Source organism: Diadema setosum, chromosome 1, assembly GCF_964275005.1.
Source record: "Diadema setosum chromosome 1, eeDiaSeto1, whole genome shotgun sequence".
Taxonomy (NCBI): Eukaryota; Metazoa; Echinodermata; class Echinoidea; order Diadematoida; family Diadematidae; genus Diadema; species Diadema setosum.
The window spans coordinates 21,556,847-21,664,978 of NC_092685.1; the positions used below are offsets into that span (position 1 = coordinate 21,556,847).

At 37.9% G+C, this 108,132-nt stretch overlaps 1 protein-coding gene across 1 annotated transcript; it reads right to left on the bottom strand.

The window, feature by feature from the left end:
• Window positions 1-25,903: 25,903 nt before the first annotated feature.
• Window positions 25,904-103,949, bottom strand: LOC140239464 (uncharacterized). The gene is made up of 14 exons (XM_072319628.1): window positions 103,823-103,949; window positions 102,654-102,696; window positions 101,445-101,559; window positions 99,160-99,949; window positions 98,697-98,818; window positions 95,186-95,353; window positions 93,429-93,808; window positions 92,515-92,788; window positions 90,373-90,836; window positions 89,383-89,494; window positions 56,714-56,886; window positions 52,083-52,156; window positions 27,967-28,070; window positions 25,904-26,113 (listed from the first exon to the last, which is right to left on the bottom strand). The coding sequence occupies exons 1-14, from the start codon at window positions 103,856-103,858 to the stop codon at window positions 26,059-26,061; spliced, it is 2,910 nt and encodes a 969-aa protein (XP_072175729.1). The 5' UTR covers window positions 103,859-103,949; the 3' UTR covers window positions 25,904-26,058.
• Between the last annotated feature and the right edge of the window lie 4,183 nt (window positions 103,950-108,132).

The window sequence follows — 108,132 nt, forward strand, 5'->3', positions numbered from 1 at the left end:
GAGACCTCCGGATGATTTTCAGATTTTTACATTTGAACAGCTATAAATTAGTTCTACTGAGGAAGAGTTTCAGAATTTGTGATAATTGGGATGAAAAATAAGAATATTTTCAAAATTTAGAACCAATTGCAATGAACAAGGATGATGACATGGCAGATTCACCATAAGAATGCACGAGTTGGGGCTCAAGGAAGCAGAACAAAAGAAGAAGGCATGCGTAGATTATACACAGGTGAACTTGCAAGCAAGCGGTATTGTAATGAAATTACACTGCTACATTTCTGAAATATGTGAACCTCCTATGTCATCATCCTTGTTCAGTGTTATTTGTTTAAGGTTTTTCAAAGTATTGTTTCTCTGCTCAAGAACCACTATAAATTCCATAAATCTATACATGGAGTTGTCGATTTATGTACTACATGATGTGAAATCATGAAAATCGTCTGGAATGTCCCTTTAATTGTTATTTGTCAACGAAATTAATGCTTATGTATTTTGCTGCAATCATCGTGGTTATAAAACAGATGACGTCACCATGGCGTCAAAAGAAACCCATATTCCCAGCTAATGAGTTCTAACGACATCACGTGAGGGTGTATTCAAAGTTATGAAATATTTTTCTCCTAAAGAAAGCATCTGATATCTCACACACGAGATTCACAATCATGACTCCTTTTACAGAGTACACGAGTCAAAATAGCAGAGGTATATTATATTGAGTAAAACATGTATAATGAAACAAATAAAAATACGCTTCACAGGTACAGTTTAATGACTTCATATGGCGTGTATGCTGTATGGGGCAGTCAAACGTCCAAGGTGTTAGCATGATACATACAATGTAATAAAATAGATGAGCCAATCTTCATAGGAAGTTTACCATATGAGAAGGATTTGTAACCATCTTGACTTTTCGTTTTAATTCTATGAAACTCAATCATTTTCACTTGAAAAGATACCTGCACAAACTAAATCTGTAACTCAGATGATTTACAGCTAAAATATTGTGTAAGGATATCGCATTGTGCGCTAGACTGAAGGCAGAAGAAGAAAAAGAAGAAGAAGGAGAAGAAGAAGAAGAAGAAGAAGAAGAAGAAGAAGAAGAAGAAGAAGAGATATTTGAAGTCGTGAAAAGCCACGAAGAGGATTGGTGAGAAGTTTTACCATTGACGACAACAGTCACTTAAAACCTCTGGTATATTTCCTGACTTGTGTCTTCGATACAATCAATCACAAAATTACTGTTACATGAAGTGTATTACTATGGGACACTAGGGAAATTAGTCTTGGAGTGGTTCTGGGATAACATGACATACAGACATAAGTATGTCATTTTGGATGAAAGTGAATCCTCCTTCAGGCTCATCATATTTGGTGTTCCATCACAAAGTTCCCTATAAGGACCCCAGCTTTTTCTTTGCTATATCAATGACATTACATCGCAAGCTTTGCAATTCATTTTTTATATTCCCTGATGACTGCGGCGTCTGTCACTTTATACATAAAGACCCTTATGTTCTCCTCAATTCAATGTTCCATCAATAATGAACCCATCCTCCTCAAACGAATAGATTCAATATAAGAAACTTTATCTAAATTCACATGCCACCCCTAAACAAATACAACATGGATATTTAGTAACTTGACTGGAAATCTTCCTGGTGAAATAACACTTCGACATTTTACTGTAAAATCATGCAAGATTAACTCGCTTTGAGGTCTTCATGTAGATGAACATCTAAATTGGAAAACTAACTGAAGTTGATAATCATGTAATTAAATTTTTATTAAGGAATACAGGAGTTACTGATCGACTGAAATAATTAAAAAAATATTTTGATTATGATAAATTCGACCATAATGATATCCCATTTGAATCGTGGAATACTGGTATGAGGAAGCTCTGTGTATTTGAAAAAAATCTTCGTACAAAGAAAAGAATTTTGAGAAATATTCATGGCGACAATAAGCCAGTTCGGGGTTCCACTTTGAGCATGAGCAGAAAAAGGTCATCTGTACCAGCAGAGCATGGTGGTTTTTAAATTCACTGAGATAAGCATCTGTAATGTAATGATTATTCAAGTGATCCCTATAAGTGGTGCTTGCCAGCACATCCACCTGACAGCAAAAGCGGTGTCTGACAATATCAATAGAAAGAGATTGTTAATACATTCAATGCAAAATAATGAAATGGATGCTTTCCAAAATGCCAATGGTAGGATCATTCTGGTCACCTGGTCTATGCAAGTTCATCCTTTATTTGAACATGACTGATGAATTCCATAAATTGTTACGTTGGGCAAGCTCATGCCTTCTGTCGCTTGAAACTAGTGGAGTGCCTAATCAACTGAGAAAGAAGAAAGGTCATTTGTACCCATGTGCCCATGAGCTAACCCCGAACTGGCTTATTTTGGAGCTCACACGGCTCCTCTCTATTCGTTGGGGAAAATACTTAAAACTGAAGATATTATTCCGATGATGCTGAGCTGTTAATGTTTGAATTAAAGAAAAATGATTAACTGTTAGTGATAGAAAAATAAAAATAATGAAGTACATGCATATTCCACCAAACAAAGTTCCCTAAGATTATGTATACTTACCAAACAAAGACCACAAACAAAAATTCTATTATAATGCTCAACATTTTAGAATTCTTAGAGTCCTTCTGCTGAAACAAGACAGTTATTAGAACTAAAGATGTAACATGTAAATCATTACTAATAAAGTTTCAAACTCTGTTGTGTTAATTTTGCGTCATGTTCATGAGTGAAAGTGGAAATGAAATAATGCCAATGTCAATGTCATAGGTACATGAGAAGTAACGTAGGCTGAAGGTAGGAAAAAATCACCCAAAAAGTAAATCATCTTAATAAAGAAATTGACAGAAGCCAAAGTTGGCTTTTTGACGGTAACCTCGTAAACAAGATATCGTTGCTATTGCTTGTAATATGTTATACTTATACTAAATCTGCGTTTGATTATCTAGGTTATCATACCTTAAATGCCATTTTTACAATGAGTCTATCATATAACATGTTTTGTATTTGTGTTTGTGTTTATGTGTGTGTGTGGGCAGACAGGGAAAAGAAGTCCCAGCACCCACACACATAATATTCTATAAACAAGTTGTTGTTCATCTACCTGGTAATACTGTATCATTGTGATAAGTACTTTCAGGGGTTCTTAAAATCAAGATTTGCCAGGTTTGACATTGTTTAATACATGCAGAAGTTCATGCTTTTGAGTTCAAAATACACTAACGAAACGAAAGAAAGAAGAAAGAGCAGGCCGTATGTAAAACCTTTTCATATCATCTGTATATGAAATAACAGAGCTGTGTCATCGGCTGGTATAGTATTTGGAGTGTGGGTTGGATTGGGATGTTATTTCAAGACCACACACACACAGACATACACGCATACACACATTATGAAAGAAAACGTAAGTTCACGCGTGAAGAGTATGGCCCGGTTGCAAGAGTCCTTGACTGAAATTGATTGATCAGAAATACTTATTTTGCCAGATCAAATTCTATTTCATATCATTTGATAAAATAATGAAATTGTAACTTTGCCAAATTATCTTATTCCACTGGTCACAGTAAAGCTGCATGATTATGAACGAATTCCAAATCTCCCGGGTGTTGAAGTCGTTAGTGCGTTCATTTAATCGCAAAAGTAACTTATATTACGCTTTAAGGCTAAACAAACAGAACGATAGAATGATATAAGAACGCACAAATACCTTCACTTCAATAATGCTGCGTGTAGAAAAAAGCTTGACTTTGTTGAAAGATGTCTTGCACAATACTCTGCGACTGAATATGTACAAGGAAAGAAAAACTACCTCTGAAATAATATATAATGGGTACAAGATAAAAGACATTTACATTTTCTGCCAGTGGCCATAATCTTTCTAAACCGATGACTGTATTCAATTGTTAATCTTTTCTTCCCTGTATCGACACACACACACGCACGCACAAAAATCCTTTGTATTGTTCATTCTTTACCTTCTACAAAAAGTTACGGTTATGATAACATTGTTAATGTATTTTCAAAGACGTATAATTCTCTACATCATCGAACCCCTATCTTATTCATTTCTAAGCTGTTGATGACGGTTGGGCAGGTACCAGATACTATAAAATTAATTCCAATTCTTAAAAAGGTAATATGAAATATTTTAATAGCTTTATTCCCATGCCACTTTGGCCTACCATATCTAAAATATTAAAAAAATGATATACTCTGGAATTACAGATTTATAAAAAATAATGTTACGCCAAAGAATATATAACATGCAACTTTGTATTCATTGGCAAAGTGTCTCGGATCAGTGATAAGTCTCAGCATATTGCAGGTGTCTTCCTTGAACTCTTCAAATTCCTCGACAGGATAACCATGACTTTGTTCTGTATAAATTCAACCACAAGGGACCTAGGCATTGGACTGATTCAGAAATTTTGTGGATAGAAAACAATCTGATTTTTAAATCATACACGCACACACGTACACACACACGTGAAAAAAAAAAAAAAAACGTCTTTGAACCCAATTGATTGTGGATGCCATCGAAAAATATTCTTGGATTGTTTCTGTTTATCACCCATTACAATGATTTTCCAAAATTCTCATAACTATGTTCTCTTTTATGTCATTTTCTGACGATGTTTTATTCAATACCACGAATGTAGAACTGAAAAAGATATGCAATGATTAAGAGCAAATAGAATATCCCTTTATTCAAAGAAACAGAAGCGTTGTTATGAAGTAATACTCTTAATGAATTGCAGCATGATATAACTTTTGAAAATGAAACATTTAAACAGGTTCATTCAGTTCCATTTCTCGGTCAAACAGTAGATAATCAGCTCACTTGGAATCAAAACATGAATTACGTATATCGTACAATTTCTAGAAATATAGAAGGAATCGATCAAGTAAAGTTTTGTTTCCCTGTTAAAACGTAATCAATGTGACATTCAAATTTGATGTTACCTTATAACTTACGGAATTATAGCGTGGGGTAACACACATTTCTTTTACATAGATAGAATACAACTGTACCTCTTTTGCAGAAATAAGGCACTTCGCAGGCCAATAATATTGTTTCCAAGCAGTCTCATACTGACGAGTTCGTTAAGAGGTAGTATTTTTAAAGTCGGTAATTGTTGTTAATATTGCTAGAGTCAATTAAATTCACCTAAAGCTTTGATGATAATTCCTTACCGTTTTTTTAAACATATTTAGTTACAATAAAAGTATTCATGAATGCTCCACTCGTAAAACAGATGATACCATTGCCCCTGTAATAATCGAACCCTCTTCATCAAGGAGAAAAAAAAAAAGTTCATGCTCAGTGGAGTTAAATTAGGGAATTTCCTTTAAAAAAAAAAACGGAATACATTTTCAAAGTGTTAAACAATTCTGTACAAGCTTGAAGAAATGTCTATAATGTAACTCTTTATTAGTCTATCTGACTCAGAATTGTTTGTGTTTCTCCCTGCACAGCGGATGTGCCGACCTGCTTTTCACTCATTCTATCTCCTCCCCCACCCCCCCCCCCTCTCTCTCTCTTTATGGTCCGTTTCCCTCGCATCCTCAGATTCAAGTTTAATTTTTAGCAGCCCCTCCATTTTCACTTCCGGTCTTCCATGAAACAAGACGTATTTATATGTTACATGAAATGTATTGTTATTTCGCTGTGTGTAATATACATGCATATTATTAGGAAATGAAAACAAGGATAAAAGGAAGAAAAATAAAATAAGTATAATAATATAGGAGGACCAATGATGACATGATCATCTCTTAAAAACGGATGGATTTTTTTATAAGGTTATGTTTTAGCATTTTGGTGTTGGTTATTTGTGAGATTGAATTTTGGTGTAAAATGTGCAATAATATAACACAGAGTGTTGGTTATAGAAACAATAGTATATATTTGTTTGTGAGATAAATATATTGTACGTGAGAGTGTGTGTAATAGTGGAATGAGAGTTAGAAGAGAGAGAGAGAGAGAGAAAGAAAGAGAGAGAAAGAGAGAGAGGGGGAGAAAGAGGGGGAGAGATGTGCAATTATCAGATGCTATTTTCGTATATACAATGCACATTATGTAATGCGAATCATTGATTGATTGATTTGATGTAATGCGCTGTGTATAGATTGAATGTATTCTGATATGGGAGTTTATGTATATTACGAAGAAAAGATTGTGAGGATTTTTATTTTCTTTTTAAATCAAACTGATTATCTTTGTTGTGTAAAATGTGTTGATTTGAGCCTTAAGATTATTTGATTATTTTTGTTTATTTGACTATCTTTGATCATTTTTGATAAACTGATTATTTTTGTTGTGTAAAATGTGTTGATTTGAGCCGTATGACAACACAACATCTGTATTAATTAATAAGTATAAATGACCGGTATATATGATTAATATAAACTCATTTTTTTTTATAATTATTGAGAATAGTAATATATTGTATCTGTAATATCTGATTTTGTTTTGTATTATAGGTTAATCTAATTGTGCAATGGTTCTGATGAATAAGATTGACCCTTTGTTATTTTAATGTATTTTTTTCATCGCTACATTGTATTTTGTGAGTATTTTTAATGTATACATGGCCATTGTTAACAATGTCTGTAATTCAGCCTCCGGGCTGCGAAAGATATTGATTAATAAAACACCATTTCAATTCAATTTCAATTCAATTTAATCTCCGGCTGCCCCACAGTGAATGGTTTTAACCAAGGAGTATACTCGGTTCACATACGCTAGCTACAAGGAAGGGCATACCGAGTGCCATGGCGACATAAGGAACACAGCGTTTGGTCTCGAGTTTAGTGTACGGTGGGGCTAAGTTGTGTAACAGATTGTACACCAAAACTCCATAATGGTATTGGATTCTTTGTTCGATTCACTGCCATTTAAGAGCGTAAGTAAGAGCTTGTGCTGACGTGTAATAACCTCCATTTAATACTAAGCGAGCATACTCGTTTTGGTATTGCTGCAATCTGATTAAATCAGAGACCCCCATACAGCACAACTTTACAATAATCGATGATTATGTGGAAGTATGACATAAAAATACAACTGATTGATGATTTTAGAGGTGTCAAACACGATTTGATTCTTCGTATACACAACAATAGTATCATGATGAGACAAGAGGTGCAAAGGAATATCCCACACGCCATGAAGGGGTGACCACTCGAGAAGAAACTGGATAGGCCAAAACTTGGAATGCTCTCATTACACCTGTCATCATGGATTGAAAATATTCCTTATTCCTTATCATTGTTGAGTTTATTCGTTTGTTGTTGTTTTTCTCCTAGCTTTGCTCTCTTAGTACCGAAATTGCTACAAGAGATCAATACGATGTCATCGCACTCTTCATGTTTTTGTTTTACATTTAAATCATGTGACTTACAAGACCTTGAGCTTTTATTCGCAGAGTTTACGATGTATTATAGGTGGTTTTTAACCATACGGGTATTACAAGTGCTCTGTCAAATTTTCCCGTGGTATTGCACAAGAAGAGCAAGGGTTAAGGAAACTACAAACGTTCCCATCCCCTTCCAAGATAAAACAAAATATGACGCTGCCGGAAGGCGATAGAATGATGGATGGGTTGCCAGCAGATGTCTCAAACGTGTTCGTCATTCAGAGCGACTTTCATTCTAAATTAGGGCTTTGCAAGGGTCCAAGACGGGTTATCCACGTAATGAGGAATTATTCATCACTTTCATCAATAACCATCAGTTATTTTAGGAGTCCGTTGCATTTCACTCAGATGTACTCGCCGGCATAAGTTTTGATTACACACAATATTTCTATATAAATTCTCTCTCTCTCTCTCTCCACTTATATATATATATATATATATATATATATATATATATATGTGTGTGTGTGTGTGTGTGTGTGTGTGTGTGTGTGTGTGTAAGCTAGCCTTACTTTAGAATAATCACGGTAATACTCCGAAACAAAGGCCCCAGAAACATCAAATTTCATATTTTGTTGGCCTGAAAAAATTACGAAAAGCATCGAATATGATGAACTGCTTAAATACCACATACTGTGATTGAAAATTAAGAAAGAAAAATACTAAAGTTATAAATGATTCCATGAAACATGAAAATAATTTACGAACCTTGGTAATTATGTTGAAATTGGCAGGTAGAATGATAAAGGACTAAATACCACACAAAACTTATGAAACATTGAATTGAGGAATATATACGATTTTCAATGGCACCACCGCATTCAAGAAATTAATGTAATTGATACAGGGGCAACCTAATTCTATATCATTGGGTAGATTGAATTTGGCCGTAAGGGGAAAAATACTACAACATATTGGTGTGCAATGATTTAACAGTGAACTGCGAGTGATTCTCCCTATTCTGGGTGAGAAAAGCACCCAAAAAATAATGTAAGTAATCATACATTTTAACGGGCCCATTTCCTAAAAGATGGTACAGCCCGGCTTCTATATTATTTCTGGTGGCCTCGGACGCTACTGCTAATGTCGAATCTTGTTTATACCCATGGCTACAAAAGTAAAGTGTTCGAGAGAATCTTTCGAGACGTGCATCGCAATCCCACCGTTTTTTCAGAAGCCATTAATGGAAACATGAAACCAAACTGTCTCAACACAATCTTGGAGAATTAGAGAAGCAGAGACCCGTATGAAAGTCGCCGAGACATCACGAAATCAATTCAGCACGTCCAGACCAAAATAATATCGACTGTGCAACGTGATCGGGATGATGATTTTTATCACGACTGCTGCGACACGCCGCGCGGGAGAACATGCATTGCTTTGCTCCACGTGCCGCCACCGCCGCCGCAGCGAACCACGCATATCTGATTTTGCAGCAGACGGCTGGGAAAAGCCGGCAAGATACGGAGAGGTTGTGACAGTCGCCTGCCGATGACCGACCCGAGTGAAACCGATAGGGGCGCCACTTCACTCCATATCTCTCTCTCTCCCCATTTCTTATTCTTTCTCTTATTCTTTCACCCTACTCATCTTTTCTGCTATCTCTCTCTCTCCCTCTGAAGATGCTACCAAGTAGTGATAGCCTCTTTAATCACCATTCTTCCATAGAGGGTTTGCCTTTGTCTTTTTATCCCATCATTGCTGTAGGTATCAATGTTCACACTTCAGCTAGCTGGAACGACTTGAGCAGAAGTGCACATGGTTTTAATACCAATCTTAGCGATCAAGGAGCCGAATTTAATCTCACAGTACCATGACGTACAAGTTCACAGGAGGAGATTTCTAAATACGAATTTCTTTTTGTACGTCTCAACGTCAGTGGTGTTAAATTGTCCTTTGTGAATTACCGTTTTGTTCCATGATGGTTCTAGAGTCATTGGACGTGGTAGTACTTCCAATCATCCGTTTTCCAGCAGGAAAAAAAAATACTGATCCTCCGCAAAGAAACGAATAAATGAAGATTGTTTTATCCACTCATAATAATACAAAAAGTGTGTTTTCGGAATGGAATCTACGCCAGCATTAAGCTGCAGGTCTTCGAATGTATTATTATGAATAGAAAGAGTAATCAGATAGAATGACCATGAAAGTTTGCGTTGTTTTAAATATTTGAAAATAATTATTGGTGCTTCATTATGATCTATACCTACTCAATTCACACACACACACGCACGCACAAAATTATATATGTATATGAATGTATATATTTGTATGCATGTAACTATATGCATACATGTGTGTGTGTGTGTGTGTGTGTGTGTGTGTGTGTTTGTGTGTGAATGAGTAAGATAAAACACAGATTTCAGGTAAAGTCCTTGTACAATGCCATGACAGACGATAAAATGCATGTCCAATTTCACACATTACTTTGTACATTCTGTGAAAAATAATGAAAATAAAGTTTGAATGAATTGAATTGAATTGAAAAGTAAAAAAATGTATATTCAAGACTTCGCAAAGGCTTCCTCAACGGTGTTGATTTTCTCCAAAGACACCGTTTTTATTCATTTACACGGCTAGCATGATTATCCTATGCGATAAAACCGATGATTGAATTTGATATGAATTAATCAAGTCTGCCCGTGGCGATTCGGATTGCATTGAGAATATTCTCAGCCTATGCGTTTAAGTTACTTGTTCGGAAACTGCTTAAAAAAAAGGGGGGGGGGTAATTTGATAAATATAGCTATAAATAGTACACCTTGACAAGTTGAATGACGGATTACCACTATAGTTCGAGAAAAAAAAACTTATATAATGGATGAAGGTTACATATTAATCAGCTGAAAAGTGGTTGCATACGATACGTGGATTGTCTGTCACCTTTCTCCCCTAGGTGCATACTGCATAAAACATAGAAACGGCACAAGGTTTTCGATATACCTCATTCACATTCAAGCAATCTTTCATAAATACTCGAGACACAAGCATGTCTTTGAATATACTTTCCAATACGTCATCAAACAATCTTTCATACTCTAGACACAAACATCCCTTTGAATAAAATCTCTCTCTCTCTCTCTCTCTCTTGTTTCGTATGTTGTCACTGTATACAGGAAATGAAAAACCGCTCTACGCTCAAAGCAACTTATGAGGAGAATTATCATCGTGATCCGAGGTAAACGATACAAGTAATGGAGTATGCGGAATTTTGACATATCTTAAGATTTTTTAATTTGTTTCTATATGGAGCAGGATGATACGGAGAATTATTAGAATGATGTTTTTGGTCAATAGTTCAGCAACTTCAACTCCCTTCCCATGGAATTTTAAGTTATCACAAGTCTGCAATCGTTTGACATGTTATATAGCATGTTAAACTTTGTTTGCTTGTTAGTTTGATCGGTTGGTTGGTTGGTTGTTGTTGTTTTTTATTGGGGGGGGGGGTCATACCCGGTAATCTAAAAAATATTTTGTATGGGTAAATAGAGTCTTGTGAGGAGAAAATATCATCACCTTACCTAATTGAATTTTGACTCGATCACTGTTTTTTCGAAAACATTTCACAGTCCCCCCCCCCCCTTTTTAATAAATCTAATATTTTACTTTTAATGACACTGCCAATATTCTGCATGTGTATTTTACTTCAACTATCACAAAAATGACGTGCAAATTTTCTTTACGTATCCCTCCAACGCGTTCCGCAGAGTGAGATTTTTCAGAACATCCAAGCATCCCTGTCTAAATATGACAACTTTTTCGATGGGGAATGTCGAAGTTATAATGCCATAACTACACGATGATATGGCAACGGATGCCAAGGGCATACATAGCACGGCTTCCTATATGAGAAACAGTTACATCCATTGACTGTTCATATCTACATAACACCAAATGATTACCACACGAAGCATTGTCTCAAACCAAATGAATTGATCTCTCTTTAGAGGGGACATTTTGGCTTTATATGTTTTACATGCAAACACTAGTAATAATATAAAGTTCGATTCTCTCAATGTGAAATGGTACATGTCGGACGATAACGGACAGAGTCTAACAATTTGGGTCAAAAAATCTTATTTGATAAAATTAGTAATTACAAAAGTATTTTGGCTTTATTTGTTTTACATGCAAACACTAGTAATAATATAAAGTTCGATTCTCTCAATGTGAAATGGTACATGTCGGACGATAACGGACAGAATCAAACAATTTGGGGTCAAAATCTTATTTGATAAAATTAGTAATACAAAAGTATTTCATTACATATGCCTCGAATAGCGCAAACGTGCAAATTTACGCTAATTTCATTTACTCGTGCTATTGTAAACAATTCCCATAATATAGTCCATAGAGTTCAGTCTAACAAAAGAAAACAAAAGAAAATCATGTAAGCGGCCTTGTGCAACGAATCAACGTATAGACAGCAACTTGTAAAGGCAGTCCACAGTGATCGAGCTAGTTTTCGAGTCGATTAATGTAACAGTGATAGAAAGGCATCAGAAAAATACGAAAGTGATTTTCCCGCTCAAAGAATTTTTCTCGACAAAATGTCATTCTTTCATACGAAATGCAAACGGAGTGGGGGGGGGGGGGGGTAGCCTGAAGACGAAGAGTTACTTACCTGAATGTGTGTGGGAGAGAGAAAGACCTTAGATTTCGGAATCTCTTGGTCCACAGTCCCCCAGCAATCGGCTGCACGTCCGGGGAACCCAAAGGAACGATTACAGAGCAACTCAGTTGAAAACGCACAGGGAAAGCAGGCACTTCAGTATCTTAAGAGTACAAGTACCGCGTGGATCACTAAACGGTGACAGAGAGTATTACAGAGAAGACGGCTAGAATGACAAATGATGTTTTCCGTCGAAAACTGCGAATTTAAGTGCAAGTGCTCAACTAGAATAGGAAAAGGGGTAGAGGAGAGAGAAAGAGGGACATAACGACGCCCATAAAAGCAAACTGCAAACACACAAGTACAGAAATATATCCACTCACATGCACACACACAAACACACGCACACAACAAACGCACACACACACACACATACACACACACACACACACACACACACACACACACACACACACACACACACACACACACACACACACACACACACACACACACACACAAACACACACATTAGAAACACACTTAGACAACACGCACGTGAAGACCGCAACAGTGTCATCACATCCGACGCACTTTCATCGATTTCAAGTGCGCACGTCAATTTCTTTAACAGCCTGGCCGTGTTTGCCGCCACTCCCCAAGAAGCACTTACTTCTTGACAGTGCGGCAGTCAAACGTCGTAACTCAAGTTGGCGTTTTCTATCTCCCGGAGCAATGACTCTGCCCAGCGACCTGTACTCCCGAGGTAGCGAATCACACATTCGTACTATTCACTTGTTGATTTCCCGGACACAATTGAGTTTGCATTAACACGGGAGAGCAACGATTAGGCACGGACACCCTTTCCCCCTTTCTCTCTCTCTCTCTCTCTCTCTCTCTCTCTCTCCATCTGCTTTTTCCTTTATTTTTGTCAAAGATGCGTTTGGGTCACTGGGTATTTCGAATTTCGATTCTCAGTAGAAGTGTATTGTAAAGATCTTAATAATGATAATGAAACAATTGACCTGAAAAAAAAAATGCGGAGCGCCCCGTTACTTCTTTGTGTATGTGTGTGTGTGTGTGTGTATGTGTGTGTGTGTGTGTGTGTGTGTGTGTGTGTGTGTGTGTGTGTGTGTTTGTTTGTTCGTGTGCGTAGTAGATTATAAAATTTAGATATATCAAAGCATTCATCAAGATCAGGCTGGGTATAATATAAAGAGGAAGTTATTGGTGAGGTGGTAAGAGTAATTGAGGATATGTTTTTGTCTTTGTTCAAATTGATCAAAATAATTGATTTTTTTTTATTATATTAAAAAATTCATATCATATCATTTCAAATTCAGGAAGTTCAGCTATTTTATGACCTTTTAACACAATTCAGAAAAGAATTGAAAGGAAACCGGTGACCATGAGGGGGAAATTAGGTTCGCATTTAATGAAATGGCAATATGTTGATTAATTGAAATATTTGAATAGACGGGGAATGACGGTACCAAAACACAAGTTGAACACGAAGAGCGCGCACTCATATACAGACTTGGTTGCTACGAGAGTGCGCATCCTTTACAATGATGTTGGCAACATCATTGTAAATTTGAGTACAATAAACTCATTCTTTATTCGCGAAATAATGCATTACTAGTTTATATCTTGATTCTTCGTTATATTGAAGCCAATACGTGAATTCGCAACATATATATATATATATATATATATATATATATATATATATATATATACGTACATATTAATCGATTCATCTCCATGAATTCCTCTTTGTGGGGTCGTTATTTAAGCACATTTCATATAACCTCAGTAATTTCCTTGGAAATCCTGGTTTGTCACAGTTCATTGTCTTCCTTTAAGTCATCTAATTTTGTTGACTTGAAAATTTCATATAAAATGATGCTGCTCAGTACTTTTTTTTTGGTAATTGGAGATGGGTAATGATTATTTAAGCCTTGAAAAAAATAGTTGTGGTTCATGTAGATACTGCTGAGTATATAGAAATTATGCGAAAATAAGAGATCTCAGATTTGCTCAGCAAACGGTGGTGATTTGAAAGCTGAATTTTATGAGGAAGTGCATTGACCTCGGTATGCGTCGTCATCTATAAAAGCGGTTTCACGAAACAGCCAACAACATATCTTCCTCGGTAAATACGATGAAAGGGAAACCGAGTTGTTATTAAAGTTAATCTTATAATATAAAGAAAATCTCTCTCGGGAAATAAACGACCAGCTTTACGATCAAAATCAAACCTTATGTCGAGTGATTCACATTTTTTTTTTAACGAATGGGACCCTGATTACTCTTTTCCCCATTCGGTTACACAGTTGTCTTACTTCATTCATTGATATCTTCATCAGCATATTTGTCATAGTACACTAGTACAAGCTCCGAGCTAGGATGTTTAGTACTTCGTTGATACCAAGACAGATATATTAATGCGATCCGAATGTCCCTTTTGCTTGAATATTTCTTTCTTATACGTGAAATGGCCCTTGAGATATTAATATGAATAACAAATGTAATAAAAATAATCACTTTGAAAATTAATGAGACACTGAACTTGTAATGCTCGAAACGTGAGGGGTGAATATCTTCGATTGTTTTTAATTGGGTTTTAGAGAGTAAGTTACGGATATTAGAATGTGAAAAAACTCCCAACAAAGTGGTATAAAATCTCAAAATGTTGACAAGTGCAAGATTTTTTGGTACCATGTTCATGATATTCTATAAAATCTGGTCGAAAGAGAAGTCAGACTTCTTCATGTCCTAATTCTTCTTATCTTTTTTTTCATGATTGTGGAACATATCAGATAAAGCGTTCTGTCAAAAATAGATAAAGCTTCATGAAGCTTGATGGTAGTTTGGGTTTGGAAAAGAAGATAATATCGAGGGTCGAGTTAATGCAGTCCAAGCTTTAATAGATCTCCTTTGCCGTGCTTTCTCAAAAATACACCTTTTTGTGACAAGTTTAACATCAATCCCAGAGCGCCAAAGCGATGCTTTGGAGATGAGATACTTTTTCCCTCACCACGATATCAGGCGCGAGAAAATCCAGCAGAAATCCTCGTGAGCTGAGAAATGAAACGTAATTTCTCGTGCCCTCTGGTTGCCGTTAGCTTCGATGTGTAGCTTCATCTGTCCTCCCACGCACACGCGCTCACGCAGATAAGAGGCCTTACTACTAGAAGCGACCGAAATGATTAACGAATGAGTCGCTGCCGTAACGATTTCACAAAAGGGGGTAATCGATGTTTAAACGATCGCAATGACAGTTTGTTAAGATCAAAGCTAACGTGGGTTTTATCGAAGAGGCATCCCTGCTGCAAGGGGGGGGGGGAGCGATATAGGATATTTATTGTAAGTTACCGACTTAAACGAGCTGGAGAAAGAGTAGAGTGAACTGTATGGATTTTTTGAGTGTGTCTCGTCACGCAGATAGACGCATGACAAGGAGAGTGGGCAAAGGTGCAGGAATAGCTCATCGTTTTACCTGGAATGCTTAGGGATCAAAGAAAACGAGTGAAGCTCATTTGGCCTTCCGATAAAAAGTGGGTGGGATAGCTTTAATAAATAATCATTTATAAGAGCTTTATTCTGTCATATGCATATACGGACATCGTGTACGTGCATGATCGTAATATTCATATGAAAATGCCCGCTTACTCTTAATCTGTTTACTGTATAACACACTTGCGAAATTAGAACAACTCGGGACCTGCGGCTCTACACAAGCTTGCTTTTACGCATATCAGGCCCCATCATATTTTTCGCATTATGATCTCAGTTTAACTCGCATGTATACAGACCTTGTGTTTATACCAAGACAAACTTTTGAACATTCCGGTGAAGTTCTATTTTGAATCATGTTCTGTATAATTTTCGTATCAATTTACTTTATTTATTGTGATATATGTGAGAAATATGAAAATAAATTGAAATAAAATGAAATGAACTAATCAAGTACATTACTCATTTTCTTTAAAATGTGATTTCTCTTGTGGGTGTGTGTGCGTGCGGTAGAAATGTGCTGCCTGTGAAGATGTCAAATTCAAATGGCGAAATACATTTTGTGGACGTGCCCTCTGAGCTGCAGAAAATCGCTCATAGACATTGTGTACAAAGTCGTAGTCAATCAAAGAAGCATATCACAGAAATACACTATGTTATTATCAACATACTCTCATACCAACACCTGTGAGTGGGTGAAGGCCCCAATTTAATAATTATTGTTTGAATATATGATTGTTGAAAAAGCTGACAATAAAAAAGGTAAATAGCAACAACTGTACTGAAAATGTGAAAGTAAAGGTTAATGATGCAATAATATAACGAGTGACAGCACATTTCTTGGAGAAATATTTGATGAAAACTTGCATCGGAAAGAAAGATTGTATTGAAGTTGAAAAGTGTCAAAATGTATTGGAAATCAAATAATGTTAAGTATTTGTTGTCAAGAAGAATTGGAGTGAATTTGTGTAATTATTTGATTTTATCTATTGTTATTTGGAACGGGTTAATTTTTTTTTTATTTACTACAAAAAAGTTTTGTCTATGAAAAAAGTGCAATTCGTACCTTAGCTAAGTCCCACTAGTTAGCACACAAAATCTTAACGCATCTTCCATGTACTCATAATATTCAAAAGGTCTTCAACTCAGTATTCTTACGGGTGATTTTAAAACTGATAGGGTACTAGTATCAATAGCAACGAAACCCAGTGTTTTAATAACGTGTAGGTGCAGTACCATTTAAAATACACACACACACACACACACACACAAACACAAACACACTATATATATATATATATATATATATATATATATATATATATATAATATAATTCTCTCAGAATTCAATATTGCTTACGTAGCAAAAACTTTGACATACATGATCTGTGATCACGTTGAAAGAAAGTAATACTATCAATATCTATTCAAAGAAATTTTAAATCATAATTGTTGAAAAGTAGAAGTATAAATCAATATATAGGTATAGCCTGTTTTATGTTGTAAGTCTGTAATGCGAAATTTTGTTTCTGTGTAATTATACGCTGTATAGTCGGTAACGTGTCTTGTATTAATGTAATTTTGATATTTAAAAAAAAAAAATCAGATTTCATGTGTTTATGTATATAATATATATGTATGTATATATATGTATATTAATTGTATATATATATATATATTAATTGTATATACATATATATATATATATATATATATATATATGTATATATATATGTATATATTGTGTATATATATATATATATATATATATATATATATATATATATACATTAATGTAGTTCAAGCGAAGACTGGCCTAACAGGTCGAGGGCCTTAGCTAGTCTCTACATCCGCTGCATTTATTGACTTATAATGCTTGTTTGTCTTTGCTCCCTATTGTATGCCATTGCACTCTGCTGTGATGATGTCATCTTTTAATGATGTAAAGCTAATTTGAAGTGAATATAATTGAATTCCAAAGTTCGTTTTATGTACCTAAATTAATGGTTGCAAACTTCAAATCGGATATAAGCATTGATTCCGTCCTTTTGTATGATTAAGTGCAGTGAGCAAGGTATCCCCGGTTGTTTGGTGAATTTCGCCAAGACCCTTGGGGAAAGCGACGCGTCGGAGTGAGCATGCAGTGGTTCACAGTAACTTGTGTGTCTGATCTGCGTGACCGTAAACGCAAGGTTGTCGAGGTGATGTGAGCTGGTGTAAAATGGAGTGCTCGCACGAAGGTTCAGCAGGTTCAGCGTGGCCCATTGCTTCCTGGGGAGATCAAAGCCTTCTGGCTCGTGGTGTTCTGTAGGTTACATCACTCCTATCGAAGATTGTTTGCGCCATACTGTCTTAATATCAAACCCAGAGACATCCTCTGAGATGGACCAAAAGTGAATACTTACCGAAATCATGAAATTGACAGAGAGAATGAAATTAGTGGGAAAAAACTCATAATAATAATACTAGAAATAATGAATTCAATAATTATAATGACATGTATTGCCAAGTCATAGGTAAACGAAAATAACAAGGTTTCCAGGATGGAAAGCACTTCAATATGGTCGAGTTAGCAAACAGCCTCTAATTGGTAGCCTCTCTTCTTTTTGGGTGTGTGTGTCGTTTGTTTGTTTTTTTCTCGTATTTTTGACTTTTTTTTTGCCTTTTTTCGCTTTATTCTCCATCTTCTCTTCCTTGTTCTTCCCAGTTTCCTCCCCCAATTACCACTATTCTTCAGGTTTCTCATCCTGCTTTCTCTTCCTTCTTCTCGTCCTGCTTAATGCGTGGTCACTCCTCTTCTGAACCTACAATAATAAAACCCTCGATTCATTTGTATAATCGCAGTCTATAAGTGCAAGATACTTAAGAAAACACCACCGATTGGGCTTCAGACGATCAGACGTTTGATGGATGTTAGTGTTGATTTGCAGAGTCGAGAAGAAAAAGAGTCATGAAATATAACGTCAACTGGGAGGTGTCTAGAGAAAATAATGCAAGCTTAGCCTAGCTCTACATTACATTTGTGCAATGCTTGACATCGATCTGTAAGGCCCACTTAAAGGGATTATTATGCAATGCAAGTGCGTGTTCTATTGATGCACAATATCCTGATCACCACTTAAGTTAGTGGCCAAAGGAATATCTATGTGTCATATAATTATTATTCTTTATTTCTGCCTTTTCTGTTGAGATTACTTGGATACGCCCACAAAAGCGTACAATAACATGATGGGAAAAAAAAAAAGACATTGGAATGCATATTACCCTAGACAGAGCTTAATTTCCATGTTTCCCTGCAACGTCTTTTGTTAATCATAGTTTACTATGGTAGATGATGTTACTGGCAGAATTAGCATTATTCGTTTGAAAGTTGTCTTTGTGTGTGTGTGGGGGGGGGGGGAGGGGGTAGTAATAATCTGAAGAAAAATAGAATAAGTAATAAAATACATAACATATTTTTAGACATTCATTTGGCCGCAAAAAGTGATGATCAGGGTATCATGAATCAACAAGTAAATATGCCATGTAGGCTACATCGCAAATTCCCTTGAATCCTCGTAGAATAGTTAATGTACAGGCTACATGAATATTTCTTGAGAGCGTGTATACCTGTTATATACATGTAGTGCTCGGACGAAGGCAGGTAGGCTTACACCAAATTGTGGGCGGGGGAAATAGCAAAGATGTCAACAAAGTCTACATACAATATGCATGTATACCAGTAACGCCTAAAGCACAAAGACTGATATTCCATAATCATCTTTGCTATGTCCTGCCAGAGTCCCTATAAGCACGACGATTTGAAACGTTTCGATCGGACGATGAAAGCAGCACGTACGGTACTTTAATGTAGTCAGCCCCGAAAGCAATCAGAAAGGCATTTCATCATTGTTACACTATATCGGCATGCCTCACATGGCGAATTCAAAACTTTTATTACATTTTTTTTTCCGCAATGCAAAACGAATGCTCACCAAATCCTTCACCCCTGGGGCTTACAAGTACGTGCATAATATTATTTGAGTGATTTCAGTGAAAGGATAAGGACAGAGGGTGTCTGTTTTAATGAAAGATGGTGATAAATTCATCATCTTCACTTAGCGGCCGACCACGCAAACTGAACGCCATTAGACGTGGAGAATGTGGAACGCGTTACAATCTTCAATCCTGTCCAGTCGTTTTTGGTGTTTTACTTAAAACAAACTGATCATGTAATTCACACCAATTCAAACGTAAATCAAGCTGAACACACACACACACACACACAAACCATTCCTAATGGGACTGTATATAAAAATATATAAAGATATGGTTGTACATATATATATATATATATATATATATATATATATATATATATATATATATGTATATATCATAATGAAACAAGAATTGAAATACTAGGTAAAGATTAAAATCTATATAACAGTCTGTCTTGTACTTTTTTTGTCATTTTGACACAACTTTGAATGTACTGTAAGTTACACAACATTTACCAATCCATATCATGAAAACATAATGAGTCCTACTAAAGCCCAAACCAGCAAAACAAGACAGATACAAGACAACAAAAGCAAAAGAAGGACATAGAAACACAAGAGAGACAGAGACAGACAGACTTACAGACAGACAGACAGACAGAGTCCAAGCAAATGGGGAAATGAATTCTGAAATTACAGGCCATAAATCTTGCCTCCCATGCACTCAGCATCTTCAGCCATAAACTGGAACAGAAAGTGATGTCCTCTTGCTTTTCTCCATTCAGTGCATTCTAGGAGTTACTCCTCCTCTTCTTCTTCTTCTTCTTCTTCTTCTTCTTCTTCTTCCTCCTTCCCTCTCACTCTTAAGCTGCGTTTACACAAAATCCGGCGCGGATCACGGAATAGGGTTTTTGCTATGATGCACCAAAAGGAACCATGTCTGGTTCTGTTACAATATCACTTTCCCGCTAATAATTTTGTTACAAAATTAATCTTCTACTGTTGATTTTGTTGCTTTTGATTTTGACATAAAAAATAACATTCTGGGTGATTTTGTAGCGAATAAGTGATTCTTTTTAACAGAACCAGACATGGTTCCTTTTGCCGTACCATAAGCAAAAACCCGGCCCGTCGCCCGTACCGTGCTCGGTGTAAACGCGCAATTACTCCCCAAACAAAATAATAATGCTTCTTTTCAAACATGGGCAAATTTCTGTCACTATTTTGTCCCCCTCATCTCCCTCTCCCTAGTGCATGCCAATGTCACAGTGAACCGCTGTCAATTTACCTTTGTGCAAAGCATTGGTTGAAAGTATTCACGCACAGTCTGCGTTTCACTTTAAGCTATTCTGACACGAAAAGAATGTAGGGCAAGTTACAACACTTCAGCAGTCCTTATCATGAAAACAAGCTAAATCCCTACACTGCCAAATTATATGGACGCTCTTGAATTTATAAACCATTTATCAAGAAAAAGAGTTGCTTAAAGCTATATTCATCTGACGGGTTTTATCGGCTACTGACAAGCAGCTTTACTGGATATGTAGTCCCAATCTCCTCGTGTTTAACAATAATGTTATACCTCTTTACGACGCTCTTTTTTTTTTAACAAGACATTGGACTCAATAACACCAAGGTAACTTCTCAAGTGCTAAGCCAGGACCCCAGCTTCATTTCATGTGGGAAATATTCAATCAGATGAGAGACCATCTAGCTGGGGGGGGGGGGGGGGGGGCAAAGTTAGGTGACAAACAGGTGTATTGGATGCACATTTGCAAATGCAGTTACACTGAGAGATGACTGAGAGCTGCACAGATGACAGCAGGAGATGAAAGCAGTTGATATATTACCAAGTTACAGGTATCAAACCACTTACTTTCCCCCACGAGGGGAAGAAATGGGGGTTGAGAGGTTGAGACGGTGCACTGATCTGCACTTTGTTACTTAGTAACACATTGGGTCAGGTAAGCAGACAGCTTCCAATGTAACTACAGCAGGGGCGGATCCAGGAATTCTGCAAAAGGGGGGCACCTATACAAAATTAAAGAGAGGGGGGGGGGGCGCACGCTCCCCCTTTTGTTTCTTCGTATTTCTTTTGTTTGAAAAAAAAATAATGGCGGGTGTGCCCGGTGCGCCCCTTCCTGGACCGGCCACTGTACAGTACTATTTGTTTTATATTGTGATGTGTAGCCTTGTGATTAATGTAGCAAAGTGATCAATGTCTTAAATGACATTATCCAAGTGATCAGTGTAATGAAATGATCAGTGTACTGATACAATAAATGACTGCCATAACAGACTCAAATTACATGCACTCTTTAAATGACACTCCAAGGCAATCACTCTGTAGGCTTATGGTGGTCTTAAAGGCTTCAGACCCACAATTTATGTGCAATAAAATTTGACAAAATTCACCATAGCTGTACAAATGCCACATCTTAAACTTTCAAAAAAGGGAAAAAATATACAATGTTTTATATGCATAATAATTTTTGATGGATCCTGATTTTTGTGCAAGCTCAATAAAATCAATTATCCATCATTCAATACAGTCTGCTGTAAGAGTGGAAATTTTCATGGTGTACAAATTTTCACGCATTTCACGCGACCAGAAACTACTGCGAAAATAAAAGCATACAAATATTTTTGCCTTTTATACGTATGTACCACTGTGTAATGTCTTAATTCCGTGGAACTAAAATCATGTGAAAATCATCTTACTCGGCAGAGTGCGAAAAATTACGCACACCAAAAAATATCCACTTTTACAGTGTTACATACCTGATAACTGGGACTTTGCAGCTCATGCCTCACATGTGCAACATGGCATGCCTTGCAAATGTCTTGTGTACTTAACGCAAAACTGTCATAGCCCTATTATGTACTTGTTTTTTCAAGCATCTCAACAATCTTGTTTTCAGAAAGCTTTCAGGAAGCATCCCAGCCCCAGCCTCAACAGCAACATCAACAGCAACAAAGAGGTTTGACGTAAATCTAAAAGGCTTCTTGGTTTCTTACAGATCAAATGCCACAATTGAAGTTGAAAGATGAAATTCCATCAATTGGAAAAAAAAAAGGCTAGCACATTATGAAAAGAAGAGTGGGAAGATGAAACAAACAAACTGTGATTACCTTGTAAGGTCTCAGAAAACTTTGAAATCAAGGTAAAGTTCATATTGGCAAATGAATGGATTATACGGAAGAGAGGTAACATTGTGAACAAAAAACTCATTAAACATTTTTGACAAAAATAAACATTTCACTTGTCATCTATGCTTTGTTGACTCTACCTACAGTCATGTCAACCAATATCACAAACCATTTCCTTTCAATAACTTCATCCCTGAGATGCACCATGACATTTGAGATTAAAGGTGTTGTCCATCATGTGACGATATCTCTATCTTGAACATACAGCCTCACCACTAAAGGGAAAGTGCCTTGAGAACAGCCAATGTCTGCATGGTATTAAAATACGGCAACAATAACAAACACCAACCAAAATTTATTCTACATTTGAAACACATATTGAAGATATTGAAGAACACATCTTGGTGCAATATCTTAGTGGAAAATTACACATATTATGCAGGCCAAATCAAATTGCATTTCACAACCTTTACCTTTTATTCCAGAAACATATTTTCTCATCATTTCAATGAAAAACTAGAAATGCCACTATGGTGACTGGTATGCCTCCATAACATTGCATTATTTACCCAATGGCCCGAATTCTCAAAGCTGGAATAACTATTCCGCGGAATAGTTATTCCGGGGAATAAGTTATTCCACCTTTGAGAATAGATTCCGGGGAATAAATCGCATCATTTTACGTCATGAGGGTCTGATTTGCATAAGAGGCGTAATAAATCGGCGGAATAAGCGGTGTAATAAAGTTATTCCACCTTTGAGAATTTGGGCCAATGGGTCTTCAGTATTACTTTCTCTTGCCAATGTAAGATGACACTTTCACATGCTTGGCAAACATTCACTATCTAGCAATATATATGCACCAATTTTCATAACTCTGAGCCATTTTCAAAATATGCAGAAAAATCATGAAATTTTAGCAATTTCACTTGACTTTTGACTTCATAGCCAAAATATGCAGTAATGAAGTTGAATTCAGTGTATACATTGAGTAATTTCTAAGTTTTGGACAAAATAGTGTAATTTCGGCATTAAATATTTTTCTTTTTAACCTGATCTTTGATCTTGATCCTATAACCAAAAATTTCCTCAGAAACCAAAAACTTCTTCAGAGAATCACATGTATATCTACTTAGTCTCATGAAGATACCTTGATCAATTTCTGAGATATGGAAAAAAATTCAAATTTTGCATTTTCACTTGACTTCAAACCTTTGACCTGATGGCCCCCCAATTTTTCTACAGAATCTTTCCTGTCGGTGATACATACATTAAAGTTTCATGAAAATACCTTCAGGCATTGCAGAAATATGGGGAAAATGGTGAAATTTCAAAATTTGACCTTGGGCACACGCACCCCCAAGATGAAAGGCAAAGCTTTGTCCCCTCGCACATTCATGTACATATGCCAAGTTTCATTTGGATACCTTAAATGGTTCTTTAGTGACGTCATTCAAAAAATTCATTACGGACGGACAGACAGACAACCTGAAAACATCATGCCTCTGCTGACGCACTTTGTGGCGGACACATAAGAAACCTAAATACATGTATCATGAAAACATGAGATTGGCAGCTCTTCTTATGTAGACAAAGATGATGGCATGAGATTAAAAAAAAAAAAGAAAGAAGGCATTTCCCACACCCATACATACAATACATCAGAAGATCTCAAACCTTGAATGCCTTTTTCCCTTGTGACTCAAAGATACCTCACACATGCAAAGAAAACCTGTGGCTCTTTCCAGCAACAACAATTTTTTCCAACCGTCAAAGGCTATTAAAAAGGCTGGCTGCCTTTAGTAATTACGGTGCACGCTCTACTGCAAGCAATATCGATCTGCTGTGAGGAGGTTTGTGCAAATGTGGTGAGCCCGCTCAAAATGTTTCAACCGACGCACGAGTGTCATTACGAAGAATACATCCACCTCTCAGATCATCAAGTCACACATGGAGCGTTTACTTTACTCAAGAGAGTGTGAACAATAAAATCCAATTACCATTCCCTCTGCAACTGTTTCTTGGCTTTTTGTGTCAATCCCAAGCCACTGATATTCTTGACAACTGAGTGACAATTTGTTATTCAGCCCATTTGAGAAATGCTCTGGAGTGCTCCTGGCTATTAAAGGGGAAATCCAGTCCAAACATAAGTTGGTCTGATAAGAAGGAGTAAAAATACCACGAGTTCAGCGATATAATTTTGATTGAAATCGGATGAAAAATAAGGAAGTTATGACATAATGAAGTTTCGCTATTTTTTTTTTTTTTTTTGGGGGGGGGGGGGAAACAGTTCTTGAACAGTCAATTTGAATATGCAAAGGGCAAAGTGAGCATGTCATTCCCTCACAACTTGCCATATAAGTTTTTACAAGAAATTTAGAAATTTTTCCAGTTTTTCATTTAACTGCCATTATGCCGGAGGCTCAAATCCTCGTACATCTAACTGATCACTTTTCTGAAGTTATTCAACCAGGAATAATATATTTCAGACTTCAATGATGGAAACATTTAATTTTCTTCATTTTTTTTTAAACAATCAATGGAAAATTGTGAGGTTATGACATGGTTAGCTCACCATTTGCATATTCATATCCACTGTACAAGAACCGTTTTACAGAAATTAGCAAAACTTCAAAATGTCATTTAACTTCCTTACTATTTTTCATTCGATTTCAGTCAAATTTTTACCCTTGAACTCGTAAGACTTTATCTTTTTTTATCAGACTAACTTATATTTGGGCTGGATTTCCCCTTTAATACCTTTCTATCAAAGTAAGTTTATCAAGGAGCTTCCTTTAGGGGGTGAACAACACTACCAAATATCAATTCATATGGTGTATTTACATGGATCACCACATGGAGTGGAAATTTTTAGAAAGAAATGACACTGTCAGATCAGTCATGTGAGTTTTCCACGCTTACGTCTTAAATAAGGTTCCACAAAATTGATGAGTGGTCACGCTTTTCTCTTTTTCCTACACATTACAGGCTTTCCCAGCACAAGAATCTTTACGTTTCTCATACATGTGTTTATTGACTGTATTCCATTAACTGTGTGCTGCAATCAAGCACACACAGTTTGGTTGTGTGTATATGTGCGTGTGTGTGTGTGTGTGTGAGTGAGTGTCCAGGGGCAATTGTTGTCCCGATGATGAAACTGATTGGCTTAAGGCTTTGGGGATGCGAGTGTCCTTCGTTTCGGGCAAGGCAGCACTGATTCCTCCGATAAGCATTGCATTCTGAGCAGGTGAGGGGTGCTTGTGGATGTGCGGCAGCCATGGTATTGACAGTTTGTGAGGAGTGGATTGCCTGGGGAGGAGGTTGGCGGCCCCAGTGTCAACAGTTCAGGAGGGATGATGGCCTGGCAGGGAGGTTGCCTTGCTTGCAAACTGTCTTTCGCTGTAGAGGGTGAGGCAAGAAAGGGGAGTGGGGAAAAGACACAGAAAGGTCTGCATGACACACAGTGACTTTAGTATCGGTGATTCACAATCAATTAGCAGTATTTTATCATGACCTGGTAATGTATTCTCATGGTCACATACACATCACTTCAAATAGCTTACCTTTACAGTAAATATGCAAAGCTGGAGTGTGAATTGGTATGAATGCTGTGCAGGCACAAGCATACAGTGTACTATAAACCGTACAAATCTATGCGCTCATACAGGCAACATGGCGTCAGCGTTCAAAATCCTCCATCTACCATTCTTTTACATGATTCGTCAATATCATTTCTTGTCAAGTTGTGCCTATCAGAAATGTTAGAATGGATCATATCTGACAGTTTCATGGAATTTCAAAGCCAATTATGGAATAAAAGGAGATGATTTCATCTCAAATACATGTAATCAATCATTGATCAGGTTTGTTTTCACTCCAGCTGCCGCTAAATACCCAGATGTCTGACAATAAGGATATTGTTCCTATATTCTCATGACATCTAGAGGACTGTATTAACATACAAAAAGCATACCCTACACTAATCGTCACCCAATTCTATGACATGCCTGGAGAATGATACCATGGACATTTACAATATGAACACACATCTATCCGTTGGATAAAACAACTCTTCTTTCATTAGCTCTGCATATCTACACAGTTTTCTTAAAGGAAACCAAAACCCAAAGAGAAATGTGGATTGAGTGAAAGCAGCAACATCAGTAGAATACATCAATGAAAGTTTGAGGAAAATTGGAAAACTTATACAAATGTTATGAATTTTAACAGTTTTGGTGTTGGAACAGCTGGATGAGGAGACTACTAGAGGTAATGATGTCATGTGTGGACAATAATATAAAAAAAAATATAAAGGGAATTCCACAAAAATTTATTTTTCATGAAAATTATACATTCCATCAATTCGATACTGACATATATGTTAAGGCAGTAATTATTCCCTCCTGCTTTCTGAAACTGGTTAGTCAAGTGCTCTTTAATTATGCTAGAAAAGCAACTTTTTGTGGAATTCCCTTTATAATTTCACTGATGTGTTCTACCGATGTTGCTGCTATCACTCAATCCACATTTCTCTTTGTGTTTGGGTTTCCTTTAAAGATGTCGACAGTCTTATACCCCTTTTCTGCTGGGCATTAGCTCGCTTCAGGTGCGAACCTGAAGCGAGCTAACTCTCAGTATAATAGGTCGAAAAATAGTTAGCCTGAGCTAAAGTTAGCCCACTCTAGGGGTATGGATCAGGTCAGCTTCGGGTCCGAGCTAACTTCAGTATAAAAGGTACGCGAGTTTAGCTCAGCTAAATTCACTGACCCGTGACCGGAAAGCGTGTACGGTGCTTCCGGGTTGCCAATATGTACATTTACTGCTGTACTGTTGCCTACACTGTTGCTGTTCTGTAAAACTCTCAGTGAATTCTTTGAACTAGCAAACAACATGATTAAATTGTGAGAGAAAAAAAAAATAGACTGGCGCAGTGTGTACACTACATAAATGCATAAATGCCTATGACTGGTTGAATTTCGCAAGTACAACTGAATTCATACTAGTACGTAAGCATGAAAACTCACTGAATTTTCGCGCTTGTGCATTGGGAAGGACAGCAGGCTAATGGGGAGGGGGGGGGGGGGGCAATAGGTGTGGACTCTCATGTAACCTTGGGTGGTCAAGAATGGCAGTATAAAACGACTTAGCCCGAGCTAAAGTTAGCTCGCTTCAGAAGCGAGGTAAAAGTCGTGCGCAGTATAAAAGGGGTATAAGACCTCTGAGACTGACAATTTAGTGAGAGAATTTCATACCTGATGTGCTTGTCCTTGGTCCATTTCATTGCCGACCTGGATGCAATGCTGCTGTGTGTGAACTTACAGTCCGGCCTCTTACACTCCCTCCCAAAGTGACACATCTGTAAGTGGAACATGCATGCACAGACACAGACACACACACAGACACACACATGCACACAAAGGGGACAAAATTTGCAGAGACATGTCATTGCACTCCAAACAGTATAAAGAATTATAGGCATGACAGGCAGTGTGTTACCAAGGAAACTCAATACGGCTGACCCTCCCTTATAACAAAGTCCTTGGGACCACCAGTTTTCCTCTGTTATATCGACATTTTTGTTATAGCAAAGCAAATAAAGTATATAAGGATATCTTAATAATTATTTTGGGACTTGAATACATGCATACACTAAGTTTCAAGAAAATACCTTTTGCAAAGGGAGCTTGCAAGAATTTGTAGACTCGCACACAGCGATCAGTGGACTCGCACACAGAGATTGGAGCTCTGCTCGCTGTGACTGTGCATATCCACAAATTATTGTGAGCTACCTTTGCAAAAGGCAACCATTATTTGAACTTGACTGGTACCTTTAACTCGTTAAGGATGGGCTGATTTTGCTACAACATGCATTTCTCATAGACACTTGCCCAGGTATACTTGAGACTCGTCCTCAACGAGTTAAGTTATGCATCTGTGATTTGAATTTGGTGGTCACAGCTTAAAGCTGTGGAAAGTTGTTTAGAGTACACCACAATACTTTGTGTACAGTGCTTATCAGATAAAGTTCGACTATTTGACCTTTGAACTTGCTGGACTTCACCTATATTTGCGCTTGACCAACATTTTTAGGTTATGTACCTGTGGTGTGAGTTTGGTGGTCATAGATCAAAGCTTTATACAGAGATAGAGAGAGTACACCAAATTGTTGATGCTGCCGCCATGACAGGCAAGACAAAAATTACACAACTCAAGTTGTGCCATGACTTCAAGAGAGGTGCACTATTATTGGTTGATATGTGAATGAGTTGGGCTTTCCTATTGGCTACCACCATGCCCTCGAGGGGGAACAGAAATACCGACTAAGACAAGAATCCAGTGGCTTCTCATGTCAAGACCTTCATAAAAAAAAAAAAAGATGATTAAAAATGACATGACTACAGAGGGGATGGAATGCATGCAGGCCGATGCTTAATAAAGTGGAAATAATGCTGTAACCTTTGAATTGGGTCTCTTTTCTTGACAACCAATGATAGGCACATCAAACAGCGTAATTGAATAACAGCTACCAAGGACAGAGCACGCAATGATCCATGGACACACAATGCCGGTAATCAGGGGCTGTCACATTCAAGGCACGTATTGTTGGTTTGGGGTTCCTAATTAACTGCAGCTGCCAGTTAAACATCTGAATTCCTGTATTTCTGTGCTCTAGAAAATCTTCTCTGAATACTGTCGACGCTGAAGTCATTAGCTTTCATGGACTTGATCTTTATCTCCCATTAAGATGCAACCACAGGCATGAGCTGTGTGCACATGGCATCAAATAGACCATCTCCATGCCTGCACACCACAAATCAAATGCAAGCATTGGGGTACACCAGGGTACATCAACTGTAAGCATGCCAGATTTTCTATAAATATTCACGACACTGCAGTTGTAGAAACACAATAGCTTTAATGTGTAACACTAATCTTTCTTCATAACCACCTGCAACTCACATCAACAACTTAACTTTAAAAAAAAAGTCTCCTGTTGAAAAACATCGGTCAACGATTTCATAGAATTGTACAAAATGTTGATTTATATCAAAGACAATGTGTATTCTGACGCAAGTATGTCAATGTGTGCCAGTGTTGATGGATTCCAGGAATTACTTTTTACTTTCTTTCTCTTTTTATTTTAAACCCAGGATGCCAACTCAGCTGTAGACACATAAAAGGAGAAATTGAGAAGCCCCCACTTCAAGCAATTTGAATATCATACCTGCTGGTTCTATGCATTAAATGCAACACACACACAATGAGAAGTTTTGGACAGTTCTAGATTCTCTATCTCTCCCTTTCTCCCGTTCTCTCTATCCTGTCCCTCTCTTACCTTTTTACCCTCTCCCTGTTTCCAGGGCAAATTCATATGAGAGATAGATAGAGAAACATACGGCTGATTAGGTTATTGACTCTGAAACCACAATGCATTCCACAACACCTGCAAGCAACCCAAATGGTATTCTCTGATAGCAATGAATATCTTCTTCACTCCCCTTCCCCCACCCCCCTCCCCTTTATGGTGGCTGAGATAACAATGAATTTTCAATAAGGTATCTCAAGTGAGGTCCCCCTTCTTTAGAGATCGAAAAATGCAGGGTAGCCTCCGGAGAACACCTGGGGGAACATTGTTACCTTGTATCTGTTTAGACAGCCTCTGTGTAGCCTTTGCAGAACCTCCAGGTAAATTTTACCCTAGACAGTCCAAGAGAGACTCAAGGTAACATCCGGGTGACACCCAAGTAAGCTGTCTGTTAAAGGGATGGTATAGTTTTGGTTGAGATAGGGATTCAGCTTTTTAACTTTTTTGCAAGATTATTTGAAGCCAATTATGGAATATTGAAAAGCGTACAATTCTAAGAGGAATTCAAAGTTTATTTGATGAAAATCGGTTTTGAAATGGCTGAATATCAAAAAACAAACTTAAGTAAAACAAAGCAATCCTAATAAAAGGTGGGTTCCATCTTTTATCAGGATTGCTTTGTATTATATATCTCAGCCATTTCAAAACCAATTTTCATCAAATAAACTTCGAATTCCTCTTAGAACTGTACGCTCTTTCACATCTCACGAGAAGCTTTTCATTAGGAAGAAAGATTTGCGGTGACACCATGTGTACATACACATGGTGTCACCGCAAATCTTTCTTCCTAATTAACTTCACCATGCAAACCTTCAAACAACACATAAGCTTTTCATTATCTCACCAAAGAGTTGTAAACCTGAAGTACCATCTCAACCGAACCCATATCATCCCTTTAACCCGTTGAGGATGAACTGATTTTGCAAGAACACGCCTTTCCCATAGACACCTGCCCGAGTATACTCGGGACTCGTCTTCAACGGGTTAAGACACTTTCCAGGGCCCCGTTTTATCAAAAGATAAAATCGATTTTAAATTTCCTTACCACACAGTCTGCCATAGACTTACAGTTGAAATCAACTTTATAATTGATTTTAACTCTTCATAAAACAGGGCCCAGGTATATCTTACTAGAAAAGTCAGATGACGTCAATCAAAGTTTGTCTGAAAGGAAGGAGTAAAATTTTCTTAGCACAACAATGAAAAATTGATCAAAATCGGATGAAAAAATAAAAAGTAATGAAATTTTGAAGATTTGCTAATTTTTTGTAAAACAATTCCTTAGTGGTTAATATGAAAATGCAAATAGGAATGTGATGATGCCATTCCCTCACAACTTGCCATGTAGTTTGTACACAAAATTTTGAAATTTCTTGTTTTTCTTTCAAATGCGATTTATCTTACTGTTCATTATTTTGAAGCTATTCAACATGTTTTACACTTTTATAACAGAAAAATTGAATATTTGCCATTTTTGTACACAATTAAAGGAAAATTGTGAAGTGATGACATCTTCAATTATCTCATTCACATATTCATAACTACTGCCCAAGCACTGTTATGTAAAAATCAGTGAATATTTGATGTTTCATAACATCCTGACTTTTAGTCTGATTTTGACCAAATTTTCACTGTTGTGCTTGTCATATTTTACTCTTTCTTTTCAGACTTACTTTAAACTGACCTGGAAGTCTCTTTTACGATGGAGCACACAATTGTTTGCCCCATCCTGTGGTTACTATCAGTGAAATGTTATTCTGAATTTTGCCTCTGGAGAACACTCAGAGAACGTCAGGATAAAGTCTTTCAAAACGGACTGTGAGAGCCACTGCTCTACATCAAGTAACAATCTAACAGGGTAATGCTCCATGTCCCTTTAGATCGCCCTTTACTGAGCAGATAACAAGATGTAGATTGAGTGAAAGAAATTAGCAGTGGAAATGTAAAAGCAAGAAAAGAACATAAAACAAAATGAATAAAAAGACAACAACTGAGAGACAACAGAAACAAAAGGAAGGAGAAAGATTGAAGAGAGAGATAGAGAGAGACAGAATCCAAGCAAATAGGGAAATGAATTATGAAATTTAAGGCCATAAATCTTGCCTCCCATGCACTCAGCGACTTCAGACATAAACTGGAACACAGAGTGATGCCCTCTCGTTTTTCTCCATTCAATGCACTCTGGTTTTTTCTACCCCTCTCTCACTCCCAAAACAGAATATGCTTCTTTTCAAACATGGGCAAATTTCTGTGACTAATTTGTCCCCCTTCATCTGCCTATCCTTGGGTGCATGTCAATGTCGCAATGCATCGCTGTCAAACTGTCTTTGCGCCCAGGAATGGTCGAAGGCATCCACTTAAGGATATCTTCCCTTTCTCTGTTTGTCCACGGAGAAAAATAGCTCCCTGAGGATATCTCGGATGGCCGGCGAGAAAAGAGAATCTGCACTAAATTGCCCAATAACTACAGGCAGGTAAGCATGACGGGCTCGTAGATTGCAAAACCCTAAACATAAGACGAAACAAAAATGAAATCTTGATATTCCTCAGAAAAGGGACTCTGATATCCCAGGATATGGGTGACAGCACAATTTCTTACATTCCTCATGGTCAAAATCCTCACACTATATCATCAATAAAAAGACAAAGTAAAACAAACGAACAGCATGCACCAAAAATTGTTATGCATTATCTTTCTTGATCATGTAAACTTTATCTCTAACTTTTATCTTTTTCAGTGGTGAGGTTGCTCAAAGGGCCCTTATTGGTGTATAGATTTATTGGTGTGTAGATAGTATTTCAAATAGGCTGATTAGCACCTCCTCTCAGGGAAGTCATGCACAAATCTTTGTGGCCCCCTGGGAGGGTCCCTTGAGGAAATAAGAAAATGTCACCCTGGGGATTTTACCTGTTTGGTGAAAATCCATCATGGGGTTTTCTTCAGAAGAAGATGATAATGTAAAAAGTCTATGCAAGATGTATGATGCATGATGCATGGTGCAGAGTGAAGTGGGACAACAAATGATCGTAACGGTTTATTTGAACCCTAAGCTCAGGTGAGAAAAAAAAAAAATCAACTTCTTGCTGTGTTTTGTCCATACAAACTGAAAGATTACTGAATGTGATTGAAATATATCCCTCCCTCCCCCCAAAAAAATAATAATGATAAAGTTCACACACACATATTTCAACTAAATCCACATCCACCTTAGATGAACAATAGTAAATGTTTTACATGTCTACATCATTAAGCAGTCACTAATTTTAAATCAAAACCTTCAAAACTTATTAAGAAGTTACTCAATCCACAGAATTTCTGTTTGCATTTTACTTTAAATAAAATCATCCCACATTCACAAAAAAAAAATGCACATGTCCATCTTAACGGAATCACATTTGCTGTTTAATCTGCAAGATTTATGTGAGGTATGGTTCTATAAAAAAAAAAACTAGAAATGTCGCTTTGGCGACTGGTATGCCTCCGCCATAATGCATGATTTTCCAAATAGGTCTAGATAGTACATGCGGACAATGTGTAATTACATTTTCACAAAATTGGCAAAATATTGAAATAACAAATTTGTCACAAATGTGTTGAATGTTCACCTTCCTTGACCTAGGTTTAATTGGATGAATAGGAGAGCATGTATCTAGGGATTTAAGGACTTTAACTTGACTTTGACCCATTCATACATTTAGGCATTGAGTAATTTTCAAGGTACAGGTGTGGAGAATTGGTGTGAATTTCTGAATTGAATAGTAAATTGTTACCATTTTAATCTGGCCCTTGACCCTAAAATTCATAAGATAATCACTTTCAGGTAGAACATGCATAATATGTACTAAGTTTCAAGATAACTTGAGCCACTCCCGAGATATGGAGGAAAAAGTTAGTTCAGCACTTTCACTTGATCTTTGACCCTTTGACCTTTGAGGCAAAAAAAGAAAAAAAAAAACTTTCCAGAGAATTTCTATTAGGTTACACATGCATACACCAAGTGTAAAAAAAAATAACCCTGCTGGCATTGCATAAATATGAGGGAAATAGTAAAATTTTGAAGTGTTGCACTTGACCTTTGACCCCTGACCTTTGACCCCATGAACTCTACATTCTCTAGATAATCAATTCCAGTCAGTACATTGTATGTATGTTCCATGAAGATACCTTGAACAATTTTCCAAGGTACGGAGAAAAAAAAGAAGTTTTAATATTTTTACTTGACCTTTGACCTTTGATATATCTTCAGGCATTCAATAGATATGATGGAAATAGTGAAATTTTATGTATTTGACCCTGACCTTTTGACCTTTGACCTTTGACCCCATGACCCAAACTTTCACCAGAGAATCTTAATTGGGTAATACATATATACACTAAGTTTCAAGAAAATATCTTCAGGCATTCAATAGATATGATGGAAATAGTGAAATTTTATGTATTTGACCCTGACCTTTTGACCTTTGACCTTTGACCACATGACCCAAACTTTCACCAGAGAATCTTAATTGGTTAATACATGTATACACTAAGTTTCAAGAAAATATCTTCAGGCATTCAATAGATATGGTGGAAATAGTGAAATTTTATGTATTTGACCCTGACCTTTTGACCTTTGACCTTTAACCTCATGACCCAAACTTTCACCAGATAATCTTAATTGGGTAATACATGTATACACTAAGTTTCAAGAAAATATCTTCAGGCATTCAATAGATATGGTGGAAATAGTGACATTTTATGTATTTGACCTTGACCTTTTGACCTTTGACCTAGAGCATGTGCACCCAAAAGTTGACAGGCACAACTTCACCCCCTAATACACATACATGCCAAGTTTCATTAGGATACCTCAACAGGTTTTGATAGTTACCTTGTCCACAAAATTCATTACGGACGGACGGAAGGACGGACGGACGGACGGACGGAAGGACGGACGGACGGACGGACGGACGGACGGACGGACGGACGGACGGACGGACGGACGGACAACCCGAAAACATAATGCCTCCGGCACCACTTCGTGGCGGAGGCATAAAAAAATGTAACTAAGTCAATGCACTGGTCTACATTGACAAAAGATATTTCTTGCACATCTGCATAGCATAGCTGTCCCATATTATTATGTGCTGAATTTCAAGACACATGCACAAAAAACAAGGGAGTTAGCTCAATCCACAACATTTTTTAATGATATTTGCAATAAAAGCTGTTACAAGTTGACAAACACATTCTGCAAGGAGGGTGAAAACTCCTGACTTTACTATTACTCTTCCACTTATGCACCTACCAATTCTGATGAACAATTTCAAAGGAAATGCTTGAACCTTGTGTACCAATGTGCATGCTGAGCAAAAACACTCAAGCAATTTGACTGCTGTGCAGCTGACTGGGATGCGCCAATTCTTACATCATCACTTTTTGTGCCATATAACTCTCCATTTACATTTTAATGAAGTTCATTGATCATGCCCAAAGCAAATATTTCACAATCCATCATTTTCTATTTCACCAAATGATATCATCATTGGACATACCTAATGGAATCTCTGGCCAAAATATGGCACTGGATTAAGCCTGGGGTCGTTTGACCTCTTACTCTTTTCATTTCAGAGAACTAGTGTTTCATTCGTTACTTTAATATCGTTTGCTGCAAAGTAGTCGTGAGGCAACGACAAGGTTTTCATTTCATATAAATCTAAGATTTCACTTATGAAAGGTTGATGAGAAAGTTAATTTTTTTTTTAATGAACTAAATTTACAATTTCTGTACTACATGTAGGTTTTGAATTTTTTTTTTGTTGGATGTAGAAATTCATCGAAGAACCATTCTCGACTTGCACTAGTGCTAACTTTGGTTCTGCTTTTCGCAATGATATATATATTTTTTAGACAATCAAGGTAGATATGTATATTGTATTAAGATGATGTATGAATGTATCTATACCTGTTACAGTGTATATAAATCTTTGTTTATTGTATTCATATTGTGATACTTGCATGCTCATGCAAAATACTTGTACGTGCCTTATGTATTCATATTCTCTTGTAAATATATCTTGTTGCTAATGAACTCAAACTCAGAAGACCTACCTTCTAACCAGATGATATCGGCACTGGCTATTCCTGGCTAAAGTTACAGCTGGAAAATAGCATTTTTAACCACAGTATAGTTACCCTTGACCAAGGCCCTTGAACTACGAGCACTATCACTTTCATGTTCTGGCAAATATGTAAATATCACCTTATTGTCACCCTGTCCAGCAAGTTGTTTAACCACTGGGCACTCCTAGCTGACATTATATACCTCATATATAGAATCCTCTCATCTGATTGATTAAAAGCAGAGTCATGAAATTAGCTGTGCCCCATTTTTGATTTACTGTGCCTGGCACCGGGGCACAGTAAATCAACTGTGCCCTGTAAATAGGTTTGGAGACAGTCGCGACCCCGTACACATAGATCGCTCATATGTACGCACCAATGATACGACCGCCGCGCATTCGATCAGTGTGCTGTAAAAGAGACTAGCGGTCACTGTGCCCTGTAAATACGTTTGGAGACAGTCGCAACCCCGTACACTGTACACATAGATGATCACTCATGTACGCACCATACGACCGCAGCGCTGTCGATCAGCATTGTTATACGAGTGCTGTAAAAGAGACTAGAATCTATATTTTCAGTATCTATATTCCGGAATCTATATTTTCAGTATATAAAACAAATAATGACTGCTTGATATTCGGGGCATTCTTTCTTGTTGTTGCAGAAGTGACCTTTGACTTTGACCTTTGACCATCTCTATCATGTTCTCACAAAATAATTGTCACTCCATTTAACCTTGTCCATCAAATGAAGTTACAGGAAGTTCCATTCTGAAGGTATAGGCTGGAAATGGAAGTCTTTGGAAGATTACAGTGACCTTTCAATTTCATGTGAATAATTTTCTATTATATTTCTACCCTTTATATCAAAATCACATTACAAAATGGACATTCCCAGATGAAGTTACAACTGTAAAATGCCACAGTCAGCCAAGGTTTGGTGAACTTTGACCCCAAGGCATCTTGCCCAAAATCTAATCAATATATCTAGCACTTTATGGAGCAAATCTGGATAAGTACAAGGAAAATCCACTCCATGGTCTTCCTAAATCTTGAAGGCATCCTTTGGGGCAAGGACATTGGAAGAAAACCCCAAAACGCACATGCATGATTCATTATTCTAATTCCTTGTGCTCTGCCACCATCGGAATTCTAGCATTAGAGCATTTTACTAATGTAAGACGTGGCCATCGCATGCTTTTTTTCTCTTTAAAAAAAAAAAATCTTTTCCAATCATATCGCTCACCATATTCAAGAATTCAGTCAACCCTCAACCAGTCAAATTGCAGTGCACACCAGGGTAGCTCACGCCCAGGGACCTCAAAACTACTGCCATGAATCATCCATTATCCTGTCTCTACACCAGCCTCATATTCTCTTTGGGCATCAATCTTTTACGACCTTCTATCTAGATTCATTTTTCTGCATCCATTTCTAAGACTGCATGCCTCTTACAGCTTCATTCCCTTACAGTTGTTGTTGTTTTTGACAACTTGCAAATACAATGGTTACAGCTGATATTTAGGGGGAAAAATTATCAAATCACATCAAATCAAAAAGGTAAATGCCCTGGCATAAATTTAATATCTGTTTTGCCCTCTTTTGCCAATTCTGGCTTTCATCATATGTGACCCTGCACCTCAAAACAAACAAAAAGTCGCCAGACATGAATTTTTAGTTAAGACCATATTCTGAAAGAGCAGACTTTAAGCTTTAAAATGATGCATAACTCAAATCAAATGGACTCTCCTAACCTATCTAAATATTGGAAAGAAAGCACAAACTCAGGAAAAGTGTGAACTGAGAAAAGAGGCTCTGAAGTACAGTGTCTATTCAAGCGCTTAATCTTTACCAAACCGTGCTGGCTGTGTGATGAATGGGACAAAAAACAGGAAGTAAACCACCAGAGTAACAGCATGAAGAGATTATCAGATTAAACTGAAATTAAGCATGTCTCATTAACACATTCTGTCCATAATTAATGCCAACTTTCAAAGCAGTAGCACTATCCTTTCAAAAGTTATTAGAGTTGAAAGTGAAGAGTGTGGACAAGGTTTTTCAGAAATGAAAAAGGGATTCTAAAGACACACATAATCACACTATTCTACCAAAAATGTTCGAGATAAACTGCTAAAAAACACACTTTCCTGCCCGTTTTATGATACCAAATTTTAGCATAATGTAAAAGAAGACCCGCTCTTTCAGAAAATATGAAAAAGTTGAGTTCGGCTAGGTTGACCCATTTCACTTATCTTCAGTCCTCATGCAAAATCAGTGTGTGCGACTCTATGTTCGTTTTGAGGTGCACGGTCACATATAATCTTATCTCCACAAGAGGAATAGATGCTGAACAATAGAAAAAGTGATTAACAATATTGGAGATTTACTAAAAAAAAATCCTTTGCATTTATCTAAATGTACGGTTATTTCTGTTGATGTTTAATGATACAGTGCATAAGCAAACATAGTGTAGGTACCTCTTTACTTGATGATTTATGATGCATGTCTCTACTCAAAGATACAGACAAAATGATGCATTAATCTATGATCACTTACATCAACTGATTATATGATTATACATTCAATTGATTGACTAATATTGAATCAATAACCTCATTTTGCCCTTAACAGTTAAACTTTGGTTCATGTGCATTTGTTACCTTGTTGAAAACACTGCTTGAATCTGCAAATCCTACTCATTTCGTCGGCTGAGAATAAGAAGGGCGTTAAGTTGTCTCGAACACTATGGGTTTAGTGACGACTAAACGCCCTTATCATTCTCAACAGACGATTTTTGAGACTTGCAAAACAAAACCAAAGGCAGCAACTTTGTTTTGAAAAAAAAAAAAACCAACACACAAACACATTACACTTTTTACACAATTCCTGTGTGTCTTGAACAGTGCTAATGAGAACAGCAAAACCAACATCATAAAACCTTGCTTCAAACCAGGTACTCTCAAGTTATCCCATGACCAATATAGGTAAGATAACTTGTATAAATATTGTTTATTTTTGTGTCGGAAAAATTCAAGGATTCTGTCATAAATATATCACTCCTATAAAGGCTCTCTTATCTAAACTTTACTTGAAAATGTGTGAACCTGATGTTTTATTTCATATCATTATGATAGAAAGGTGAGGTTTGTGACATCCAGTGGGACCATAAAACGTTACTTTGGCATTACTGATAATTTTACACTTTTTCATCTCCCCAAACCATACTGCAGATGTGATATGGAGTCATCTACACCATAATGTGTTAAACATGATCCCACCATGAAGCGTAGCTTCATGATCCCACCACCTCAACAAAAAAGAAAAAGAAAAGAAAGGAAAAAAACAACAAAAGTAAAAGGTGAGCTGCGAGCAGAAAGCTAAACAGTACATCTTTTTCACAGATTTTTCGAAAGATCCTGACTTTAGGAATGCAGATATGCCTATTAAAGTGGATGATGACTTCTTCCTATAGTATTTGGTTTTTCCCAAGTTGACGAGAAAAGGCACTACATGCTCTTGCTCTTCAACGCAAATAACAGGAACAACAATATCTGCGTATCAATGTCAAAACGGCATCACGTATACACCTGCGCAACAGCAGATGAGGTACTAGGTAAGACAAGAAGAAATTATATGCAGCATCACACCACAGCCACTCACCACAGGAGTAGAAATACTGGGGGGGGGGGGGGGGGCGATAGGGAGGCAATAACCTGCATGGCGGGAGAACTCAACAAAACACTTGCACATAATATACACACACTGAATTCTGCTAGCCTATGTGCTGGTCACAAGGAAAAGACAACAAATATGATGTTGGCTTTCCTCTCCATATATTTACAGTGTAATAAGATGGAATTTTGTTCTTGTTTTATTTTTACTTCCTTATTCTTTTTCCTTTTTCTTATTTTTTTATTTTTTTTTTTTAGTCAGAAATGAATATCTGGCTTCATGATGACTGACTCATCAATCTTGGTTCACTGTCTGCTCCTGTGACTGGCATCATTTTGGACAGGTTATAGATCTCCTTTCAAATAACTCTGGCAATCTATCATATTCGGATGGATTGGGAGATTTTGTTTCCACATAGCAAGTGCTAGCATCTTGCTCATTATTTTCAATTTATAATAAAAAGAGCTATTGACTTACCTCTTACAGAAAGCAGGGGAATAACATTACCCTGAACATATTTCAGTAAAAAGTAGATAGAATGTGCACTCCTCATGAAAAAAAAATAAATGAAATTTTGTGGAATTCTTTTTATATTTTCTCCATACTGTTGTCTATGATGATGTCATTAAGTGTAGCAGTCTCCTTATCCAGCGATGACAGCACCGACAGTTTAAAACTTCATAGCTTTTGATTACACTGTCTGAGAACTTTTCCTCAAACTTTCACTGATGTGTTCTGCTGGTATTGCTGCTTTTACTTGAACCACATTTACATCTGAGTTTTGGTTTCCTGTAAGATTTATATGTCTACCCATAGGAGACTTGTGAGGCAATGATTTGACAAGCTCATCCGATATATAGTATAAGAAGTGAATGCAACTAAAAATCACAGTGTAAAAATTTCCATAACTTTTTGGTGTTTTAGACCACCAGCAGCAAAAGTAAATAATATTGATAATAATAATATTAATAATGACAATAATAATAATAATAATAATAATAATAATAATAATAATAATAATAATAATAATAATAATGATAATAATAATAATAATAATAATAATAATAATAATAATAATAATAATGACAATAATAATAATAATAATAAAAATAATAATAATAATAATAAGAAGAAGAAGAAGAAGAAGAAGAAGGATGACAGTGATGATGATGATAATGATGATAATAATGATATGGTATTCTTTATCCTGGGGTCCGTTTCATGAAGCTATCACATAAAAGCTACCACATAAATCTTAGAATGGCCAAAGTCGCTCGTAGCTAAGGAGAGACTTTCACGGAGAAGTAAAAACCATTTCACGAAGTCTCTCCTAAGCTATGAGAGACTTTAATTATTTCAATCGTCATGTTCGAGGTTAATACTAATTAACATATCATGAGCATATCATTAACGTGTTCTCCCTATTGTGTTACATGCGGTGTGCAGTCTCTACATAGATATATCACGTACATATACACACAGGGTATACAGCGCAGAGGCAACTTACAGATCTACGATGGAGGCAAGATCCTAAAGGCCAAGTTGCATTCTACACCGCTACTAGTACACATTTCTATCAGTAAGTATATTTAAAGCTATCTGCAATTGAAAAGTAATGCATATGGATTCATAATGTGATATTATTTGGATATATTTTTGTTCGAACCTTCTACAATTCTCCAAGGGCTAGCTAGATGTAGATCTAATCTAACTGGTAGTAGCGTTATCACAATAGTCCCACGCAGCCACATCGCTGTTTGTTTGAATGACCAAATAGCCAGCTGAGTTAGGTAGTTTGTTAGCATGGACTATGGTTAGTGAAATGTTTGTGGGTCGATTTTTATGATATATTTAGCGTGCAGATATTTCATGAGAGCAATTGCCCAATTTGTTCATGAATGGGTGAATTGCAGGTAAGTTAAGGCCTGAATAGTGAAGGGATCGAAGAAGCAACCAGAAATTTCATATTAAGAATAGTCTGCATTTTATTATTATTTTTTTGAAAAGACGTGTCTAGATAATTACACTAGCTGTGTGGATAGTATTCAGAAGTGATACAAATTTTTCGTTTTGTGTCAAATCGACAGGAAAAATCTGTTTGTTTGTTGTTGTTTTTTCAGTCTAGAAAATCTAGGTTATTTTGTCCCACAGAATTATGGGCCTAGCCTAGGCCTAATGTTTATAGGCCCTAACGTGAACTTTACTAATTTAGCGTTAGCAAGTCACAGAGAACCGGCTGTAACTTTACCTGTGTCGTTGTTACGTTTACAAGTCCTAATGTTACTAACCTTTAGGTCTACAACCAAAACATGCAAAGTACTAGGGGTTAGAGGTTATAACTGCGACCAGCCCGAACGCGAAGCACTGTGTACAACTTGCAGGGAGTACCCCGGGGTTAGGGCCGGTAGTATTATCTAGAGAGTCCGACAGTGGTTTGACTAGATCTTGTACAGTACTAAAGTACTAGTAGTAGTAGTAGTAGTAGTAGTAGTAGTACGTAGATCCAGGTCTACACAGAATATAAATTGGAAACCATGGTTCAGATCTTGGTTCAGACTTGAAAGCTACAATTGTATCTTCAACAATTCTAAGTGCATACAGCACTATAATCGCAATGCATGTGTTGCAATTAGATAGAGAATGATGTTTACCTAAATGAATCATAGGCATGGTATGGAACCTAGAATTCTACTGCTATACTACCAGATGTCTATAGATCTAACGTTAGAATCCAGTGGTATAGTGATCCCGAGTAGCACCTACTGACCTAGATACTACTTATCCGGTGTATAAGTAAACCAGACTAGACCCTTAGCCTTGGTATTCCTAGATCTAATTAAACACATTATCACTAACATCAGTAGGCCTATCACTAATCAGTAAGGAAGTTAATAGGTCTTCTAAATAGTGCTATCTATCTAGGCAGTTAGTAGATTCTATAGGTCCATACTCCGATGCTAGTAGCGCTTACACAACTTCTTTTAGCAATTTAATTCATGATGACTTGACAACAGTTGATAAGAGTCCGACTGTGGCTGCATCTCAGGCTGTAACTGCGACCAACCTGAATGTGAAGCCACAGTACAGCTGGTACTACCAGATCTTAGGTAGATGTAGACCTTGCAACATGGATGCCTATTGACAAGATCTAGAACCTCAAGAAGTCTTAATACTCCAAACTATAGGCTTACACATGTTGAATTGAGACAACTCAAATACTAGTAGTGTGTCTTTTAATCATCCCCCCCCCCAAAAAAAAGGTCCTTTATATATTTAAGCTGCAAAAAAATGTGAACTGATTTCAAATTTCATACTGATTCTAGACATTGTGTGTAAAATCTTGTATAATCAAACAACAGTTTGAAAACACACTTTCTATTTTGTATTTACATCATTAATTATAGTGTTAGATATGAAACATCAGTCAGACTGCTACAATCAGACTTCTGCATCTCACAAAGCCCAGAGTCAGTTGCTGAACTTCACTGAACACAGAACCAAACTGCTGAACGTCCATCTTCTCCACAGCTAGACTGCTACTGAACTTTGTCGAGACTTAGCTACCGGCATGGTCACCTTCAACAGAATGCAAGTATTTCAGCTAATACTATTTTAGCAGACAACATATCTGTATATGTATATTTTTAGTGGAACACTGTTTTCCATCATTGTGATTATTTACTATTTTTGTTGCTATGGCAAAGTGCATTGTTTCCTTTTTATGACATCATTCGTGCATGTACTTTATATTGTATTTGAAACAAAATCCTTTATCAGACGAGTCTAAGAAAATGAAAAAATTGTATCACTTTGGATTATGTCAACGTTTTCTTTTCTTTTTGATGACGGAAATAAATAACTATTGAATTGAATTGAATATATTTCAAAATACTACAATTGCAACATTATTTACATTTGTTCATCAAATTGTTGAATAGTGTTAGACAGGAAATATTGAAAACAATGTTTGCTGTAATATCCATCTTGGTAATTGAAAACAAACATTCTTATCCAATCAATAGTGACCCTTTTAGAAACAACTGTTGTGTGCATTTTTTTATTTCAATATCTGTAGAATATGGCATACTGATCCAATTGAAAAGAGATAAATCATGGAACGGGAGGGGGGGGGGTACCTGCATGTCTACATGTATCAAGCTCCTGAAACCAACTGTAGCAATCACGTTATCTTAATCATGTACTGTGATTGTTTGTTATTACCCTCTCCCTTTTCTAGTATCAAAACAACCTCATGCTCTCACAATGTTTGAAACAAGAATATTTGACATAGCTAATCATTTTAAACTGTGAAATGTCCTATTTACAGCTTATCAGTAGGTATTAGTGAATTCAGTCTTTCAAAATCAATGGTAGGGCTTTTCAATTTGATTTCTATAGCTTGTTATAGCAAAGGCTAAGCACCCATCTCTAACATACATATACTTTCTAATGTCCCATGTCCTGCATTCTGTGTTTTGTTTGTAAGATATTAATTGTTCTTGTATATTGAATAAACTCCACACAGCCAAGGACCAGACAACAGGTGAACTTCATCCAGTTCAGAGTTACGGACTGGGGGCAAGATGCAAATGGAAAAGTCAAGTGACATTGTCATGGATATTCCACCATCTTCATTTGGTATGTTAAATAATTATTTTTAGCTACTGAAGCAAGTTGAGAAATCATGTTATCTTGATCATCTAAAGTGAATGCTTGTTATTAATTTCCCCTCTCATTCATTACTAAAACTAACCCATACTCTTACAATTTGCTAACAGGGGCTCATTACACAGTGATTCAAACTTTGAAAACTGGCAATTACAACTTGTCGTTCACATAATATATCTTACAAAATTGATAACCATTAATGAACATTTTGTTGCTATTGCTTGTTCTAATAAAGATGTACACCCATCTCAGATATTTTCCAACTATCCCATTTGTGCATCTGGTGTTTCTGTTTGTATGGTATTTAACTGTTCTTATATTTGCACACCCAAAGGCCTGAAGAGAGCTGAACCTTACCAAGCCTTGGGACAGACAACTGCAGCTGAACTTCACCCAGGTCAGAGTCAGACTGCAATTGGACTATGAACTGTATAGCAACATCTATCTATGACAGAACACAGGTATGCTTTTCTCAAATCAAACCTGAAAGTATAAAGATTTTACAAAATAAACAACTTGAATAACAGTTGAAAAAAGGCAACCTCTGTTGATGGCATATAAGTTACAGGTAATTCGGTCTTTCTTATTTTAGCAATTATTGTAGACTTGGTGGACAAACCATGTCACCTCTATATGTGAACTGTTCCACACGAGAAATGAAGAAATTAGTGCATTTATACACCCCAGTTGGGAGTTGATTTAATGTTTATGTCTATATCAGCCACAATTGGGAATTCAGTACGGCTTACATTAGTTGATTGACACACTGACATAGCAATGCAGCTGATTTGTTGCATAACCCATTGAATCATCTTTCTGTTTATTTTGGAACCCCCAGCTTGCCTGACATAAGTTACAATCCTTTTTAAAAAGTCATGAATGTATAACGTTCTGTCAGATGAGTGTTTAAAGTCACAATCACATTCTCATTTTGAGTCTGTGTCACACCTTTTTTGTTATCAGGAAGAATCCGTTACACTAATTCTTGTGTATGACATCCCAGACGATTTTCTTAGTTTTTTTCGTAGATGCTGTTAAACTGTTTCTAATATACTGTATAAGAAATTGCTGAAAAGTAGTTCTGTGTAATGATATGTGTGCCAGTCATGTGCGTATTCATTCAACTGTAAGCCCACATATTTTAACACTCTGTATAATGTCAGGCAGAGGGGATGAATGGCATGTCATAAAATTTCAGTATGTAACCAATATTTGTTTTTCCATATTTGTATTTCTTTTTTCCTTTCTTTCTTTTTTCTTTCATATAGATTCTCAAGGCATGGAGCTTGCCGAGGGTGATGCAGGCAGGTTGAATGCAACATATGATAGTTTTTACCGCTGTATATATATATAATTTAATCTTTCAAAATCAATGTATATACAGTGAAACCCGGTTATAACGAGGTCTGTGGGACCGCCAATATTGCCTCGTTATAACCGGTTCCTCGTTATAACCGTACGCACTAACAACAAAGAAAACATAAGCATGGAGTCACATATACCAAGCAATCAAACTTATGAGCAGTCTTTGTGTTGTTATCAAGTAAATGGATCATTATTATTGAGAAAGAATAAAAAGGAATCATTTGTGAATTGATACCAAAAGAATTAAAAAAAAGAAGGGGTTGAAAACGCGTTCTTTGTTTTTCTTCTGAAAAATCTCCTCGCGTGTGTTGTGCATGCCTTCTTGAAAAGTGCACGGCAGGGTTGAATTCGTAATCCTTTCTACACCTATCTCTTCCTCGTGTATTGAACCATTCTGAAAGAATGAAAATATCATTTGTGAAACACAGTATAAAATTTTAATAAACAAAATCACATTGCATTAAAAACACTTGTTACTTTTTTTCTGAACATGGGTGCAAGCAGAGTAACATGCATTATTCAACTTATTTTACGCTGTGTGCGCCCAGCGGGATCGCGATGATTACATTAATTATTTAGGCTGTATTCCATGATGTTTGCACCAGCAGGGGTTGAAAATGCATTTTGAATTTTTCTCCCCAAAATCTCTTCGCATTTTGTAAATGCGTCCTTGAAAGGTGCACGACATGGTTGAATTCGTGATCCTTTTTACGCCTATCTCTTCCTCATTATAACGGACGATTCTGAAAGAGTGAAATTATTCATTTGTAAAATACAGTGTGAAATAATATGAACATCACGATGATTTCATTAATTATTTCAGCTGTAATCTTTTACGTAGTGTACACATCAATGTTTCACAACCAGCAAAACAACTGGAAGTTGGAACTAACATGGAAAGGATTATGATTTTGATTTCTAATATATAAATAGGTTAGGAGAGTCCATCTGAATTGAGTTGTACATCATTTTAAATCTTAGAGTCTGCTCTTTCAGAAAGAGGATTGAGCTTTTAACTTTTTGCAAGATACTAAGAAACCACTAATGAAGTGCTACAGAGCATACCATTCTCAGAGGAATTCAAAGTTCATTTGATGAAAATCGGTTTTGAAATGGCTGAAACATCCAAAAACAAAGTAAAACAAAGTAAAAGCGATTCTAATGAAAGGTTGGTTCCACCTTTTATAAGGAATTGCTTTATTTTGGATATTTCAGCCATTTCAAAACCAATTTTCATCAAGTAAACATTGAATTCTTCTTGGAATTACGTGCCCTTTGATATTTCAAAAGAGGTTTCTCATATCACAAAAAAAAAAAAAAAAAAATCTGAAACCAGGTCTCAACCAAAACTACACCATCCCTTTAACCAGAAATCCATGTTTGGTGACTTTTTGTGACTTTTGGGGGGTTTTGTGATGCAGAGTCACAATTGCAGTGTTAGATATGAAGCTACAATCAGACTATTGCAGTTTGACTGCTGAACTTCACTCAGAGTTTTGTCATAGATGAGTCCATAGGTGATGGCATAAGTGCTTTGCCAGGCATTAACCAAACCAGAAATGAGACAAATCCCCCTTAGAAAAAAGAGAAGCAAATGCATTGCAAAACAAAACAGAACAGCTATGCATGCAAAAAAGTCAGTGAAAAGCAAACGGGTGAATCAAAGCACATTTAAAAAAAAAAAAAAAAAAAGAAAAGAAGATTTATAGTAAGTGGAAGAAACCATTTTAAATGGACAAATGCAAATCTCTGTCAGCACATAACAGTCATTTCTGATTTCTGATTACAAAATATTTGCAATGATAGAATTGCTTTAAAGAAGAAATTTATAGGAAATAATATCATATAAATTGACTGTTTTCCATCATTTAATGTTATTTTGATTAATTTCTGACATAAATCATGCAATAAAGTTGTCTCTGCTTTGAATATAAAAATCTTTATTTTTACCAAATTTGAGCACTGGAAAAAGTTTGATGCGGCTACGAAAAGTGCTAAATCTGTGACGTCACCACGTGTGTATGCAACCCAGTGGGATTTACATATCTATAGGCAAACTGTGTGCACTTTTCAGGAAATTGGTGTGTAATTTGTTGTCAATCTAGAATAAATCGTCCGCCAAAACTATATATTCACGTCGTGAAATTGTTTGTTTGTTTGTGTTCATTGGAATCATATTTTACACCCATAGATTTACGGAAAAACAAAGTTTTAAAAGCACAAAACCTATCGTCAGCTCAAGATTCACGATTGCCATGATCAGCTGTTCCTTCGTACAGCCACAATTTGCTGTTATTATTGACACAACAAATCGATCATTGTGGGGGAATTGCGTATAGCTGAGGTAATCTTACATACTCATGAAGGATGATAACTAAGTCAATGAGCTGTAATTGATTGGAAATCATTTTTACACCCATAAATTTACGGAAATACGACGTTTGAAAAGCACAAATCCTAACGTAATCAGTTCAGATTCGCGATTGCCGTGATCAGGTGTACGCACAACAGTACCAGCAGAATCGGCAGTGAAGAGGTATTCCTTGATGCCGTGATTTCAGCTTGATTCTTCTTCGAAATGGCATGATGAAGGTTTGTTAGATAAATGTGACCTTCTTTTTCTCTTGTGTGTTGGTTTAAATTCTAATTTCTACCTCAACTTGCTAAAAAAAAGTCTAACAAAGCGGGAAACTGCAACATTTCCGTGCTGAGCAGCGGTCACGATACACGTGTTGCATACAAGCATGCACCGCTGCTTTATGCTGCAGCGATCCCCATAGTATAACACGTAGGTTGATTGTAAATCAGGGGGTTCCTCGGCGCAGTTGACCAATCGTGAACACGTATTTCGATCACGTGTCTTGGTAAGCAACAAGGCTGTTTACGCGTCTAGGAGACGATTTGCATAAACTTACGCATGTTTCAGACGAATTTATGAATGAAAGTGAGTAGCATGACATCATGCCATGACCATATTTGGAATAAGCAGAGGTAGAGCTTTCTCTAGGTACCAAATGTGTTAGGGTTCAACGCAGAATATCTAAGACACGATCGCCAAAAGAACAGTCATTTTCGCCGTAAGCGATGGCGATTTGGTCTTTAGACATAAGATTTTGGCCAACATTTGAGATTGACATCCCACTTTTCTCTTCAAAATTCCACATTTTGTAGGTTGTATTTCGAAATGTTGTTGATATCAATCAGAAACTAGAAAATTTTCCCTACAACGTGATACCAAAATGTCAATTTGGTCCCTGAGGTAGGTCATTTTTTGACCTTTTTCGGGCTGTAGCGCACAATCACATTTGCCGAGAAGTTTCGGGTTTTGCCAGAGCGGGTGTCATATAGCCGTACGGCAAATCAGCTCATACACATTAGGTGACGTCGCTCAAATCCGATGTTTCTTGTAGCGAACGGAGCTACGTGGTCATGGAAATTGGGTGCTTTTTCAATCTCAAAAACAGTTTGGGGGTAAGGTTACATCGTCTAAAAGATATCCAGTTATATTAACTAGCTTCTTAGCTTTCCGTAGATATCAAACTTGTCATATTTCTAGATTCTCTATAAATTTCTGCTTTAAGTTCAGCTGCTTTCACAATTTGATTAATAAACCATGAAAATATTTCAAATGATTATGAAAGATGTGTTGAGGTATAAGTGATCCAAACATAAATACATCAGTGAACGTTGCAGTGCATTATTTTTGTTATTGTTTCCAGGCGTGTGACGGCAAACTTTATGTAACCAAGTTAGAAAATTATACCTATGCGGGCAATTATAATTTCATCAGAAAGATATAATTAAGAATATCTTATAATGTAGAAATGAAGTAGAGTGTAATACCAGAAAATACTGTGAGTGATAATAATTTCACAAAGACTCTTAACAGTATCATCATTGTGGTTATGATAATTGTGCTGTGATTATGACGATATTGAATAATGAAATACATGTTTTCAAGATCAGATTTTCCAATGAATCAGGCAACCAGAATATGAAAATTTGACAGCATCAACTGTTTCAATAGTTTCTGCAGTTACATAATCTGTCACATGACATGTAGTTAAATTGTGTAGAACTAATATTAATGAGTATGAAATTGATAGTAGTGAATGAATTGAATAATTGAATCATTATCGGCGCTTGTCATTCTGCGTCTTTAAATGAAATGTGTTTCAATTGTGGCAATTGATGAGTAAAATCAAATCCAAGTATGAAGCCATGAATACCTGCAGAAACTAGAACTATCACTCATTGTGATTTTTACCCCCACCTCCAACTGAGGGAGTTCGTTCAACCAGCACTAACTTTATACGGTTTTATTTTTTTTTTAAGTTGTTACCATGGGAACGCATTGTTCAACATTGAATAAAGTTGTGTTTTGTTTATTAAAAAATTCTGTTCGTCATATGTGTCATAATTACGTATCGCAAATCAAGTGCTCAAAAACTGAGGGAGTTAGATGAATAAACTGGTAAGTCCTATGATTTTCATAAAAAAATGATGTTACCATGGCAACACACTGTTCAATATTAATGAAAGAAAATTTGAAAGAAAAGTTTGCACAAATACATATTATGACTGTCACATGTGTCAAATATCAAGTCAAATGCTCAATAGCTGAGGAAGTTAGCTGAATCCACAGTATTTTTATATGATTTTCATTCAAAATATTCTGTTACCATGGCAACACATTGACAACGATCAAAGAAGAAATTCGCACATCAGTCAATGTACTTTAGCAGTCTCGTGTGCCAAATTTCAAGTAAAATGCTCAAATACTGAAGGAGTAAACTGAATCCACAGATTTTTTGTATCATATTCATTGAAAATGCTGTTACCATGGCAACACAATGTTCCATATCTATGAAAGATTGAAGTTTGCACAACTGCATATCATAGTGGTCACATGTGCCAAATTTCAAGCCAAATGTTGAAAAGCTGAGGGAGATGGCTGAATCCACAATAGTTTTGTATGCTTTTTATTCAAAGTCTGTTGTTACCATGGCAATGCATTGTTCATCAATGACGAAAAATAAAGTTTGCACATCTACGTACTATACCGGTCACATGTGCCAAATTTCAAGCCATATGCTCAAAGACTGACAAATTTATCTGAATTCACAATATTTTTAGATGCTTTTAAGTGAAAAAAAAATGCTGTTACCATGGCAATTCATTGTTCAACATCAACAAAAGATTAGTTTTGCATATCTACATACTGTAGCGGTCACATGTGCCAAAATTTAGGTCAAATGTTAAAAAACTAAGGAAGTTAGGTCAATCCACATATTTCTTTGTATGATTGGTATAGAAAAAACTGTTGTTGCCATGGCAACAGATTTCTTCACACCCACACACGGAAAAAAAAAAAGCATCTTGCACAACTACACATTACATTGATCTGATTCTATGCTGACTTTCAACTGCATTGCTTTAAAACTGAGGGTAGTAGTTTAATCCACAATAATTTGTATGATTTTTATGAAAATATGTCGTTGCCATGGCAAAGCATTACGCGATATTAACGAAAAAGATGTCTTGCACGTCTACCTTTGACAGTGGTCACACATGCCAAATTTGGGGTCAATTACTCCAAAGATTAGAAAAAAGTTTGATACAATGACTCTCAAAAAGCTATCACATAAACTTAGGAGTGCTCCTGACCACTCCTAGATTTATGTCATAGCTTTGCCAAGTTAGGAGAGACTTTATGTGCTAGCTTTGTTCATTAAATGGTTTCTAGAAAAAGTCTCTCCTAAGTCTGTCTTTATGTGATAGCTTTATGTAATAGCTCTTTCATGAAACGGTTTTTTTTAGCAAAGTCTCTTCTAAGTGTGACTTAGAAGAGAGAAAGTCTCTCTTAAGGCTTTCATGAAATGGACCCCAGGGTAGCCTCTTCAATGTTACCACTGTTCTACCAGAGGGCCCTGGCATCACCATTACCCTAGCATTGCCAGGTACCAATTTACGCACCTGGGTCGAGAGGGACATGGTTAGTCGCAATCTTACAATTTGATTTGTACATCTAGGGAGACAAGCAATGAAATCATTTCATAGCAGTATTAGTTGCTGTTGTTGTTGTTGTTGTTGGAAGAACAACAAAAAGGCAGCAAATTCCGGTCCAGATTAGAATAAGTGTGATATTTGGATAAGGAGATGCAAGCTTTCAAACACTGCAAAAGCACTCACCTTTGGATGGAGAAAAGGACATTTGACATTCCTGCAGTTTGGATGAAACTTGCACACTGTCTTACTTTGCAATGCTGAAGGAAAGAACAAACAAACAAAAAAACAAATAAATAAACAAACAAAGAGAAAAGCACATTTCAAACAACTCTTTGTATTTTTTTTCTTTAGTTGTTTGCATATAATAGGTTTAATTCCCAGTCAATATTGTACTAAAGGCCGTGTCACACCTTTCCAGGCTAGCCTTGCGAACAACTTACGAAGAACAATTTTTACTACCCGGAGGTTCCCGCAGATGACCCGCACATGACAGAACCTAGCACGTATCTCATCCGTAGTCGCCCGGAGGTGCGCACGTAAATCTTTTTTACCCGCAACTATGTTTAGGCCCTGTCACACCTTTCCGGGCAAGTTACGTGGGCTTGTTGAGTGTAGGGATTTTCCAGCATACCAGATTTTCCAGCATACCGGGCATTCCTGAGGGCGGACGAGGATTTGAGCGAGTCAGTGCATGTGTCTTACTTGCTGGACGCGTTTTACCTAAATTCTACTTGCCAGTATACTGTGTGACCTTTGTACCAGTCGCATGGGGGCTGACAACTCAGTGAAGGAATTCCTCTGAAGGAATGACTGAAATCCCACAGAATGTCATTATCTTGGCTGCATACGAGACTGTGTGGTACCTGCGTGGGAGTTGCCTGTGAGATGCTGCCGCTGAGGGTCTCCTACTGGCGTTCTGCGTGGACCGCTTCGGGCATTCCCACGACTCACCCAGAAAAAATTTTGGTCATGCTCAAAACTTGGCTGCGGTTAAATCGGACTTACGTGTGCACCTCTGGGCAACTACAGGCGAGATACACGCTAGGTACTGTCAGGTGCGGACCAACTACGGAGAGCTCCGGGTAGCAAAGTCATTTCCCCGCAAGTCAAGCCGCAAAACTTCCCCAGATGTGGTATGACAAGGCCTTGAGCATGCTCAAAACTTGTTCCGAGTGAGTCATGGGGGTTCGCTCGCAGCGGTACACGCAAAACACCAGTATGAGACCCTTACCAGCAGCACCTCGCAGGCAACTCCAAAGCAGGTACATCTCAGTACCTGTAAGTCGCTCGTAACAGAAAACAGATCGGTTTCAAAGGTCACACAGAATACACGCAAGTAGAAGGTAAGTAGTACGTGTCTAGTAGGTAAGAAACAGGTGCAAAACTCGCAAACATTCTTGTCCGCCCGCGGAAAATTTTCCTGCGTGCGGAAAATCCCTCCTCGCAAAAAGCCCGGTTAGCTTGCCCGGAAAGGTGTGACACAGCCTTTAATGAATCTTAGAGTTTGAGTAGGCAGTTCCAATTTGCCAAAGGGAAAACAGAAATGCAAAATGGGCATTCAAAACCACCATAGGGCAGCCAAAAATGCAAAATGGGCATTCAAAATTGCCATAAAACAGCCCAAAATGCATAATGGGCAGCCAAACTCTCCATAGAGCAATTGAAGGTGGAAAAACACATTCATATTTGCCATAATACATTTGAGTTGATAGCATGATACGACATATGCCTGAAGTTACAGCATTCAATTTCACCAAAAGAGTTTTCATGTTCATAAATAATGCATTCCATTTAGCATTGTATTTACACAGATACGGCAATACATGCATTAAAAAAATTATCATTTGTTGCACACTTATTGTTTGGTTTCCACTGAATGTCATCCTAATTTCTTTTAAGTCATATTTTGCTCCTCTGATTTCTTCACTATGTTTAAAAACCTCTGTCTACACAGCATTGATGACATTCTCCTTTGTATCTATACCAAATCTTATTCATGAATTCTTGGCACATTTATATTATCCTGCTACAGACAAATATAAAAACGTATTAGTGGAAAATTGAGCAAAGAAAATGGGATTCCATTGGGATTTTCTTTGCTCAATTTTCCACTAATAAATTATATTCATTTCTGTTCAGTTTTTCTGTTTGTGTTGGTTTAATAGAAAAACTAATACATACACATACCTATAATATGATGGAAGAAAATCATGATGTTATATTACATGATATGATCTATGTCTCCAGTGTATGTATTCAACAATAGTTAAAGAGATGGTGCAGATGAAAAAAAAAAATACATCATGAAAGAAAATTTATGCAGATAAAAAAAAAGCCGATCGATTCTAATCTTGACAAATCCTAATGTCATTCTAGCATCGAACATGGTGATGATGATGATGACATAGCATTTAGTACCATTTATCTGTAGAAATATTCAAAGTTGCACGGCTCCTACATGGAAGGGAATAGATTTTCCTGTCGCAATTTCTTGGCAAGCAGGAAAAACAGTGTTGGAGAAGGAGTCAAATCTCTATCCAAATTGTGTAGTGCAAATTTCGACATAGGTTCCATAGCATGAAAGTTGAATGTTTAGCATTCCACTGGCTTTGATGTTCCATATCCCAAGCCGCTCTTCTATAGATTTTTGATATGGAGACCAAATGAGAGGTTCTTGATTTTAATTTCAAGCTATATTTGGGAGGAAATGCTGAAATCCTGTGTGGAACTTTTGGTTATATGCTATGGAACAAGCCCTTTCAGTTTTCCTTCAAATCTTCTTGTTCTTAATACCCAAGGACTAAAAAAACAAATATTAGTATTGCATAAAAAGTTAGCATTTAACCATCTTGCGCATATCTGTGAATGATTTTGTTTCCCAGGTTCAGTACTTAAATGTGAAACCTTTTGGATTAAATAATTGGCTAATGCTTTGGTAAACAGAATGCATTTTTTTTTTTTTTTTACTGATTTTTGTTTAGCTTTCCTGTTCTCTACATACTAAATAATTGCTGCCAAAAACATTGAAAGGGACAGCAAACTGCTGCTCGCTCAGTTTGCTGTGAATGAGGAATGAGGCATACTTTAAATAGAAATGCTGTCTTTTGTTGAAGCAATTTATTAACACCTGCGACATAGCGCATTAACTTCTGGGCGGCATGGAGGATGGGTGCAAAGGAAAGATTCTTGTTTCTTCTCCTTCTCACTAGCTATATTCAGACAAGGGCAGGTTTGGTCGGAGTAACTTCGGAGAAAGGGTCGGAGGAAGCTTGGTCGGAGTAACTTCGGAGGAAAGGTCGGAGTATTGCCCGTCTGAACAAGGTCGTGGTAACTTCCTCCGGTCAGAGGAACTTACCATGACCTCTTCCTCCGACTTAGATACTCCTGAGTTTTCTCAGGAGTATCTCCCTACCACAACTAGCCGGTAGAAGTAAATTGCCCGTGCGGACAAGCCCTCGGAGTGTCTCTGAACTTACATACCTTACGATGTAGGTAAAACTTCCGGGGTCAAATCGCAATGTTGACATTTTGCAAGTACACGTGTGTGTGTGTAGTGCAATTCTAACCTAGTTGATCACGACAAAGAAGCTAGCGCTCAGAAATTTCCATCAACAAGAATGGAGAAGACAAATGCCGCTGGTAAAAAAACAATCGTATGGTCAATGTGGGTGGCACTACCACCTCCAGAAGTTACACCGACCCTCCATGGTGATCCCCGCGAAGGCCACGGTAAATTGGTCGGAGTTTCTTCCCACGACCGTCATGTGGACACAGGGTCGTGATAAGATAAGTACATATTTGAATTTTAAGTGCTGCGCAAATAATTTTTACTCCGAATAGCAATACGTCCAAACATGGCTACTCACCTCCCTGCTCTAACTTCAGCTCTAGGGCATTTCATGAATGTATGGCTTCATTATGTATGTATCTGCGTGCTAACTGGCAATCCTGGTTTGGTTGGCTCACAGTGAATTTAAATGATGATTGACAATTTAGGTTGCCCTACCCGCAAAATTGAATGATCCATTCATACTTTTATGCAATGTGTGCAAAAGTGAATGACCTATATATACTTTTGCATGCATTGACTGCAAAATTGGATGGGAAAACCTGCCTCACACATTGTCTTTAATACTTCATAGCTTACTGCACATGGCCTATTAAAATCATGCACCTAAACCTCCTTTTTTTTTGGGGGGGGGGGGGGACAACCTTTTATTTCTTCCGAAACAAACACCATTTGCACTTGTGTATGCCCATCATCGCCTACCCAGCAGAAGGGCCCTGGCATGAAATTCTGACACCCAAATCAAATTTTGGTGTGTGACATAATTTAACAGAGTTTCGAAAGCTCTTTCAAATGATTTAACATCGTTGATTTGTGATTTTTGGAGCATGCAGGCCTAATGGCCCTTCTGCGGGTCAGGCAATGACACACACAATTGTGCTGTCATATCATTTGAATTGTTAGCTGTCATTGTAATTTTCCTTTAACAATGCACTTTATGCCACTACTTTACAAGCTCTTTTCTCTTTCTCTTTCTATTTCTCTTTCTCCCTCTCTGTCTTGTTTTCTGTCTCCTTGTCTACTTGTCTGTCTATCTTTTTGTTTGTCTGTCTACCTATCTTTCTCACGTCTGTCAACATGTCTTCACTTGTCTATTCATTGATCTATTCTACCTTGATGTCTATCTGCCTATCTATTTGTCTGTCTGTCTGTCTGTCTATTTGTCTGTCTGTTTGTCTCCCACCCCCCCCCCCCCCAACCTCTTTCTCTTCTTTCTATCCTCTCCCTCTCTTTGTTGCTGACTTACTTGGCTTGAACCTTGGCACAGCTCTGACCGGGGGAGTCTGTATGATGACTTGTGCTGGCTTCGTCCTGGTGGCGTGAGTGTACGGACACGATGGATTCATGCAGGTGGCATCAAACTTACAGTTGGGATGGATGAACAGACACTTGTCACCAAACTTGCAGTTTGGGAATGTCCTGCAGGAGAGATAGACAGAGAAGGGGGTGGGGAGTTAATGTGTTTATACATTTCCATTTATTTAAGGAAAATGTAAGGACCTCGATCATCCGGCCATGTCGGGACCAGCGGGCCTCCGGATAATCGATTTGGCCGGAGAAGAGAGATATGCTCAGATACAACACTTTCTAGCATATCATGCTGGGGGTATACAAATGTTATTACCAATTTACTAATATTATGATTATCTGCATGGCATTGTCATGTTTCATACTTCACATGATATGGAAATAAAATGATATATATATCCCTGCATGTCCCTTTATGTATTGTTTGATTAATATTGACCGACAAAGAGATTGATATTGCGACTCGTCGAATACTGTTGTTGCATTGTACTGTAACCACTGCTGTGCACTCGGTGCCAGTGACAAGCTCGGCACCAGTCACTGAAGTCGTCTCACGAACTGACTTAAAAGTTAGTCCGCTGCAATGACTGGAATATATCCCGTCGTGTATTTGCATGGTAACGGTTGAATGTGTGTTTGTTTTGAGTGAGATTTGGCACTGAAAATGCATGAAAACATTAAGATAAAAAGTCAGCCAGTCAATGTCCGGATAACAGAGAATCCGGATAAGTGATGGCCAGATAATCAAGGTCCTATGGTATGCCTGCAAATAGAAATGGAAATGCAAGAGAGAGGGTTAGAAAGTGTGGGCATGGTGGGGGTGGGGTGTGGGGGAGGAGAGAGGAGGACACGGAGATGAAGTGGGAGGAGGAGGTTATTTTATGGCCAGGAATGACAAGCCTCGGTTCACACAGATTCCATGAAATGTGGACGAGAATATTTTCTGCGATTTCTGTGATTTTGTGATCGCTGCAGGCCCTTCGGGCAACACTCTCCTAATTTTGGATATATTTTTATAATGAAACCCCAAAATAAATATGGATTGAGTGAATGCAGCAAAATTAGTTGAACACATAAGTAAAGTTTGAAGGAAATTGACTAATCTGTTCAGAAGTTATTAATTTTCTGAGTTTTGATGTCACCATTACTAGATAAGAAGACTACGGTTACAGCTCCTTATTCCGAAGGTTCGTTATTCCGAAGGCTCTTTAGTCCGAAGATTCGTTATTCCGAAGGTTCGTTGTTCCGAATTTCATTTTCGGATTAACGAACCTTTGGAATAAAGAACCTTCGGAATAACACCACAAATGTTCGGATTAATGAACCCTTTTTCATTTCGGATTAACGAACCTCTAGGTATAGGGAATTTGCGTGTTTCGGATTAACGAACCTTCGGAATAACGAACCTTTGGAATAGCGAACCTTCGGAATAACGAACAGCACCTGAAGACTACAACATTATGTGATGTCAAGCATGGACAATGATATAAAAAACTATATAGAGAATTCAACATCACTTTATATTCTATCAAATGCAAACAGTCTCTGACTTGTAACTGAAATGTGTTTAGGGTAATATTATCCTCCCTGCTTTCTGTAAGAGGTACAGTCAAATGCTCTTTCATTATGCGAGAAAGAAGAACATTTCTTGAAGTTCCTGTATATTTTCTTCATTTTGTCAAAAATGTGACATCACAAAATGTTTTAGCCTTCCCAACGATGGTGGTACTGAATCTTTAAATATCAAAAACTTTTCAGCAGATTGTCTAATTTTCCTCAAACTTCACTGATGTGTTCTACTCATATTGCTGCATTCCCTCAATCTATGGATACATTTTGGTTTCATTCTCCTTTATCTATATAAGCATGATTATCCTGAGGTTAAAAAAGAAATGACCACAGCGTACCAATTTTATCGTCAAATCAAGCAACCAACACCACATCAGAGGGAAAAATGTATTCATTTTTTCTTGATGCTCCAGGAAGAAAAATTCTGAAAAAAAAACACACAAAACATCACTAGCTTTCTTTTACTTTCCTTATTGAAGAAAGCGATCGACCTTCCATACTCTAATCATCTTGTTGTGCCACAACTGATTGATATCCAATATCTTTCCAATCTTTTTGTGATTGTAGTTAGTTATACTGCAAGTGCTCATGCATTTTTCATGCAAATTCATCATCTTAATCAATTACATCTTCCAGTCAGAGGTCTGATATCTATCATCTCAATCTCAAAGGAATATTTGTCATTTGTTGAAGTAAGAAGCATTAATACTGAGAGCTTAGATTCTTCTGCTCTGAACTTTCCTTGAAGCGGGAGTGTTACATCTTGGAAGAAATATTCACTAACATATAATGCATAATTTGAAATAATAATTCGATCATCCTACTATCCCTAATGCTCCATCAAACCTGCCTTCTGGCTCATCCAGATTGCACTGCGAGTAGTGCCACATGCAGACACACACACAAAGATGCACAGACAGACAGACAGACACATACACCTCCAAGTCCCCTCCCCTTTTCTTTCTTCCTCCCATCTTTATTCATTCTAGAGTTCTTCTCCTGTAGTCATTGGTGCTACCATAATGCCTACTTGAGTTGTCATAAAGTAAAGGCTGCTTAAAGACATGAAGAGTTTGTTTGCAAAAACCGATAAGTCCATTTTTGAAGATTTTGAAGTATGGTCTCTGTCATAAAGTACAAAATAATACCTTTTAAATGATATATTGGTCACTACATATAAAGGTATGGTATCTTTGAAGTTATGGTCAAAAGAAGCAAAAATTTTCTTATTATTCCCTTTATTTTTCTTGACCTTTAATCGCAAATATCTCCATTTGACAAATATGGACTTATCGGTTTTTGCAAACAAACTCTTCACATATTTACCATTTGCAGATAAAACAAAAAACCCAACACTAGTGCTTTTGAATAGTTCTAAAATGTGAGTTAGGGATAGAAACAATTTGAATCCATATAATCGATGTTAAGTATTGTTAAATACACATAATGTGAACAATAGTCATGATAAAAATGTTTCCAGACAAAACCATCTACAGTTATGGTTTAATGAGAAGAGAAAAATAGTGATATCTCCTTATATTTTAGGATCTATTGCAAAAATTTTATATGGTACGATGTTTTGTGATACATCTGACCTTCATATGCATCTTAACATCACCTGAGACGCGCTGCCTTGATGCTTGATAAACAGCAGCAGCGGCTTCAGGGACAGTGCGTCTCAGGTGATGTGTGTCTTTTGCCTGAGACGCGCTGTCGTTGAAGATGTTGTTGTTGTTTATCAAGCGTTTTGATTGTGAGATCATGTTGTTGCCAAATTTTTACCTCCACGAAATAATCCTTATTACTCTAAAATCTCGTTCTTCAAAATAATCCCCTTAATCGAAAAAAAGCTACGACTATAATTTTTAAATCTTTTTAAGATAATAAAGATACCACTACCTTTGGAAATGAATGATGTTCCTAGGTGTACTGAGTTTGTACTTAGCTCTCTTTTGTATCGTCATGTAGGGTAGCCATAATGTGTCCATTTTTATCGTGCGCCTTCGTATCTTGTTATCTACTATCTTTGGTAGAAGTACAGATTTGCGGGCGCGCGCGCTCTGCAGTACTCGCGCGCTATCGGTAAAGGTACGGTAACAACGGTACGGTATGTAAAAGTTGTGCCAACGGCAAGCCCTCTCTTTACGTGAGTATTTTCCCGGTAGTCATGTCAGCTTTGCAACGGTTTTCAAACGGTAATGCTTGAATGAAAGCAGATCGGTAAGACAATATTTTACCAGTAAGGAACGGTTTTCCCGGTAGAGCATTAAGTTATTTCATAGCGGTAGTGTAGCATACTGTACACATGAATGTATGCCATTTATACATGCATAAAATTTGCTATATATTAATGACTGCAGATCTGACACCGTAACAGAACGCTTGATCACATTTATATAATCATATATAATAATATATATATTCACATATATATTCATATATTCATATAATCATATATTCATATATATATATATATTCATATATTCATAGTATAGACCTGTTGATCATTTGTGATTATTTGTAATTATTTGTAATTATACAGTTACAGACAAGCTTGATTTCACATAGACCATGTACAAAGTACAGCCGGGCCAAAGGCGGGGCCTAAGGCCGGACCCAAGGCCACGGGCCTTAGCCCAGAACCAGGGGCCCGGTGGCCCAGGGGCCCAGGGGCTCACGGGGCCCAAGGCCGGGCCGAGGCCAGGAGCCTAAGTGCTGGCCCAAGGCAGGGGGCCCAGCCAGGGGCCACCAGACTGAGACCACTAAGAGTACCAGTCATGACTTGCTGTGATAATGATGTGACAGGCCTGTGCATACACATATTATGTAAATACACTGTACAAGGCTGTGCATATTATGTAAATACACTGTACACTAACTATACACAGCCCAGTCGCTGTATAAATCGCGACAGGGCTGTACCTGAGCAGCCCACAACACAGAGCAAACACAAAGCAAATTCTACGATTGCATTTAGTTTTGATACTTGACATCATTTTTTGTCACCTCAAACGCATCAAAGACAATCTTTATTAATGAGACTTCATACCATACCTGTTTTCCTGGGGTTATTTGTGGGAATTCTGCGATCTGGGTACTATTCGCAAATCTAACAACATGTGAAAATATCAACTCCTGATCATGTAACGTGCATGTGTACATTTCTGTGTTCACTGCTGTATTCCATGAACATGAATTCAACAACTACTGTTATATCCTGTAATATGAGCTGCCAGGACAAAACTCACATACGCTCTGATTCTGTATAGCAATCACTTTCAAAGCAATGTATTGATACATTGCTTTGAAAGTGATTATTTCATTTTTTATATATATTTTGTCTCTAAATAATTGTATTTTTTAAGGAAAAAAGCTTAAAAAATGGAATTTATGTAAATTTATGCAAATTAAGCAAAAGGCATTAATTGTTTTTATTTCTAAATGTGTCCAATAATCTCATTACCCTTGAAAATATCAGGTTCAGCACTTAAATCACTTCAAATGGGTGCGCTAGCAGTTCCAAGACCTTTCTTTGGAGTATAATGCCTCTGTAAAACATGGAGCTATTGACCCCCTATTCATTGGATGTGCGGAAAATGTATTTTAGGACATTTCTGGAAGATTTCGCTGTAAGTCTTTCCTTATTATCATTTCCTTGTGATTATTTCATTTTTTATATACATTTTGTTTCTAAATGATCGTATTTTTTAAGGAAAAAAGCTTAAAAAATGGAATTTAAGTAAATTTACGCAAATTAAGCAAAAGGCATTGTTTTTATTACTAAATGTGTCCAATAATCTCATTACCCTTGAAAATATCAGGTTCAGCACTTAAATCACTTCAAATGGAGAGTTTTATCCAATTTTTTGACAAAAGTCTAGAAGTTGGCGGCCATCTTGGATTTTGGCGGCCATTTTGAGTATTTCTTACTTGTGTGCTTGACACTCGAACCAAAATTGATTTATAGACAATTACCTTTACAATGGTACCAAAAATTAAACTTTTACATCAACTTGAACTGAAAATCAAAAATAACACATGCAAGGCCCCCCACTAATATCTTGAACATTTTTTAAATCACTGCTCCTTTAATACTAGTTGAAAGAGTCACAAACTGAGCCCTTCATATCCCCTCTCATCCCCCCCCCCCCCACACACACCTATGAGATGGGAGGCTCATTTGCAGAATTCAAACACCGTGACTGCAATTGCACCTGCAACAAGTTGCACCACAGAATTCTTTATTCATATACCACTCCCAAGTACTGCAAAAGGCAATACTATGAGGGTTTCCTTTAAAAAATCTAAGACAGGCTGATTTTTGCATCATCATAGTATTGTGTGTGTGTGTGTGTGTGTGTGCGTCCACACAAGCATAATGCAGGACTGCACACTAAGACCCCGTTTACAGTGCAGGGCTGGGCCGAGCCCAGGCCGAGCCCAGGCCGAGCCCGGCCTCAATTGCGATACTCGGCCCTGCAATTTTGTCCGTTTACAGTGGAGGGCTCGGCCCAGACTTTTTAATTCAAACCTTTCAATAGTTTGTCGTACTGGCGCTCTGCTTGTAAACAAACGACTATTATTGGGAGCGCGCCTGTCGCAATTTGGTACCGCATATGGCCCAGTTTGCGTTTACAATGAGAAATGGCCGGGCTACATCCAGAACTTTGCCAAATGCGCGGCCGATTTTGGTACATTTTGCCTTTTGTGCGTTTACAGTGAAATGAAGGCCGGGCTTGGCTGCGGCCGAGCCCGGCCCTTTCACTCACCATAAACGGGGTCTCTCCCATTTTTCTACTGGTCCAACCTGTCTGTCAGACCAGTAGGTACTGGTACCCAGTTTCTCCATGTTTTACTGGTCTATTCCTGAAAAAGTTACTGGTTATGGACCGTTGGACCAGTGCCAGTGTGCAGCATTGCATAATGTATCTTTGGTTTTCACATAAAGTTGCAAAACTGATTTTTCCTAAACCATTGTTATTGGCTGTTGTATAAATAGCCCGACCAGGTCTCCGTGCACCAGCGAAACTTGTGTACAGCGAGAGGGCTGTGTATACATTGTAGTTACTGCATGCACTGTCTTACGCTTTTTCCTGGAAACTATGGTGGCATAAAAACAATGCAGCTTCAGGAGCAAGGAAGAAAAAAAAAGTTCTGTTGAGTGATTGCAGAAATAATCTGTAACAGCAACGTGCTTTGAATCTCTCAAGTCATAGTATGCTGTAATGCATTTTTTATCACATGAAACTGTGAGGATCAAACTGCTTGTAAATGTTCAATAATACGCCCAGCGCACTGAGTGATATTCCCTGTTGTGGCTTGTTGCCATCGCGGCGCCAAGTCGAGAATCCACCACATTTCGCAGGAAATTCATGACAGATCGTATATCCCTTTCCGAATTTTCATTTCGGAACTGCAGTAGTTACTGACAATGCACAGATTATTCTCATTGTTCCCCAGTGAGAAAGAAGCAAGGGGGGAAAAAATGCCTCACTGGCACAGAAAAATGTTTTGTGTCCTTTCCCTACGATTTCTTGCTCTTGTTTCTGTCAATTAGAAATATTGATAAACTTGATGCTTGCTGATTTCACAAGGGAAATCATTTGCTCATTCAATCAACACTAAGTGTCTCGTGGCTAGCATGACATACAGCCAATGAAGCCGCATTGTGATACACTGGGCCGGGCTTGCTAATATGCATAAAACTTGATAGGTGTTATTTTCACAAGGGAAATCACACTCCTTTTCCATCAAACTAGTGTGGATCAAATGGCAATGGCACACGGACGATCACTTCTAGGCATTTTCGCATTGACAGTGACCCTCTCTTTGGTAGTATCAAAGTTGTGATTGTACAACCCTAACATCGTATCACATTATACATTGCATTAACTGAGCCAAGACAGAAGGCAAAACTTAATCAAAACAAATCTGTTTTGTGCATTTCATCTGCCCATCAATGGAGGTATTGCATGCTTGAAAAAGAAAATGTTTGTCTTGTATTTTTCACAAGAGAGTTCACTTTTGTGCTGCTCAATGTCAAAGAATCCCCCAAAACAAAGAAACAAACAAACAAACAAAACAGAGAAAGATTTGTTCAGGTCTAAATTTTCTCAAAACAAAAGATGAACTTTCATTTCCTTTACAGTTGTACAAACTAATATAAGCCAAGGAGTTTGGAAAAAAAATACATACAATGCAACCAGTCAGAAAAGTGAATGTCAGAAAGATGTTTTAAACAATCATTTAGCATGAAACATGTAATTTGAAATTTGGAATACATCATGCACATAGATTCTACAAGATGCCAACTAGGTAGCACACAATGGGCCTTGATTTGACCCCTGCAACATGGGGACTACTGTGGTGGTGCTACACTCTTGCTACATCAAGATATCATACCTGCATCTACAGGTCTCGTTAAAGAAGATAGCATATCTGGCAGTAACCATGCATATTTCATAGGTTACCTGCATTACTGCAATAAACAAGCCATCAGGGGAAATCCCCTTCTTCTTAACTCTCACTCACAAAAAAAAAAGACAGAAAGAAAGAAAATGAAATCAGAGATGGGCTCTCAATGACAAGAAAGAAGAGAGAGAGAAAAAAAAAAAAAGGATAAAATCCTCACTTCATCAAGTGTGATCGTCCGACAAATTTGGATACAAGAGCATTCTCAAAATGACTGTTTGAACCAAAATATCCGGCACCATCTGTTTGTATTAGGCTACCAAATTAGATATTAATGGATTCTTTCATCCCCTCTAGCCTACTCTAAATGTATCAGTATAGTTGTTCTAGCTTCCTGGTGATATAGATTTATTTATTTTTTTTTAAAAAGAGGACAACAGTAGAGATGCACACATTAACGAAAAGTTTGATAAATGCATACTGCTTTCTTTGCTGAAGGAAGAGCACAAACACACACAGACACACACACACATACAGGCACAAAAACAAATTAGAAAGAGTGAGTGAGAGGATATGTTTAACAACTGGAAGTTTTATGTATGTGAAGTACTTGCCACTTACAGTACACAGTCGACAAGGCTTTAAATTGTGTTTTGAATTGCAGAATTACAGTTTAATCCCTAGAATCTTGCCTGATCGGCAGCATCTAAAATTGTGGTTCCTGACTTTCTTTCCGTTTCAGCTGTATGTTGATAAGGACAAGTTGGCCAACCCAAAGCCACCACCACTACCACCCCTCCCCCTTCCACTTAAGCCTGCCTCACTGAAATCTGCACATCTACAAGTTTGGTTGCTCTAACATGAATAAAAGGTTGGAAATTAACTTTTGGTGACAAAGGGAATTATACTTTCTTGCCTTGATGATTACTTTCTGTGTTAGAAAGGCTGGACCTTCCACTGATTGTTTTTGGTTTTTAGTGGTAACAAGCATGCAAACAAATTAAACATTTTCCAGTAGTTTCCATGTAAGTTATAAGTAGTTTCAACTGCAGGGTCTTTAATTGGATACTTTGTTTTTAAAGTCCTATTGTTTCTTTGCGGTGTGTGTATGCCATATCTATGAAAGATATAAACAAGACTTTGTTGCTTAAACATTGATTTCTTAGATCTCTTTCCTTTCCTATTAAAAGCCTTCTATTGCAGTTAACTGTAGCTAGCATCAGCATTTATTTTAATAACAGTTAAATGTTTTTTTTTTTAGAATTTTGCCCTTTTCTGATTTACAAAAATAGAAATGTTCACATATATATTGAAACTGTCTTGACATGTATTTCAGGGCATAGCTATATGGCAGGATAGTGAGACAGGAAGTTACTCGGGTACATTTATCTGGTTGACTAGGAATCAAAAGTGTGGTGAAGAGATTTGGAGATGATCCTTGGCAAATAAACAGGCAGTCATATTAAAAGGTACCTAAAGAATATCAGATTTTTTTTTTTTTTTTACATTCCCAACTATGTTGCTGAGTGTTTTTTTTTTCTTTCTTTCTTCCTTTCTGTATTCTCTTATTTCTAGACAGTCTTAAAGAAGAAATCCAACCCAAAAATAAATAAACTTCGAAAGAAAGAGAAAAATATTCCCTACATAATGATACAAAAATGATGAAAATCAGATAAGAAATAAGGAAGATGTGACTTTTTAAATTTCCCAGCAGCTATACTGCAGCTCAGCATCAAGTACCTACACTTTGTATGTGGGTGGGCCACCCACAAACTAGATTGTGATCATATCTACAATTTACATGCAAATTGGGCACAGTAACACGAATGCACAAAGCTCTTAAAAGCTGGCTGGTGACAAAAATGAAATGAAGTATTAAAGCAGGTAAACAACAGATCCTCTAAGAATTTACATCCAAGATAGCCTGTGGGAATGGAGGAAGCAGCAATCGGGCAAGGCATAGACCTAGGAAGAAATAAACCCTAGCTCTAGTCTAATTCATGTCATGTGGAGCACGAATTGCAAGGTTAAACTTGACAATGAGACATTGTAATACAGACTTCACCATGTATCTCTCAGAGGTTAGATCAATTCAAAGAAGTCCAAATTTGGACACATTTCTTTATGATAAAACTTCTTTAAGAATACACCTATATTGTCCATTTTTTGTATGCACATCTACCAGGGATATTGACAGAATAAAAATTATAACAGATTTAATGTTTTTTTCTACTTGAAGAAGATGGAGGGATTACCTAAGTGTAACAATTTTTCACTACAATGCCTGGGGCTGCATTTCTTTTCATATTTGAAATTGTTCTATATCTACTCTAGATCTTATCTAGATGGATTTATTTGGAAGAACCAATGGTGCTCAACAATTACAAATTATGCTGAGCCATACTGCTGTACAGTTCCTTAAGATATGTATGATAGGTACACGGATAATAATGCAGCATATGAACATGCATATGTTGAAATACACCTTTGTACATGATGTAAAAAGGCAGGTCATGCCGCAACACACAAATCTCAAAACAGCTGATCAAATTCAAGATTGTTCTATATCTACTCTAGATCTAATCTACTTGTGTGGATTTATTTGGAAGGCAAGCAATAGTGTTCAATAAATAAAAATGATGCTGAGCAATATCGCGGTAAAGGACCTTAAAATATGTATGATACAAACATTCATAATACTAGTAATGCATCATATGTACATTCAAAAGCATTGAAATACACCTTAGTACTTGTTAAAAAGAGAGGTCAAGCATTGCACACAAATCTCAAAATGGTCTGAACATCTCACATTTTTTTTTTTTTTTCACTGAGAACTGCCATAGCACAGTTGGTGTGCACTTTTGACCCTGTCCCCTTTTTGCACCCATGAAATGTCTTTAAAGCTAGCTGATGTAGCGGCCATTGTTTCCATCATTTCATCAATTCATTTCAACAGTAATCTTCTTCGACTGTGAGTGTACTTACAACAAAATTAATAATAAAGCTGTATACGATCCATTACGGAGATTCTAAAATACTGAATCCAAGTTGGGCCACTCTTCCTACTCCATGGTATTCCCATGCTATTCTGCACTCTTATGACATTTCCTAATTGTTGAAAGAAGCAGTGGAATTTCATCCCTTGGAGAGTGTATAACAGGTACTGATATTTTATGCAATACTAAAGTAACTGCATCAGGAGGCTTGCAATTTGACTGCCACCGCAATTGAAACTGGCACGACCAATCATTACATCGCCACACTGTCTGGAGTATGACCAGACTCTAATACAAAGTTAGACAAATGCATACTCTTTGTCCAGAATCAGACTTAAAGGGGATGGCTAGTAACTGATCAGTGAGAATCAGTGGGAATGCTGGGGTGATTGTTCCAATCCTTGTGGGATTCATTTAAGAGTACATTATATATCTATTGCTGTGTGAAAATTATATTTGCTTCAGAATTTTCTCATATTCAAGAAATGTGCAGTTCAATGTTTCCAGGTTAGCATGACTGTACAGTGTCGGGGTGATCGTCAACGGCCCCGTTAATGATCATTTTCTTGAATATGAGACCATTCTGAAGCAAATAATTTTCACACAAGATATATAATGTACTCTTAAATGAATCCCACGAGGATTGGAACAATCACCCCCAGCATTCCCACTGATTCCCACTGATCAGTTACTAGCCATCCCCCTTAACATGAGTTTCTGCAGTTGACTGGGCATCTGTTTATCTCACTTGTCACTGCTGGCTACGATGTTTTGCATAAGTGGCTTGTTTGTTCAATGATCTCTCCCACTTTCTTCTTAAAGATCTTGAGAAATCGCCCTGAGCTTCTACCTTTAACATTGGTCAAAAGGACAAGGAGACCAAACAACTTGCATCATTTGTAGCCCAGCATTTTTTTTTTTACCACAGGCTTGATTCCTTAGCTGTTTCACTCTGAGGTGAAACTGATATCGGTCAGTATAGATCTGTTTTTGGTCGCTTTGAGCTCACTTGTTGTTGCTTTTCGTCAACCCTTCACTCTTGCAAATCTCGTAAAGCCCACAAGGAATGGACATGTCAACTGATGAAACTGGTAGCAAGGTTTCATGGTATGCTCTGGGGAGGGAGTCCAGACTCCTTGCCTCAGGTTTTTTCTTTGTTTGTTTGTTCTGTTTTCTGTTTTGGTTTTGGTTAGGTTTTGTTTTTTTTACAAAATGCAGCTTGCAAAACATTTTGAAGCAAGAGTATTCAGACAGTAAACAACTGACGAGCCCTGAAATCAATTGCGTCGTTATCTATGGTGGCTTCGTTCAGCTAACGCGCAAGTCCACTCTTTAAGCTTTCTCAAATCTTACCATACCGTATAATCCCTCCAAACTTGACCTAGCTTTGAAGTTGGCAATCCCTCACAGGTGTAGCAACGTGCCTCGGTCTTTACGGGAAGGCCATGGTGATACGATATGGATTAAGGGGATTAGGGAGATAAAGGTATAGTCTATTCATTGAAAAACAGTTTCCAGACATCTGTGCCACTTTTTTTTTTTTAAGTCAAATGCAGGCTGAAGTCAAGGCTTTATTTTTTTTTCTTTTCAAGAGATCTGACATAATGTCAGTAAATTGAAAAAAAAAAATTGTGCAATTCCGTCTCGAAGAGTTTAGACTTAGAAACAGTATGGAAATGAATATGACATTTTCAACCAGACAGATTTTACGCACGAATGGAGGGGGAGATGCATATTTGTATCTGAATAATTTACAGCTTGAATAAAGAAACGAACAATACTACACTGTGATCTCCTTAAATCAACCTCTGGAAGCCAGTACATAGAAAAACCATCAAAAATTCCTGTCCTTTAATGTTGCATCAACATTTCTTATTAAGATTTGAGTTGAATTGATATCCTTTACATGGCTGCCAGGGAAGTGATGAATAATATTCTTATAGGAAAGCAAACCAAGGGACTGACAGCCCTAAGTCCCCTCAAGACTTGATTAGATTTGATGCTCCACACCGGGACTGCAGAATCTAATGGATCAATTGGCTAGGCTTCTCTAATGCCCAACAAAATGTATTCCAGTGCATCTCCATGGGGGATGGTATGTTTCTCAAGTCCGAGGATATCAGAATGCAATATTAATCATATCTTTAATGCTTGGACTGGGATAATCTGCGCAAGCACACTATAGGCTTCAATATTCTATGAAGCCTGCCAAACTGGGATGTCTGAAATAACAGATGCATATTTAATCTTCCTTAATTTACACTGCAGAATAGCAGGTGGGTGCTTCAAATTCTATGGAACACAGAACTACTGTATGTTCATAACCATGGCATAACCAAGGAGGTTCAAGACACAGAGTCACATCGATCTTGAGCCACCCTGATACTTGCATGTACTTGGCTTCAACACTGCCCCTGCATTATTGTCTGCTAGCCCGTGCTATTTAGTGGCACAGTCCATTATTGGTCATATCAAATCTATGAATACTTCACGAAATGTGTAATCTTAAAGAAAAGCATTGTCAGCTCAGCTCAGATTTACACATTTGCACATATTTCTGAATGGGAATGCTTCTGTCTTCTATGCTTTATCATAAGGTGAAATTTCATTTCATTTGATAAATAAACAAGCAAAGCATATATCCAAACTATCTTTTTTTAAATCCAAACTTATGTTAGCATTCAAAATCAATCTTCAGATTGCTCAGAAAGACGTCAACATCAAACCCTGATCATCAAGGGGACAAATGGTCTGTGGAATTCTTCAGTGCACGCATGGAAAACTGACAGCTGTTTGAGTGGTTACAGCCAGTTTGGAACTCTTGTCTCTACAACCTCCTTGGCATACCTCACCATCGACGACAGCTACAACTGATAATTGGGGTAAATTGCTCCGTAATGACAAGCTCATTTGTATGTTGCCTATCATGCACGATGAATCTCAAAGTTTTAGTCAACGAGCACCAGTTGCTCATAAATATCTAGGAGTGTGGTCCACTGCATGCAAAGACTCCCAAATCACACATAGTGAGCGGTTGCACAAATTTTTTTAAAACGAGAAGCAAAAAGTGCAGAGATCTACAACCATCACCAGTGGCACTGCGCATATGTTTTGCAGCTGACGGAAAACATAGAACTGTACACTTTAAGGCATATGACTCTTGAAAGGAAATGGTGTGTGAATGATTTGAGGTGTTCATTTGCTAGAAATAAACGGGTCAAACAAGCGGGTCAAACTCAACCAGAAAGCTTGTTGATAACAGCATTCACATGAGCCTCGCTGGAAGGGTGTGTGTGTGTGGGGGGGGGGGGGGGAGGGGGGAGATGGTTGTGCTCTCGTCAACAAGCTAGCCATGATATAATTCACATGGTTGGGAGTTTTGATGAAAACTTGGGAGTTAGCTTACTACTACGGCAGTCATAGGATCCCTAAACTGATGGTACATTATCTTAGTGTTCTACTATCATTAAAGTTGAACAGCTAACTTTATTAACCTAAGGCTAAGTCAACTCAGTGTGAACCCAACTATTCAGTTTTTTATAATCCTGCCACACCTACACACATTTCACGAGAAAAATGAGTCAAGTGACATCATCACAGGCAAAAAACAATTTGAGAGAAAGATCTTTAACAATTCATTATGGTGCAGTGATATTATGTCTGTCTGTCTGTCTCTTTCCTTCTCTCTATCTCTCTCTCAAACTCAGGTGTATACATGGTATCTGCCCTACGCACAAACGCAATACATGGCTTTTCAATTTGTTGGACTGCTAAAAACTTTGATAGAGTGAGTTGAACATGTATTGATGTAATAAACCTAAAATCAATGGTTTTCAAAAGTGTATTTTTGCAATGAAATACCAAAACCAGTCATTCTTGTGTGAACATTAAAAAAAAAACACTTTAAATCACAATCTGAAGCTAACATTGGTCTGCCTTTATAAACATGCAAATGAGTGAACTAATGATGTAACCCCTCCCTATTTTTTCTTTTTTATTTCTTTTGTTTTTACAAAAAATAAAGGGGGCATGCACCTGGTGAGGTCCTGCCTGGATCCACCACTAACCTCACAATTTTCCACTGGTTTAAAACAAAATGATGCAAATTTTTGTGTTGCAAAAGTGTAAAACATAAAGTCATTCCTGGCTGAAAAACTTCAAAATGATGATCAGCACGACATATTAGGATTTGAGACTGTGGCATATTGCATTTGAATAAGCAGGAGGAAATTTCAAGATTATGTGTAGAAATGTATGGCAAGTTGTCAGATCATGACATCAATAAATTGATCATCAATTCATTCATATTGACTGTTCAGGAGGTGTTAAAAATTGGCGGAACTATATACCAGTAATTTCGGAACGTTCGTAATTTTTACCTGGCTTTAATCAAATTTTTTGTTGCTGTCCTCGTAAAATTTTACCCTCTCTTTTCAGACTAACTTTATTAGAAAGCTGGCTTGCTCCCAATACTACCTTTCAGCAAAACTGGGGGCTTTAGATGGATGCAGCGGTTTCAGTCAAAGCACAACGGAATGGAATGCTACCTACCTTTTTGGCGAGAACTCCTCCTCCAGGAATTTCATCTCCAAATTCAATTACCGCTTTTATTTCGGGAGAAACAAAGCGGGAACGCAAATGAGGTAAATGAGTCATTATTGGCAAAGTATGACACTCTGCTATTTAATGTTATGATATCCTCATGTTGGCAAACTGTGTCCCCCCCCCCCCCCCCCCAAGTACTGCAAGAAGAAGCCAGGCAAATGATACCCCTGCTGGTTGTCTCATGACTTAACACTCTTATCAGAACTCTGCGGTAATCAACATGGCAACACGTACACAAGCATCTGATTTGGTTCCACACAGAGCATGCACTAGAAGTATATGACACATCACTGAGAGCTTCTTGAAAGAGAATTTGTGGCATCTTGACTTCCATAAGAGAGAAAGAGAGAGAGAGGGAGAGACCTCGGCGAAATAATACAAAAATGGAATGAGCGATCCACTTCTCATTGTTTTTAAATGGACTCAACTTGCACTGAAATGCAATGAAACTGAATGCCGTACCCACAAGCAAACTTTTGTCTCAAAATCATGACATGAAGACAACAGGTCTTATCTCTCTCTTCTCCTGCCATCGTAAGTATTTGCCGGTACTAAGCAGATTGTTGCCATGGCGACAAAACGATGAAAAGCTCTGGCGCCTGATCGCATTTCTTTCTGCTCCAGGGCTACTGCAGTGGCTAGAACATACCTCGATGACACCAATTACGTTTAAAGGAGGAAAAAAAATGAAAACAAAAATCTCAAAACAACAGCAAAGACAGAAGTGTTAGAGATGGACATGCGACACTAACCACGAATACACCGCTGCAACAACATAGAGCCTTGGGGATTATCACCCCGAATATGAAAACCGAGACAGCACTGGATATTCCACCAGGGATGAGGCAGAATCTGCGCCTGTCTCATCGCCCTGACGGGTCTCCGAAGGCAGTATCCCTCTTGCCAACAAGCTAACCACATTTCTGAGTAACTGTGAAAAACACTGACGACTTTGACGAGAAATCGGGCCTTGCATATATGCGCAGATCTAATTGTAAAGTAAAACTGGCGATCAAAGCTAACAAATAAAGACAAAGATTTTCCTTGAATTTCCCTCCAGTCCCATCTTTCCCTCTCATTTCTTCTCTCTTCTTGATAGATTATTGGAAATGAATCGTGTTTGTCTCTGTGGTGAGAATGTGGAGTCAAACTGACCAACAATATCAAGTTGAAATAATTTGTGGCAAAATAAATTCAATACTGCACAGTTGCGAAGAAAAGCAGTAAAATCAAAGCAATAGTTAAAAAAATATTTTGCTTTTGTACATGAATTAGTCACTTTCCATATTACTGAGCTTACAAGATGTCTAACTTACATGAATTTCCCCTAACACATCAGAACCACATGTTCTTGTTCTTGTTGTTTTTTGTATTTTATTTGTACTCAGCCAGTTAAGCTTATTCATACAATGGTTCATTTACTTTCTTTTTCTCCGCTCACCACAATGATAACTCACATTCAATTTCAATTCATTTCACTGACAAAGATATGCAACCTGCACACTGATATGCAATTTCTATGTTTCTGATTCATTAAATAAGGTAGATATCAATGTGGATTTGAGAATTTTCCTTTCTGCCTCCTGATAGTGTATACTATACAAATGGAAAACATTGATATTCCTTGTTCTTTTGCTTTTATCTTGGCAGTAAAAAAAAATTGTGGACTCGAAATGATTTCTCTGTGATGTTACAGACACATGAGGCAAATTGTACAATGAAAATCTCTCCTTTCTTTCTTTTTTTCTTACTGCAAGTAGCTGATTGTATTGTAGTCTTGATAATAAAGCTTTTGACAGATTTTTCTACTACATTTAGGAGGAAAGACATGCTTTATATAACGGGTTACTCTAATTGCGAATGATTGACAAATTGCCCTACATCGACATAAATAAGCACTGAATTGATCAGTGTTTAGTAGTAAAAATCATGGGCGTACATACTCGAGCAGGATTCGAACCCACGACCTCCTGATCTCCAGACAGGCGTCATCTCCACTAGATAGATACAGTCCACTAATAGCATCCAAACAGCCTTGAAAGGGATGGTATTGTTTTAGTTGAGATGGGGATTCATATTTTAACTGGTTTCTAATTATCTTGCAAGGAGTTAAAACCTGAATCCCCATCTCAACCAGAACTATACCATCCCTTTAGAGCACCCAAACTACCCTCTTTTGGTACCTACCCAGATGCCGACCAATCGATCAAGTTGAATTTCACTTTAAATACATTCTGTATATAAAACAGATATAAACAGAGAGACTGCTTTCATTTCAGGCAGTGTTGATAACGATGTCCCTCAGGATCTCAACTCCACACTATGACCTCAGAGCAACACAGAGTTGAGATCCCTCAAGGCAATACTATCAACAATGCCCCCCAAAAGCAGTTATATAGAATACAGTACTCATCCGCTTTGTAATGGGGTAATTTCGGGCAGAGCGTTTCTTACTCGATTAAGTGGAGTACCTGATTAACTGAAGAGTGTGTTTCATTCATGTACCCAAAACCAATAGCAGAGCTGGGGACAATTCTTTTGTGACTTCTGCACCACAATAAAGGAACGATCACCCATGGTTTGCCCGCATTTCCTAATCCCTTGATGTCTTCAGGAAGAATCTCATCTCTCTTTTCTTTTTTTTTTCTTTTTTTTTGGTGCCAATCTGTAACTGAATTTTGGTGTAAAGTGCTGTGAAACCAGTCATTGACTGTGTAAGAGCGCTATATAAATGATCTGATTGTATTGAATTGTTTCGTATTGTATTCATGTCACACACACCACACACAATGCACCTATCTGCACCACATACACAACATGAATGGTATGTTACTACAGCCACAGATTGTTTTAAAAAGTCGCATAAAAGCCTTTGCAGAAATCCCATTTTCTCTGGTCATGATTTCAAGAAAAATGACACACAAACCTAACTGAATTATCATATTTTGCTATACACTGTTGATGACCATTCAAACTGCAAAGGACACTGATAATCGGTAATCCGTGCCGAGACACTGCTTGCATGAGTGCAGACTCGTCATTCATGAAAGTATGTACATCATATTAACAAGACATTGCAAACTTTGCATGCAGCTGTATACTGTCAACGCTGAAATTTTCCTGATACAATAATTTTCACGTATTTCATGCTACTTCTGGTCAGCGCGAATTCTAAAACCCGCAAAAATATCTTCACAATTTTCTCTGCACATTGTGAAAGGGTTGACAATTGCACACCATGAAGTCAAGAACCAGTGAACATGTTTTTGAGCTGCTTAGCGCGAAAAAATAATCTCGCGAAAATATCAACGTTTACAGTATTCCTATTGTCCCTATTAATGGCAATCGAAAGTTCACTTATTCACAAACATTTCAAAGAAAGGCTACAGTCTTGGTGGAGATAACTTATTCCTTTATTTTATCGAGAGGTGGCTGGACATGAGTAGTGATCATTATGTCACTATGTGTAGTACTTATGGCAGAGTGTGCGGTGCCGATATAACGGTTTGTACATGACATAAATGCGTCTTCATGAAGTGATACCACAAATTGATCATTCTCTGCACACTTAACATGTCAAAGCGTAAACCGAAGTGCTCAATGACCTCTCAACACCTCACAATTTATATTTACACACATTTTAAAGACTTTTTGTGGGAAATGATGAGAATAGGTGAGGCTTGACTGGAAAACTATTCTACCCGTTAAACCAAATTGTCTACCTGATTATCCGGTAAATACAATCAAACCTGTCTATAGCGGCCACCTAGGGGAGATGACAAAATTGGCCACTATAGACAGGTCAGTGGCCATTTTGAATTTCAGCACTTGCATTGTATAGTAGCATAAAACAATGTTTGTTATTCTCTATAAAAGAAAAAAAAAAACACACACATACCAGCAAATAAGTTTGCATGAGAAGTAATAATGTGGGGATTTTTTGGTATAATTTACTTCACCTTTAATTTTCTTTGAGCCTTCTTCTGTTCTCTTGATAGGACTTGGTAGAATTTATGCAATGAACGTAAAAGGCAATGTATTCATGGCTGATTAAATGGATCAGCTAAATTTTTGTGGCCGTTTTTACACAGTTAGATATTCACCACGGGATACAAAATAAATGGCCGCTATAATATACAATGCACACAGCAATTTCGTGCGGGGGATTTTTAAGTGGCCGCTATAAGCAGGTGGCCGCTATAAACAGGTGGCTGTCAAGACAGGTTTGACTGTATAACACGTATCTGAACTGTCTGTTCACTTTGTACAATGTATGTCAATTACATGGAGTACCTGATTAAGTGGTACCCGATTATGCAGAGACTACTGTACTATCAAATTGGGGGGGGGGTGGGGATGAATACGGGGGCAATGGCTTTTTAAGGGATGGATTTCTAAAATGTGAGGACTAATTCTTCTCCCTATTAACTCTTTCATTCCTATGGGTAATATGTTTATTTACATGGTCACTGGGATCTGAATAGGAAGGTGGTCCCATGAGGGTTGAGAGGTGTTGTCTGACGGTACAGGAAAGGAGGAAGACACACCAGAGCCTGAAAGCTAGAATATATTGATTGCTGCATCCTTGCAGTCATAACATTTGGGAAGATGGGACCTGCTATGTTGTGCCAAGGCCTCCTAGATGTCCACAATCGATTGCTCCATGATGCCAGGACTCTCAGGTGACATTAAATTAGATTGGAAGCCGAGGTCACATCAAAACACTACACACGGGCAGCTGCAGCACCACCGCCAGCTCCTCCACTATTTACCCGTCTTCGTAACACAATTACCACGGGAGGAATTTGGGAAATTTGTGGGCTTGCCGTGGCGAAAGACATTTGAAACATCCAGATGTGATCGTGGGGAGGGCAGGATGGGGTTCTCTGTTCACGGATATGGGAAACTATTGCCTGTAAACTTGCACGTTGTAATTACAAAACTTAATTCTTAAAAGTTACATGCCACACAATGCTGAAGGCCACTTCACGTTTCTATTGACATTGCAAATCAGGGGGGGTGTTTCATCAATTTAGTCAGCGCTGACAAGTAGTCAGCACTGACAATTTCAGCAAAATCCTCGGTTTTGATTGGCTGAGAAGCTCTTGTCACTGACTGCTACCATGGTAATTGTCAGTGACTGACAACTTGTCAGGGCTGACAACTTTCATGAAACGGTCCCCAGAATGAAGCTAAATCTGTGAATTTTTTTCTTCTTCAAGAAGACCTGAAGTTATGCAATGAGAACGCTGACAGCAATATTTTTAAAAACACAGAAACAACACACACACACACACACACACACACTCACAAAGAAATTCTAGTGACCCTCAGTCCATAAGTAGATTTTATTCTATCCGGGAGCAGCACTTGTGTGTACCAGGTACTGGGTAAAAAAAAAAAAAAAGTTACTGTTTTGATGCTTACTGCTTCCAGACACATGGATGGAAGAGAAATACAGAAAAAAAGTCATATTGCAGTCATTTGCATAATGGTTTCTAAAAATAGTGACATACAGTAGGCCTCCATTTTAGCTGTTCTTTGAAATCTCTGCCATGCTCGTTAATCATGCCTGGCAAGGCTGGCCCATGAAAGAGGACAAGAGCACTCACCTAATATCACCCACACACAAACACGCACGTAAACATGCACACACAAACATATACAAAAGAAATAAAACAAGTAGATAGACACCCGTTTACACTGAGCAAAAAGGGGTTCTGGAGCCTCCTATAGCAGCCTTGAGCAGCCTTCCAGCTCAGTATTTATAAACAGACAGAATTCAGAAAAGGAGATCATATCCGATCAGGTCAGGTGTATCAGGGCAATTACTCCCTGAGGACAATTACCTCCCCCCCCCCCCCCCCCCATATTAGTGTCAAGGTTAGAGTAAAGATTAGGGATAGGGTTAGGTTTAGGGTTAGGGTTAGGTTCAGGGTTAGGGTTAGGATTAGGTTCAGGATTGGGATTAGGGTTAGGGTCAGATGAAGGGTCTCGTGCAATTCTCCAGGGGGGTAATTGCCCTAGAACCCAGGTCAGGTTCTCAAATCACTACAAGGGGGGGGGGGTTTCAGAACTTCCTGTGGCAGCCTCTAAGAGCCTTGGCTGCAGTATAACTGCCAGGGGGTTCGAGAAGCCACTTTTTTTGCCAACCCTAAGTTTTCATTGCAGGTTATCGCCAGCTAACGTAGACAAAACCAGCCATCATGTCCAACCACCACTGATAAATGCCGCACAACTTGCGCACTTTTGTGCTCAATTACATCTGCGGTTGTGTAAGAAATTTAAGAGCCCGCACCCTGGATCGGAGACGAACTCGGCTACCATGAGAGTGGAGCCAGTCAGGCCTGCTTTGGCAAAACCAGCCCGAGCAGTATAAACAGACAAGAGACTGCTTTTTCAAGCAGGCTTTCGAACCTCTTTGATGAGACTCTGACACACGCAAGCAGTATAAATGGGGTAAGAGTAAACTATAAGGACAAATGATTTGCAGTTCACGTAGGCTTTGCAGATCTTCTACGTGAAGACAAACTGCTGCAAACACAAGCACACAAGCCAATGAATAATTGATACCAGTGGTGCTCCAAACAGATCTATGAACAGGTTTCTATACAAATGTATGTGAACACAATGCCCCTCAAACATAAACAAACATGCACACACGCACACATTTTTATAAGAGACTTCACCTGGGGATATGACGTTTGTTCGAGCTAACCAGGCTTATTCCATTATTTGTTTTGGAAAAGCATGGTTCACTTTTTGATTTACTAACTAACTGAAATGGAAAACCATCAAATGTAATATTTTAAGGATGTTCATCAGTTAAAGTGAAGTCCATGTCATTTTCTTCAGACTTTCCATACTGTAACTTTGACCCATCTGAAGCCCAAATATGTAAACAAAACCATAGGTTCATGTGCTTGTTTATCTTCTACGGGACTTTGAAGAATACTAGTATTACAATCTGTCGTCCAGTACCAAAATGATAGCATTACAGGATCAAGACCATGATTGGCAACAAAATCTGCAATGACAAACTTAAATCCCCATAATTCTTTCAAAATCCATGTTGTTTTCTTGAAATTTGCAAGAATTGCAGAGAAAGGTACCCAAAAAGAGGAGAAGGTTTTAAAGTTAGGGTTTACACTCTCATTCTTGAGCAAGCAACGCCCTCACGCAGCAGAAAACTCCGAAATCTCTCAAATCCTTGTCAGGGACGTTTTCTGTTAGGGGTGAGCTAAAGGACAAGGTTCATAAAACTTATGCTGTACATTCAAAACCCACGTCATTTTCACAAAACTTGACCAAAATGTAGAAGAAGGCTCACTAATTCCAGAAATATGATAAAAAGTGGGGGTTCATGTGCTCGTTTTTGTGCTAGCAGCGCCCTCATGCAACATAAATCATCAAAAGTCCCCAAAATCTGGTCAGGAACCTATGCAGGGATGCCTTGACAGGGTGGGTTCATAAATCACACGCTGAACATTCAAAACCCACATAAATTTCACGAAACTTGACCAAATTGTAGAAGAAGGCTTACTAATTCCAGAAAAATAATAAAAATTGGGGGTTTGAGTGCTCATTTTTGTGCTAGCAGCGTCCCCATGCGACATAAATCATCGTAAGTCCCCAAAATCTCTTCAGGAACCTATTCAGAGATGCCCTGACAGGGTGGGTTCATAAATCTCACGCTGTACATTCGAAACCCATGTCATTTTCACGAAACTTGAAAAAATTGTAGAAGAAGGCTTACTAATTCCAGAAAAACAATAAAAACTGGGGGTTCATGAGATCGTTTTTGTGCTGGCAGCACCCCCATATGATAAGAATCATCCTAGAACCCCAATATCTGGTTATATACCTACCGTGGGTTCCCTGATTAGGTGGGGTTCATGAATGTCATGCTGTACATTCAAAACCCATGTCATTTATATGAAACTTGATCAAATTGTAGAAAAGGGTTACTTAATGCAGAACAATTGTAAAAATGGGGGGTTCGTGTGCTCGCTTTTGTGCTAGCAGCGCCTCCTTGCGACAGAAATCATCGTACGACCAGCAAACCTGGTCAGGAACCAATGCAGGGATACCCTGACAGGATGGGTTCATGAATCTCATGCGGTTCACTCAAAACCCCATGTTTTTTTTTTTTTTTCAAAAAACAAAAACAAAAACAAAACAAAACATGTCACAATTGCAGTGATAGGGTGGAAAAATATTCTGAAAGGAAGACCCATGTGCGTTTTTGGTATTATTTTCCTTGCACAGCCATAATGATATTACGTGGACATAAGCGTGGAAAACTCCACACTGACATGCTTGTTTATTTTCTTTGTTTTACCCACTTGCTGTAACCATGTGCAAAAAGTGGTAGTGGAGGAAGAAGAATAAATATAAGGAAATGGGAGTTTTGGCATCAGTCTAACGGTCCTCTAAAGGAAAAACAAATTGTAATATAATAGCGTTGATTGTAGATTGCATTTGTTGGTTGTTGCAGTTGTTGGTAAAGTGTGTGTTGTAAACTATATGGAGATGTAAACTATATGGAGTTCCCCCCCCCCAAAAAAAAATTCTTTGATTATGTTACACTAGATTTGGTAATCAAAAATTAATATATGAATGGTAAAAGTGATAAATACATGTTTGGTAATGCATTCATGACCTTGTAATTTGTTATCAAAAATTAATTTATAATATTTTGTATTAGTAATGACAAGTTTAGATCTAATTATCATTTAGATTTTCACAGAGATACCCAGATTGTTTTAGTTATTAAACCTACAGATGAAATGTGTGTCATATGTTCGTTGTTATTGTTGTTGTTGTTTTTAACACCTAGTCTAGAAGACTAGCAGTTCCCAACTAGGGCCTAAAGGTCCTAGGTACCTTAGCACTTGACTTGACCATGTTGATGAAAAGATAATGAACTGCATGTCACAAAGCAGATCAATGGAATGAAGATAGAAACAGCTCAGTTCCACTTTACAGCTTCCAGATTACGTCGATCAGTGTTGTGCTGCCATGACCATGTATATGCAGCTCTATCCACTGAACTTTGTGTATTACGTACAGACTGTAATGCGTACAGTCGGCACGCGAGCTGAGCAAGGCCGCCCAGCGCGGCCACGGTGGGGAGCTATCGGGTATCCGTACGTACCACACTCTAGCTCGATCTCCTAGCATCCGCTCAGCTCAGCTAGCTCAGCTCATCACTCGTGCGTGCGCTTTTACACTCTTTGCTACGTCACTGACCAACCTGCGCAGCTAGGATGCGCACAAACATAACTGAGGAACGTCCTTAAGATAGTTCAGTTAGTGAAAATTGTGCTACATTTTACATATGGGTGCATACACAACAATCGAGGATATTGTTAAAGGTTTAGAATTTCCCAATTTGCATAGTGTGAATTACAATTTGCCTCCATGCATGCACCAAATATATGCAGAACAGGCAGGTGCTTTATATGCACATTTTGTATCCCTAAGGAACCCCTAGGGCCTCACATAGATGCTTTTTCTTCTGTTTTAAAGATAATATAAAGTTTTGGTATTACCTCAAAAGTTTCCCTGAATTTCCTTGTCTTAGTTTGTGTTTCAGGTTAAAGTACCTTTCATATAACTAACACTGTGAGACTTACTCGCCCCCAAGTGCTCTCATGTCTTAGTAATCATGCAATAATGGTTTCGTACCAGAGCCGCCGCCGTACGGCGGCAGCGAGGTAGTACACGTATTGTGCGAATATCACTGCGACCAGCAGCGTACAGCCCCATATGCATACTGTGTAGCTAACTGCGACCAGCAGCCCCATACGCATAGCGTAATGGGGCTTCGCATTGTAGCCTACAGGATCATGACAGATTTAGTATCGCGGGTAAATATCAACTTAAAATCCAAAAATTTCTTCAATTTAAAGACTTACCAGTTAAGTTGAAGTATTAAAAACAGGCTTTGGGCAATGTTTGGTTTTGCCAATAGTCCCTTTCTGTTCGAATTGATGACTGAATGTGACTCGGTCGAGAGGACCTTGGGAGAGCTACACTGAATTGACGGCCAGCGCATGCGCACACAAACATCTTATCCGTTCATGGATTTGAAATTTGTTCACATGTGATGTGTGCGTATGCGCTGGCCGTAGTAATCAGTGTATGTAGCTCTCCCACGGTCCTCTCGACAGAGTCACATTCAGTCATCAATTCGAACAGAAAGGGACTATTGGCAGAACCAAACGTTGCCCGAAGCCTGTTTTCAAGACTTCAACTTAATTGGTAAGTCTTCAAATGGAAGAATTTTGTGGATTTTATGTTGATATTTGCCCGAGATACTAAATCTGTCATGATCCTGGATGCTACAATGCGAAGCCCCATTACGCTATGCGTATGGGGCTGCTGGTCACTATGCGTATGGGGCTGCTGGTCGCAGTTAATTGCATGATTACTAAGAAATGAGAGCACTTTGGGGCGAGTAAGTCTCACAGTGTTAGTTATATGATAGATACTTTAACCTGAAACACGGAAATTCAGGGAAACTTTTGACGTACCAAAACTTTTTATTATCTTTAACTGTTCTGAACAAATGGGCATATGACCAGAGCAAAACTCATCAATGTCCCCAATCAGCCGTTCACGAGAACACACACACACACACATACACACAAACACACCTACACTTGTGATAGCTGCACATGAATAGATTCCTATAGGCCCTAATCACTGACACTACAGGTTTCACCATAGCTACAGAACTCAAACTTAACCCGTTGAGGACAGACTGATTTTGCTACAACACGCATTTCCCACAGACACCTGCCCGAGTATACTCGGGACTCGTCCTCAATGGGTGAAACAACAAACGGGCTCTGTGAAAACGCAATAATGATAACATAAACAGTACACGAGTGGAATGTGGAAATGAAAGTGCAATACCCTCGTGTGATTGCAATCTCTCATGTTCATGGAGAGCAATCACACAGTCAAGATCACAGATTAACATCATGGTCCTCTAGTGATTAGCATACTTGAACAGTAAAAGTGGCCTCAAGTGAAGCTCAGTATGTGCTTGCACGGCCTGTGTGTGGTGGTGGTGGTGGTGGTGGTGGTGGGGGTGATAATTGTGGCTTGAATATTGACACTATCATGCCTGCCACACTTGTGTCAAACAGACCTTAATTCTCAGGTACATGTACATGAAATATTCAGAAGCACACAAAAAGAAGGAACAATTTTACTACTACTAATTGGTTTATGTATGCATGAAATCATGAATTCTAACCACACAGAAATAGAGATAGATAGAGAGAGGAAGAGAGGGAGGGATCAGATCAGTGTTTCATTGGAATCAGCAACAAAATGAATACAAAAGGAAAAATCAATTCTTAACATAATAATAATCAATTCTTTCAACATAAAAACAGACAATGTCTACTTTTCAATACCTTTATTTCTAAAAATCTATTATCTACCAAACTAATAAATAATTTGGGTGAATTTCCCCCTTTTTCTTTGCTTTTTCTTTCTTTCTGAATTAAATGCCAGACCTGTGATGTGAAGTCTCATATCTTGTGAATATTTATTTCAATATGGTGACTTTTCACATATCTTCAGAGATATATTTTTCTGCTAACATGTGACAACAATGCTAATGAATATAGCATGGTCATCTGGGGGTGAGAGCCCTGCATTATCATTAATATCAACCTCTTTAGTTACTACATTGTACATTTCATTTAACGTACAAATAGTGATATCCACAGTTATCTTCTTTTGAATAAAAAGAAAAACAAATTGCTATATTGTACATTTTCAAACTAATATACAGCAATAGTGATACTCACACAGTTATTCTCTTTTGTAGAAAAAATGTATACAAACAAGGTAAAAACCACAAGTACAGCCAAAGAAACAAATGATCACTGACAGATCATGCAAAACTGCTTTTATGTGGATGCTGATCTAATATATCTGTGATAGCGCAGATTATCAGCAAATGGTGACAAGCATGTCCAGCACTCAGCAATAATCCAACACAGTATGTGTTTTTCTTCCCAAATCCCACATCCAAGCAATCAATCCCATGAATACTCCATCATACCTGCCTGGAATCACCCTTAACCACTGCCCCACAGCTGTACTGCCAACACTACAGTGAATCATAAAGACGTGTACATGGTTATGAAAGCAGGAAATTAAAAAGCTATATCTCTGACATTGTTTCCTTCGAAAATGTAGAGGGCTGTCAAGAGCGGATTTCCATACAAATCATAAGACTTTATACCTTTTCAGCATTACCGTTATCCGCTCTATTCTGAAATGGGCATGAGGAATGCTAATAGGGACTTTGACATGGCTGAAGAACTTGTAAAATAAGTGCAAAGAAAAAGGTGTGTGCATTAAGTAAAAAAGATGCACGGGGTACATCCATACTCTAAAGCTGTATAATTCCACATCAAAGCATGCACTACGGAGTATAGCAAAACAGGGAAAATCAGAGAAAATATAGGGGTGAAACGATTCACTGTCAGGTGCCGGGGCTTTGCTTTATCTTGTGCAAAGCCACACTTGGCAGGTATTACCGGTACACTAAGCTTGCTTCATGTACTGAGGAGGAACTAGACAGCTGTACGTCCACAGTGAATTCGAATGTAAGATTATCATGTCTAAAATAAACCTACCCTAAAGCCTCTTAGCTGCCCCCTGAAAGAAGAAGAAGAAGGAAAAAAACAAACTTGTCTTTATCATGCTGGTTGAAAATCGAAAAGAAAGTCCAAATTTGTGCAAAGATTTGCTTACAAATAAATGCAGTAAATTACACCAAACTGAAAGTAAGTTAAAGTGTCAATGAAATTGGGCAAAAACTGTTTCAGCATCTTTCAAGTTTCACAGATGCATCTACACCAAAGTGATCGGGGCAACTATCACATAGTATGATTTATGACTTTGTATCTACATCTATATAAATTGAAATTCAAAATTACCCTGTAAGAGACGATGTCATCACTCTTAAAACAAGTATCCAATTAGCTGGTTAATTTTTTTTTTCACTAAAATCTGTTATAACTGATAAATTGAAAATTAAGAAATCATGTCTTTTGCATCAGACTATTCCCAAGTTGCTTTGATTATCAAACCAGGTATTGCATTTTTGAGAGTATCATCACAAACTTATTACAAACACAGACAAATTATTTTCACAATCAATGTATAAACCAAAAAGAGAGCAACAATGACTTAACATTATTGTTTATCAAATATTCATGATATCGACCTGAATATCTGTGAATGGTCCACTTTTGATGAATCTCTAATCATTGTTCTGTTTGTGGAAAGAGCTTTCCAGAGGTTCCCCTGAACTCTTTGTGAACCACATTCACATGCCCGACTTAGTCAACATCTCGCCAGCTTTGCATATTTTGCTAAAAATGCACAATTGCTATACTGATAGATAAATCGCAATATGCCAAAGTACATTGAAAAGGTCAGAGCCATGGCTTTTGTCATAAAAGTTATATCACTGCAAAGCTTGCGATTTTCTCTCCAACTTTGCTGTACTGCATTTCACGCATACAATGCTTCTATAAAATCTTGCATGGCTTTGAAAAACGGAATTATTTTGAAAAGTGCTCATGCATTGCAATCTCAGAATAATGTTGGCACACGAGGGTTTACACCATGGCACACCAACAGTTAGAGTGATATGATGTGTGACAAAAACTATTTTAAGAGATGATTGAAATGCAAAATCTAGGTTAAAATACTCCCCAGGAAAATTTGTGGCAGAGTGTGGACGTTGACAGCATGAATATAACATTGATCAGTGTATGTAAAAAAATAAATAAATAAATAAAAAAAAAAAACAGAGAAGAAGAGCATGCAAAGATAGCATTACAGCAGACTCTGGAGTACATGTAGGTTGAATGAGGAGGACAACACTTGAAAATATTGCGTGAAGTGTATGTCAAAGTAGAGGCAAAGGAAAACACATCAACTGCAACCTCAAAGGTAGCAGACTCTGAGTAACATTTGGAAATTATCTGCTATTTTGGTTCTACCCTGATCTGATGAAAACCTGATGTCTTTATAGGTCTTTATATGTCTTTATGTGCAAAGGTGTCATGGGGAATATAACGGCAGTGATAACACTACATATCGTCTGTTGAGAATGAGAAGGGCGTTAAGTCATCTTGAACACTATGGGTTTTGTGACAACTTAATGCCCTTATCATTCTCAACCGACGATATGTCATTTTGTGGATTCACTGCTATCAAAGTTCAGTGCAGTCAGCACGCCAAAACAACCCCAGTGCATTGTGAGATAGAGTCGACCACATAACGTGCCAACCTTCCCAGGACCAAGGGCATATAGGTACATCAACAACATGTCTCAATCATTCTTGTCACCACATAATATGACAACTAGGGGGATTGCAATTAGCTAGGAGGCCACTACCGCTGGGGGCGCTATTTGAATTCCGCGGTCATAGTAACTTTGGATCCCCACATCCAATGACATGGTGCAATATGGCTCTCGCCACTGAAAGTGAGAAACATTGATGTATAGATATAATTAGACTGTAAAACTCATAGACAGAAGTAGCTGTAGTGACAGAGAAAATTTGCAAACAAATTTCATGGCGGGGATAAGAAACTTTGTTTCAAGTAGTCAATAAAAGTGCTATCCACAGTGGTATTTTGGAAGAGAAATGAGCACCAGGACATATGACCAGCATTTGATATTTGCGTGGCAATGAAAGGAGTAGTAAAGTAATCTGTCTCAAGAAGACTAGTCCTACACAGGTCATTAGCAGATTACAAACACGGATATCTCAAGCCCTTGCTTTAAGTAAAGAATTTGCAATCCCGCAATCCTGTAAGTATTCAAGCTTGGAGCCTTGCATTGAATGTACATTCTACAATCCTCCCTTTTGTTTTAACTGATATACGGGACCCTGGTATACCAGGTTCCAAAAATGTAGACAAAAGTGCCAACATTCATGTTTATTTGTGTTTTGCTTCCCAGAAAATGGCTTCAAAAGGAATATTAGAGTTTCTTCTATCAACATCTGTTTTCTTTCTGTATGAAAACTGTGCGGATCACAATATTTTTTGCCTTTTTTTCCACCGTAGCATGCGCTTGTTTCGTGACAAAACTCGTATGAAGATGTACATAGCGATCAAGGCTGAGCTCAGTACGTAGATTTTGGCTTTTGCTAACCCCAATCAGGTGCTACCTCTTTTGTATAATTATAACAAAAGAGTCTGTGAGCCCATGAGCACACACTCTATTCATACCTAGCACCTAATCAATATTTTCATTGTTCGATGGCACATGTAGTTGACCATGGAAAGGGGATACATGTACCGCTTGACTGCTCTCACACAGGTGGATTACCAACCTGTCCGTTTGCTGTCAACCTGCAAAAAGAATCTCGTTTGGGAGCACTAAAGGCTCTTAGAGAATTGTGGGAGGAACAGGTCAACAGGGAAGGCATTCTGGTACATAGATATAAGGATACTGAAACATCTTTCCTTGAAACAAAGGTCAGGGTTCTTCTAGGAAGAACACAGGGAAGAATCAACAACATACTTATATTTCATTTCACTTCAGTGGACAGTAAAACTGAACAAATAGAACAGTGAAGGTTTCAATTAATCACAAAATGCACCCAAATTTTCATGAGAAAATATGTTATGTCATATTTCAATGAAATCAAAATGGGAACATTATACCATTCACATGAAATCATTAGAGTTGAAGTGATAAGTCATAACAAACTCTACAGGGGCAGTTGTAGTTACTAATCACCTACCTAACTGCTCCAAACCAATAGGGGAGTTTCGAGGCAATGATATCTTTGTTTGTTTGTTGTTGTTGTTTTTTTGCTTGGGACTTTAATTTTTATTATTGATTTTTATCACTGTAAAACATAAAATTCATGTACTTTCATACTTGTAAAAAGATTTTGATGAACTTCTATTATTCTGTTTGTTTGACTTTGCTATCTTTATCAAAGTCAACTATTGTGAACATGATGTGAGATTCCCCCATAAGTCAACTTAGTCTTCATATCAATGTCAACTTAGTCTTCATATCAATGTCAACTTCTGCATGGCAGGCTACTGCAAACAATTGCATTTCACACACATGCCACACTTACACAATAGAATCAGTAAGCACAAGTTTACCACATTATATCTTAACTTCTTGTCCATGTCTGAAAGTTAGAAATATGTTTTTATTTTTTGGATGTGGTTTTTATTGAAAAGCTTTGGATTTACATGGCAGGAGGTGGAATTAGCAACCTTCAACAGGACTAAGCTCACAACTTATGAAGGATCGGGTCCTAACGAGGGTACCAACTGATAAGGTCTACACTAAACACCTTCCATATCAAGAAGTCATACTGTGCAGTCTTAAGAAGTCACTTCTGAGATGCCTATACTAAAAGTGGACGGGTATTCCCATCTCTTTTCAAAACAGAAAATGTCCCACATCCTAAAAATTGTAACCATAGTTTTTCTGCAGGGAAAGATGGATTTCTCCTCTAAAAATAAAATGGGGGGGGGGGGGGGTAAAGTGTATATGATGGCCTGAATCTAAATGTATATAAAACCTTCCTGAGTGTACTGTACTCAGGAAGGCTAATGCAAACAAAGAAATCATACTATGATCTCTTTGTCTACATTATTCTCATTATTCTTCGAATTGAATTGGAACACACAAGTGTTACATTATCAATACTACTTCTTCTGTGGCAGCAAACAAGTGTATATCATAATTCAAGTAAAATCATGTCAATGCCCCCTAGATTATCCATAGCCTGTGTAGAGACACACATGCAGATTGATGTGGAGAAATTCATCATCCAACTCTTGCCACTCCACACTTAACCTGTTGAGGACGAGTCTCGAGTGTACTTGGGCAGGTGTCTATGGGAAATGCGTGTTGTAGCAAAAGTAGTCCGTCCTCAACTGGTTAATCATCCCCCACCACGGTGCTTCTCCTCTCTCACCGTCACCACGCCCCCCTTACCTGCAGGGTTTGCTTGGGTGGATGTAGGGACAGTCACTGCCGTTCTTGCAGGCGGGCCAGAACTTACACCGCTCCTTGATCTCCTCTGCCACATCTTGGCCGTGGTCTTGGTCTGTGCAGAAAAATGGTTATTTATTCATTTATTCACTCATATATCTATCTATTCATGTTCATTCATTCATTCATTCATTCATTCATTCATTCATTCATTCATTCATTCATTCATTCATTCATTCATTCATTCATTCATTCATTCATTCATTCATTCATTCATTCATTCATTTAGTTAGTTCATTTTAAATAACAAAGTAATGAATACTTTAAAAATGTATACAGTAACGAATCAAGGACATACTGTTGTAAGTAGCAATATACAAACCATGGCAAGGCTGTGTGTAAATAGTGCAGAATAAGTCTTTGATGATAATAATACACAAATTCATCACATTATTTGAAATAGGATGATACCCTTTACACAAAGTAGGGATATCAAGTTGACCCACTTCTACTCTAAGAGAGAGATGCTTGCTCTTATGAATGTTTGAATAGGTGCTATCAAGATCAAGACCCTACCCTGTAATGGTTCATGCTGTCATTTGACATAAATTGGTACCTCACATTTTGGAAATGATTCCACTTCAAAAGTCTCTGCCCGCTGAGCAAATAAATGAGTTTAGATGATTTAGTCAAATTCTTGAGAAAGGATGACATCATACTATCAGTCATATGACATCTGTATCTGTGTTTCCAAAAGTGCTTTGACCCTCGTGTGTAATTTGAACTGCCTGAACAAGGGCAAATTACATTACAATCACAAAGCATTGATGTTTTGTGGATTGTACTTCTCACAGCAATATGACCTTCTCAAGAAGACACTGCATTTGAGTATGTAGCATGCTCAACTGCACCATGGATCTATAGCAAAATATCCCATCTCAATCACAAGCCATCACAAAACCAGCACCCACAACTCAACACAGAGGCACAAACCTTCATCTGATTCCTGCAGGGAGAAAGTGACCGGCGCCACCTTGGGCTGAGGTGGGGTGTAAGTGGGGTCCTTGATCAGGTGCTGGGAGGGCTGGACCCTGCCCACGGTCACTTCTTTCTCGTAGATTGGGTGATGCTTCTGCACCACATGATGATAGCTGGGCAGGGGGGTGGTAGAGTCGTACAGAAAGAACGAGTCCTCCTCCTCCTCCACAGTTTCCATCTCCTCCAATTCGCCGACTTCGCTCTGCTCCAGGCTGGAGTTCAGTAGATGCAACTTCATGTCTGACGGAAGCAGCCTGGAGGATTGGAAAGGGGTCGCTGACGCCAGACGGGAGTTGCGCTCCGAGGACTCGAACGGAAAGGCCATTCCCTTCCTGCGGCCCTCAAGGGTCACAATGAAGCGTGGATTCACATCCTCAATGGGTGTTGGTAAGACGGGCACAGCCTGTGGAGGCGACGTCCTTGAAGAAGAGGGGAAGAAGGCCTTGAATCTTCAGACATGTACACTACTGACCTTTTTACCACAGTTTCCACGAGGATCAAAACAAATTGGATTAGGTCTCTTCGTTGGCTTATATGACCATTAGAAGGGGCACTGTTGCACTTGACAGGCACTTTGATTGTAGCAGTCTTGTTTTACAGTTCTCCACATATGGAATATCAAAAAGATTAGACTATGGGCATACTGCACCATAGAAATTCATAGCGTTGAGATTTAATAAGTGGCACATACACAGTTGTACACGTAGCATTTAGGTAATGGCCATCACAAATCAGCATATCAGCCAATGCGATGTGCTTTGCACAAAAGTCCTGACACTAATCACCAGAGAGTTGGGTTCAGAAAGGGGACCAAACTATATCTTGTCACGATAATCTGCATGTGAGACTTTGATACACCTTGTTACAGCTAATCAGTGAGATTTGTCTGACAGCCTAGGGCTTGTTTGTCTGGCATTGTTTGTTTGCTTGTCTCGTTTCTTTTGGGGGAATTATTTGAGCATCAATATGACAGCTCTGCAAGTTATGGATACTCCTCTGTATGGCAAATATCGGTTTGAGTGACATTTACATAGGGTTACAAACTATTTTTAAGGATTACGGGAAGACAAATATGGAGTCAAATAAAGTCCATAAAGATTTGAGTTTTTATCAGATTTGTGCCTTTGTCATCAGCAGTGATGACCTGAATAGGTGGGTTTATTAATGTTACAAAAATTATGGATTTTTTACTCCTCAAGGAAATAGTCACAAACTATGCAATCAAAGGTCACTCAAAAATTGATGTGTCATAATCTTTTATGATCTTTTCATGAGCTGTGATGACCTGCAACAGGCAGGTTCATTAATGTAATCAAATGTTTGAATTTTCTTGCAACAGCTCTAATAGTAACAAACTATTTCTTCCATCGGGACATATTAAATCCATTTCAATACATTCAATCCAGTTGGCATGCCAGCTTTCTGGTTGTCCGGAACAAGCTTTGCTCCAAAGGTATATGCAGAATGTCTTTAATAGTAAACTGGTCTACATAGACCAAATTGCAAGTGTGTTCAAATTTATGGATCCCTTTCCTCTAAGGACCAAGTATCAAGCTATTCTATCTGCCTGTGTATACACTCAATGCATTTAAGTCTTGAAAAACATTTTGCGTATATTTGTTATAAGTACAGCTGTACATCATGCAAGCCTCAAGCAGGCCTCTGGCAAGCTTTCCAGTTGTTGGGACAATCTTTCATTATAAAGGTATGCATAAAATTTGAACATGTCAGCAAACTGGTCTACATCGAAAATGAATAGTTACGTTCAGACAGTGATCCTTACCCTAAAGTATAAGCTAACTTCGATGATAAGCTCTCTGGGGCGCCAGGTGTTGCACAGTAAATTTCATTACAAAATCAGTCATTTCATGCCAATGGAATGACTGATTTCATGATGAAATGGCCATTACAAAATGACTGATTTTGTAACCTTATTGACCGCATGACACTTGGCGCCCCATAACGCTTATCCTTGAAATCAACTTATCCTCGAGGTCAAGGATCACTGTCTGAATGAAACTAATGACACTGATGCAATACCAGCACAACACTCGTACTGAAGTCCGGAATATATGAATGCACACATATCATTCTCACCTCTTTTGCATCACTGACAAGGTATCAAACTGGATGGGCCGGACGATGGTGGTGGTCCTGGTATCACCAGTGGGTTCCTGTGGCACCCGTTTTTCCACCTCCTCCACCTCCACCTCCTCCTCCATCTCCTCCTCCTCCTCCTCCTCCTCTGCTCCCTCCCTCCTCACTTCCTGCTCCACAAACTCTCCTTCCACTGCCAGAGGTAGCTCCTCTGTGACGTCAGCTTGCTCACTGGCTTCTATGATTTCCATGATTTGGCGCTCAGTTTCAAGCCCTGTACAGGAGAGATAATGAAAAAGAAAAAAAAAATACACACATACTTATTTATATATATATATATATATATATATATATATATATATATATATATATATATATATATATATATATATATATATATATATATATATATATATGCACACACACACACAAACCAAATGTGACTACCCAGCTCAGAACCCATAAAAAGTAGGCTAAAATGAATTTCTACACAGTTTCAAAGAGAAAGCTCTAGGTTTTAAAGAGATGTATAACTTGGTAAAATTGGACCATTCTACAGTGATTGAAATATAAAGAGAGTGTTACAAGTGCAGTTTCATAGGAAAGAGAGAAAAGAGGATTAAAAGCTAAGATTCACTCAGGCATGCTGTGGAGAAGCATCAATCAAAATACATCGCTACGCTAGAGTTATCCCTGTCTGCTGGTATGGATCTGAAAGATCACACAACAAAGCTGAGATTAACTGACCCTGAGACAATGATTTCCGCTGTTTCACAATAATCCACATTATTTACATTCACAGTGAAAGGAGCACCTGTCTGAGAAAATATGGTACAGAAAAACTGCTGATAATCCTATCTTGATTTCAGTTTTCTTTTTAGTTGCCTGTGAGCATTTTAAAAATCAGAACCAACCTTCATCATCATCATCTCTGACTGTTATCTTCTTCTCATCCTCCATCATGTCTGCCTCATCCTCCTTCTCCTCAACCTGCTGTTCCTCCGGCTGTTGCTCGATGACCTCCAACACGGATTCCCTTCCGCCGGCATCCTCCTTCTCGCTCTCCACCCGCTGATACTCGTGTGCGTCAAAGTTTCTCTCCTTGGCCTCCTTGAAGCGGGATCTGGACATTAGGCCCAGCGGCCGGACGGTCACTGCCACTTTCTCCTCCACCGGTGGCTTGGCCTTGGGTTTGGCTGTGGACAGACCAGTGGCCCCCACAGCCCTGGAAAAGATTTTCTTATGTGCACTGGACGTTGCTATGCTAGAGTTATCCCTGTCTGCTGGTATGGACCTGAAAGATCACACAACAAAGTTGAGATTAATTGACCCTGGGACAATGATTTCTGCTGTTTCACAATAATATACTTATCTACATTCAATTTTTCATCTTTAAAGGTAACAACTCAGTAAAAACTTGATACACAATCATGTAATTTTCAATTCAACAACAAGCAATATAGAATGATACAAGAGACATGCATACACATACATAAATTGGTATCATACTTAATAAATAGCTAAACCTAGATATAATAGTTACCATAAGAATATAGCTATACCTAGATATGATAGTTACCATAAGAATAGAATAATGATAACTTGTGTGCATAATATTCTTGAGGAGGTAGTGTTGTCATCACTTCACAAGTCCCTTTTTCAACTGTACATAAATCTTATCTCTTTTCCATCTTTTGACATAAAATCGCAAAGTGTAAATTGCATCTTAAATTCTTTATAGTCTTTTATTAATCTAGTAACAATAGCTTAGTGGGGGAGGAGATACCCTCTCTAAACTATTAGCATAAACATGGGCTTTACACATTTTATTTCAAGACAAAGTGAGCAAGCTGTGATGCGATGACATCATCACTTCTTTCACTTTTGGTATGTGATTGCAATCAATATCATTATTCAGTAAAAACATGTGAAACTTTAAAATTTCACAACCTCCTCATTTATAATCAAATTTTATGCAACTCATAATATTATTTTTGCCTCGTTTCACTCTGGTCAATACAGTCAACTTGCAAGCAATGTGGCATCACACTTAAAGGACAAGTTCACCTTCATTAACATAAGGATTGAGAGAATATAGCAATATTGGTAGAACACATCATTGAAAGGAAAATCGGACAATTCATTCAAAAGTTATGAATTTTTGAAGTTTTTGTGCAGTCACCGCTGGATTGGAAGACTACTGCAGTGTATGATGTCACATGCGTACAACAATATAAGGAAAATATAAACAGAATTTCACAAAATTTCATCTTTTGAAAAAAGTACACATTCCCTTGACTCAGTAATGACATATGTTATGGGTAATATTATTCCCATTGCCTTTAGAAAGAGGCAAGTCAAATGCTCTTTTATTATGCGAAAAAAATGAAAATATGTTGAATTTTCTTCACATTTTCTTTATACTGTTGTACTCATATGACATCATGAGCCTTAGTAGTCTCCTCGTCCAGCAGTTCCAACACAAAAGTTTTAAAAATTCATAACTTTTGCATTGATTGTCCAATTTCCCTCAAACTTTCACTGATGTGTTCTACTAATATTGCTGCATTCTCTCAATCCTTATGTTAATGAAGGTGAACTTGTCCTTTAAACAGCTGAGCCAAAGATTAGCACTCAGCACCAAAGGTGATGCAGAAGTCTAGATCCCCACCTGGCCACAATCTTCATGGAACCAGACTGGCTGGCAGATCTGACGATCATCCGGACCGGTTCGGCAAACTGGCCTGCTACAGGAAACACGCTGGTAGACTCTTGTGCCTGTGTCATGGCCTTCTTCAATAATACTGTGCTGTTCTGCTTTGTCTTGGGCAGAGCTTGCCTGGCAAACCGAATGCATTTTTGGAAGTTATCAGAGGTGCAGCTAAACCGAACAAGACAATCTTTCAAGACTGAAAGCATTGCATCAAATGAAACACATCAGCATAGCTAATTTTGTGTGGTAACATGGACAAGCAAGTATAAAAAGGAACCAAAAAAAAAAAAAAAAAAAATCCCTGTCCTTTGATTACAGCAATCGATCAGTCAATAGCAATAGCAATCAGCATCTCATAATGGCCACCATGCCACATGGAGATAATGCTCTTACATGTACCTCTGTTTCTACTCATATTCAAACATGTAAGGTGACAAATATGTACAAACTAGTTACCTCCGCCAAGGGAGGAGGTCATGTTTTCATTACCGTTGGTTTGTTTGTTTGTCTATGTGCAAAATAACTCAAAAAGTTGTGCACGGATTTGGATGAAACTTGCAGGGAAGGTTGAGAATGACACAAGGAAGAGATGATAAAAGTTTGGTAGTGATATGCATTTTATGAAGGATTTTCAATATTTTGGCATGTAGGGTCAATGAACTTGGGAGTTCAAGCTGCGCATTTTTTAGGTTTTCACACGCGCACTAAATTGCATGCTCTAGTTTCTGCTAGGGCAAGGCCCACCGTGCAGCTGAGAGTTTATGACGTAACAAAGGCTTCTATATAGGGAAATCGGGCGATTTTTTTTTTCAGCAGACATAATGGGTGGAAATCACTGATCTCTATGGAAGAGCAAGATCATTGGTGGGAAGTAGCTGCTTGGCAGAGGTCTGCGCTCTCAGAGTGCTTTGTAGTTTAATATATATTTTGAATAGTTGGGTGAAGGAATAGACGTATTCTGTGTTTAAATATTTTATGAAACATATGTGTTCATGATGGTATAAGCATGTTTTACAGAGATTTGCAATAAAAGTGTTTCGATCAAAAAATAAAGAAGGTGATTTTAAACAATCAATTATGATGTGCTAATGTCAAACTCCTTTCTTTCACCTTAATCCTCACATCTGTTTACTAGATGAAAAAACAAATGCATATTAGTGATGGTATTGCAACAACAAACAAGAGACCCGCGGGTCTAGCGCTCACCTGAGTATCGCAAGTTCACCTCTCACGTAGTCACTAATCTAAATCATTCACAGCTCCACTAAAATTTGACCAGGCACTCTCAAGTAGAAGATGAAAATGTACAATAAGGGCCCAAATTTTTTAAGATTCCTTAGTTTGGGGGGATTGGGGGCCCCCTGGGGCCCTCTGGGTGGGGCATGGTGCCCATTTTGATAAATTGAGATCCTGACCCCCTAGGGATGCTACCTGCCAAGTTTGACAAAAATCCATTATGAGGTTTTCAGGAAGAAGATGAAAATGTACAATTCAGGCCCCCATTTGGACCTTCCCAACCCAACCCCCCCCCCCCCCCCCCCCCTGCCACCAAGAGGGGCACCCCTGGATTTGCTATGAACAAACTTGAAACTACAGTCATTAATGTACTCACTCATAGTATTATCTTAGCTCTTTTGATTCTAGAGAAGATTTTTAAAGACTCCTTCATTTTGGGGGGTTTGGCCCCCTGGGGTCCCTGGGTGGGGCATGGTGCCCATTTTAACAAATTGAGATCCTAACCTCCTAGGGATGCTACCTGCCAAGTTTGGTGAAAATTGGTCATGGGGTTCTCAAGAAGAAGATGAAAATGTATAATTAAGGCCCCATTAGGACCCCTCCCCACCCCCCTCCCCTGGGTCCCAAGGGGGGCACCCCTGATTCTGCCATGAACAAACTTGAAACTACAGTCATCAATGTACTAACTCATAGTATCAACTTATCACTTCTGGTTCTAGAGAAGAAGATTTTTACAGATTCTTTAATTTTGGGGGGTTTGGCCCCCCCCTGGGGCCCCTGGGTGGGGCATGGTGCCCATTTTAACAAATTGAGATCCTAACCCCCTACGGATGCTACCTGCCAAGTTTGGTGAAAATTGGTCATGGGGTTCTCAAGAAGAAGATGAAAATGTATAATTTAGGCCCCATTACGACCCCTCCCCACCCCCCTCCCCTGGGTCCCAAGGGGGGCACCCCTGATTCTGCCATGAACAAACTTGAAACTACAGTCGTCAATGTACTAACTCATAGTATTAACTTAGCTCTATCACTTCTGGTTCTAGAGAAGAAGATTTTTACAGATTCCTTAATTTCGGGGGGTTTGGGCCCCCCTGGGGGCCCCCTGGGTGGGGCATGGTGCCCATTTTAACAAATTGAGTTCCTAACCCCCTAGGGATGCTACCTGCCAAGTTTGATGAAAATCGGTCTTGGGGTTTTCAAGAAGAAGATGAAAATGTAAAAAGTTTACGCACGCCGGACGCCGGACGACGGACGACGCACAACGGACGCCGGACGAAGGGCGATCGCAATAGCTCACTTGAGCCTTTGGCTCAGGTGAGCTAAAAATCAATGGTTACCAACTGTCAAGTATGTCATGAAATGTATCACTTGTTTGAAACAATGAATACAATATTTGCAGTATTATAAGCAGACAGAGTTAGGTCTTTAAAGGGTGTGTACAGTTCTGGTCGAGGTGAGGATTTAGCTTTTAACGTTTTGCAAGATATTCAGAAACCACTCTATGACATGTCAAAGAGCATGCAGTTCTAAGGGGTATCAAAAGTTTATTCGATGAAAATCGGTTTTGAAATGGCTGAGATATCCAAAAACAAGGTGAAACAAAGAGATCCTAATAAAGTTGTGGCATGTCGCCTTTTATTATTAGTACTTTTTTGGATATCTCAGCCATTTGAAAACCAATTTTCATCAAATAAACATTGAATCCTTCTTAAAATTACATGCTCTTTCATATTTCATAAGAGGCTTTTCATTATCTCACTTAGGAATGTTCAAAACATGAATCCCCACCTCAACCAGTACTGTACAGTCCCTTTAACAGGGCTGTCAACATTTACATACTAATATCTGGGAGATATCAAAAATGTGAATGAAAAGATACCTGAGCACAACATGCACAGACCTCCCAAGCTTTCAAACTGAAAAATAGGGATGATTTGGCTCAAATGTAGGGGGAAAAAAACAGTTCCCAAAGGAGTGTGTGGTAAAATTATCAGGAAAAAAACAAACTCCTATCATAACAAGAGCAGGAAATGGCCAAAATTCAGATTCTTTCCTCCAAATTCAAAATGGTTGGGAGGTCTGCATGCATCTCAATAGGGGATAACACTTTTCAAATCATTCTTTTGTCAGGATATGAAGAGATATGATATAAGAATTTTCAGGGAGACCTAGAAGACCTTGGGTCTAACCTGATCTGTTTTAATGCTCACAGGTAGCAACTCTATTGTACTCACCTCCTTCGAGGCTTGACCGTACTGGCCAGTCTCTTCACTGCTGGTTCATCATCGGAATCTTCTTCATCGTGTATCACCTGACCTATTACCGAGCCAGGCCCCTTTCGCTTTGTGGGTACGCCCTGCTTAACAAGCAAAACAAAAGTAAGGAGAATGCAGTAATCACATCATTTGACTCGGAAAACAACTGGTGAATGAAATTTTAATAATTACTCTAATAAAGGAATAAATAACTAGAATACTATGAAAGAAAGTCATTTTTCCTTTTAAAGATTATTTCTAGAATTCAATAATCTTGAATTGGTGATATCTTTCCATCTTTTTTGACATCTCACAGAGAATAAACATGAGATTCAATATGGGGGAACAGTCAAAATTTGATTTGAAAGGAAAAGAAGAAAACCTTTCCCAGCTTTAAGAATATAGTATTTATGTAACATCTGCTCAGTACACAGCTACTTACGGTGATTTTGAGAACTGCTGACATGTTCGAGGATGATGGTCGGGGGTGCTCCTGCACATTGCCTCTCTGCTTCATGGCAGGAATCCCAAGACGAGATTTGACCGGCCCCCTAGCAGGGACAGGGTTTTGACTCACCCTGCCTCTTGTGCCTAGTGTCACAATGACATTCTGATGAGGTTTATCGACTGACCGTGCAGCTGATACGATGACCGGTGATGCTCCCCCTGCTGCTCTCTCAGGTGTTTTGCGTGGTACCTCTGAGGTCGGTTTAGCAGTTGAAGATTCTCGCTTGGCGGGCAGAGTCACAGATGCCGTTTCTGTGGTTTCAGCTGTGGCCCTCTTGACGGCATCATTTTTTTCAATTTCCTCTGCGAGAAAGTCATTTGTGTCCGGCACCAAGGAGATCACCGGCTCGGACGATGGAAGCCTTTTCAGAATGGACGCAGGCTTCGCGGCCGTAGCAGTAGCTGGCAACGTTACAGAGGGTTTCCCGGCATGATCTTGACTCTGAATTGAGGTCCCAGGTCCGCCTTCACCCTCCACAACTTCTCCTGTAGCTTTTTCAGGAACCTCTACAGTTTTCTCACTGCTTCCATGCTTAGCTCCACTGGAGTCATCCACTTCTTTGTCTCCCTTGCTGCCGCTTTCCTTGCTCCCGTCGGCAGAGTGTCTCCTCGTCTTCTCCTTCTTACCGTCTTTCTTTTTGCTCTTCTTTTTCTCCTTTGCCTTCTCCTTTTTGACCTTCTGTTCATTTCTGGCAGCCTGCAGCTTGGTCAGAACTCCCTGCAGCCTATGACACATGAAGAAAAATCGAATATCAGACTTGACACACTGCATTCGGTCTGCTTGCTTTTTTTCACAGCATAAGAGATATGTTGATCTGCAGCACAATAGCAAATAACAATGGCATCATTATAACAGAACAATACATCTGACAACTTTATTAGACATGTACAAGATGCAATTGTGGAACATAATTATTGGAATAAATAATAATAATGATAAGGTCTTCTTTATCCAGGGCAGCCTCTTCAGTGTTGCCACTGTTCTACCAGGGGGCCCTGCCATTATCATTATCCTAATGCTGCCAGGTACCCATTTATACACCTGTGTCAAGAGGGACAATGTGGGTAAAACATCTTGTCCAGGGACGTAAGCACTGGGTGGGAAACAAACTCGGGTGCTCCGACTGGGAGTCGGGAGTCTTATCCACCATGCCACAGCATCCCCACTTAAATCTTGAAAAGCTGAGTAAGAACTGAAATAGTCTATCCAATCTTTCTACTTTTTCACGCTGCACAACCGAAGCAAATGCAACACAGCATGAACAGCACGAACAGCACAAACAGCACTGTTCACAAATTTCTGCAATAGAGAGGCTTAAGTTTACATGTACTGGCAAGCAAAGATTAAGAGTTAAAAAACCTGGCTGCTGTAGTTGTCTTTGCTTGCACCATCACAAGCTAGCGCCATCACCAAAAGTTTCAGCACGATTTGGCAGAGTTACGGCAGTGGATAGCATCGACTATGCTTTCTTGTGGGGAGGCAGGTTTGTAGTCCACCTTCTACACATCCTGTCTGCCACCATTTGAATATGTGTCACTTCTCCACTTCATATCCTCTACCCAATTCATGGACATTTTGCAGATCATGCATGCTGCATGATACCAGCTTTGATTAATCGTATAGTTTTGGTTGAGACCTAACTTCAGGTTTCTAACATTTTTGGGTGAGATAATGAGAAAACACTTATGAAATATGATAGAGCATGTAATTTCAAGAGGAATTCAATGTTTATTTGATGAAAATTGGTTTTGAAATGGCTGAGATACGCAAAATAGAGCAATCCTAATTAAAGCTGGGACCCACCTTTTATTATGATCGCTTTATTTTACTTTGTTTTTGGATGTCTCAGCCATTCCAAAATCGATTTTCATCAAATAAACTTTGAATTCGTCTTAGAATGGTATGCTTTGTACTATTTCATAAGTGGTTTCTAAGTATATCTCACAAAAAGTTAAAAGCCTAATCCTCGTCTCCACCAATACTGTACTATCCCTTTAATTTGATTCATCAAAAAAAAAAATAAAATAAAATAAACAAATAGAATTGTTGTTGGCATTCCCAGCCACTCGTGTGTTTTGATGTGCCGAATAACATAAAATATCGATGAAAAACCAGATTACCTTTATGTGCTGAAGCTGGCTGTGAGAACTGGGACTACAGTCATTTTGGTGCTGATTTGAGAATGGCAATGGCTTTATTTTCATGATACATAAACTTACCAGCCAGTGAATTTGTCGGTATTGGCTCCCAAAAACAGTGCAAGGTCATCCTTCATTTGTTCTTCTGTTTTCTTATTTGCAATCATCACCATGATGTAATCAGGCAGTTCTTCATCTACATCAATAGGGAGAAAATACATAGTTACAAAGTAGCCCATCATACGCGCACATTGATTGTATGCATAAAAGTTTCATGCAATTCTCCCAACATTAAACAGTCTTCTGATAGGGTCCTATCTTAAAATATTAAGAAAAAAGGGGAAGGAGGGGTATATGAGATTTGCATCTGCTACTCAAAATGATGCTGTAAAAAGATGCACATACATGTATTGTATTTAGATCAAGAAAGGAAAATGCTATCTACAGTATCATATTACTCTCTAATGCATAATTTGTCCCAAGGAGAAAATTATTGTCTGTAAAAATTTGAGTACAAAAGTCTGAAATATAATAAAAAGAAATATACTATATTCATATTTAGTTACACTGATCATTTCAACTTGTTGGTTTGACTTATTCGTATTAACCTCTAAATAGATTAACAAATCAACTACAAACTATGCAGACATGAAATGAAGTTCAAAATGAAATGAAAATAGTCCCTGTCATAATATAAAGTGATCACTGTCATACCAAATGATAACATACAAATGTTATATAGCAGAAAAACAAATTGGACTCTGTATCATGTGCACATGGAAAACATATATGAACTATAAAAAACAATCCGCAACAAGCAATACCATGCAGTACTTTCTTGAAAACATTGATAACCCAAGTTATTTGCAAATGCAGTGGTCCATACTGTTTATGTTACCCACACTTTGGGATTATAAGGAAATATAGTTATTTCAATATCTTTCAAGAAGGCTTTCATAGTAGCTTATTTGACTACTACCCGATAAATTGTGATCAGTAAAAGTCCCATTGCTCAGTGTTGTCAGAGCAAAAACAAGAAAAATGCATGAGATATACATCAGATTCATTGCGCAGTGTAGTAACACAACAGCATCATTCACCCTTTCTTAGGAAAAATGATTACACCTTCCTTTGCAAATTTTGGGGTGACTTAATTTACTCACTGAGTAGATCTAGATAACAAAATATCATCTATCAGAAAAGGCAGATTCCTTGCTGCTGAGAATGCAAGATTCATTGGTATGTAGATAACTGATAAAACAAATGAAATGCTTTATAAAAGTAACTTACCAACATAGTTTCCCAGATCAATAAGCTTGGCCTTGATAGCCTCCTACAGTTAGCAAAGAGATAAACAGAATACAAACTATGTAGATGTCTACAAAGTTGTTGCACTCATATCTCTATATATCAAGGGGAAATGTACTCACACTACAGGTTTTTTGTGCACTGCACATCAGTAACTATACTCCAAAGCAACAAATTATCAATAGTGAGTGATCAATGACTTGAGAAAAGGAGGAAAAGAAGAAAAAAAAAGTTTTGATTCCACAGAATTAAAAACAAGCAAATTCATCTTACCCAGTTGAGTCCCCCCCCCCCAAAAAAAAAAAAAAAAAAACACCAAAAAAAAAAAAAAATAGAATGTTCTACTCACACACAATTATCCTCTTTACAGTATCTGATCTAGTCAGTGTGTCTTTATTAACAATCAACAGGATCAGGACAAAGTCATTATACACAGGGACTTTGTAAATCAATTTGACACAGCTCAGGCTCAGCAAGGCCAAGAGTCACACTCGACACAGCAGGTGAGCCATATTACCAATGCAAAGCAAAATGATAAGGTTCAGATGGAGTTTCTACTTTAATAAAACAGATTTTTTTTTTTTTTTTTTAGTCCTTTTTCGATCTTTTATTATACACTCATTGATTCTGAAATATTGTATAAGAGATCTGTTTAGTGTTGAGGTCAGTTCAGGTTTTAATGTGTACATGGGCTGAGCAATGGTAAGACATGGGGGTGTTTCACAAAGTCAAAGAAATAAAAAATTGACTTTCAAAAGTTAAAATCTAATCACCGGTACCGCTACCGTGACTACCACTGTAAAGTACCTAAATTCATGGATTTATGCAACTAGTTTCCCTGTAGATCTATGTAGTATACTTTTATTTAATGTTTCCAGAATCCACTTGAAATTGTTAGCAAATTACAGACGAATTCATTCGTAACGGTCTGCCGTCTAACATAGATCTAAATTATATTGACATTGTTGTATCTAACGTCCAAATACTTTGTAGTATTGTACACTGTCACTGTAATGAAGGGAAAACTCCCGAATTTGAGGACAACGCGATTCATATGCTATGGGACCGAGGCTACGTTAGGCTCTGTTTCTGGTTTTTCTGTAGTGAATGCAATGGCTATTCAGTAAATACCAAAGCCATACAAAACTTACCCTTATTTTCTGGCTGATTGCTTTGCCCATTTCCATAATGACCGATATTCAGACTTGCGTAAATGACCGATATATTGATACTAGAGTTCTAGATGATAAAACATCTTTCTGCCCTGGGATGTCATCGGTCAAGATCGACGTGCGTCCGTCGTCGCAGTCGTCGCGTCGCGTTGGGTCGCTGCGCCGCGCCGTCGGGTCGCTTTCATTTCCTAGGGCACATCAAAGATCGTACGATCTTTGGGCACATCTTGAAAAACCGTCGATACGATGTTGCTTTTGTTTTAAAGAATATTTTATTCTTCATCAATGGGAAGCACGATGTACAAACAAATTTATACAAAACTCTCTGCACCAATTTCATAATCATTTTCATCAATGGAAACAAAATTTATAATACAATGTACATTTTGATACACTCTGATACTAGTACATTATCTTTTCATGTTGTACGCAAGTTATCGATCGTGGGGGCCGGATAGATTAACGTTTGTTTGTTTGTTTGTTTGTTTGTTTGTGTGTGTTTTGTTTTTGTTTTGTTTTTTTGATATAGCGCTTGCGCCTTTCCAGTACCGGTATAACATCTCCGTGTTACAATTCTATAAGTTTTTACAAGGTTTCATTTGTAGTGAACATGTTATATTGCTTATAAACTTGAGATTGTTACCATGTTCTTGTGCCTTTAAAACAAAGTTTTGAACAATGAAGAAACTGCGCAAAGTACGATCGAGGATAGTACTTTACCATGGCGAGATGTACTCTGACAAAGTCTGAGTTGATTGGTAGGAAGATCGAACATCGTTGTGTTGGAAGAAGGATAGTATCCCTTTTTACACTGTTTTGATTATATACTGCAGGCCTAGCTAGGTATTTTCCCATTATAGTTGTCTTTAATTGAAATTGAAATTGAAATATATTGTAAAAAAAAACAAACAATCAACAATATCTGTAGTAATTGGTTAACAAAACAAAAAATAATACACGTACTAAAAGTTATTAAAGTGGGTGGATCATCAAAAAGTTGGATAACTTACACATGAGGTGATGATATGATATGGAACGACAGGGCAGAAAATTACAGTAAAGTAGGACAAAAATATGTATATGGTGTAACTGTTGCGGTAAACATTGTTTATAACGACTTCATCATTAATTTTTGCCAAAGCTCTTAAGATTTTACACTAGAATGTTCCATAATCAGTGGCGGATCCAAAGGGGGCGTACAGGGCGTGCGCCCCTCTTTATTTTGTTTGGTTAAGCGGCAAAAACAAAAAGAAAAAATGCGAATGCGTGCACCCCCCCCCCTTAATTTTGCAAAGGCGCCTCCCCTTTATGGAATTCCTGGATCCGCCCCTGATAATGATTGAATGGTCTCTTGCATGCTATTAAGTTCGAACTGATGGTGAATGATGTAAGACCATTATGCCCGCAGGCCTATCACATGTGTCTTGGCATTTCTAGTAGCCCAACGGCTTTGTCGATGATGGACGTAACAGAGTGAAAGGAGTACATGGAAATAATATTAATATAATATAATATTAAGTTAATAGTAATAAGATGTTAGATTTTCAAATATATAGAGCGGTAAATGAGAAGATCGCACACTCACAACAAAGAATTTAGGCCCCCTACCTACGATCTTCTGGAGTTTCTTTTCCATCCCAAGTAGTCCGACCTCCCTGGCCCGTTTGCCGCGATAATATTTTCAAAATAGGCCTACTAGCCTAAGGCCTACTCTTAAATGAGAAAGTCACTCAGCAATTACAGGAATTAAAATGGTTTAGGCTTCTTGTTTATTTTTAGATTACAAGCCAATTTAACGTGGAATCTCACTTTGTAAAACTTACTTTGAAAATTTTCCATAAAATTATGTTAAAAAAAAACATGCACGGTATCATGATCAGTTCCTTGACTATCTCTTTTAAGAATGCAAAGTTCTGACACTTCATTGTGGACGGGGGACTTTTCCCCTCCCGTATCACACATCCCCTGCTCGGTAATCGATATGTTCCCTTGCTCTCCCAAAGATTGAACAGCATGGTGCGTTCTTGCCCTCCCCCACCCAGCTATGGACGTTTTCTGAACGTTCTTGGAACTTTCCAAGTTCGTTATTTCGACATTTTGTCAAAGCATTTTCAGAACGTCTTTTTGTGGAAGGTTTTCGACGTATTTAAAACGTTTTTTAAACGTTAAAAACCCCAAAAACCTTTCGGAATTTTTAAGGACCTGCAGAAAACCTTTTGGACGTTATAGACGTCAGTAAAACCTAAGAATATTCAAAACGTCCTGTGGACGTCCGGAAAACCTTTGAAAACCGTCTAGAACGTTCAAAGACGTTTTAAGAACATCTAAAAAGTCTTACAACCCGTTCCAGAACGTTTAGAGAACCTTTCATATCCGTCTAGAACGTCCGAAAATCTTTTAAGAAAGTCTAATGTTTATTTTTTTTTTATTGGGTATTAAAAAATTATAGGTATGAGATTATACAGGCACAATCTGGGATTAATGTACCCTAATAATATATAATCCTTCATATACTAAACTGTTCCTAATGTCCTACCATATACCTATACTACATCCTCTTCCCAATTTATTGATGAATCTGTATCACATTCTTTTATATACCACCAAAATGTTGTAATGCATGAAGACATGGCTTCTAAAATTAGATCACACACACCTTAATTAGGCTTATTAACATATGAAAATACCTCTTCATAACACAATTTGAAATTGTGAATAACTGAACAATAACGTAGGTAAGTTTATTTTTAACACAGAAAATTTGAACCTAGCATAAGTCTTTAAAATTCTATCTTTTTTATCTATTTCCACTAGTTTTCAAATCTTATATTTTCTTATTTGAATATTCATAAATAGGCATAAATATTGATGATAAAGAAACAAATGATGAACACGTAGCGGACCAAATAAAAACTTTTTTTTTTTAAACGCTCATTAAAGATGAAGTCGACGTAGCAGACCTAATAAAACGTTTAGTGGAAGTTTATAAAGGACGAAGATGTAGCAAACATAATAAAAACGTTTTGTAATGTCCATTGACGTTTTAAAAATGTTTTCAAAAAAACCCGTGCTTTGCGGTAAATGCCGCGGTAAATAATAATAATAATAATAACAATATGAAATATTTATTTAGCGCTTAATACAATATGTTTCTAACCGCTTTACAATAATCAAAACAAACCAATATAAATCAGCTTAGAATACAAATAATATACTACAAATGCATACATTATTCTGAAAATGCGGTAAATGCCGGTAAATGCGGCGGTAAATGCCGCAAAGCACAGTAAATGCGGTAACTGCTGCAAGTCCAAACTTTGACTTTGTATGTACATTTTAAAAACGTCCATTTTATACGAAGGCGTACTTAACCTAAAAAAAAAAAAAAAGTTTAGGAAACTTTCTGAAAACGTTATGTGTTTGCTGGGGGTAGTCCCCCCCCCCCCCCCAAAAAAAAAAAAAAAAAAAAAAAAGGTCACGCGCCTTGACGACCATGAGGTCCCTCCTAGACCTGTCACGCTATATAGGTCCGCTTTTCCCAAGTAGGAGAGTGGATCGTATTGTTATACCGGACGCTTTTTTTTTTTTTCTTTCTTTTTTTTTTGTGGCTCTGAATTCCGTACTCAGAGAATGAAATATCGATCAAAAATAGCACCAGTTATTCACAAAAGTCCTGAAAATTACGAATTCGGCAAAACTATGAAAATTACGAATTCGGCAAAATCATGAAAATCATCCACTTCGATTTTTGTCAAATAGACTTCAAATATGATATGCTTCATAATCATACTTCGTGAATACTAATTCGATGGCGTGCTCTGTGAATGGATGATAATGACAAGAGCTCCGGAAAGTGTTGTACAATGAAACGGAACGAAACGCAATTTAATATTTTTTTAATTCGTCTTCTCTTCTTTCTTTTTTTTTTTTTTTTTTTTCCCCGGGTCGCATATCTGTATTATACAGTGTATCAAAATAATTCATGATCAATTATAATGGAAAAAAAAAAACTAGAAATCTCTGTGGAGAAGACTCATGAATGAGCGATTTCTCAAGAACAAAACAGAACAACACATAAAAAATAGCGAATATATTGCTAGAATGAATATCGCATCCACAATGATACACTGCGGTGAGATAAGAGTATCTATAAACCTCTCTGGGTAAAGAGCCCCTACCAGAGCACAAGGTACATGTACTGCATGCCGATGTTATACTAGTACTTTGCCAGCGCACTTTATTTCTCTGCTCTTCTTCTGTACGTATACGGTATTTTTTCCTATTTTATA

What these genes read in the sequence shown, in the direction of transcription:
- LOC140239464 (XM_072319628.1), bottom strand. Translation starts at nt 103,858, where the DNA reads ATGGAAATGGGCAAAGCAATCAGCCAGAAAATAAGG. An exon ending in TGTGCCAAGGTTCAAGCCAA is followed by an intron (nt 52,157 to 56,713) that starts GTAAGTCAGCAA and finishes TCTTTCCTTCAG; the next exon opens with CATTGCAAAGTAAGACAGTG. An exon ending in GTCCTTTTCTCCATCCAAAG is followed by an intron (nt 28,071 to 52,082) that starts GTGAGTGCTTTT and finishes TTCCACTTACAG; the next exon opens with ATGTGTCACTTTGGGAGGGA.